This window comes from Eubalaena glacialis, chromosome 18 (assembly GCF_028564815.1).
Source record: "Eubalaena glacialis isolate mEubGla1 chromosome 18, mEubGla1.1.hap2.+ XY, whole genome shotgun sequence".
Taxonomy (NCBI): Eukaryota; Metazoa; Chordata; class Mammalia; order Artiodactyla; family Balaenidae; genus Eubalaena; species Eubalaena glacialis.
This window is the reverse complement of record NC_083733.1, coordinates 69,287,453-69,420,441: the sequence shown is the minus strand read 5'-3', so window position 1 is coordinate 69,420,441 and position 132,989 is coordinate 69,287,453. Positions and strand designations below refer to the sequence as shown.

General features: G+C 44.1%; 5 protein-coding genes, 1 non-coding gene and 2 pseudogenes across 6 annotated transcripts; 3 read left to right on the top strand and 5 right to left on the bottom strand.

Annotated features, from left to right (window-relative positions):
• Positions 1 to 529: 529 nt before the first annotated feature.
• LOC133079077 (zinc finger protein 154-like) lies at positions 530 to 6,061 on the bottom strand. Its single transcript, XM_061174365.1, has 3 exons — positions 5,807 to 6,061; positions 4,135 to 4,261; positions 530 to 2,756 (listed from the first exon to the last, which is right to left on the bottom strand). The coding sequence occupies exons 1-3, from the start codon at positions 5,837 to 5,839 to the stop codon at positions 1,423 to 1,425; spliced, it is 1,494 nt and encodes a 497-aa protein (XP_061030348.1). The 5' UTR covers positions 5,840 to 6,061; the 3' UTR covers positions 530 to 1,422.
• A 26,295-nt stretch (positions 6,062 to 32,356) lies between these two features.
• LOC133079079 (zinc finger protein 551-like) lies at positions 32,357 to 39,709 on the bottom strand. The gene is made up of 4 exons (XM_061174367.1): positions 39,631 to 39,709; positions 36,081 to 36,204; positions 34,006 to 34,685; positions 32,357 to 33,921 (listed from the first exon to the last, which is right to left on the bottom strand). Exons 1-4 carry the CDS (start codon positions 39,661 to 39,663, stop codon positions 32,779 to 32,781), a joined length of 1,980 nt encoding a protein of 659 aa, XP_061030350.1. The 5' UTR covers positions 39,664 to 39,709; the 3' UTR covers positions 32,357 to 32,778.
• Positions 39,663 to 55,468, bottom strand: LOC133077809 (zinc finger protein 154-like; annotated as a pseudogene).
• Positions 55,469 to 73,728: 18,260 nt separating this feature from the next.
• Positions 73,729 to 99,603, bottom strand: ZSCAN4 (zinc finger and SCAN domain containing 4). The gene is made up of 4 exons (XM_061173343.1): positions 99,543 to 99,603; positions 74,885 to 75,387; positions 74,576 to 74,760; positions 73,729 to 74,498 (listed from the first exon to the last, which is right to left on the bottom strand). Exons 2-4 carry the CDS (start codon positions 75,278 to 75,280, stop codon positions 73,745 to 73,747), a joined length of 1,335 nt encoding a protein of 444 aa, XP_061029326.1. The 5' UTR covers positions 75,281 to 75,387; positions 99,543 to 99,603; the 3' UTR covers positions 73,729 to 73,744.
• On the top strand, positions 81,156 to 81,262 carry LOC133079238 (U6 spliceosomal RNA). Its single transcript, XR_009698118.1, has one exon. It is a non-coding gene; the product is annotated as a U6 spliceosomal RNA (small nuclear RNA).
• Positions 91,806 to 101,176, bottom strand: LOC133078330 (zinc finger protein 211-like). The gene is made up of 4 exons (XM_061173342.1): positions 100,960 to 101,176; positions 100,286 to 100,324; positions 99,543 to 99,669; positions 91,806 to 94,227 (listed from the first exon to the last, which is right to left on the bottom strand). Exons 2-4 carry the CDS (start codon positions 100,316 to 100,318, stop codon positions 92,912 to 92,914), a joined length of 1,476 nt encoding a protein of 491 aa, XP_061029325.1. The 5' UTR covers positions 100,319 to 100,324; positions 100,960 to 101,176; the 3' UTR covers positions 91,806 to 92,911.
• A 3,912-nt stretch (positions 101,177 to 105,088) lies between these two features.
• LOC133077808 (vomeronasal type-1 receptor 1-like) lies at positions 105,089 to 127,443 on the top strand (annotated as a pseudogene).
• On the top strand, positions 107,567 to 121,545 carry LOC133077537 (zinc finger protein 211-like). Its single transcript, XM_061172299.1, has 4 exons — positions 107,567 to 107,781; positions 108,417 to 108,455; positions 109,072 to 109,198; positions 119,481 to 121,545. The coding sequence occupies exons 2-4, from the start codon at positions 108,423 to 108,425 to the stop codon at positions 120,875 to 120,877; spliced, it is 1,557 nt and encodes a 518-aa protein (XP_061028282.1). The 5' UTR covers positions 107,567 to 107,781; positions 108,417 to 108,422; the 3' UTR covers positions 120,878 to 121,545.
• Positions 127,444 to 132,989: the final 5,546 nt, after the last annotated feature.

Sequence of the window (132,989 nt, the reverse complement as noted above, 5' to 3'; positions counted from 1 at the left end):
CCATTATGTTGTAGTCTCCTCCACTCTCTATTAATCCAGTGTTTCTGTAACAATTATCACTTCCCTGGCCCCTTTAATCTTAAAATCATTGATGTTACCCTACAGAATTCAGGACATCAGGGCACACAGTTCCGCTGCAGGACCTGGGGAACAGATTTCCCTCAACAGTGCTGAGCATGATGAAATATCGCCTGTAAACAAGAGAATAAGTTCATGTTGCTCTCAGAAGCACTAAAGGTTGTCACAGCAACCAAAAACAGCCCCCTCCTCAGTTTGAACTCCAAACCTACAAAACATCATGGCCTGCCATCTAAAAATTAAGACCACAAAGCCCTGCAGTCTTTCCTTGAAGGTTTTGAGCAGCAATGCAACCTAGGCCAAAACTGGAGAGGCATATTCTGCCATCAAACTGTCCCTGCTGAGGCACACAGTTTGGGATCCTGACCAGAGCAGTTCATCTCTTCAAGCCAGCAAACCCAGTTAACAACAAACCACCCCATACAGTGAACAGAACCCCTAAGATTAATGGTGACTTAAACAATAAGACCTTTATTATTATACAAACAAGAGCAATGGGAGGCAGACTGTTCCCCAGGCTGGTGACTTGGAGGCTGGAAAATTCCATCACTAGAGTCTCATGAGATGAATAATATCCCTGAAAAATGTAGTCCATCTTTTCAAATCACCAGTGGAGTCCTCTAGGCCAAAACTGGGTAAGGTCCACGATTTAACTCATGAGGGAGGAAAAAAAACTGGGAAAGACTAAGTGTTCAAGCTACTCATGAATCATCCCGCAAATGGGAGAGCACTGGGGTTTCCTTCCCTGAACACACTAGGTTGGGTGAATGTTGCACACTACAGGCATCTGCCAGGTGGTTAGAGGTGAAATGACTTCTGCTACAGAACTGGCAGTGACATAAATCTGGCAAGGGCCCTGGACAGGTTAAAAAGTGCAATGCAGCTCCCACATACCTGGAATTTAAGTGGATGTTTGGATGTATGTGGTTCAATACAGGCAAATGGCATCTTCATAAGGGATCTCCTCCTGTGTTGTTGCACTGAACAAAAAAATCGTATATACCTGCACATTGAAGGTAGTTCTCCCATTTGAAATCTGTGGTATCCCATGAGGTAAGTTCTTCAGCAGAAGGCTTTCTCACACTCACTGAATGTATAAGGCCTTTCTCCACTGCGAATTCTCTGGAGTGTATTGAGGCTAGACTTTGGCCAAACGATTTTCCACATCTGCCACACTCATAAGGCTTTCATCCAATGTGACACTATGGTGTTTTAGGAGCCTGGAGATGAATTTCCCACATTCAAATGCATGTAAAGCCTTTCTCCAATGTGAACACTCTAGTGGTCACTGAAGTTGGACCTATGGGTAAAGGATTTCCCACATTCACTGCACTCATCAGGCCTTTAACCAGTGTGAACTCTTCGGTGTTTAATGAGGCTGGAGCTATGGCTAAAAGATTTCCCACATTCGCTGCACTCATAAGGCTTTTCTCCAGTGTGAATTCTCCTGTGTTTAATGAGGCTGGAGTTTTGAGTAAAGGATTTCCCACATTCACTACATTCATAAGGCCTTGATCCAGTGTGAACTCTCTGGTGTTTCAAGAGACTGGAGCTGTAAGTAAAGAATTTCCCACACTCGCTGCACTCATAAGGCCTTTCTCCAGTGTGAACTCTCCGATGTTGCAGAAGTGCAGAGCTCTGGCTAAAAGATTTCCCACATTCGCTGCACTTATAAGGCCTTTCTCCACTATGAACTCTACGGTGTTCAATGAGGCTAGAGTTTTGAGTAAAGGATTTTCCGCACTCACTGCACTCGTAGGGCCTTGATCCAGAGTGAACTCTCTGGTGTTTTATGAGACTGGAGTGGTAGGTAAAGAATTTCCCACACTCACTGCACTCATAAGGCCTTTCTCCAGTGTGAACACTCCGGTGTTGAAGGAGTGCAGAGCTTTCGCTAAAGGATTTCCCACATTCACTACACTCATATGGCCTTTCCCCAGTATGAATTCTCCGATGTTTAATGAGGTTGGATTTGTTGCTAAATAATTTTCCACATTCTTCACACTCATGAGGCCTCGCTCCAGTGTGAACTCTCCGGTGTTGAATGAGGCTAGAGCTTTGCCTAAAGGTTTTCCCACATTCCCCACACTCATAAGGCTTTTCCCCAGTATGAACTCTCCAATGGTCATTGAGGCTGTAGCTTTTGCTAAAAGATTTCCCACATTCGCTGCACATGTAGCATTTTTCTCTAGTGGGGACTCTTTGGTGCTGAAAAAGCATGTGTTTGCAACTAAAGTCTTCAGTACATTCTCCAGAGTTATAATGAGTTTCCCCCCTGTGAAAGGCAGCTCCACACTCAGTTCCCTTGTTTGACTTCTCCCTGGTGTGTGTGGACTCCCCACGGGAAAGGGACTTCCCTGACACAAAAAATTTGCAGTCTTTCATAAATGAGGCTCTGTCCATGTTGCTTCTGAAGCATTTCTCTCCAATGTTCTGCTTTTGGTGCTGAAGTTTTGCACTGAAATACAATTGCTGCTCCCATGCCCCAATATCGTACAGTTTCTGCCTCTGATGCTCAGTCAAGTGCAAAATGTCTCCCAAGTCCGGGCCGCATATCTCACAAAAATGGGCCTTTTGGGTGGACACACCTGCCTTGGGAGTACTGACCTGTGACCTTCTATGTACAGAAATGCTCTGTTCAGGAGGTGCCTCTTCATGCTCTGCTCCATGCCAACAACCTGAAAGCAAGTAATGCTGGTGAAGTGCACATTGACTTTGGTGGGAGGGGACAGCTACTACAAAAGTGTGTGTAACAAACCTAGGAACCTGTCCATGGGATTGTTTGCAGGAGCAAGGAGTTGGTTCCAGTTGAGGATGGTGCTGCTTAGCACTACTGAGCTATAAAGATCACAGAATGGGAGAGGTCTCATGAGGTGAAGGACACAACCTTGTGGTGGACATAAAAAGAAGAGACAGGGTATGCAGTTCCTTCTTCTACAAAGAACTTTGAAAATGAACCTGTCTGCTGGTGACACATGAACACTGTATAAAAGGGTTGTGCCAAGACCCAAGAAAATACGACTATAGCAGGGCAGCTGGTCTTTAAGGACTGTTTAAGAATGTGTGCACACCTCATGAAACAATACATAGGGGGACGTCCCTGGTGGTCCAGTGGTAAAGAATCGCCTTCCAATGCAGGGGACCCAGGTTCAATTCCTGGTCGGGGAACTAAGATCCCACATGCCACGGAGCAACTAAGCTCGCACGCCACAACTACTGAGCTTGTGCGCCTCAATGAGAGAGAGAAAACCCGCACGTCACAACTAGAGAGAAACCCACGTGCCACCGCAACTAGAGAGAAGCCCACGTGCCACAATGAAGACCCGACACAGCCAAAAATAAATAAATAAATAAATTTTTTAAAGTTAAAAAAAAAGAATACATAGGGGCCAATGCAGAAAGCACTGCAGTTGGAGTAGTGAGAAAAACGGGTGAGAGAGGAGTCCAGAGATGTGAGGTTAACCTCAGGTTGGAAGTAAGAGTAGCAGTGACAATAGAGATGACAAATTGGCCAAGTGTCAAGAAAGGGGAAGGAAGACAGAAATGAAGTGTGGCCACTGGCATCAAAATTCTGGTCAAACACAGTAAGTTTCTGGCATGATTTGAATACGGCATTGTCATCATGCCCTCTATGTGCTACTATGCAGGACCAGGCTCCCTCTGAGTCATCTTGCTTGATTCATATACATACTGTGAACCTCTGTGGGCTCTCCAACCCAACCCCACTCCCTCACTGATCAAATGAATGGCACCTTGATGATACAAGAAGCAAGGGATTCGATATCTTATGCTAACCATAATGGAAAAGAATAAAGAATTTTTTTAAAGAATAATAATAAAAAAAGAACTGTAAGTCAACAGGGAAGCTAATGTTGGGCACGCTAAAGGAAGGAGAGGGCAGTGCACAAACCTCAGCCCAACGAACCACAGCACCAACCCAGGGAACTAAGGAAGGAAGCAGTGCCCATGGTCCTGATGTGAGGACAGACTGCTCCTGGGGAAAAAAGGAAGGGCAGAGACTAGTTCAAGGCACAGAGGTGGGTTTGACAGCCTTACCCAAGGAAGTTATAAGTGCCAAGTTCTCCAGCATCACGTTGTGGTACAGGCATCTCTGAGCATCATCAAGGAGATTCCATTCCTCCCAGGAGAAGTACACGGCCACATCCTCAAAGGTCACACTGCCCTGGCAAGATGGAGACAGATGAAACCACAAACAGCCCCTTTCTCAGGGACAATACATGCCCCATGCCCATCCTCCTCCCAAGCTCTCCAACTCAGAGGAGAAACCAGGCCCTGGCACCATTGGTGCCACTGTCTTCAAACGGTCCTATTGATCACTGGAACCAGCCATCAACAAGAAGAGGTGGGTGGGCAAGTAGGTATCTAAGCTGTGGACCTGGCATAGAGGGATCCACACACTCATGCCAGGCTATTCCACTGGTGTGGCCAAGGTCACATAAGTCTCAATACCAGGGCCCTGGGGTCATCAAGCATACTCCCTCTTCAAGTACACATAATCCTTGAGACTGGATCCCACAGCCCATGCCTATGGTGGTCACCACCTCACTGTCCCACACCCCAGACTTCCAGACCTGTGTATTTAGCTGCTCACTTAATGCCTCCACTTAATGCTCTAGGAAACATCTCAGAAGCTCCTGATATCTCTGGGGAATATTACTCCTACTACCAACTTCCTCATCTCAGTTGACAGAGCTTCTATTCCCACACCTGCTAAAAAACAAAACAAAACAAAACAACAACAACAAAAAAAACCCTAGGAATATCCCTGAATCCTGTTTTACTCCCTCATGGTTCACATCAGAAAATATAGTTGTCACTTTTAAAAACACACACCCAGAATCCAATCATACCTCCTAAACCATGACTCTGGTCCACTGACCCTCACCTGGAATATAGCAGTAGCCTCCATGCCGATCTTCCTTACTCCTCCCTCCAACCCACAGTCTATACTTCATGCAACAGCCAGATGTAGCCAGTTAAGACATTGGTAATACTACCTCCCTCCTCTGATCGAAACCTCCCATCACCAACTTCTCAGCAGTCATTCCAGTCCTGATTACTGTCCCCTGATCTTTATTCCCACCTGAAAGAAAAGGGACTTTTCCTTTCCTGGAAACTCCCAGTTCAGTTTTACCTCAAGCATGTGCTACCAGTTTCTAGGATAACCTTTCACACCTGTTTACAATGGTTGCCAGAAACGGAAACACCTTCACATAACCCTAGCCTTAGGGTTTCTCCAGGGCTTCCAGACCCCAAACTGGGGGCACGGCACTTACGAGTCGCAAAAAACCACAATCCAGAGAACATGTGGGTGGAGGTCAGGGCCAGTGAGGGAATGGGGCACACTCCACTTGGCTGTGTTGTTTCCAAAAAGCGCCTCTGCAGCCGTGGGAAACATGGAAAAAGCCAAGTCTTGAGGCATGAGTCTATGGCGGGGTTCGATGGGCTCAGACCTCCCTATACCCCTGCCTGACCCTGAAGACTGGGACTCAGGGTAGCTATTCAACCTCTGTTCCTCAGTGATCGGTTCTCCTTTTACCAGGTGTCCCTCTGCCTGTCACCCTTGCCCACGCCCCACCAGCATCCCGGACACCGCGGCCTGTGCTGCGGGCACGTGAGCAGGCGCCCCGCACTCGGGGCTTTAGTCTGGTGCGGTGAGGGCGGTGAGGGCGGTGAGGGCGGTGAGGGCCGAAGGACGAGCGTTTACCTGACGCAGGTTCCTCAGCGCCGCCGCCGCCATCGGACTCTGTGGGCGGAGCGGGGCCGGGAGAGGAGGGACGCAGGCACGGCGGACCCTCTCCTGGGCCTGGAGCGGGGCCCCCAGGCGGCGTCGCCGAACTTCAGACCCGCCTCTATGCCGCGGGGACAGCCCCTCCTCTCGGACCTTCTCAATTCCGTCACCTCGAGATGGACCCACAATTCCCAAATCTCTCACACTGGTCAAACAAAACCAAGTAGCTAACATGGCCGCTGTGAAAAGGAAGCCAGAAGTTCCGCCCTCACATCATGTGGCCTCCTGTCTCTAAGCGTTCATTGGGTAACGTTCCTGCCGCTCGATACTGAGCATTCTGGGTAATGTAGTCCCAAAAGATCCACACATTGAGGAGACTGGGCTTCTTGCTGGAAAGGACTAGCTCTGCCAGGAGGGGAGTTGGGAAAAGATATATCCAGGTGAGCTTCGCCCCGCCTTTAAAGGGATCTTGATCCTATTTTTGCCAAATGCTCTCTGCAGCTGATCACCCAAGTGTTTGGAGACATATTGTTTCGGACTCGGTGAAGATCGGCATGCTCCCAGAAGCTAAAAATACTATTTCAGGGAATTCCCTGGAGGTCCAGTGGTTAGGACTCTGGCTTTCACTGCTGAGGGCACGGGTTCAATCCCTGGTGGGGGAACTAAAATCCCGCAAGCCGCGGGGCACGGCCCGGGGGTGGGGGTGGGGTGGGGGAGGGTGGGGGTGGGGTGGGGGAGGGTGGGGGTGGGGTGGGGGAGGGTGGGGGTGGGGTGGGGGAGGGTGGGGGAGGGTGGGGGAGGGTGGGGGAGGGTGGGGAAGAGAGATTCAAACAAACAAACAATTTCAGATGCCCCCTAAGGCTACAAATCCAAACAAACATATTTTTATAGAGTCAGGCACAAAATGTGTTTGTTAGCGGAAGCTAATAAACATTATCTTATTTCAATTCAAATGCATGCACTCCAAAGCATAAAGTTAGTTTTCCAGTCTATGTACATTTGGTCAGGGGCAAGAGAGAAAATACTCCAGATTGTGTTCTGTCAAGGAAGATAGAGGAAGGATATTGGGCCACCCTGAATCAGGAGTACAAAAATAGATCTAAGCTTTTTTTTTTTTCTTTCTTTTCTTTTCTTTTTTATTTTATTAGACCCAGTCTTTGGGCATTGTCCTCAAGAGCAAGAATTCTGCTAAGTTGGTTTGGCAAGAATTTCCCATCCTCAATGTCTGATAGCCACTGATATCTGATGAAATTTCCTCATCCCTCACCATCACACAGGTAATATCTGATCACACTGACCTACACCTTCTGCAAGAATTGTTTAGGTCAGTTTAGGAAAAATTTCCCTGCTCTCTTAATAATTTTTTATCCACTGACACCACCCCCCTTCCTCCTTGGCTACAAATCCCAACTTTTTTACAAGCATCTGAATAATTTTTCTTTAACAGATCAGTCTGTGGTTTCCAAAGAAAACATCTCTCCTGCCTTTGGAGTCAATTATTCTAATACATTGAACAACACTTTTAACCATTTAATATCTCTTACTTGATACCCTGACATATATTCAGTTCCTTTTAGGAATCTACCATCAATCTCAAAAAGAGGACAATGAGAAACATGCTACTTTGACTGTACAATGGCTGCAGTGTTCACAGTTGGAGCATGTATACAAAGGGTACTCTTGCCCTGGAGATACTGGGAGTATTTTTTTTTTTAATAAATTTTATTTTATTTATTTATTTTTGGCTGTGTTGGGTCTTCATTTCTTTCTTTTTTTTTTTTTCTTTGCAAAGCCCCTCTTATTGCATTTATTTATTTTTTTTTTTAAACATCTTTATTGGAGTATAATTGCTTTACAATGGTGTGTTAGTTTCTGCTTTATAAAAAAGTGAATCAGTTATACATATACATATGTTCCCATATCTCTTCCCTCTTGCATCTCCCTCCCTCCCACCCTCCCTATCCCACCCCTCTAGGTGGTCACAAAGCACCGAGCTGATCTCCCTGTGCTATGCGGCTGCTTCCCACTAGCTATCTATTTTACATTTGGTAGTGTATATATGTCCATGACACTCTCTCACCCTGTCACATCTCACCCCTCCACCTCCCCATATCCTCAAGTCCATTCTCTAGTAGGGGTCTTCATTTCTGTGCGAGGGCTTTCTCCAGTTGTGGCAAGCGGGGGCCACTCTTCATCGTGGTGCACGGGCCTCTCACTATCGCGGCCTCTCGTTGCGGAGCACAGGCTCCAGACGCGCAGGCTCAGTAGTTGTGGCTCATGGACCTAGTTGCTCCGCGGCATGTGGGATCTTCCCAGACCAGGGCTCGAACCCGTGTCCCCTGCATTGGCAGGCAGATTCTCAACCACTGCGCCACCAGGGAAGCCCCTGGGAGTACCTTAAATTTACGATTTCATTGCTGGGAAATGATTATCATTTCTTTTTTGAGGCAGGGACTGTTTGCCTAAAGAACTGATGTTATCTCAGAAAAATAGTTGTAAAATGCAAACTACAAATAGCTATTCATAATGTCTATGTAGTGATTCAAAGTAGTAGCAGAAATAGTTTTGGTGAAACATCAGTGGATGATGGAAAAAGGTCAGGCCTCAGAGTTTTAGATGTGATGTCTGAGAAGACATAGAATTAAGCTGAGCCTATGACTACATGACTAGAATGGTCACTCTGAAAGGTTTATCCCCAAAATGTGACTCTTCTTCATTCTTTTTTTTAAATAGTACCATTATTCTTTTTTTTTAATTAATCAATTTATTTATTTTTTGGCTGTGTTGGGTCTTCGTTGCTGTGCGTGGGCTTCCTCTAGTTGGGGAGAGCGGGGGCTACTCTTTGTTGCAGTGCGTGGGCTTCTCATTGCAGTGGCTTCTTTGTTGCGGAGCACAGGCTCTAGGAGCACGGGCTTCAGTAGTTGCAGCATGTGGGCTCAGTAGTTGTGGCGCACAGGCTTAGTTGCTCTGCGGCATGTGGGGTCTTCCTGGACCAGGGATCAAACCTGTGTCCCCTGCATTGGCAGGTAGATTCTTAACCACTGCGCCACCAGGGAAGTCCTGACTCTTTTTTATTCTTCAAAATTTTGAGCAATACCAGCATGGAAGGAGAGAGTTAAAAGAGACCTTTAGAGTAACTAGAGTTGTAAAAACATACAGGGAAGCTGAGATGTCATATTTAGTCCCTGGTCTCACTAATGATCAATGAGCAAACAGTTGGTTTTAGGTATTTACTGTAGGTACATGGGAGACATTGGGTCATAACAGAGACAAAGACCCCTGAATTCATAGGACTTACATTGTACTCAAGGAAAAAAGACCAGAAACAGAAAAGACTAATTGTATAATATGTTATAATGTGGCAGACAAATTGGGAGAAGAAGGCAAGGTGAGTATCCTGAGAAGTATAGTATGGAGTATAATATTACACAGCACAGAAAGGGAAACCTTTTTAATAAGAGGGCCTTTGAGAAAACACTTGAAGGACGTAAGAGATGAGCCCTCTGGGTACTTTTGCAATAAATTTTAGGGAGAAGAAGCAGGTGACCAGGTTGTTCAGTGGGTGGAGGCTTCACAGGTCTCCTCAGCAGTGCAGAGTGCAGGACACCAGCCCAGCTAGCCATTCCTCTCCTTTGCTCACTGCAGAGACACTCAGGGCATGTGGGTAATAAGTCTTGGCTCTGCCTCTCAGAACTTGAAAATTTCCACCATGGTGAACTGGGGCCTGAAACCAGGCATGCTCACCTTTCCTAGAACCCTGATTTTCAGAGTTTGATACCAGGACCTTCACCGTCAGTGTCACCAGGGGACTCATTAAAAATGCACATGCTCAATTCTGGACCCAGACCTGAATCAGGCACTCTGTGGGCCAGGCCAAAGAATTTGTGTTTTAACAAGCTTCCAAGTGATAATGATACATGCTCAAGAAATATCCATCATTCTGCTGTGTATTCTGCAGAGACAAATACCTGCATTTCTTGCAATTTACAGGTGTTCTGTCTAAATATGTAGGATTTTTTAGCTGAAGTTGGAAAAAAAAACTAGATGAGTACATATTTGATTCCTAATATAAGAAAAGTATAAAATGTTTCATAGTGTTTATGAAGATGTTCTACACCATATACAATTATAAAATAGAATGTCAAAAGTGTCAGATAATTAAACCTCCTGGAGGAAAAACAAAGCTTCCAGTATAGGATCACTTTAGGATTGCTTCTGCACATGGATTGCTATCTGTGTGTTATCTATATGTTAAAATATAGTCCTATAAAAGCTGCTTTTCTTAGTAAAAATAAAGGCATATTTCATATACAGATATGCACTTTGCTTTTCTCACTTAACTATGTATCTTGGAGGACTTACCTGGTGGTGCAGTGGTTAAGAATCCACCTGCCAATGCAGGGGACACGGGTTCGAGCCCTGGTCCGGGATGATCCCACATGCCGCGGAGCAACTAAGCTCGTGTGCCACAACTACTGAGCCTGCTGCGCTCTAGAGCCCGTGAGACACAACTAATGAGCCCGCGTGCCACAACTGCTGAAGCCCGTGCACCTAGAGCCCATGCTCCACAACGAGAAGCCACCACAATGAGAAGCCCGCTCACTGCAAGGAAGAATAGCCCCCGCTCGCTGCAACTAGAGAAAGCATGAGCGCAGCAACGAAGACCCAATGCAGCCAAAAGTAAATAAATAAATAAATTTATTAAAAAAAAAAAAGAGCAGGGAAAAGAGATGAGATTCCATATGTAAGAGCATTTATGCTATTAAAACAAAACAAAACAAAACTACCTATCTTGGAGCAATCCTTTGGTAAGAACTTGCTGTGAGGCATGATGCCCTTAATGTTCCTGCCCACCTCAGATTACTGATTTAGTCACAAACATGTAAGGGGCCTGGGACAATCTACTGTGTGGGATTTACTATATTTTGTAGCTTTGATAACAGAGTGAAGTGGAATTTGTCCTGTAATTGGAGGAGCTTTTCATGTTGTTTTTGTCTCTTATGACCAGTGGTTCAAAACTGGGTGTGAGATCATCACATTGAGTGGCCTGGAGTTATGGTTCCTAAACTCTGGGCGGATAAGAATAACCTGATGACATTTTGAAAAGAACAATTCAAGCCTCTCATATTGGAGCATGCTAAAGAGGAGACCCCTTCAAAGGCTCCTAGAAAGCTCTGGTTGGTGACTGGTTGCTAGGGGAACCAATTTTGTGATTAGAGTTTGGAACTGTCAGCCCCCTCTCCCCCCACCTCCTGGAAGAGAACCTGGAGTTTCAGTTAAACTCCAATGGTCAGTGATTTAATCAATCATGACTAGATAACAAAGCCTCCATAAAAACCCTAAAGGATGGGGTTCAGAGAACTTCCTGGTTGGTAAGCAAGAAAGCATCAATGGGCTAGGAGGGTGCGCATACCAAGCTTCTCAGGGCAGAAGCTTCTGCTTTGGGACCTTCCTAGACATTGTCTTCTATACTTCATCATCTGGCCTGTTCATTTGTATACTTTGAAATAGACTTTGTAATAAACAGATTAGTAAGTAAAAGTGTTTCCTTGGCGCTCCATGAGCTATTCTAGCAGATTATCAAAACTGAGCTAGGGTGGTCATGGGAACCCCCTGATTTGTAGTCAATTTGGACAGAAGTGTGGGTAACCTAGGGATCCACCTTGGATTGGGCAGTCTTGTAGGACTGAGCCCTTAAGCTGTGGGGTCTGTGCTAAGTCTGAGCACCTAGTTTCAGAAGTGAATTAAATTGTAGGACACCCAGTTGGCGTGTGCAGAGAACTGGTTGGTGTTGAAAACCCCACATATTTGAAGCTCCAACTTCAGTGACCATCAGAGAGTTCACACAGGAGAAAGACCTTACAAGTGTGACCAATGTGGGAACGCCTTTAGCCACAGCTCCAACCTCACTCAACACCAGAGTTCATACAGGATTGGGCCTTATGGGTGTGTTAAATGTGAGGAAGCCATAAGCCAAAGGCCTTACCTTCTTGATTACCACAAAATTCACACAGGAAAAGCAACTTAGACATGCAGAAACGTCCTATGTCCTCCCCTTCAGTATAACAACACTCAAGGAGGTGCCTTTTGAGGGTGCCATCTGCCTGAAGTGAACCTCAAACATCCAAACATCAACATAAATTTCAGATATGTGGAAGGCGAACTTCATGTTTTAACCTTCCAGATTACTGGAGCCCTTGCCAGATTACTGTCCTGTCAGATCTAAGGCAGAAGCCATTCACCTCCACCACCTGGCAGGTGCCCAGATTGTGCATCATGTACCCACCCCAGTGTGTTTGGGGCAGGAAACCTCAGTGTCTTCTCATTCTCTCAGGGACTTCATGAGAAGCTGGAGTACTCTCCTTTCTCTCTGATTAGTTAGGGCAGGGGCTTGACCCAGTTGTGACCAAGAGGACTCCATCTGAGTTCTGCTGGTGACTTGAAAAGATGGACTACCTCTTCTGGGGATTTTGTTGGTCTCACATGACTCTTGTGATGGAATTCCCAGCCTCCAAGTCACTGACCCAGGAACAGCCTGCCTGCATTGTTCTGGTTTTCTGCTATAACAAAGGCCTAAGGTTTCCGTCACCTTTAATCTCGAGGGTTCTGTTCACTTTATGGGGTAGTTTGAGAACAACTGGGTTCTGCCAGAATAAAAGAAACAGATTTTGTGGGATCCTGACCCTTGTGTGCCTCATGGGTGGATGGAATGGTGGCAGTGCTCCTGCAGGTCTGGGCCTGGTTTGCTTGCTTGGTCCTAATTTGGAGGCTGAATGCTATTATTTTTTGTGGTGACAGAGCTTATCCTGAGGAGGGAGCAGTTGTGACAACCTCCAGTACTTCTGGGAACAACATGAAATTGTTCTCTTATTCACAGGAGATATTGCATCCTGCTCAGCACTGGTGAGGGAAGTCTGTTCCCTAGATCCTGCAGCAGAGCCATGTGCCCTAACATCCAGAATTCTGTATGTGTGGTAGTATCCCTGGTTGAAAGATTATAGGGGGAATGATAATAGTTACAAGAACAGCTGATTAGTAGAAATCACAGGAGACTGCAGCAAACTGGCTGGAATGTGCCTCTTTTTAATTAATTAATTAATTTATTTATTTATGGCTGTGTCGGGTCTTCGTTTCTGTGCGAGGGCTTTCTCTAGTTGCGGCAAGTGGGGACCACTCCTCATCGCGGTGCGCGGGCCTCTCACCATCGCAGCCTCTCGTTGTGGAGCACAGGTTCCAGACGCGCAGGCTCAGTAATTGTGGCTCACAGGCCTAGTTGCTCCGCGGCATGTGGGATCTTCCCAGACCAGGGCTCGAACCCGTGTCCCCTGCATTGGCAGGCAGATTCCCAACCACTGTGCCACCAGGGAAGCCCTGGAATGTGCCTCTTTTAAAAGGGTATCCACAGTGTTCCAGGCACCATGGCTGTGAAGGATGAGCAGCTGCAGAAATTCTCAGGACCTTCAGAACTGTGTATCTTGTATAGCTGAGGGCCTTCTCAGAAAATAATCTAATGGTTTTATGGATTCCTATAGCTTCTCTGGGCTGTTCACCTTAAGGGCATTGCTGCACAGACAGGGAAACAGGGAGGGAATGACGGAAGATCTCTTAGTCCGATGATGTGGCCTTTGTGACCCAGCCTGCATTCATACTGACTCAGCTGTAAATGGTCTTCATTGCTCACCAATATTTGCTAGTACTGAGGCCAGGCACCGATCCCAGGGCATTACAAGGGATATGGTGGTGTTAACATAGGTTTGCTAAACTTTATTTTTCTAAAACAGTAAGAATTTTTTTGTTTCTTAACGCTTTTTAGGTACAGTTAATAAACAATAAATTGGGACTTACCTGGTGGTGCAGTAGTTAAGAATCCGCCTGCCAATGCAGGGGAAATGGGTTCGAGCCCTGGTCTGGGAACATCCCACATGCCACGGAGCAGCTAAGCCCGTGCACCACAACTACTGAGCCTGCACTCTAGAGCCCATGAGCCACAACTACTGAGCCCACGTGCCACAACTACTGAAGCCCGCACACCTACAGCCCGTGCTCTGCAACAAGAGAAGCCACCGCAATGAGAAGCCCGTGCACTGCAACAAAGAGTAGCCCCCGCTCACGGCAACTAGAGAAAGCCCATGTGCAGCAACGAAGACTCAAAATAGCCACACACACAAAAAATAATAATAAATTGTCCATATTTAAACTGTACCATTTGATAAGTTTTGACATTCATATAAACCCATGAGACCATCAAACAATCATAATAATTAACCTATGCATTACCCAGTATTTACCTCATGCCCTTTAATAATCTCTTTCTCTCTGCCCTCCCTGGCCTTCCAGGCAAGCACTGATTTACTCTATAATAAAATATTTTGCATTTTCTATAACTTTACATGAATGGAATTATAAAATGTTTAGTCTTTTTTCCCCTGGGTGTCCTCCTCAGGCAGTGTATTTATTTTGAGATTCATCAGTCGTTCTTATGTGGGTAGTTCATTCCTTTTATGTTGTTGAGGAGTATGATGTTCTTTGGATATATCACTATTTGTTTATTCCTTCATCTGTTTTTTGGATATCTGAATTGTTTCCAGTTTTTGGCTGTATCAAACAAAATTGCTATAGACATTTTAGTACAATTCTTCAATACTGATATATTTCATTTCTCTTGTGCTAATACCTCAGAGTGCAACGCCTGAGTTACAGGTTAGATAAATGTGTAACTTTTCAAAAAGCATCAAACTGTGACCTAGCACAATTGTTCAATTGTTCCCTTTTGTATTCCTGCCAGCAGTGAGAGACTTCTAATTCTTCCGTATCTTTGCCAATGGTGTGTATGGCTGGACTTCTAAAATTTTGACCCTTTTTTTTAAAGCTTTTTTTAAAAAGTTAATTAATTAATTTATTTTTGGCTGCATTGGGTCTTCGTAGCTGCACATGGGCTTTCTTTAGTTGCAGTGAGCTGGGGCTACTCTTTGTTGCAGTGCACGGGCTTCTCACTGCAGTGGCTTCTCATTGTGGAGCACGAGCTCGAGGCGCGCGGGCTTCAGCAGTTGTGGCACACGGGCTCAGTAGTTGTGGCTGGCGGGCTCTAGAGTGCAGGCTCAGTAGTTGTGGCGCACGGGCTTAGTTGCTCTGCGGCATGTGGGATCTTCCTGGACCAGGGCTCGAACCCGTGTCCTCTGCATTGGCAGGTGGATTCTTAACCACTGCGCCAAAGTCCAATTTTGACCCTTTTAATAAATGTGTGTAACAGTATTTCACTGTAGTTTTAGTTCCACTTCCCTGATGTTTCATGCTGTTGAGCATTTTTCATTTGTTAATTTGCCACCTGTATGTCTGGTAAGAATGTTCATATCCTTTGCCTGTTTTTAAAAAATGAATTTTGGCTATTTTTCTTTTCATTAACCAATTAGAAGATAGTGAAACAATAAAGACTTATGTTGCAACTTCATTAATTCTTCAGTGATGTGACTTCTTAACTAAGTAATAATTGTATTTACTATTCTGGAATACTGGAAGATATCTCCCCTACCTTATTTATTTATTTATTTATTTATTTATTTATTTATTTATTTATTTATTTATTTATTTATTTATTTATTTATTTATTTATTTTTGTGCATTGCAATGACCACATATAACTTACAGCTAATTTTAAGTTTAATCTGCATTTTTAATATATTCTCCATTACTTTAAGTCTAAATATTCAACAATACAATAAATAAAGGGGAGTTCCCTGGCAGTCCAGTGGTTAGAACTCCGCGCTTTCACTATCGTGGCCCAGGTTCAATCCTTGGTCGGGGAATTGAGATCCTGCAAGCTGCACAGCAAAAAAACAAAAAACAAAAAACCCCAATAAATCAAGCCATACTTTGTAGTGTTGCCAGTTTCTCTGGTGTATATATTCCCATCAGTGGCCAATTTAAAACTGTCAATGTGAACTCACTGACCATGCAGGTGGAAAAAGTTGCCAGTAGCACACCAATATAGCCTATTTCCACCATACTAATTCAGTAGCCACACATAACCTCAAAAATATAGAAAATAATGAAATGTGAAATGATTAGGAAGTGAAAATTTTTCATATATATATTTTTGAACTATAGTTGATTTACAATATTAGTTTCAGGTGAGGGTCAGTGATGTGTTTGGGGTGACATTGATGACCCTGTTCAGGATACCAGGGTGATGGTGCTGCTGTCCATGAGAATACTATTCACAGGAGAGAAGTGAGTTTGCAGGGAAGGCACTGCATGCCCATGGGGAAGGGGCCAGGTTCTTCAGGTTGAAATGTCAGGGTGTGGTTACATGATGGTTCAGTGCTCAGCAGATGATCTCACAGGAGAGGTATCTGGGGGTCTGGCTGGAGTCCCCAGATGTTTCTGTCAGGGAGTGGATACAAGGGAAGTAGGTGAGGGCTTCCCTGGTGGCACAGTGGTTAAGAATCCGCCTGCCAATGCAGGGGACACGGGTTTAAGCCCTGGTCCAGGAAGATCCCACATGCCATGGAGAAACTAAGCCCGTGCACCACAACTACTAAGCCCGTGCACCACAACTACTGAGCCTGCGCTCTAGAGCCCGTGAGCCACAACTACTGAGCCCGCGTGCCACAACTACTGAAGCCCACGTGCCTAGGGCCCATGCTCTGCAACAAGAGAAGCCCCCGCAACGAGAAGCCCGTGCACCGCAACGAAGAGTAGCCCCCGCTTGCCGCAACTAGAGAAAGCCCGCATGCAGCAACGAAGACCCAACGCAACCAAAAATAAATTAAAAATTTTAAAAGTTTAAAAATCTTAAAAAAAAACAAAAAAACAAAGGAAGTAGGTGAGCTGAATCAGAGCAGTGTTGACTAAATCTTCCCTAACTCAGCCACTTGGCAGATGTGTGCCCTTGTGTCAAAGTCATCCTCTCTGAGCTGCAGCTCTCTCCTTTGAGAAGTGGAAATAATAAATTGTTCCTCTGCTGGATAATTTGGGGGCTGGTAAATGAGGTAATCCTCAGGAGAACTCCTCAATGTTAGCTCCCTATGAAAAGAAGGGTGCAGGCAGTTATGGGCTGAATTGTATGTCCCAAAATCCATATGTTGAAGTCTTAACATCCAGTACCTCAGAATGTCATTGTATTTGGAAATAGGATCTTTAAAAGGTAAAATAAAGTCACTAGGGTGGACCCTAATCCAACGTGACTGTTGTCCTTAAAGGAAGAGGAAGTTAGGGACTTCCCTGGTTGTCCAGTGGTTAAGAATCTGCCTTCCAACGCAAGGGATGCGGGTTCAATCCCTGGTCGGGGAACTAAGATTCCACATGCCTCAGGGCAACTACTGAGCCCACATGCCTCAACTAGAGAGAAGTCCGCGCACTGCAACTAGAGAAGCCTGCACGCCGCAACCAAGAGCCCACGTGCCGCAACGAAAGATCCCGTGTGCCACAACTAAGACCCAATACAGCCAAAGAAAGAAAGAAGAGGAAGTTAGGATACACACACAGAGAGGGAAGACCATGTAAAGACACAGGGGGAAGATGGCCATCTACAAGCCAAGCAGAGCAGTATCAGGAGAAACTGATGCTGTTCACCCCTTGATCTCAGACTCCTAGCCTCTATGTTTGTGAGAAAATAAATGTCTGTTGTTTAAGCTTCCCAGTCTGCGGTACTTTGCTATGCCAACCTTAGCAAACTATTACAGGGGCCATCAGCATCCAGGAAGGAGAAGGTCTGAGGGCACCCCAGGGAGGGGGGAGGCTGAGAAGGACACTCACAGGAGCCTGAGGGAACCAGAAGGAGGGGCTTTCTTGGGGTGCAAACAGGCCAGGAGGGAAGGGGGACACAGTGGGTCAGACTCCCTGAGACACTGGGTTGTGGGCTTGGGATTGATTCCTGGATCCCCACCCCTCGCTGGGGGTTGCAACAAGAGACTCTCCCTCTAACCCCCACCCCAGGTTCAGTTTCCCCCAGTACGAAATGGGGAGAGGGAGCAGACCTGCCTCAGGGGCTGTTGGAGGACGCTTAATAGCTCATGGGCCTAGGGAAGGGGCTCCGAGTGAGGAGCTAGTCTTAGAGTCCTGATTGTCCTGAGGGGAGGGGGGCATAGGGGCAGCCGTGCCTTTGGAGAGAGGGGCCTAAGTGCCACTGGGGCTGGGGGTTGGGGTGAGGGGGTGGATGGGGTTTACAGCTGGCTCTCACTGAAGCTCTGATCCCTAGTGGACAGTCCCCAGGCGGTGATGGGGGGATGCATGCATGACCTGGCTGCCCAGGCACCACCAAGAATTTGAACACCTTCAGATGGATTGTATCCAGCTTCTACCCTCCATGCAATTTGACTATGTTTTAGTTATTGTCTGTTTTCAGGCTGGGTTAAACCATTTCTCTGCTGAAAAGCTACAGCCCTTGAAAAAAAAGCTGACTGATTTTGTTTCCAACCTGGGTCATCCCAATGTTTATATCAAGTGACTGTGTCACATGGGAACCATTGTAAAAGAACCCTGTAAAGTGTTACCCCTGACTCAAAAGCTACACTGTCCTTGTTACCGACAATCTTCTGGAAAAGTCAAAAGGGTAATGGCATTCTTCAATTAAAATCAGCAAAACTTTCAGAGATTCGAGCTCCCTTGACCAAAGGTACTCCCACTAGCCCTTACACTCACGTAGTCCATTGACAAATCAGTTATCCCCTATGAATTACTAACTGGAAGGCCCATGTGTCTAGGGATTTCACCTCCAATACTAGACTCTGCCCTGCTATATGCAGACATGGCAAAATATTCCAAGGAACTCATGTATTACACCCAGTCCCAATCACCAACTCCTGAAAATATCTTTTAAACAGCTTCTTTGTGATATTCAGCTAGTAGATTTCCTCTATTGGAAGAGACGTCAGAGAATAACTACTCTTGAACCTCTTTGGAAGGGACCCTTTGGGTTCTGTTGACAAGTGGAGCAGTGAAACTCCAGGGAGTCACTCATTGGGTTCGCATTTCACAACTAAAGAAAAGATTCCGAATTCCACACAATTGGCAGGCTACTCCCATACGGGACCTCAAAAGGAGGATTCTCAGAGAACCTCCAGAAGTAGGTTTCCTACGGAGGCACAATCCTGATTTCTTAAGTATATCCTGCTCTCTCAGGGAAACATTAACCACATTCCAGATGGTGTAATGGGATCTGGAGTCTCTGCCTGAATCAGGAATTTCCCACACACCGTGTTGTCTACCATCATCTACAAGAGTGCATTATAGAAATGTCCATAGCTCTGCAATGTGAAGAGGCAACATGAGGTTTCCAGAAGGCAGCTGGAAGAGCAGACGAAAGACAGAAATACGGTCCGTAATTGCACTATAACGATTAGGTTTCATAACTATATCAAAACTTGAACTTTATCCTTGAGGCATCCACTGAATAATAAAAGAAACAAAGAGATATGGTATGACTGGCATTCAGGATCTTGTCCTGAACTTAGTGAGGAACACTTTCTCATCATTTGCCAGGAATAAATCAACATAAAGATTCCAAGTCTTGGAACACAATCTAGATGGCATATCATTCTCCCATGTTCTCTTTTGTGGAAGTTTAACACAGGGCCAATACACACATTGAAAAAATTATCTGTGACCAGATGTGACCATGGATCAGGGAGACAGCGAGCAAATATACAGTGCAAAGCAAGAGAGAGTCACTAAATGGACAGAGTGGAGAGGAGAGAGAGAGAGAAAGAATCATGTCAGAAATTGCAGATAAGAAAAAAGAAAAGGAAGTGGCACAATTCTGGAAAATAAGAGACTGCTAGAGTTACAGATGTGACTTTTGAATATGGAAAGCTTACAAAAAGCTTACAAAATATTATAGTTTCTTCAAGGTATACGAGAAGCAATTCATCAGAAAGAATGGAGGGGAGGGAGGAGCTATAAAGAGAGAAACTGGGACTTCCCTGGCAGTCCGGTAGTAAAGAACCCGCCTTCCAATTCAGGGACGTGGGTTCAATCCCTGGTCAGGGAACTAAGATCCCACATGCCGCAGGGCAACTAAGCCCGCGCTCCACAACTACTGAGCTCGTGCGCCTCAACCAGAGAGCCCGTGTGCCACAAACTACAAAGCCCACGCGCTCTGGAACCCGCGCGCCACAACTATAGAGCCCATGCGCCCTGGAGCCTGCGCGCCACAACTAGAGAAGAGAAAAACCCACATGCCACAACTAGAGAGAAGCCTGTGAGCAGCAACGAAAGATCCCGCACGCCTCAACGAAGATCCCACATGCCGCAACTAAGACCCAACACAACCAAAAAAAAAAAAAAGACTTCGCCTTCCAACTCAGGGGGTGTGGGTTCGATCCCTGGTCAGGGAGCTGAGATCCCACATGCTTCGTGGCCAAAAAAATGAAACGTAAAACAGAAGCAATATTGTAACAAATTCAATAAAGACTTTAAAAATGGTCCACATCAAAAAAATCTTTTTAAAAAAAGAGAGAAACTGAAATCTAGATTCAAGAAAATCCAGATTCTGAGACAGATGGGACAGTAGGATACGTCTTCAACAATGACAATTAAGGACAGACATAACTGCAGGTCAGGAATTGAATGGAAGTTCATTTTCTAACAAAATTGTAATGAGATGGACTTCCAAAGAGAATCATCAAAATAGAATTCCAATAAACGTTTAGTTTTCTAAGCCGGCAAGCTTAGTCTATGAGCCCTGACATCAAGAGAGTTGACAGGAGCAGTGCATGAATGCAGTGGATTCACAAAGAAAATATTTTCAGAAAGAGTAGTTACAGGAACGGCCAGGCACTGCTGTGCTCCATGCTGGGGTGTTACTCTCTGAATCTCAGTCCGTGTTGGGCTATAAGCCTGGCATTCCCCCTCCCATCAGGACATCTGAGGTTCTATTACTGTACGGAAGAGACGGCAGGGCTATACACTGGGGATCTGAATGCATGTGACTAGAACCCTCCCGCACCTTCCTTCTAGAATCATAAGCTTATATCCTAAAACTCTTAGATTCAGAGGACGTCAGGGATGATAATTAGTTAACAGCTTTCTCCATTTGGATTTCAATCTAGAACTATTTTAATGGTTCTGCCTACTGTGAAGAGTTAAGAAAAAGTACTGAACTCTTCCCCGATACCCCACAATCTAAAGGAGGAGAATGTGGATTGTGCCTAAAACCTTTTCTCAAGTTACTAACTGAAGGAAATTTTCATTACAAACCTATTTTCCACATTGATTCTCAGCCAGAGTCCAAAATGAAAGAAGAGCCACTCACACTCATTATGTGCTTTCCATGTCTCTAAGCATGCACATTTTTCCCATTTGACTATGTAAAATCTGCTCCTAAGAAGTGTGATAATTCATATTTTTGATAGGTTTCATCTTATTTAATTAGTTAAAACATTTTGAGAAGTAGGTATGTAAATATTCTTTTTTGTGCACATGAGAATAGAATAAGGAAGGAAGGAGGGAAGAAAAAGGAAGAGAATAAAAACTTAAAGATGGATGGTATCAGGTTGACACTTCCGGGTGGGACCAAAGTGAGGTGGCGGGGCAGGGGCTGGTACCTCTCGCAGCAATCATGGCGTATGCCATCCTCGCCGTGCCTCTCATCATGATGAGCATGTTCTGGGGCTTGGTCGGCTTCCTGGTGCCCTGGTTCATCCCTAAGGGTCCCAACCAGGGAGTTATCATCACCATGTTGGTAACCTGTTCAGTTTGCTGCTATCTCTTGTCACGAAGAGACCTCCTCTAGATGCAAAATCATCTCCATACCCAGATCACCCTCCTTGACTTGCCCACTTTGGCCATCAGCTGCCTTAAACGTTCACACCACATTTGAATATGTTATTCTACAATGCAGCATTTTTTCTTGTCACCTTTTTTTGCACTTTGATGAATGCTGTGCCTATTTAACCTAAACTGTGTTGCCTCTATAAAATGGTTTTTTAAAATTTTATTTTACCATTACTTTCTTTTTTATTTATTCATTTTTTTGGCTGCATTGGGTCTTCATTGCTGCGCACAGGCTTTCTCTAGTGCAGCAAGCAGGGGCTCCGCTTTGTTAGGATGCACAGGCTTCTCACTGCAGTGGCTTCTCTTGTTGTGGAGCACGGGCTCTAGGCACGCAGGCTTCAGTAGTTTTGGCACATGGGCTTCAGCAGTTGTGGCACACGGGCTTAGTTGCTCCACAGCACGTGGGATCTTCCCAGGCCAGGGATTGAACCCGTGTCCCCTGCACTGGCAGGTGGATTCTTAAACACTGTGCCATCAGGAAAGTCCCTATAAAATGTTAATGTACTCTTATGGGATAGAAAGTGCTGTTCTTCTGAGAAATAACGTTACTCTCTCCTTGGAACCTGTGGATGTGAAGATGGCTTCTGCCTGCTCACAACATGAGAATCAGCGAAGTGTTTAAAAACTGTTACATGACAACAAGACTCCAGTGGGGCAGTAAGTAGGGGAACATGTTCAGAGGGAAAATGTGTCCCACCAGAATTATACCAAAGTATATTTTCAGGATGAATTTCTTATTTCTGCCTTCTTTTGGAATAAATTATTTTTCTACTCTCTATGGAAAAAAAAAAAAAAAAGATGGATGGTGTCAAGGAGAATCTCTAGCAGCCTGTAGAAGGAACTGGGTTTGTACAGGGTGGGATGGGGTGGATACAGCACACTCTGCATCTAACAGGAAACAGCCCCTCACTTTATGTATAAAGTTTTTTAGGGTCTCACTTCCAAAACCAGTAACAGAGTAATCTTCCCCTATCTTATCTATTCCTTAAGTTTCTGATTAACTCACATCTTGGTACAAAAGGAAAAGATACCCATCTCTGTCTGACACCACAAGGGTGAGCCCATGGTGACAAGTCGAGTTTGTCTTGTGATTTGGATGAGGAACTCAAGCCTTGAGCTATAGTTTTATTATTCCCTAACCCCCTTTCCCACCAGGCCACTCATTTTCAAGTCATCTGCAAATGTATAACAGTGGCTGGATGGGGTACTGAGAATAACTTTTAAACAATTTTTGCCCCAATTAACTATCATTAAAGCAAGTACAATTCATGTGACAATATCCAAAGAAGCAACTGGGAGAACGTGGGAGAGCGACTTTTCCAAGAGTCCTTAAGTGCCCAGAGTTATCACAGGGAGGGAAGCAGAAGGCATGGAAGCCTGACAATTAGGAGAGTGGAAGCCATTTACTTGGCTCTGTTCGGATTTGGGATAACTCACGGGGGTTTCTCCAACACCTAATTCCCTGGGAGATGTCATAACTCAGAGGAACATCATTAGTAAGTGGCATGAAAAAGGGGGATCCATAGATATTATGTGTCTACCTTCATTAAGCAATATTTTCTAAAAGCTTCATAGTTAAAAGAATCATACATACGTAGAGAGTGCAGATTTACACAAACCTAAACTAGAACATAATAAGAAACCATATTAGAGGGCTTCCCTGGTGGCTCAGTGGTTAAGAATCCGCCTGCCAATGCAGGGGACACAGGTTCGAGCCCTGGTCTGGGAAGATCCCACATGCTGCAGAGCAACTAAGCCTGTGCGCCACAACTACTCAGCCTGCGCTCTAGAGCCCGCGAGCCACAACTATTGAAGTCCGCACGCCTAGAGCCCGTGATCCACAACAAGAGAAGCCACCGCAATGAGAAGCCCGCTCACCGCAACGAAGAGTAGCCCCCGGTTGCCGCAACTAGAGAAAGCCCACGCACAGCAACGAAGACCCAACACAGCCAAAAATAAATAAATAAAATGAATACAGGGCTTCCCTGGTGGCACAGAGGTTGAGAATCTGCCTGCTAATGCAGGGGACACGGGTTCGAGCCCTGGTCTGGGAAGATCCCAAATGCCGCGGAGCAACTGAGCCCGTGAGCCACAACTACTGAGCCTGCGCGTCTGGAGCCTGTGCTCCGCAACAAGAGAGGCCATGATAGTGAGAGGCCCGCGCACCGCGATGAAGAGTGGCCCCCACTTGCCGAACTAGAGAAAGCCCTCGCACAGAAAACGAAGACCCAACACAGCCAAAAATAAATTAATTAATTTAAAAAAAAATTTAAAAAATGAATACATTAGAAAACAAGGCAAAAAACTTATGATAAACATTGAATAAAATATAAGCTTTAAAAAAAAAAGAAACCATATTAGAGAAAACTAGTTATGATGAATGAGGTGCAAATACGAATCCCCAGTAGAAAGAAAGAAAGAACTAAATGTACGAACAATTCAGACATTTTAATGAGACCTGGAGGATGACTGACATAGAATATCACCTGCCTTGTGAAGAGTACATTTTCCTGAGTCACCACATCAATGGCGCTACTCACAGAAGCCTGAATCAAGCAGTGATGGGGATGAAGAAGGCTCCAAGACAGAGGAATAGACAGACACAAACAAGTATCGATGATCAGGTGACTGCTGTGTCCCTGAGGTGGGTTCAGGGCTGAAGAACACCTGAAGAAATATGCACTAAAATTCTGCCATTTCCTTCCATCCCCACTCAGCACTTGACATCAGGCTAAGCACAGCCCTGCCTAGGGACTTTTCTTCCAAAATACTTTGTATTACATGGGAGAGCAGAGTACTGGGAGACAGTACTGAGAGTACAAGAGATGACAAACTGAGCAATGACTGTAACCAAAACCAAACTTTAGAAATCTGGTCTCAGTTTAGAGGGACGACCAGGACCCAGGACCAGCTTTTCTTCTTCAAAAATTTTCTCAAAAGAAGACGAAGAGGAAAGGAAGGAAGGAGGGAAGAAAGGAAGGAAGGAAGAGGAAGGAGGGAGGAGGAGAGGAGAAAAAAGAGAAAAAAAAATCCAAAACAGTAATTTGAAAAGATATACACACTCCAGTATTCATTGCAACATTTACAAGAGCCAAGACATGGCAGCAACCTAATGTCCATCAACAGATGAATGGATAAAGATGTGATACATATATACAATGGAATATTACTCAGCTATAAAAAGAGTGAAATTCTGCCATTTGCAGCAATGTGAATGGACCTAGAGAGTACTATGCTTAGTGAAAAAAGACAAATACTCTATGTATCACTAATATGTGGAATCTAAAAAATAAAACAAAGGAGTGTATATAACAAAACAGAAACAGACTCACGGATATAGAAAAGACTAGTGGATACCAGTGGGGAAAGGGAAGGGGGAGGAGCAAGATAGGGGTAGGGGATTAAGAGTAACAAACTATATGCTCAAAATAAATAAGCTACAAGGATATATAGGATAACACAGAGAATATAGTCAATATTTTGTAACAACTTTAAATGGAATAACCTATAAAAATACTGAATCACTATGCTGTACACCTGAAACTAATATTGTAAATCAAGTATACTTCAATTAAAAATAAATAAATAAAAATAAACTATACTAATAATTGGGTCTCATAAACCATATTAATACAATAAAATCCATGAGATATGACTGTAGATGAAGAGGGAAGAGAATTTAGGCAGAAATAAGACAGGGCAAAATTGAAGGGGCATTTCTGGAAAGACCAGTAGGGACATGGCATTACTCTTCAATTGTGAGAATAAACTCTCTCTTTGGGAGGCTTTTCTACGAAGCAGTGAGGGAGGGTTTTGCCAAGGTTTAGTAAAACACTATAGATTTTGGCACAATTTAAACTGAGTCAGCAGCTTAGAAAACAGAGGTTCAGGACTATGAAATTTTACTGTCCACAATCTGCCCAGATCACTGATATCTTACAGCCCCATAAAACTCCCTCATGGCAGGCAGAGAGGAACTGCAGAACTGGTGTTTCTCCTAGTGAGGAAAATGGATCTAAAATGGGGCTAGGAGCTGAGACAGGAGTTTACTGGACGTATTGACCAAGAGAACCAAGCAGAGAAGATCAGGAGAACCCAATTCAGATGGAAAAATGGGGTAGAGTGGGGGAGTTCATGGATTTGAGAATCAGGTGATATCTAAGAGGTCACGTCTTAGGTGTTGAAGAAAACTAGCACATCAGAGACTGGGACAGGAGGGGACTTCCCTGGTGACGCAGTGGATAAGACTCCGAGTTCCCAATGCTGGGGGCCCCAGGTTTGATCCCTGGTCAGAGAACTAGATCCCACATGCATGCCACAACTAAGGAGCCCTCCTGCTACAACTAAGACCCAGCACAACCAAATAAATAAATAAATAATTTTTAAAAATGGAGACTGAGACAGGAGAACAGAGTCACTGAACATATTACATAATTGGAAGAACATTTAAGAGTGACAATGAACTCCAGCGTGTGCCCTCTGTGGATCTGTAGATGATGTTTCTCCCTCTAAAGCCATGTTTGTCCCCTTCTAGGTAGTCGTTTAACTCATACAAGTCTTTTACCATCTCACACATCCCCTCTGGCCCCTTCTTCCAGCAGTTTCGTTCGCCTGCATTGTGGAATCCATCCCCAGGTGTCATGTGCTCCCCAGACTCTCCTTTAAAAAAGAAGAGTCCTTCTCAGACCTCAAGTTCCTCCCCACAAAGGCCTTCTGGCAACTCGCTTCCCACCCATGAGTGTTTAGTATGGATGGTACCACCACCACCGGGACACCCCTGACACTGCCACTGATGTCATCTCAAATGCATCCCTGGCCCTCACTGCCACACTCATGATTCATTTCCAAGGTCCTGTCAGTTTTCCTTCTAAACACCACCTTAGGGTCCCCCCGCCACTCAGTACACCCAGACAGAGCTGTCACCTGGTAACCTCCGTCACTATTTTGGAAGTTGGAAGAGACACTGAAGGACTGAGAATCTCCACTGTGGCCCTCATATGCTGGGGTCCCTGTGGTTCTTCCTCACTCCCCCTAACAGGTGACCTTGGTAATGACCGCACCTCCCACCCTTCTAGGTGAAATGCAAATCAATGACTGACTGTGACGCTAATCCCCAAGAACATGCCCTTGTCGTCCTCCTAGGGAACACACTTGATCAACCATTTCTGAAAACGGCTGAATGTTCCCTCCTGTAAAACTCATGAAAATCTGCTCTCCTGCTCAGATCAAACCACTGCTCACATTTTAATCTCTGGGTTGTGCAGGGATGTACATCAGGCTCCCGATCTGGATTCCCATCAGCCCATCATCAAACTTGCAGTGATGGGGTGTATGTAGGGGACAGGTGTGTTCTCCTCAGGCCAGGCTGTGCTGGCCTCATCTCACTTGGTCCATGGGAACTGTGCAATTGTGCGTGGCCCACATATGACCATTGGGCATCCCTATCACATGTCTGTCCAATTTCCATGGAGACTGAGGTGGTAATAGTGCCTCCATGCACCTCACAGGTGCCTGGTGTGCTTTACATATGCCAGTGTGTGTGGTCCATGTTTGCCATACATCTTTTCTATTGTGGATGTGGTATGTGCAAGTCTGCCTCCAGGCTGGGCTGAGGGGCATCAGCATTCCATACCTGTTACACTTGTGTCCCTAGAGTGTTTGTGGGGCACCCTCAAGTTGTGCCCCACACACCTAACCCACTGTGTTCCACAGATGTGTGTTGCAGATCTCTGGGCTGTGATGCAGTGTCACCACCTACTGCATACCTGGCACATATGGGCTGCATGAAGTGTGGAAGCAAAAGACACACTGTATTTCCAGGTCTGTCACCATCACAAAATTGTCCATCTGTAAAACACCTCAGGCACCCACCTCATCAATATCTAGTGTACTAAAGGGGAAATATGGGGGAAGGGTGAACATACTAAACAGAACCAGAAAGTTGAGATATAATTGACATACATTATATTACTTTCAGGTGTACAACAGAATGATTAGATATTTGTATGACAGGGATTTTGTGAATTTAGTGAAATCCCACATTTTGTTGACTGGGATTCCAGTAGCATTTGGGATTACTCTGGTGAATGTATTCATTGGTGAAGTTGAGTTAGCAGAAATTCCAAAAGGCTATATCCCTGAACGCCTGGAATATTTTAAGCAGCCTGTATCAAGATGGATTGCCCATACTTCCTTTGATGATCCTGAAAAGAATTGTGAAAAAACAACTGTTACCCTTCAAACTGAAGCCAAAAAAGGCTGAATTACAGTTAAAAGAGCTGAAAGTATCAAGACTGTGCCAAATGATGTTATGAGTTCTTACATTTTAGAAATGCATTCTGAAGAGGTTATACATTGATATATCTGGGATTATTAAGTAATATAACCCACTAATGTACATGGAGATAAAGAATACCATGAAGTGATGTATACCATGATCAAGATTGGGAGAGGGTTCATGGGATTTCATAACAGTCTTTTCCATTTATGGATATATTTGAAAATAGCCATTACAAATGGTAGACTATGTGCTTATAATTTGATATATTGAGAAACATAAATTGAAATGGGCAGGAGAAAACTTGGTTTCAGGGATGCAAGCATGTATGGAAATATCAAAATGTACATTTTAAATATGTACAGTTTAATTATATATATCACGTGCGTGTGTGTGTCTGTGTGTGTATACATTTTGGCCACACCACGCAGCTTGTGGGATCTTAGTTCCCTGACCAGGGATTGAACCTGGGCCCACGGCAGTGAAAGCACCGAGTCCTAACGATTGGACCGCCAGGGAATTCCCGAAGTTAACTGTATTTAAATCAAACTGCTTTTAAAAAGCAAATATTTAAAACTTGCCACTTCCTAATCATTTTGACTCTTTTGTTATTGTCTGTTTTTGAGGTTATTTGTGGCTACTGTATCAGTATGTTGGAAACAGAATTAATAGTGTGCTACTGAGGCTTCCCTGGTGGTGCAGTGGTTAAGAATCCACCTGCCAACGCAGGGGACACGGGTTCAAGCCCTGGTCCGGGAAGATCCCACATGCCGCAGAGCAACTAAGCCCATGAGACACAACTACTGAGCCTGCACTCTAGAGCCCGCGAGCCACAACTACTGAGCTCCCGTGCCACAACTACTGAAGCCCACGTGCCTAGAGCCCATGCTCCGCAACAAGAGAAGCCACCTCAATGAGAAGCCCGCACACCGCAACGAAGAGTAGTCCCCGCTCACTGCAACTACAGAAAGCCCACGCACAGCAATGAAGACCCAACGCGGCCAAAAATAATAAAATAAAAAAATTTAAAAATTAAAAAAAAAGTGTGCTACTGCAATATCTTACCAACTTCATGTTCAGTGACACCATTTTGGCAGTTTGAAATTGACCATGACAAGGAAAAAAAAAAAAAAGAAAAGAAATTGACCATAACAGGAGTATTTACACCAGGGAAATCAGCACAAAGACTACAAACCTAGGCATGATTTAATGTATTATTGAATACTGAGTCTTAAGAATGTAGTGGAGAACATGTTAATAGTGAAGGTTAAACAAAAAAATATATAGTGCATGTGGGCTTTCAGTTGTGCATAGGGCAAAAAACTGAGGAAAAATAATTTCCTTCCAGTATTCAAAAATGATTGTTCCATAAGGCAGAGAGGTCACATCATTGAAGAATGAGTGAAATTCCAACATAAGTCTTTGTTGTTACACTGTCTTATTTGTTAAAATAATAAATAAATTACATAAAAAGAAAGTAGTCAAAAGTTATAAAGTCTTTTTACCAAAGAAGATAGAGGGCAAACAAATGCATGAAAAAACGCTCAAAATCATGAATTCTTAGGAAAATGGAATTAAAACCAAAGAGAGTTAAAACTACACACTTATTTCAAGGGCTAAAATTTTAAAACATTGACTGTATCAAGTGTTGGCTACCTTGTAGAGGAACTGCAATTCTCATACACTGTTGATGGGAAGACAAAAGGGAACAACCACTTTAGATCACTGTTTGGCATATCTTAAAATGTTAAAACATCTACCTACACTGCAACAGTCTGAGTTATTAACACATGGGAAATAAGACATATATCCATATAAAGAACTGAATGCAATTATTTAAAGCAGCTTTATTTATAATACCCCAAACCTGGAAATAATCCAATGTCCATAAAAAGATGAATGGATAAACAAAGACGTTATCCATAGAAGACTACTCAGCAATAAAAAGAATGAACTACTAATATAAGCATCATTGTTGAATTTAAAAATAATTGTGCAGCATGAAGTAAATCAGTTTTTAAAAAAGAGTATACATCTTATGATGCCTATTTAAAATTATAGAAAATACAAACTAACCTATTGTAAAGGAAAGTGAATCAATGAATCAATGATTGTCTGTAGGGCTGAGGAGAGTAGGAAATGAGATTCCAAAAGGGCATGAGGTAAATATGTGATACATAAATTTACTTTCATGATTGTGATGATGGTTTCACAGCTTTACATGTATGTCAAAGCTTATCAAATTGTACCCATTAGGTAAGTGCACTTTGTTGCACATCAACTATACAAACCCATGTTGTTCAAGGGTTACCTTAACCTTTGCTAAATCTTAGGAAAGCCTTAAAAAGTGGTTCCAAACAAAAGCGTAGATGTCCCACTTCTCTTGGAAAATTAGGTTGGCAACCCTGTATGGTCTCTACCATCTCTCTCCTTATGCCCTGGGAAGTGCAGCCTTGCCTCGGTGGCAGCCAATATTGGTGAGCAATGAAGGCTGCTGCCACTTGAATCAACAGAACTGCTCGCTGGGTCACAAAAGACACATCCTTGGACTACAGGACTGCCCTTCTCTCTATCCTTGTTTTCCCACCAGTAGAGCAATGCCCTTGAGGGAACAGCCCAGAAAGGCTATAGGAATCCACAAACCTCAGCTACAGGAAATACAGTTATGGAGATCCTGAGAATTTCTGTACACACTGATCACACAGGACATAGTCACTGAAGCATTTGTGGATGAACTTTTAGAAGAGGTACATTCCATCTAATTTACTGCAGTCTCCTCAACTCCCTATTAATCCAGTGTTTCTGCACCAACAAAACCAACCCCCCCGAAAACCAAGTCCCCTTGGTAAATTTATTATTAACATCTCTACACAAAACTGTATTCCTTTTCTTGTCCTGACCCTGTTCCCCTTAGGATTGAGGAGTATCAAATAAAAGCAGGACCCTACAGGCCCTCCTGGGTACAAAAGCCCCTCCATGTGTCCCTTGTTTGTTAGTAGAAAGAGGTTTTAGTCTCCAAGGTCTTCCCTGAGTTCCAAAGAGCAGACTCAAGCAGTTCCTCATCAGGGAAGTGAGGGAATACAGAAACAAAGGAAAAGCAGTCAAGGAAGGAAAGTAATAACAGCTTAAACAACAGTTCAGCAATAAATCAGAGTCCTTGTTCCTCCTCAAATGATACATATAACAACAATCTGACACATATCTTTGTGCTGTTCGGCAGAAACCAAGACCCCCACCCAGGTGGAAGACGGTGACTACATGCTGTCCACAAGCACATAGACCCCAGACTGGTTGGAACTAGCAGGTTGATGATTAAGATAACTAAAACATCACCCTGTTACCTCAATACTAAGAAATCAGAAGAAAGTCCATGAGCTGCAACACTCAAACCAAATGTTGCCTTTAAAAACCCTTCCTTGGACGTGGATGGATCTAGAGACTGTCATACAGAGTGAAGTCAGAAAGAGAAAAACAAATATCGTATATTAACGCATGTATGTGGAACCTAGAAAAATGGTACAGATGAACCGGGTTGCAGGGCAGAAGTTGAGACACAGATGTAGAGAACAAACGTATGGACACCAAGGGGGGAAAACTGCGGTGGCGTGGGGAGGATGGTGTGCTGAATTGGGCGATTGGGATTGACATGTATTCAGTGATGTGTATAAAATTGATGACTGATTAAAGAAATAATAAAATAAAATACAGAAAACATATTAAAAGCAGCAAGGGAAAAACAAAAAATAAAAAAATAAACACACATACACACACACACACAAAACCCTTCCTTGAAAACCATTGGGGAGTTCAGGTCTTTTGAACATTAGCTACCCATTCTTCTTGCTTGATGCCCTACAGTAAATGCTGTACTTCAGTTCATCACAACCTGGCGTCAGTAGATTGGCTGTGCTGCACATGGGCAAGTGGACCTGAGTTTGGTTCAGTAACACAAATTATGGTTCTACCTGGCCCTTGTAGTCTAACAATAAATGACACTGAAAATGTCATTGAAAATTTGTACATCGTGGCACATGGCTCCTTTATAGGACCTGGGGACGAGGTCCCCTCAATGGTGCTGGGAATTATGTGAACAAGGCAATAAAATTCATGTTGGTCACAGAAGCACTGGGGGTTCTCACAACAAAGGCCTCCTCTTCAGGGTGACTTCCGACCTCTCTGAAAATCCTGGCACCAGTCCACCAATTAGGACCACAGAGACCTGCAGTCTTTCTTTTAAGGCCTTGGGAAGCAATGCAAATTAATCTGTTCACCTCTACATGCTAACAGATCACAATTCTGCTTCCAAACCCCCATGGAAGAGAGAAAAGAACCGCCAAAAATTAAAGGTGCAAGAGGAGGCCTTTACAAAAGATCACAAACCAGAGCAATGTGCAGCAAGCAGTTTCCAGGTTAGTAAATTAGAACCTGGAAAAATTCATCACAAGTATGATGTGAGAACAATAATGTCCCTGAAAAAGGTAGTCCTTCTTAGCAAGCTGAGGATAGGTCCTTTGGACCCAACCTGGGTCAGGTCCATTCCCTAAAATCAGAGAGAAAGGAATGAGGATCCTGCTAAGGGCTTGGGCTATTCATAATTTCCTCAAGCAGATGGGAGAACACAGAGTTCAGCTTTCCTGAGCCTGCTGGAGTGGTGCCTGATGTACAGGGGTGAAATGGCTTCAGTCACAGAAAGTGGCAGTGACATAAATCTAACAGCAGCTCTGGGCAGGTTACAAAGTATAATGTATCTCCTTAAAGCCTTAGGTGTAACTGAAACTTATGAGCAATCTTGCATGGTGTATGTTTGAATAAAAGAGGTTTAAACTCAGGTAAATGGCTCTCACACAGTCTCCTCCAGTGTTGCTATACTGAGTGAGGAAATAAAACATTCCCTGCACATTTAAGGCTTTTCTCCAGCATGAACTCTCCAGTGTCTGAGAAGGTTAGATTTGCGGCTAAAGGATTTCACACATTTACTACATTCATAAGGTCTTTCTCCCGTGTGAACTCTCTGGTGTTGAATGAGGTCAGATTTGTGGGTAAAGAGTTTCCCACATTCACTGCACTCATAAGGCCTCTCACCAGTGTGCCCTCTCTGGTGTTGAATGAGGCTAGAACTTTGGCTAAAGGATTTTCCACACTCATTACACTCATATGGTTTTTCCCCAGTGTGAACTCGCTGATGTTGAATGAGGCTAGCACTTTGGCTAAAGGATTTCCCACATTCCCCACATTCATAAGGCTTTTCTCCAGAATGAATTCTCCGGTGTTGAATAAGCCCAGAGCGTTGTCTAAAGGATTTCCCACATTCACTGCACTCATAAGGTCTTGTGCCAGTATGAATTCTCTGGTGTTGAATGAGGTCAGATTTGCGGGTAAAAGATTTTCCACATTCAGTGCACTCGTAAGGTCTTTCTCCAGTGTGAACTCTCTGATGTTGAATGAGGATAAATTTGCGACTAAAGGATTTTCCACAAACACTGCACTCATATGGTCTTTCTCCAGTATGAACACTCCGGTGTCGAATGAGGTTAGAGAACTGTCTAAAGGACTTCCCACATTCACTGCACACATAAGGCCTTTCTCCACTGTGAATTCTCTGGTGTTGAACAAGTTCAGATTTGCAGCTAAAAGATTTCCCACATTCGCTACACTCATAAGGCATTTCTCCAGTGTGAACTCTACCATGTCGAATGAGATTAAAAATTTGTCTAAAGGCTTTCCCACATTCACTGCACTCATAAGGCCTTTCTCCAGTGTGAACTCTCTGGTGTCGGAAAAGGCTAGAACTTTGTCTAAAGGTCTTCCCACATTCGCTGCACTCATAAGGTCTTTCTTTAGTGTGAACTCTCTGGTGTTCAATGAGGTTGGATTTGTAGCTAAAGAATTTTCCACACTCACCACACTCAAAATGCATTCCTCCAGTGTGTTGTCTCTGGTGGTGAATGAGTTTGGATTTGTGACCGAAGACTTTTCCACATTCACTGCATTCATAAGTCCTTTCTCCAGTGTGAATTTTCTGGTGTTTTGTAAGACTAAAGTTGTGGGTAAATAATTTTTCACGTTCTCTGCATCCATAAGGCTTTGTACCACTGTGAATTCTCTGGTGTTTAACAAGGCCAGAGATATGGCTAAAGAATTTCCCACATTCACCACACTCATATGGCCTTTGTCCAGTGTGAATTTGCTGGTGCTGAACAAGTCTGTAGTTGCAGTTGAAGGCTTTCCTACATTTGTTACACTCATAAATCCCTTCTTTAGAGCGGACACTTTGATCTTGAACAAGTGTGTGGCTGTGGCTGGCAACTTTTTCACATTCACCCCACTTGTAATGACTTTTTTCACTGTGAAAGGCCTGTCCACTCTTGCTGCCACTCTGTAGTTCCTCACTGTTGGGTGTGGCCTGGTGCTGGAGAAGGCCCAAAGTGGCTGGGAAGTCTTCCCCAACCTCCCTACAGGTGAAAGGCTTCCCTGGCACAAAGAAGTTGCAGCTCCTCACAAGCGAGGCCCTGTCCACATCTCTTTTCCAGGGCTTCTCTCCACTGTCATGCCTCTGTTGCTGGTGAAGGTTTGCACTGAAACAGAAGCATCTCACATATGTGCCACCCAAGTCTGGTTTCTGCAAAGGGTATACTGTTTGGTGCTCAGCTTGCTGCAAAATATCTTTTAAGATGGGGACACACATCTCATAGGGGTGGGTCTTCTGGGAGGATGGACCTGCCTTAGAAGCCCTAACCTGTGACTCTCCTTCTACAGATATACTCTGCTCAGAAGGGGCCTCCTCATCTTCTGTTCCATGGCAACAACCTGAAAGCAGAGAAACGCTGAGGAAATGCATGTTTACTTTGGTGGGAAAGTGAAGCCCCATTACAAAGGTGTGTCAGACACAACAAAGAATGAGCCATGGGTTTGTTCTAAAAACAAGGAAGCTGGGGGCAAGCTGAGGAAGTGGCTGCTTGGCAGCAGTGGGCAGGCCTCTGAAGATCACAAATAGGGGAGACCTCACCAGACAAAGGACACAAGGATGGGTTGCACCACACAGAGCAGAGGCAAGGTTTCCAACTCATTCCTCTGCCAACAACCTTCAGCTGTGGGGCAGGCTGGTTGTGTCCTGCCCCAGTAAAATCCAAATGGAATCGAGTAGCTGGCGTTCAAGGAATATTTAAGGATATGTGCACACCTCATGATACATGTGCAGGTCAATGGGGGAGAACACTGCAGAGGGAGCAGTACAGAGGAACAGGTGACCCATGGAAGCCACAAAGGTGAAGGCAGCCAGGAGCCGGAAGTCACAGATGAAATAACAAGTCAGCAAAGTGTCAACTATGGGGAAAAGGTAGAAATGAGGTGCGGTCAGTGGCACTACTGGTCACCGGGCAGGCTCCTGGTTTGATATGAAAACAGCCATGATGTCATGTCCTCCCCCAGCTGTCACTCACCAGGCCCAGGCAGGCTCTCCTCTGAGACCATCTTACCATGTCTACTCTGTGAAACAACCAGGGTTCTCTCTGCACCCTCCATTGTACAACTACTCAGAACCTGAATAACGCAAGTCTTATGAAAGACAGCATAGGTGAGTGGCCAGCACTGGCCTAGAGCAACTTGCCCTATGACAGTATTCAGTAAAGAAAACATTACATATAATTGAATCACTTTGCTGTACACCAGAAACTAATACAACATTGTAAATCAACTATAGTTCAATTTTTTTTAAAACTCTCTAATAAAATGAGATATTCCTGGGAAAAAAAAAAAGAAAACATTACAAAAAACAACTAAAGGAGAGCCTTACAAAAACAGCCCATGGATCATGTAAGTAATGACCATGATCTGGCACAGGCAGTCACAAAGAACTGTTAGCTAGAAGAAGTGGGAAGAACTGGAGGCCATGGATCTGGACATAGTCACTCCACCAGGGAGAGGGCAAGCAACGTGGGATTCATTAGGCCAACTACAAGACTCCTGACTCCCAGACCCATCTCTGCACTTTTAGAGGCAACAGGTGTTAGGGATGCTTGGGGGGTCCATTACTCAGGGCATGACACACAGCTCAGTGCTGGCATCCACAGCACATCTGACAAGAAAGTAGAGGAAATTAGCAGAGCCCATGATCCAGCTGTGGAAAAGACAATGCTAACTCCAGGGAAAAAAGGAAAAACAGGACATCATCTCAGAACACTGGAAAGAGTGTGAAGGTCTTACCCAGGGATGCTACAAGTGCAAAGTTTTCCAGCATCACATTGTAGTACAGGAGTCTCTGAGCCTCATCAAGGAGCCCCCACTCCTCCTGGGAGAAGTCAATGGCCACATCCTCAAATTTCATACCCTGTCATAATGGAGACAGTTCATTCCACCATCAGCTTCTCTCCTAGGATTCCAAGTTCATCATGCCACGTTCCCCACTCCCCCCACCCCCCGCCCCAATCTATCCTCTGCTTACTCTATTCCCCACCTCAGAGGAGATACCAGGCCTTGGTGCCATTAGAATCACTCTCTCCTTATATTCCCACTGATACAGTGTCTTCCCACATCAATAGGCAGATGAGCAGATAGGTGACATCTGACCACTGGGTCTTGCATGTAGGCCACATTGCCTCTTGTCAATAAGGTGGGTGTCACACACATAGGTTAGGGAGAGATGCTGGCCACAGGGAGGGTGTGGTTGATCTGACACTGGTCTTTCCTTCACCCTTATGACCCCAACAACAGCGTTCTAGGGCCATTAGTTCACACTACCTCTTCACATGCACATAATTCTTTGAACCACACTTCGCTCCCACAGCTGCATTCCCGCAGGGACAACTTCAAAGGTCACACAGCCTTGCCATGATGGGGATAGTTCATTTCATGACCAGCTTTCCCCCTAGGATCCTAATTTCACCACCTCCCCAATCTATCACTTGCTTACCCCTCTCCCTTCCCCACCTCAGTGAAGATTTCCAAGCTCAGGTGGCACTGATACCCATTGTCTCATCATGGTCCTACTGATCACTGTGTCAGCCCTAAATAACAGGCAGGTGGGCAGACAGATGTCATCTAAGCTCTGGACCTAGCACATAAAGCCACAACACCCCACTCTTCTCAGGCAATTCCCCTGGGGTTCCCCAGATCATTTCTCCCAGACACCAGCAATCCTGGGCTCACCCTTGACTCCTATGCCAATACCAGGGCCCTGGAACCGTGAGTTCACGCTCCCTCTCCATGTGCACATCACTCTTTCCACCACAGCTCTCTCACAACTTCACTCCCACAGCCACAGCCCCCCTCCTGCCCTACACCAAAATCATCTCCTCAGCCTCTCTATTCATTACTCAGTATATGTGATCCACAGAATGCTTGGCAAATTCAAACGCGATCAAGTACGACCCTAGACGGTGACGGTCCCCACTGACAAAGGCAGCCTTGAATCCTGCTATGAAGGCCTCCTTCCTTGACTGTCCCTTGCTTCAACCTCACCCACTGAGAATCACATCAGATCTCAGATACCCATGGCCCTACTCCACTTGTGCTGCACTTGATGAACCCTCACCAGTCATAGCTTTCCTTTCTCCACCTAACCCTCATTCAAGGCCCAGCGCCTGGCCCTTTACATCATCTGTGAGTTTCCCAGATGACCACTTGTGTCCCCAAGCTAATCTGCCAGCCTGACTAGAACACCCCAGGTCCCACCAAGGGTTACAACAAAACCCTAGTGAGTTGGTAGAGCAGTGAATAAACACCAGCTTGTCTGAATTACTCCCGATGATGCCTCTGAATCCATCTCATGTCCACTGATCCTTCAGAAGCCTTGGTCGCATGCCAAACCATTTACCCTTACAACCCTCTCTGTGACTAACTCCTTCACCCATGTTGTGACATCCACCTCCCACAACCAGGGCTCCAAGCAGGAAACCCAGTCCGCAGGCCCATTCTCTTCTTCCTAGGCTATTATTACCATTATCTTCCTGACGAGGACTCCCCATACTAAAACGATCTACAGCTCCTCCCTGGTCCACACTGTCTACTACCTTTTGGATAAGTCTCCATTCCAAACTCCTCCTCAGAGTTCCAGATGCCCACAAACTGCACTCTGAAACACCTCATATCCTTAAGAGGTCAAGAATAGAACTTCTGATATCCCCAGTGAAAATTACTCTTACTATGGACTTCCCCGTATCAGTTGGTAGAGCTTCCATCCTTCCACATGTAAAATCCATACTTTCACTTCATCCCTGACTCCTTCTCTCAACCTCAAAATTGGAAAATCCAGCTTGCCATACCTAAAACACCAATCCAGAATCCAGCCACATCTCCCAACTCCATGGCCACCACCCTGGTCCAGCTACCAGTACACTCACCCAGACTATAGGAGTATCCTTCTCCCTGGTCTTCCTATCACCTCCCTGATGCCAATACTGTTCTCCATGCTGCAGCCACAGGGAGCCTGTTGAGACCTGGGTCAGATCACCTGTCTCCACTGCTCCAAATTTCTCATTGCTCCTATCACCTCCAGAAGAGACACCCAATTTCTCACAAAGCTGTTCCAGGGAACTCCCTGGTGGCGCAGTGGTTAAGAATCCGCCTGCTAATGCAGGGGACACGGGTTCAATCCCTGGTCTGGGAAGATCCCACATGCCATGGAGCAACTAAGCCTGTGCGCCACAACTACTGAGGCCACAGAGCGCCGCTCACCTAGAGCCCATGCTCCACAACGAGAAGCCACCGCAATGAGAAGCCCACGCACCACAAGGAAGAGTAGCCCCCACTCACTGCAACTAGACAAAGCCCAGGTGCAGCAATGAAGACCCAACGCAGCCAAAAAAAAAGCTGTTCCAGACCTGCCTCCTGCTCCACTGCTCTCAGTTCCCATGAGAAAGAAAAGATACCTGCAGGTCCCTGAACCCTCCCTCGCCTCCCCTCCAGGCCTTTGCACATTCTGGTACCTATGCCTGATCTGGTACTTTCCTCATCTCATTCCACTCGTTGCCAAAAATAGGAACCATTCTTCATAACCCTAGGCCTGGTGTTTGTTCAAGGCCCCCAGGCCCAAGGCCTGGAAGAGTGGCAGAACAGTACCAGGACGCTATTACCCCAGAGACCACAAGGGTGGGGTGAGGACTAACGAGACCCTGAGATAAACTCCACAAACCAGTATTACTAAGCGATTCCGTAGTTACAGGAATCTGTGGAAGAGAGGTCGTTTGAGAGTTTGACCACCACGGCCAGCATCCTTGGGCTCAGACGGCTAAGTACCCTTGGCCAACCCAGGAGCCAGGTGAGCTCGAGATGTCTGAATTACCTCCGGGCCTCAGTCCTGAGAGCAGACTCTTGCCAGCTGTGTAATCTTTTACAGGATTCGACCTTTCCCGTATCTATTATCTCTCTTCTCGTCTGTTCTTCCTCTGAGCAGCCTTTGGAAAACTTTTAGAATCCTATCTCAGTGTCCCTCTTTTGCTCACACCCTTCAGAATGAAAGTAAATCTCCTCAGGCACAACTTCGCCTCACATTCTTTGTGTCCTGCAGACATAAGACGGACTCCAGGTTTCCCGAATCCTCCCGCCTCAGTCCGACCTCCCAGCCTTTGCACTTGCGGGTCCCTCTGCCTGTCACCCCCTCCCACGCGCCATCACACTGTCAGAAAAAGACCTACCCACGACCGCCTCACCGTCCCGGACACCGCGCCCCGAGCTGCAGGAACGTAAGCAGGCGCCCCGGGGCTTTAGTGTCTGGGGGGGGGTGAGGGCGGTGAGAGCCCGGAAGACGAGCGTTTACCTGAGGCGGGTCCCTCAGCGCCGCCGCCGCCATCAGAGTCTGTGGGCGAAGCGGAGTCTGTGAGGCGTGGAGGTCCCGATCTCAGCCTGTTTCGGGTCACCCCGAGGTGCGCCGCCGCCAAGCCTTGGACCCGCCTCTGTGGAGGCCTCTGGCGCCTTCTCTTTTAGGACCCCTGGCTCCGAGCCTCTGAGTGGGCGACCCGACCTGAGAAAAGCCAAAATGACCGCCACAAGAAAGACGCCGGAAGTCCCGCCCCGAAGCGAAGCCCACGCACGGAAATACCTCTGCCCTGGGCTTTCATTGGCTCAACTCCGCCACCATTGGGCGCATTGCCCTCTGGGTAGTGTAGTTTCCACAGCTGCGCAGGAGGAGATTCCCGGCGTCCACCTCTGCGAAGAAACGTTCTGCGCAGCACGGAGAAATATAGCCATTATTTTGTAATAACTTTAAATGAAGTACACGCTATAAAAATATTGAATCACGGGACCCCTGGCAGTCCAGTGGTTAAGACTCCGCGCTTCCACTGCAGGGGGCACGGGTAAGATCCCACATGTCGCTTGGCAGGGCCAAAAAAAAAAAAAATTAAATCACTATGTTGTATACGTGAAACCAATATAATATTGTAAATCAGCCATACTTAAATTAAAATAAAGAAAAAAAAGGTTCTGGGGCACTGAGAGTGGCGCTGGGAAATGACTAACCTTGGGGGGAAAGGAATGTAATTACCCCTTTTTAAAGGGGCGGTTCGCGGGTTTCCGGGGAGTGTTGTCTGCCACGGATCATTTGTTTAGAGACATTATTCCGGTCTCTATAAGCTCAAAATGGCCCCCTGTGGCTAAAAAGATTATTCCAATTATTTCCAAAGGCTACAAATGCGAGCGGACATATTCTCATTGACTCAAAATGCATCCGCTCTTAGCTGGAATGTAATAAACGTTTTCTTACTATTCAAATACATACAGTTAGAAGTGTTGGTTGTTTTTTAACTCTGTATGTTTAGTTAGGGCCATGACTTGGAAGATGAGTAACGATGTTTAGGCTTCCCTGAAATAGGAGGACAAGAAGTTGTCTCTGCCTCTGTTTCCCAGAGAACATCTCTCATGCCTGTATCCTCACTGATTGTGTCTAAACCATAAAGGAGAACTGTCTAGCCACTTAATATTTCTTACTCAATGACCAAAGATATATTCAGTCCCTTTAGGAATCTGACATCTATCTCAAATGGAGAGCAACTTATGAAATTGTTTTGGTATAGTGTAGTGCCTGCTCAATGAGTGATAGTGTTCTCAGGCAGAGGGCATGTGCAAAAGGGGCATCTGAACCCCATCATCTCATCTCCTTGCTGGGAGGGGGTTATCATTTCTCCAGTGATTGTTGGGACTGTTGTGCATGAGGAATAGATGATATCGAAAAAAAAAAAGTTGTGAAATGCGAATTATAAGGAACTATTTATAATGATTATGTAGTTAGTCAAAGAGTGGCAGAGAGAACTCTGGGGAAGCATCTGAGGAGGGTGAAAAAAGTTAAGACCTCAATAATTTTTACTAGGAGATACTAAAGTCTGAGAAGAGATGTTAAGCTGAGCTCAATTTTTTTCCCCTGATTTAAACATTTATTTTTATTTTTGACGTATAGTTGATTTATAATATTATGTCAGTTTCAGGTGTACAACATAGTGATTCAAAATTTTTATAGATTATACTTCATTTAAAGTTATTACAGGGGCTTCCCTGGTGGCGCAGTGGTTGAGAACCTGCCTGCCAATGCAGGGGACACGGGTTCGAGCCCTGGTCTGGGAAGATCCCACATGCCGCGGAGCAACTGGGCCTGTGAGCCACAAATACTGAGCCTGCGCGTCTGGAGCCTGTGCTCTGCCACAAGAGAGGCCATGACAGTGAGAGGCCCGCGCACCGCGATGAAGAGTGGCCCCCGCTCGCCACAACTAGAGAAAGCCCACGCACAGAGGAGAAGACCCAACACAGCCAAAAACAAATAAATAAATTTTAAAAAAAAGTTATTACAAAATAATGGCTGTAATTCCCTGTGATGTACAATATATCCTTGTTGTTTATTTTCTACATAGCAGTTTGTACCTCTAAGTCCCCTACCCCTATCTTGCCCCTCCCCTCTTCCCTCTCCCCACTGGTAACCACTACTTTGTTCTCTGTATCTGTGAGTCTGTTTCTGTTTTGTTATATTCACTAGTTTGCTGTATTTTTTGGATTCCACATGTAAGTGATATCAAACAGTATTTGTCTCTCTCTTTTTCACTGAGCATAATACCCTCCAGGTCCATCCATGTTGCTGTAAATGGCAGAATATCATTTTTTATGGCTGAGTGGTATTCCACTGTGTGTGTGCATGCGTGCGTGTGTGTGTACCACATCTTTTTTATCCATTCATCTGTTGATGGGCACTTAGGTGGCTTCCATATCTTGGCTATTGTAAATAATGCTGCTATGAACATTGGGTGCATGTACCTTTTCAAATTATTATTCTTGTTTTCTTTGGATATATACCCAGGAATGGAATTGCTGGATCACATGGTAGTTCTATTTTCAGTTTTTTGAGAAACCTCCATTCTGTTTTCCACAGTAGACATTAACTGCTCTGGGACATCCAAGGAATGGGGAAATGATCACGAAAATAATTCCAACAATAACAGCAGCAGCAGCTGAGTCTCCATGAACCTCACTGTACACCTGCCCCAGGCTGAAGGCTTCACGTGCCATGATAAAGGGACTGTCCCCAGTTCTGCAGCTAGACTTCCAGGTTTGAATCCAGCCTCTTGAATCTGATACTTGTCTGTGGTGCGACCTTGGGGGACCCACTTCATCTTTGTGATCCTGGATTTCCCCAGCGATACAGTAATAGCTCCCAATGCCCAGAGTGCTGTGAGAATAAAAAGAAATGCTCCAAATGCAAATCCTGGAATCCTGGTACCAGTACGGGCTGTGTTCTGTTGCTTTGACTGACCCTCACAAAGGCTATGGTGAACACCTTCATCACCTCCCTGTCACAGTCAGTGAAGTAAATATTGGGGAGCTCTAGAGTGGCCCACAGATTCCCTGGGATTCCACACTGAGACCTCGGTAACCTGAAGCCACGTCCTCCAGTGGATCAGAGGGTTCTAGGAAGCCCCATTTGTTTCTCACAAGCACCTGGGGACAGAAGGGCCCAGAGGTATGTGGCTTGGGGATATCACCTGCAGGTGTGGCTGGTGGTGTAGCCACTGCACACAGAACGGGCACCTCAGCTCCTCCAAAGGCCTGGGAGCAGGGCTGCTCTTTATCCCCATTTTACACAGGAGACAACCCAGAGTGAATTGTTTTGCCTGTGGTCCCAGTGATGGCTGGCGATGAGGTTTAAACCCACATTGTATGGCCCACGTTTGGGGAGTCTGATCACTGACCTATTCTTTGGCTTCCAGAAGGGCTTCGGAATGTCTATTCTAATACCACCTGGCCCACTTTTTTTTTTTTTTGGCTGCATTGGGTCTTTGTTGCTGCGCACAGGCTTTCTCTAGTTGCAGGGGGCAGGGGCTACTCTTCGTTGCGGGCGCAGGCTTCTCATTGCAGTGGCTTCTGTTGTTGCAGAGCACAGGCTCTAGAGCACAGGCTCAGCAGTTGTGGCATACGGGCTTAGTTGCTCCGGGGCACGTGGGATCTTCCCGGACCAGGGCTTGAACCTATGTCCCCTGCATTGGCAGGCGGATTCTTAACTACTGTGCCACCAGGGAAGTCCCACACCTGGTCCACCTTAAAGTCCTGCTCCAACCCACCAATCCCCAAGATAGACCAGGAAAATGGGTGAAAACTACAAAGCAGGGCTTTATTATATTATTAAACGTCTAACTTAGGAAAGTGATGAAGTGTGTTAATAATGCAGATGAATCTATAATGCAAATTAATTAACTGTATGATAAATATGAACATTACATTGTGTATAGCATACAAATTTGCAAAAATTAATAATTTTATTTATTTATTTATTTATTTATTTGGCTGCATCAGGTCTTAGTTGTGGCATGTGGAATTTTAGTTGCGGCATGCAGGATCTTTCATTGCAGTGCGTGGGCTTCTCTCTAGTTGTGGTGCGCAGGCTCTAGAGCACGTGGGCTTAATTGCCCCACTGAATGTGGGATCTTAGTTCCCCAACCAGGGATCGAACCCATGTCCCCTGCATTGGAAGGCGGATTCTTAACCACTGGACCACCAGGGAAGTCCCCAAATTTGCAGAAATTAGGAAATATTTTTCCGGAATTGAAAACAATTATTCCATAAAGCAAAAGAATCACTTATGTTATTCAAGGAGTAAAATGGGTAAAATTCCAATATATCTTCGTTATTTTACTGTCCTATTGGTTAAAAGGAAATAGCCCTAACTCATAAAGGAAAATAGCCCAAATGATATGAGCACACATTTTACCAAAGACATACAGATAGCATATACACATCCGAAAGAATGCTCATCATGAATCCTTAAGGAAATCCAATTAAAGCAACACTGAGATAGCATGACAAGCTTATTAAGAGGGCTAAAATTGGGGAATTCCCTGGTGGCGCAGTGGATGAGACTCTGCACTCCCAATGCAGGGGGCCCGGGTTCGATCCCTAGTCAGGGAACTAGATCCCACATGCATGCCGCAACTAAGAGTTCACATGCCACAACTAAGGAGCCTGCCTGGCACAACCAAATACATAAATATTTTTTTAAAAAAGGAGGGCTAGGGCTTCCCTGGTGGTGCAGTGGTTGAGAGTCTGTCTGCTAATGCAGGGGACACGGGTTCGAGCCCTGGTCTGGGAAGATCCCACATGCTGCGGAGCAACTAGGCCCGTGAGCCACAACTACTGAGCCTGCGCGTCTGGAGCCTGTGCTCCGCAACAAGAGAGGCCGCGATAGTGAGAGGCCCGCGCACCGCGATGAAGAGTGGCCCCCACTTGCCGCAACTAGAGGAAGCCCTCACGCAGAAATGAAGACCCAACAGAGCCAAATAAATAATAAATAATAATTAAAGGTGCTAATTAAAAAAAAAAAGGAGAGCTAAAATTAAAATAATTAAACAAATCAGGATTCACTAGGATGTGAGGAAATGGAACCCTCATACACTGCTAGTAGGAATGCAAAAAGGTAGTCATTTTAGATCAAAATTTGTTAGTTTCTTCAAAAGTTAAACATTCACCTACCCTATGACTCAGACACTGCACTCAAAGTTATTGACAAAAGATAAAATATATTCATTTTAAGAAATGTACACAAATGTTTGTATCACGTTTATTTTTAAATTGTCAAAAATCTGGAAATAACCCAAATGTCCATAAACAGATGAACGAATAAACAAATACTGATTTATCCAAAGATAAGAATACTCAGCAAAATTAAAAGGTGAAGTATTCACATAATATCATTGATGAATCTCAAAGTAGTTATACAACATAAAGTAAACCTGGAAAAAAAGGGGTAAATATTTAATGATTCCCACCATATAAATTCTACAAAATGCAAAGGTATCAATTTTAAGTGAAAGTAAATCGATGATTATTTGGAGGGAGGGAAGGGCAGGGAGAGATTATAAAAGGACGTGAGGTAAATATACAGCAATGGATATGGCCATTATTATAACTATGATGGTAGTTTCACAGGTTCATACCTACATCAAAACTTATCAAATAGTATACTTTAAATTATGTATATAAGAAAATGTATAAAGTTTAATTCAATGTAAATTATACCTTTAAATAAAGCTATAAAAAATGGCTTTACATTTCACAAATCTGTGCATCCCTTTTAAGAAAATAAATTTGGGAATGCTATATTGACCACCATGTCTCTCCTCATGCCCTCTGAGAATCAGTCTTGCCTCAGTGGAAGCCAACATTGGTGAGCAATGAAGGATGTTTCCAACCACATCAACAGGAATACAGACTGGGCCACAAAGCCACATCCCAGGACTACAGATCTCCATTTTCACTACCTTTGTGTTCCCGCCTCTGCAGTAACGGCCTTAAGGAGAATATCAGTGAGAGACTACAGGAATCCACAAACCTTTACATGGGAGACCAGTGGTCAGCTTCCCTGAGCACACTGGGATGGTGACTGATGCAAACTGTGTGGACCTGCCAGGTGGTAAAGGTAAAACGTCTTTGGCCATAGAAATTGGCAGTGACATAAATTTGGCAAGAGCCCTGAGCAGATCAGAGAGTATATAACAAGCCACACATGCTTTCATATAACTCAAACTTACAGGGGATCTCCTAACTGTGAACATTTGTACAAAACTGAACTCAGATAGATGGCTCCTTTAGTGCCATTATAATCAACAGGACAATCGCACATTTCCTAAAAAGCTAAGGCCTTTACACAGTGTGAACTCTTTGATGTTAAAAGAAAGTAGATTTTTTGCTGAAGGATTTCCCACATTCATTACTCTTACAAGGTGTTTCACCAGTGTGAACTTTCTGATGACAGCGAAGTCCAGAGCTGAAGGTGATAGATTTCCCACATTCATTGCACTTATAAGGCATTTCTCCAGTGTGAACTCTCTGATGACCACGGAGGCCAGACCTAGCAGTAAAGATTTCCCACATTCATTACACCCATAAGGCCGTTCTCCATCATGAACCTTCTGATGATAATGGAGGCCAGTGCTATAGGTAAAAGACTTTCCACATTCACTGCACTCATAAGGCCTTTCTCCAGTATGAACTCTCTTATGATCATGGAGGCCAGACCTAGCAGTAAAAGATTTCCGACATGCACTGCACTCATAAGGCCTATCTCCTTCGTGAACTCTCTGATGATAACGGAGGTCTTTGCTATAGGTAAAAGACTTCCTGCATTCATTGCACTCATAAGGCGTTTCTCCAGTGTGAACTCTCTGATGATAACAGAGGCCAGACCTATCAGTAAAAGACTTCCCACATTCAGTGCACTCATAAGGCCTTTTTCCAGAGTGAACACTCTGTTGTTGAGTAAGGATGGAGCTATAGCTAAAAGATTGTGCACATTCACTGCACATGTATCATTTTTCTCCAATGTGACTTTTTTGGGGATAAACGAGCAAAGATTTGTAGCTAAAGGATTTCCCACATTTGCTGCACTTGTACTGCCTTGCCCCAGTATGAACTCTTTCATGTTGACTGAGGGTCGAGCTCCGCTTAAAAGATTTGCCACATTCACCACACATGTAAAGCCCTTCTATAGTGTGGACTTTCTGATGCACAACATACAAGGATTTGAACCTGAATGCTTTCCCAGGGTGCTGGCACACAAAAACACTGTCTTCCAGTGTGGACACCCTGGTCCTGATCAAGTGTGTTTTGGGGGTTGAAGGCTTTCTTGCATTCTCCCCAGGTATAATGATTTTTTCTTCTTTGATAAGTCACCCCACACTCAGAGATTTTGTTTGGCTTCTCCCGGGAGTGAGTGGCCTGTTGCTGGAGGTGTCCTGACAAGACTAGAAAGTCCTTCCCAAGCTCCCTGCAGGTAAAAGGCTTCCATGACTCCTGGAAATTGCAGCTCTTCACAAGTGAAGCCTTGTCTACACTGCCTAAAAAGGGTTTTTCTCCCATGTGCTGCTTCTGGTGTTGTTTGCTTGCCCTGAAATAAAAACATTTTGCACATGCCCCACACCTCAAAAGTTTCTGGCCGTGTTGTGTTCCCTGCTGCTCAGCCAACTGGAAAATGTCTCTCAAGACTGGACCACAGGGCTTCCCTGGTGGCACAGTGGTTAAGAATCCACCTGCTAATGCAGGGGACATGGGTTCGTGCCCTGGTCTGGGAGGATCCCACATGCCACAGAGCAACTAGGCCTGTGTGCCACAACTACTGAGCCTGCACTCTAGAGCCCACGAGCCACAACTACTGAAGCCCGTACGCCTAGAGCCCGTGCTCCACAACAAGAGAGGCCACCACGGTGAGAAGCCTGCACACCGCAGCTAGAGAAAGCCCGCGCACAGCAACGAAGACACAACGCAGCCAAAAATAATTAAATAAATAAATAAATATTTTTTAAAATATTAAAAAAAAAAGACTGGACCACACATCTCGCAGGGGTGGGTCTTCTGGGAAGATGGAGCTGGACTGGGAGTTCTGGCCTGTGAGATTCCTATAGAAATGCTTTGTTCAAAGGGTACCTCTGCATCCTGTGCTCCGCAGCAACAACCTGAACCCAAAGAAATACTGGTGAAGTATATGTTGACACTATAGGAATGGGGCAAGCCCATCACAAATGTGCATCCATCACATCTAGGCATGGGTCCAGGGATACTTTTGAAGACAAGCAGGTTGAACTCAGGAAATGGCTGCTGTGCACTGCTGGGCTCCTAAAGTCACCGAACAGTGGAAACCCCACCAAGGGAAGGACACAAAGATAGTGTATAACACAAGGAACAGAGGTAGGGTTTACAACTTACTCCTGTCATTGGCTTCCCACAGAACCATTCCTGTTGGTTGACATGAGGTTGTGTAGAAGAATGTGAATGTACCCATCCCATGAAAATCAACTGCAACAGAGTAGATACTGTTGAAAGTCAATATAAGGATATATGCACACCTCCAAGCACAGCATGCGTGGCCTGATGTTGGAGAGCACTACAGGGAGACCTGTCAAAGAAATGGTTGAGATGTGGGGTTTAGAGAGATGGAGATTACCGCTGGAAGGAAACCAGAGTGGAAATGATAACTACTAGAACTGACAAGTTGGCAAAGTATCAACAATGTGGAAGAACAAATGGCAATGGGATGTGGACACAGGCAATGGAAACAAAACACTGGTTGAATGGGACAGGTCTCTGGTATGGTCTTACACACAGCCCTGGTCTCACACCCTCGCCAACTGCCATTTACCAAGGCCAGGCTCCCTCTGAGCCCACTCTTCCATGACTGGAGTCATGTCTATCCTGTGATGCACAAAGGATTCTCCCCCCAACTCCTAGTTGAGCAAGTACGTGGGACACATGATGCAAGTCCTAAGAGAAAAACAGCGCAAAAGAATGGCCAGCACTGTCCCAGAGCAACTCAGCACAAAAAAAGACTAGAGAAAAGAGATCTATGTGAGTGATGCCAGCGAGATGACAGAATAAGAGATACTAGCATTCATTCCCCTTCCAAAAACAATTAGACAGCTATCAATGAATAAAAATAGCCCTGGGGTGGGTGCAGGGTACAGCATAATTGTCCAATTAAGACAAACAGCAACACAGTGGAGCAAAAGAAGGAGAATAACTGCACAGAAAGGATTGCTGGGAAAACTGGCTTAGCAGAGATGCCTGGATGGTTAGGATCAAAGTACGTAAGTGAGAGCTACTTGTGTCAGCCACTGGGCTTGTGCCATCATGGTCCCTAGTGGCCTGCTCTGTGGAGGACCCTGGCAGGCTTTGTCACTGACAACAAAGAACCTGTCCGATAGTGGCAGACTCCCCAATTTTCACATTAGAGGATCCTGTAGAGTTCATCAGCATGGATTCCAAAGGAAATCCCCTTAGCCATAATATCCTCAATGGGAGAAAAAGAGATCAGTGGATTCCCAGCAGTCTTTGGCACCAAAGACTCCAAAAGCCATTGCCACCACTGCATACTACTGCTGCCATGGTCACTGAGGACCCCTACAATCTTCACCATTCTAATCTCAGCTGACAGATCTGCACAGAGACTATACTCCCGGGGTCTTCACTGGAGTCAAAACCACAATACCGCACCCAGCCAGCACCCTTGCATTCACATAAAGGTGAAGCTATTTCTCTAACCAAAATTCACCCCAAAAGGTTGAAAGAAATGACTGATTCACCACACGTACACACATTGACACAAAGATAAAAGAAACATGAAAAACAAGGAAACATAATACCATCAAAGGGACATAATAATTTTCCAGTAGCCAACCTCAAAGAAATGGAGATCTACGAACCACCAAAGGATTCAAAATAAATGTTTTAAGGAAGCTCAGTGAGGGGGCTTCCCTGGTGGCGCACTGGTTGAGAATCCGCCTGCCAATGCACGGGACACGGGTTCGAGCCCTGGCCCAGGAAGATCCTACATGCCGCGGAGCAACGAAGCCCGCGAGCCACAACTACTGAAGCCTACACACCTAGAGCTTGTGCTCCGCAACAAAAGCCACTGCAATGAGAAGCCCGTGCACTGCAACGAAGAGTAGCCCCCACTCGCCGCAACTAGAGAAAGCCTGTGCGCAGCAACGAAGACCAATGCAGCCAAAAATAAATAAAATAACTTTTAAAAAAAGGAAGCTCAGTGACCTACAAGAGAACACAGATAGATAACTCAACATGATAAGGAAAATGATACGGGAACAAAACAAGAAGTTCAGAGAGACAGGAATCATAAAAAAGAAACAGAAATTCTGAAGTTGAAGAATACAACAAATGAAAAGAAAAATGCAACAGAGTATCAACAACACACTTGGTCAAGCAGTGGAAAGAATATGTGAACTCAAACACAGGTCATTTATCATCCAGCCAGAGGGGGCAAGAAAGTGAAGTCAGCATAGGTAAACTATGGAATACCGTCAAGCAAAACAATATTTGCATTATTGGAGTCCCAGGAGAAGAAGAGAGAGAAAGAACAAGTGTCAGAAAGTTTAAAGAAATAATGTCTGACTTCCCAAGTCTGGGAAGAGATGTGGACACCCAATTCATGATGCTCATAGGTCCCTGTACAGATTCATTCCAAAGAGGATATTACCAAGACACATTATAAACAAAACTGTCAGTAAACAAGCAAACAAAGTCAAACAGAATTTTGAAAGCACGAAGAGAAAAGAAACTCCTTCACACAGGGAACCCTCATAAGGCTATCAGTAGATTTTTCAGCAGAAGTCTTGCAGCCTAGGAGAGAGTGGGATGATATACAGTTGGTCCTCTGAATCTGTGAATTCTAAACCTGCAGATATGGAGGGTTCACTCTGTTCACTGTACTATGCCATTTTATATAAGGGACTTGAGCATCCACAGATTTTGGTATCCACACGGGCTCCTGGAACAAATCTCCTGTAGATACTGTATTCAAAACACTGAAGAAAAAAACTGCCAAACAAGAATACTTTACCTAGCAAAGCTGTCCTGCACAATTAAGGAAAGACTTTAGACAAACAAAAGCTGAGGGAGTTCAATGACACTCAGCCTGACTTCTAAGAAATGCCAAAGGGAGAAGAGACTACTTAGTCCTGGGCCTTGCACATTTGTCTTTCTCTCCATCTGAACTGAAGGCCTCTGTCGCAACCATGCTCCACCAGATCACTGGTCAGGCCAAGAAGCATCCTAGCTTGATCCCCTCTTTGTATTTATTAGAGTGGGAGGTACTGGAGTAGCACTGTATGTCTTGCACCTGGAATTGTTCAATCCAGATGTCAGCTGGGACAGAAAGAATAACCCAGGGAGTTCTTTGGCACTCCAGTGGTTAGGACTTGGCATTTTCACTGATGTGGCCGGGGTTCAATCCCTCGTCTAGGAACTAAGATCCCGCAAGCCGCCCAGCGTGGCCAAAGAGAAAAAAAAGAAAGAATAACCTAGAACCCTGGAACAAACTGGGTCCCAATGATCAATACAAGTTCTACTCAGTGAATGCCAGACTTCTAAATGAAATGTTTCACTATAATGCTTCTTAGAATGAAGGTCTTCCAGAAGCCATCTGTACAATTTTCCACTTAACCAGGAAATATTTCCCCTCTAAATGCATGAAATCACGTTGGTGTTTTGTGTTGGGGTTTACACTGATTAATAAATATCTGAAACTTAAAAAAAAAAGAAAGCCAAAGGGAGTTCTTCAAGCAGAAATGAAAGGATAATAAATAGAAACATGAAAACATAGGAAAATATAAAACTCACTGGTGAAACTGAGTATGTAGTAAAATTCAGATTACTATAATACTGTATTGGTGGTGTTTAAATCACTCAAGTATAAAAGTTAAAAACAAAAGGATTAGAATAATTATGGCCACAATAACTTGTTAATGGATACACAATATAAGAACATGTAAACTGTGACATCAAAAACATAAAATGTGGTGGTGGCAGGGAGAGTAAATTCTGAATGGTTTCAGGAAAACCGGATATCCACAGGTAAAAAAAAAATGAAACTGGACCCCTGTCTTATACCACTTATAAAAACTAACTTGAAATAGATTAAAGACTTAAATGTAAGACCTAAAAACGTAAAATTCCTTAAAGACAACCTAAGGAAAAAGTTCTCTGAAATTAGTCCTAGCGATGATTTTTCTGGATATCACCAAAGCACAGGCAATGAAAGCAAAAATAAACAACTAGGACTAGACCAAATGAAAATACTTCTGCACAGCAACGCAACAATCAACAACAAAAAAAGGCAATCTACAGAATGGGAGGAAATATTTGCAAGCCATGTATCTGATAAGATGTTACCATCCAAAATATACAAGGTATTCAAAAGACTTAATAACAAAAAAATAGAGTTAAAAAATGGGCAACAGACATGGAGAGAATACATACAAACAGCCCACAGTTGTATGAAAAATGCTCTTCACTAATAAAGTAGACTTCATTAGGCTCACTACAAGATTATATACCTCAAATCCTTACCTATTAGAGATCAGTACAGCAGATACTAAGCTAAAAAAGAAAGGAGAGAGCAAGGTAAACAACCCAGCCCTGGCTATGACAGCAACTACTCAGAAAGCTAGGCAAGGAAGCAGTTCCCATGGTCCATATGTGAGAAGAAGACAACATCCTCTGAAGAAAAGGAAGGGAGGAAAGATAGAGCCTAGTCCAGGTCACTGGGAAGAGTAAGGGAAAAAAAAAAAAAAGAGTAAGGGACTTACTCTTCAGCGAGGATACAAGTGCAGAGTTCTCCAGCATCACTTCGAGGTACAGGCATCCCTGAGCCTCATCAAGGGGGCCCCATTCCTCCCAGGAGAAGTACACGGCAATGTCCTCAAAGGTCACACCACCCTGTCATGATTAGTACAAATGAAAGTACGAATATTCTCTGAGAACCCACAGTCCAACTCCTCACACATCTCCACGGTCATCCTCTTTCAAAGCTCCCCACCTCAAAGGAGATACCAGGCCCTGGTGCCACTTATGCCCACGCTCTCCTCAGGGTTCCATTAATTACTGTGCTCAGCAACAAAAGATGGGGGGGCAGGGGGGCCGCAGCACATAAATGCCATCTCAGCTCTGGGCCTGCCAAGCAATTCCCTTGGGGCCTCCCAGATTGTGCCTCCAAGACACAAATTTGGGCTCATGCTTCACCCTTAAGGCCCCAACTCCAGGGCCTGTGGACCATCAGCTCATAATTCTCTCCTTGTGCACATCATTGTGTAGACACATCTCTCACATCTTCAGACCCCACAGTTGCACTTCCCCAGCTCTGCCACCTTCCTGCCCCACACCACAGACATCTCCCTGGACTCACCCATGTACTTGGCAAACGGCATCCAGAAGAGTGCTTGAAAATTACTAACATGATTTAGTACAACCCCAATCCTCTGATGGATCCACAGCCAGGTGAATTCTCAATGCTGCTTTGATGATTGATGTTGCCTGTGATCTTTGTTTCAATATTAACCACCCAGAGCCACATGTGAATTTCAGATATCCATGACCCTCTTCCACTTCCATGCTGCACTTGCTGTCCATTCAGCCACCACAACCTTCTGCTCTCCACCCAAACTTCATTAAAAGCCCAGTCCCACATGCCCAGCACACTGACTCTCCCAAGTGACCATATTCCCCCCAGACCTTACTCACTAGCAAGAATGAAACATCCTACAACCCATCAAAGCTCACCACCAAATCCTGGTGAATTCATACACTAGTGAATTAGCAGGAGCCCTGCCTCAGTGTCATCTTGTCTCAATTACTCCTATGCCTCCTGGACATAGGAGCAGCTATCTCCAGTCCATTCATCCCATGGAAGGCTTGGCTACTTGCTAGATCAACCCACACCATTTCCACTATCACCCCTCTCCCTAATCTCTTTTTGTGAGGTCCAGCAACCCCAATAGTGTCAAGGAAGAAAACTACTCCTTAGTATGCACCCTAGTCCTTCTGACTTTCCAATAGCGTTGTCACTAAAATCTGCATTCCCTTCCTAAACAACATCCACAGCTCTACCCTGGTCTACATAATAGCCATCACTTTTGAAAGTCTCCCTCCTGAAACCCTTCTCCAGATTTCCAGACCTGTGTGTCCAACTGCCCACTCCACTAACTGTTCTCTGAAACTTTTCAGAGTCTTAACAGGACCAAAACAAAACTTCTGATGTTCCCAAGGAAAATTCACCTACCACCAACTTTCCCATGCCAGTTTTTTGGAGCTTCCATCCTTTCAGCTGATAGGATGAAAAACTCTAGGGTCATCTCTGGCTCCTCCTTTTTCTCCCTCACCTACATCATCCAAAGTCTACTCAGCTCTTTCATTAAAAATGGACCTGGAATCCAACATTTTCTCCCACCTCCATGGTCATAACACTGGTCCATCAACACTCATCTGGATTATAGCAGTAACCTCCTCCTGAATTCCCTGCCACCTGCCTTAACCCCATAATCTCTTCTCCACTGTGTAGCCAGGTGGAGCCTTTTAAACCTAAATAAGACCAACTCCTTTCTCTTATACAAATCTCCCATTATCTCCGTAATAGATGCCCAGATTCTCAGGCAGCCACATTACAGGCCTGATTCTTGATTCCCTGCTCTTTGTTCTTAACAGAAAGAATGGAGACCTACTGTACCCTGTTCCCAACTCAGTCACACTGAGCATTTGCTCAGGCTGCTATATGTTCCTGAGATAACTCCCACACCATATGTTTACACTGGTTGCCAGAAATAGGAACACCACTATGTTACCGATTGGCCTGCATTGGGTACTCCCAGGCAAGAGACAGGAAATCAGCACGGGAAGTGCCTCAAGACACCACAATTCCAGACACTATACCGCTGATGTCAGGACTAGTGAGGGCCCGGGACATGCTCTCTTTCCTTGTGTAGATTCCCTAAGTTCCTTTTTAACCTCCAGAATCTGTGGGAAGAGGAAGGAACCATGGCTGGGTTCCATGTGCACAGGACTCCCCCGTATCCCCACCCAGCCCTGGAACCAGGTGACTTCGGATTAATTTACTAACCTCTGTGTTTCAGTCTTCAGAGCTGCCTATTACCAGATCTCTGACCCTGGACAAGGACTCAACTTATCTGTGCCTCACTGTTCTCATCACGCACATTCCCGACTGTTCCCTCTCTGAGCAGCTTTTTAGTAAACTTTTAAAACCCTAATATAGGGGCTTCCCTGGCAGTCCCGTGGTTAAGATTCTGTGCTTCCACTGCAGGGGACTTGGTTTCTATCCCTGGTTGGGGAACTAAGATCCCACATGCCGAGTGGTGCGGCCAATAAATAAATAAATAAATAAAACCCTAATACAGACTGTGTTCCTCTTCCATTCACAACTCTCCATGGCTCCCAGGTCCCTCTGTTTGCCAGTCCAGGCGTGACTCCCCCTCACACTCATTGTCCCCTAAAAACAAAGGCTGGACCCCAAGTTTCCAGAAGCCTCCCGGCTCAGTCCTACCTCCAAGCCTTTACACATGCCGGTACCTCCGCCTGTAACCCTCTCCCACGCGCCATCACACTGTCTGTGAGAAACAGGGACCCCCCATCTTCCTGGACACGGCGGCCTGGGCTGCGGGCACGTGGGCAGGCGCCCCGCACTCGGGTCTTCCGTGTCTGGTGGGGTGAGGGCGATGAGGGCCCGCAGGACGAGCGTTTACCTGAGGCGGGTCCCTCAGCGCCGCCGCCGCCATCGGACTCTGTGGGCGGAGCGGGGCCGGGAGCAGCAGTCCCTACCGCTACTCAGAGCTCTACTGCCTCTGACACGGTCAACAAGTCCGAGGGAAACAAAAGCCGCCTCAACCAGGAAGTCGCCGGAAGTCCAGCCCTGACACGCTTCCTAAGACCGGAAATGCCCCTGTCCTGGTCTTTCATTGGAGCAACACCGCTCTTCTTCTGGTGCAGTGTGTTCTGGGCAATGTAGTTCCCATAACTCCACAGGCCCGCGGGAAGGGGCGCTCTTCATCCGCCCCCGCGGAGAAAAAGCCTTGGGCACCTCGAGGGACGCTGGGGAAAGGCGTCCAGGCTTCAAGAGCGAAGGGAGGGGCTTCTTTTCCTCTTAAAGGGGCCGAAGGCGGACTGCAGGGGAGTGTTGTCTGCAGTTCATCAGCACTGTAAAGTATTTAGAGATGTAGGTGGGGAAACTTTCCTCTACCCAGTTTTTACCTTTTCAGCTCAAGCTCTGTAACAAAAGGCAATAACAAGAGAAAAACAAACGGGAGTTTATTGACATGTTTATACATACATGAGAGAGACAGGGTTGAGTAACTCAAAGAATTGGGTTAGACACAGGGAGATGTGAAGGCTGACATCTGCAGGCAGAAAGAACCGCGACCTTACAAAGGGCCGCAAGTTTGGAGAAGGAGCAGTTACTCTCCGGCTCCACTGTTACCGCTAATATAAGTAATGCTTGTAAAATTCTTACCTAATAAATAACTTAGGACATTAAAAAAAGAAAAAGAAGTGGCTTAGAATTCAATCTTATATAATACCTTCGACAAAGAACAATACATTTGAGGTGTAACAAAGAAAGGAAAAAGTACTTGAGTCTCTAGGGATGCCAAATAATGTGGGAAAGTAATGTTGGCTAAGAGCTAGTGTTAAAAAAAAAGAGACAACAGGCCCAAAATGGAGTCACTTGTGCTAAACGCATGTCAGCATAGCAAGACTTAATATCTGAACCTAACTGCAGTTTTAGCTTCTCCTAAGAATGTAATCTTAACCAGTCAGTCTGGAATTGCCTGTCCAGCACTAGTGAGGTAATATGCCGGCTAGACGCTTTTTATCCCCCAAAGGAGAGTGCCCTTCGTGAAATAATCTGTTGACCTTAAAAATAAAATAGTTAGGGGCTTCCCTCGTGGTGCAGTGGTTAAGAATCTGCGTGCCAGTGCAGGGGACACGGGTTCGAGCCTTGCTCTGGGAAGATCCCACATGCCACGGAGCAACTAAGCCCGTGCACCACAAATACTGAGCCTGCTCTCTAGAGCCCGCGAGCCACAACTACTGAGCCCACGTGCCACAGCTACTGAAGCCAGGGCGCCTAGAGCCCGTGCTCTGCAACAAGAGAAGCCACCACAATGAGAAGCCCGTGCACCACAGTGAAGAGTAGCCCCTGGGGCTTCCCTGGTGGCGCAGTGGTTGAGAATCTGCCTGCTAATGCAGGGGACACGGGTTCGAGCCCTTGTCTGGGAAGATCCCACGTGCCGCGGAGCAACTAGGCCCGTGAGCCACAATTACTGAGTCTGCGCGTCTGGAGCCTGTGCTCCGCAACAAGAGAGGCCGCGATAGTGAGAGGCCCGTGCACCACAATGAAGAGTGGCCCCCGCTTGCCGCAACTAGAGAAAGCCCTCGCACAGAAACGAAGACCCAACACAGCCAAAAATAAATAAATAAATAAATTTTTTTTTTTAAAAAGAGAGCATCATTAAAAAAAAAAAAAAAGTAGCCCCTGCTCACCGCAACTAGAGAAAGCCAGCGCACAGCAACAAAGACCCAACGCAGCCAAAAATAAATTAATTAATTTAAAAAAATAATAATAAAATAAAACAGTTATTTTACCAGCAGAAATGGGTTTATTCAGAAATAGCAGAGAATTATAAATCAGAACAAGCAAGCAATGGCAAAAACCATAGGCAAGTCCAACAAAGGAGAGAGATGTTATTTTACAGAGAAAAGGGAGGAAGTCAGGAGGCATTATTTTGAAAGAAAGTCTGTTGGAGAAAAGTGAGAGTTTAGGGTAATGAGGGTTTCTCATTGGTGGAGTTGCTGGGGTACTAGGTTTCTTGTAGGAGATGCGATGTACATCTTTTCCTGTTGGGGCCTGTAACTGATGATTCTTTCCTGTTGATGATTCTTCTGTTGGGGTTTATAATTGACAATTCTTCCTGTAGTTGATGTCCAGTGGTATTTCCTGAGAGCTCCCCTTCTGGCCTCTTGACCACATATTAGTGAGGTTTCCCTTTATCAATGTTCACAAATTCGTTCTTTATGACCGCCTTGTCTCACCCCCCTCTCTGCCTTTAAAAACCTTTCATTTTCTGTAGCCCTTTGGAACTCCTTTCTAATCGCTAGATGGGATGGTCCCCGATACATGAATCACTTAATAGAGCCAATTAGATCTTCAAATTTAATCAGCTGAATTTTGTTTTTTGCCACTAGTTAGCAAAGTTTGTTATGCAAATTCCTCTTGTGCTGTCTCCAGGCTAATAAGGGTCTAAAGTTTTCTCTGGTGATTAATTTTTGTCCTTTGTAAATTTACGTCCTGCTTTTAGACAAATAAGGGGAGAACTCAGTGCCTTTCTTGCATTAACTGCTTCTTAATTTCCTTTAGTTCAAAATAAATATGTCAAAAAGGCATATTTTTGGGTGAAATGAAAAGGAGGTCATGTTTCAGGGATGGAGTCAGATTCTCACAAAGAAACTAAATAAATGATCAATAGGAATGGGCAAAAGACCTAAATAGACATTTCTCCAAAGGAAAAAAAAAATTGGGCTGGCCAAAAAATTAGTTCGGTATTTTCCGTAAGATGGCTCTAATAGTGCTTAGTTGTCTTTAACTTCATTTGAAACAATTTTGTTAGATTGTATCATGAGAGCTGTCGTATCAGAGTGCATTTAAAAAAAAAATCAAAATTGGTGAATTTTTTTGCAGCCATTTTAATATTGAAGATGGAAGAAAAAAAGCAACATTTTTGGCATATTATGCTTTATTATTTCAAGAAAGGTAAAAACGCAAATGAAGCACAAAAAGGAAAGATGTGTGCAGTGTATGGAGAAAGTGCTGTGACTGACCAAATGTGTCAAAAGTGATTTGCAAAGTTTCGTGCTGGAGATTTCTCGCTGGATGATGTTCCATGATCAGGTAGACCACTCAAACGTGATAGCGATCAAACTGAGATATTGAGAACAATCAACATTATACCATGCAGGAGATAGCTGACATACTCGAAATATCCAAATCAAGTGTTGAAAGTCATTTGCACCAGCTTGGTTATGTTAATCGCTTTGATGTTTGGGTTCCACATAAGTTAAATGAAAAAAACCTTCTTGACCATATTTCCTCACGTGATTCTCTACTGAAATGTAATGAAAACATTCTGTTTTAAAAACAAATTGTGATGGGCAATGAAAAGCGGATACTGTATAATAATGTGGAATGGAAGAGATCATGGGGCAAGCAAAATGAACCACCACCAACCACACCAAAGGCCGGTCTTCGTCCAAAGAAGGTGACGTGTATATGGTGGGATTGGAAGGGAGTCCTCTATTATGAGCACCTTCCAGAAAACCAAATGATTACTTCCAACAAGTACTGCTCCCAATTAGACCAACTGAAAGCAGCACTCGACAAAAGCGTACGGAATTAGTCAACAGAAAACACATAATCTTCCATCAGGATAACACAAGACCACATGTTTCTTTGATGACCAGGCAGAAACTGTTATAGCCTGGCTGGGAAGTTCTGATTCATCTGCCATATTCACCAGACATTGAACCTTTGGATTTCCATTTATTTCAGTCTTTACAAAATTCTCTTAATGGAAAAAAATTCAGTTCCCTGGAAGACTGTAAAAAGCACCTGGAACAGTTCTTTGCTCAAAAAGATAAGAAGTTTTGGGAAGGTGGAATTATGAAGTTGCCTGAAAAATGGCAGAAGGTAGTGGAACAAAAGGGTGAATACACTGTTCAATAAAGTTCCTGAAATAAAGTTCTTGAAAATGAAAAACGTCCTTTCTTTTTATTTAAAAACCAAAGGAATTCTTGGCCAACGCAATACACATGGCCAATAGACAAATGAAAAGATGCTCAACAACCTTAGTTATGAGAGAAATACGAATCAAAACTACAATGAGGTACCACCTCACACCAGTCAGAATGACCATCATTAAAATGTCTACAAATAATAAATGCTGGAGAGGGTGTAGAGAAAAGGGAACCCTCCTACACTGTTGGTGGGAATGTAAGTTGGTGCAGCCACAATGGAAAACAGTATGGCGGTTCCTGAAAAAAACTAAAAATAGAACTACTATATGATCCTGCAATCCCACTCCTGGGGCATATATCCAGACAAAACTATAGTTCAAAAAGATACATGCACCCCTATGTTCACAGCAGCATTATTCACAATAGTCAAGACATGGAAACAACCTAATGTCCATCGACAGATGACTGGATAAAGAAGATGTGGTACGTATATACAATGGAATACTACTCAGCCATAAAAAAAGAATGAAATAATGCCATTTGCAGCAACATGGATGGACCTAGAGATTATCATACTAAGTAAATCAGAAAGAGAAAGGCAAATACCATATGCTGTCACTTATATGTGGAATCTAAAATATGACACAACTGAACCTATCTAGGAAAGAGAAAAAGACTACCAGACATAGAGAACAGACTTGTTGCTGCCAAGGGAGAGGGGGGATGGGGGAAGGAAGGAGTGTGAGTTCGGGATTATCAGATGCAAACAATTATATATAGAGTGGATAAATAACAAGGTCCTACTGTATAGCACAGGGAACTATATCCAATATCCTGTAATAAACCATAATGGAAAAGAATATGAAAAAGAAGGTATATATATGTATAACTGAATCACTGTCCTGAACAGCAGAAATTAACACAACACTGTAAATCAACTATACTTCAATTTAAAATAAATAAATAAATGGACTTTCCTGGTGGTGCAGTGGTTAAGACTCCGTGCTCTCAATGCAGAAGGCAAGGGGTTCGATCCCTGGTCAGGGAACTAAGATCCCGCATCAATCAATCAATCAATCAAGAAAATGTAAAATGGTCCTAAGGATTCTGAAGTAAAGCAAAAATAAAACAGAGGAGACTAGAGAGTTTGGGGCAATTCCCCCTCCCCTGCCCCCACACCTCGCGACTTGTGGGATCTTAGTTCCCCAATTAGGGATTGAACCTGGGCCCTTGGCAGTGAGAGTACGGAGTCCTAACCACTGGACCACCAGGGAATTCCCTGGGGTAACTTTAGAAGGGGCAGCCTGGGAAGGCCTCTCAGAGGAGGGAATACAAGAATGAGTCTAGAGTGAAGTGAGGAAGGAAGCCATGTGGATGACAAATGAATAAAATATTCAAGTCCTGACAGTGATACGGCTACAATGAGAGAAACACAGGGCTTCCTGGGCATTTACATCCAAAGGGACATTTCTACATACTATCATCACTGAACAATTTAATTGATTCACTTTCCAAATATAATTGTCTTAAACAGGAAAATAGATTATTAGAATCCAGTTCCTCTTGCTGTTAAACACATGGCAACTACAAAGATAAATCGAGTGATATTCTCAGTTCCCGGCCTGTCCTGCAACCTTCTCTGATCTAGCAGAGGAGTGGTCATTCTCAAAATTCTTCTCTTGCCCATCTTTGCCCACAAGCTCAACTCTTCCTCTGCCCAGGCCCTTAGCTGTGTAGAGGTTAGGTGTCCCACACACCAGCAGACAGCAGCCTCCAAACAAGTCAGGGCCTGACAACCAACTAGTCTATGGGCCAGCCATGCCCACCAGACTGCCCAAAATATTCTATTTCTTTTTTCTTTAAAAAAAAATCTATTTATTTATTTATTTATTTGGCTGCATAGGGTCTTAGTTGTGGCATGCAGGATCTTCGTTGCAGCGTGTGGGATCTTTAGTTGCATCGTGCAAACTCTTAGTTGCATCATGCATGCGGGATCTAGTTCCCTGACCAGGGATCCTGGGCTCCCTACACTGGGAGCTCGGAGTCTTAACCACTGAACCACCAAGGAAGTCCCTCTATTTCTTTCTTAGACTGACTATCAGTTTTTCATCGACATTATCTAATTGCTTTTTACATGCCAGTAGAATGCCTGTTACATGCCTGTAGCAAAAAATATAATGCAAGGGACTTCCCTGGTGGCACAATGGTTAAGAACCTGCCTGCCAATGCAGGGGACACGGGTTTGAGCCCTGGTCCATGAAGATCCCACACGCAGCAGAGCAACTAAGCCCTTGTGCCACAACTGCTGAGCCTACACTCTAGAGCCTGCGAGCCACAACTACTGAAGCCCATGCGTCACAACTGCTGAAGGCCCTGCGCCTAGAGCCTGTGCATCACAACGAGAAGCCACAATGAGAAGCCTGTGCACTGCAACGACGAGTAACCCCCGCTCGCGGCAGCTAGAGAAAGCCCACGTGCAGCAACAAAGACCCGACGCAACCAAAAATAAATTAATTAATTAATTTAAAACATATATATATACATACAATGCAAGAGGCTTCAAATTTTAAAAAGAGTTTATTTGGAGTCTTAGGACTTGCAGTTCAGGAGACACAGATACAGGTAACCCCTGAAGAGTGTTCAGGGAAGAAAAAGAGTCAAGGGCTTATAAAGCAAAAAGCCCTGAGGTTGTTAAAGTTACCTGGTTGAGCATTGTAATTGACTCTCACTCAGAAAATATTTGTCCTTAAGGAATCACGAGTTATTTTAGGGTAAGGGTCAGATAAATAGCTTGAGTTTCTGACAGGTGTTCTCTATGACTTCATCAGGTCAAAAGGTCAGAGTCCATCCAGGTGAGACATGCATAACTCACACTCCCTAAACATGCTACCCCCAAGTGCAGCACTTTGACATATTAAATATCTTAATAAGAAACAGACATATATGTATAATCGAGACAGGAAGACAAGAGTGTGGCCGTCTTGGAAAAGGACTGGGGGATGGCCTTGAGCAAACAGGCCCAACACCTGAAGACTTCGGGATTTTGGGGGTTTTTTTGGGGGGGCTTCACCACGCCGCCTTCGGAACCCGGGGCCCCCGAAGTGGAAGTGCGGAGTCTTAACCACTGGACTGCCAGGGAATTCCCCAAGGCTCTGGTCTTTGAGTCAATAACCAGAGAGCCATAGGACTAAAAGATTAGCTCTATCTCTGTTCCACTGATGTATATACATAGTTTTCAAAGGACAAAAGCGGGGCTGTAAATCCGCCATGTAAGATATAAAGGCCTGACACACATTCCTAAGTTGTTTTTGCAGGAAGCAGACCCGCCCCCGCCCCCCACTCAGGCACTCAGGATACTGGCCCTGGGTAGTTAAGGTGCAGATTAAGGGAATGATTTCAATGGGCCCCGACTCTTGCATATTCCCATATATAGAAAAGCGCTAAATTCCTTAACTTGAGATATCTGCTTTTCTTTATTTTTTTATTTTTTTAATTTATTTTTGGCTGTGTTGGGTCTTCATTGCTGCACGAGGACTTTCTCTAGTTGCGCCGAGCGGGGGCTGCTCTATCGTTGCGGACGCACGGGTTTCTCATTGTGGTGGCTTCTCTTGTTGTGGAGTACGGGTTCTAGGTGCACAGGCTTCAGTAGTTGTGGCACGCGGGCTCTAGAGCGCAGGCTCAGTAGTTGGGGCGCACGGGCTTAGTTGCTCCGCGGCAAGTGGGATCTTCCCGGACCAGGGCTCGAACCCGAGTCCCCTGCATTGGCAGGTGGATTCTTAACCACTGCGCCACCAGGGAAGTCCTGCTTTTCTTTAATTAACAGTAATCTTTTGATGTTCTGACTACATGGTCTTTGTTGCAAAAACTCCTCTAGATCCTGGCTCCTCCCTGACCTCTTCAACTATCTGAGAGGCTGCCTCCCGGGCTTGAAGTCCTCAGAAAACCCGCCAAATAAAACAGAATTCTCAACTTTTAGGTTGTGCATTTTTTTTCAGTCAACATGCGTGTGAAGAGCCCTCTGCTTTTCATTTAGTTCTCTTTAAGACCAGTTTCTTGGTCGGACGACTGTGTGCTGGGCTCAAGGTGGAGGCGGACGCAGCCTTTGGACATAATGAAATTGTGTCTGAGAGAAACACCTCCCATGGGAGAGGCCCTTGGAGCTGACAGATGATGGCGCCCCCTTGAGGACTGTGCAGGCAGACGGTGAGTGCTCTGGGATTCAGAGGAATGAGGGAAAACGGTCATGATTAGAATTCAAACAACGCAAAAAGCAGCAGCAGCAGCAGCAGCTGAGCCTCCCTGGTCCTTGCCGTCTGCCACCAGCCCTGGTGGGGCGTGAAGCACTTCACATGCCCTGATAAAATGTTTAAACTCAGCTCTGGGGTCAGTCTTGGGAGTTTGTATTCAGCCTCTAGACCCCAAAACTTTCCTGCTGTGTGACCTTGGGAAAGCGTTGGGCTGCATCCAGCAGTCCTGCAAGCCCTGTACTTGCCCAGCCTCAAGACTGAGGAATGCCTGAGGTCAGCGGCAGAGACATCGATGGTCTAATAGGTGGGGGGATCTCACCCACCTGAAGCAAAAAGTTCTTGGAGCCACACCCCACTGTGTGCAGCAGATGGCGGGCAGGACAGGGCAGCTGTCTTCGCTACCAGGTGTCGACTAAAAAAATACATACAACCTAAAAGTTGAGAGTTATGTTTTATTCAGTGGAAATTTTTCGAACTTGAAGCCCGGGTGGCAGCATCTCAAGTAACCTTGAGAGAACTGCTCCGAGGAGGTGAGGGGGGAGCCAGGATATACAGGAGTTTTGCAACAAAGGGCAGGTGGTAGGAACAAAAGATTACTGTTAATAAAAGAAAACTAGGGACTTCCCTGGTGGCACAGTGGTTAAGAATCCGCCTGCTAATGCAGGGGACACGGGTTCGAGCCCTGGTCCGGGAAGATCCCACATGCTGCGGAGCAACTAAGCCCGTGCGCCACAACTACTGAGCCCACATGCCGCAACTACTGAAGCCCTCTCGCCTAGATCCCGTGCTCTGCAACAAGAGAAGCCACCGCAATGAGAAGCCCACGCATTGCAAGGAAGAGTAGCCCCCGCTCGCTGCAACTAGAGAAAGCCGGCGCGCAGCAACGAAGACCCAACGCAGCCATAAATAAATAAATATACTTTAAAATAAAAATTAAAAAAAGAAAAGAAAATTAGAAATCTCAAGTTAAGGAATTTAGCGCTTTTCTGTGTATGGGAAGATGCAAGAGTCTGGGCTCACTGCAATCATTCCTTTGATATGCACCTTAGCTACCCAAGGCCAGTGTCCTGTGTTTTCTCACCCTGAGTTCCCTCAGGGCTCACCGTGGGGAGTGGCTGCAGTCTGATGGCTGCTAGATGGCAGGTATTCTCTGTTTCCTTCCTGAGTTCCCTCGGGGCTCACCAGCTCACCATAGGCTGTGGCTGCAATCACTGATGACTGTGACATCCTTTGTTTACTGACATGGCAGGAAATATTCCATTTCTCACAGGGAAGAGGGAGGTTGCCTGTTACAGGAAGAACTGACATTAGGTTGGTTCACCTGTTGCCAGGAAAACTGACAGAGGAGCACTCCCCTCACAGTCCCTTTAATAAACTGTCACAGTGGAGATAGTCCTAATCTAAAGATTAGAACAAGGACTTCCCTGTGGTCCAGTGGTTAAGACTCCGCGCTTTCACTATCGTGGTCCTGGTCGGGGAACTAAGATCCTGCGAGCTGAGGTGATGGGGTGTGGGGTGGGGGGAGTATGTAGGCATTTACTGATTAGGCTTTATGATTAAGAGGGAGGTCAGTCAGGTGAGTGGAGTGTAGGTGAGGCAGGGACTGATCGGGCAGGGGATGTACAGAGAGCAAGAGAGCAGCCATCCGGCTGGGCCTGATCATATAGGAAAACACTTCACTTCTCTGACCCTGCATTTCCCCCAGAAATCTGCTTCTCCAGGTAGGTTGCTGTGAGAAATGTTCATAATGAAACCGAGCAGGACCCTGCAGGGCCCTCTGAGGTACAAAACCCCTCTTTATGTTTGTTGGATTCCCTGGTGGTCCAGTGGTTAAGACTCCATGCTTCCACTGCAGGGGGCACGGGTTCGATCCCTGGTCGGGGCAACTAGAATCCTACATGCCTTGTGGCTAAAAAAAAAAAAAAAAAAGCTTCAGCCTCCTAGAACTTTTCTGAGTTCCAAAGGGCATATCCACACAGTCACTAATTAGGGAAGGGAGGGAATGCAGAAACAAAGGAGGAGCGGTCAAGAAAACAATAGCGCAGGGATAAAGCAGGGTCCTGGTTCCACCTCAAGGGATATACATAACAATATATTTTTGAGTTCTTCTGCAGGATTTGAGGCCCCCACCCATGTGGAGAATGGTAGCTTCTGGCTGAACACAAGCACATGGACCCCAGACTGGCTGGAACCAGAAGGCTGATGACTGAGATTCCTGAAAGACCACCCTGTTACCTTATCACCAACCAATCAGAGGAGGGTTGCACACCCTGCAGCCCACCCCCGGATTTTGCCTATAAAAACTCTTCCCAGAAAACCATTGCGGAATTTGGGCTTTTTAAGTAAGTGTTTCTGCAAACTTTATTGATCCTTCTGATCTTGGGTGGCCTCGGCCTGCAGCGGCTTGAAGCAGGATTTCCCTTCCCTGGCCAGAGAATGAATTCAGTTAGGCTGCAGCAGCGAGAGCGCTGAATCTTAGCCACTAGACCAGTGGCCAGCGACAAGGCCCTCAGCAGGAAGCCCCTTTTCTTGTCATTTTAGCAAAGTTATACTGTAACAAACTTTTAAACCAGGCACCCGCATGCTCTACTAATCTCCGGCCCAAGCACACCTTTCAAGTCTTTTAATCACAGAATACCTTGCCTAACTTGTCATTTCTTTCTGTAGATCAAAGAAGCAGAAATGAAAAATAAGTAATTAACAGATGACCAGATCTCTTCCCTAGCTTCCCCTTCAATGATCTTACAAACAAACTGTGTGAACAAGATAACATCTAGGGGAAGATCACAAGAAGTCCACGAGCCTGCATGCAGTGGAGGATGGCAAGGACTCTGATCTGCCATCTTGAAACCGTGCACCTCAGATTGGGACTTGAACCCACGTGCCGGGACTTGAACCTGGCCAAGACCCTGATTGGGACTTGCACCCACGCGTCTGGGACTCAAACCTGGCCAAAACGCAGATTGGGACTTGAACCTGGCCAAAACCCACAGTCTTCCAACTGAGATCGCACACCTGGCTTCAGGACTTAATGAAGCTCAGGTTCTTGATGGCTAATCGCAGAAAGAATTCAGTGATAGACAAAGTGATAGGTAAGAAGTGGATTTATTTAGAGAGAAACACACTTCACAGACAGAGCGTGGGCCATCTCAGAAGGTGCGAAAGGCACGAGGGTGTGGGGTTGTCAGTTTTTATAGTGGTGGGTAATTTCTCATAGGATAATGAGTGGGAGGAGTATTCCATCTATTTTGGGAAGGGGCAGGAATTTCCAGGAATTGGGCCACCACCCAATTTTTGATCCTTATTGTCTCCTTAGAACTGTCATGACACCTATGGGTGTGTCATTTAGCTCACTGATGTGTTACAATGAGCATATAATGAAGCTCATGGTCTAGGGGAAGTCAACTTGTCCACCATCTTGGACCCATTTGGTTCTAATCCATTTATGTCATGTCCTCGGGCTATGTCATCCTTTCAAACGTTGTGCCCTGCCCCCTTCCCTCCTGTTGCAATCTCAATGATTAACTGAGATGACGTCCTTCCTTTCCTTTAAAACTTTCATGGCCAAGCAGAATCTCTAGAGGTGGTTTTTGGGGGACGCTGAGTCCACCATCTCCCCAGATTGTCAGCATTCTGATTAAAGGCATCTTTCTTTTCTATGGCCATTTGTGAGTATGTAATTGATTTTGTAAGCTGCGAGCAGCAAGACCTCCATTGGATAACAGCAGGTGGAGGTTCCACGTCCCCAAGCCCAGCCAGGCCTCCGTATAGGTGCAGCCCAGAGAAGGCACAGAGACTCTGGGAGGAGGCACAGTGTCCCTCACTCCTGATGTCCCCCAAGTTGAGGAGGTCTGGCAGCGATTAGAGCAGAGTGATGGAAAGCGCTCTTGGAGTGGGGGGCCTGAGGAGCATTTCCCAGGACAGACCTGAGCTGTAGATGCCCAGGGTGCTCCCCCTAGTCATTCCCTGTCCCCCCAGGACACCGCCGGCAAGCTAGCACTAGGGCGACCATGCCCCACAGTAACTGCGTTGTCGGGGCAGGGTGGGGGTGTGGGTGTGGCCAGTGCATCCTCTCCTTACCTGCTCTCAGAGCCCTGGGATCAGGCCCCCCCATCCTCTCCATTTTGCACAGGAAGAAACCGAGGCCCAGAGAGGGGGTTTCTCTTGCCTGTGCTAAGTAAATGCCCAAGACAAAGTCAGATGACCAGTGTCCTCAGGACAACAAAGTAGACTGAGAAGATCTTAGAGTCTGGGGTGACTTCCCAGGGGGCAATCAGAGGACTGTCAGGAAAGGACACAAGTCAGTCTGGGATGAAGTGAGGGAGCCACGTGGATTACAAATGAATAAAAAGAAAATTCTGGGAGTTCCCTGGCACTCCAGTGGTTAGGACTTGGTGCTTTTACTGCCTTGGGCCTGGGTTCAATCCCTGGTCTGGGAACTAATATCCTGCACGCCATGCGGTGCAGCCAAAAAAACCCCAAAACAAACAAAAAAATCTTACAGTGATCAGGGCTGTGGTGAGGGTAAACAGGGTCACAGCTAGAGAGTAGCCCTAAGCCTTATTTGGGTTTCCATAGGAAGGGATACAATGCTCCTACACATAATCACTATGAAATATTTTAATGAATTCATTTTTCAGTTATAAATAAATATCTTAAAGAGGAAACTGGATTCACAACTGTAAGGGGTAAGCCAGCTCCACTTGGAATAAACAGAGGGCAACCCACCTGCAGAGAAAAATCCACTGACCTTCTTGGTTCCATTCTGCACAGGAACCCTCTGTTTATGAAACTGTGGGCCTCAGATTGGGACCTGAACCCACGTTCTTTTAACTGAGATCACACACCTGGTCTCAGGACTTAATGAAGCTCACGTTCTTGATGTCTTGTCACAGAAAGAATTCAGTGAGAGACAAAGTGATGGGTAAGAAGTGGATTTATTGGGGGGGCTTCCTAGGTGGCACAGTGGTTAAGAATCCGCCTGCCAATGCAGGGAACACGGGTTCGAGCCCTGGTCCAGGAGGATCCCGCATGCTGCAGAACAACTAAGCCTGTGAGCCACAACTACTGAGCCCACATGCCACAACTACTGAAGCCCGTGCACCTAGAGCCCGTGCTCCACAACAAGAGAAGCCACTGCAATGAGAGGCCCGTGCACCGCAATGAAGAGTGGCTCTTACTCGCCGCAACTGGAGGAAGCCTGTGTGTAGCAACGAAGACCAAACACAGCCAAAAATAAATAAATTAATAAATTCATTTAAAATATTTATATATTTTAAAAAAAGAAGTGGATTTATTTAGAGAGAAACACATTCTACAGACAGAGTGTGGACCATCTCAGAAGGCAAGAGCGGCACCAGGGTATGGGGTTGTCAGTTTTTATAGGAGTGGGTAATTTCATAGGCTAATGAGTGGGAGGAGTATTCCAGCTATTTTGGGGAAGGGGTAGGGATTTCTAGGAATTGGGCCACCACCCACTTTTTGGCCTTTTATGGTTGGTCTGGGATCTGTCATGGTGACTGTGGGTGTGTCACTTAGTGTGCTGATGTGTTACAATGAGTATATACTGAGGCTCAAGGTCTGGTGGAAGTCAACTCATCCGCCATCTTGGATTTATTTGGTTCTAATCAGTTTGGGTCATGGCCTTGAGCTATGTCATTCTTTTAAAGGTTTTGCCCTGCCCCCTTCTCTCCCATTTCATTTAGAAGCAGAAACTCCCCAAACGTGTTAGTCTGGACTTGTAGCTGACTCTCCACCTCAGTCGAATGCACAGGAGGTTACCAGTGGGAATCCACCTTTGTATTGTTGAACTCTGCATATAATCACTGGGCTTGGAGCTGGGTGGAGGCCAGGCACTCATTCTATTTATGATTTCGGTACCTGTGTGATGTGTGTGATGCCAAGTAGAGTCAGACAGGCAGCTGGTGTGTCAGGGAGACGTGTCAACTGTGCATTTAACCTGCAAAATCCAAGCATATTGGCTAAGCAGAGGGTGTGAGAGAAAGAGCTGCTTTTTTTTTTTTTTTAACTTATTTATCTTACTTGCTGATTCCAATAAACTCTACCCCGGGGGTCCAGGTATTAAAGTCAGAGCAGTCACAAAACCAAGCATTTCAGAAGATATGGACATTCAAGATCTTTTGTATTGCTAATGGTGCTACAATGGGTAAAAACCACTTTGAAAAAGTTTGCCGCTGGGTATTGGAAAAATACTTGTGTTTCTCCCTTACTCTCACTCTACTGCCATACTCAACACTATTTTTTTCCATTGAAGTGTAGTTGATTTACCATATTATATTAGTTTCAGGTATGATTCAATACAATAGTAATTCAATATTTTTATAGATTATACTCCATTTAAAGTTATTAGAAAATAATGGCTATATTTCCCTGTGCTGTACAATAGATCCTTGTTGCTTATTTCTTTTATACATAGTAGTTTGTATCTATTAGTCTCCTTCCCATATTGTGTCCCTCTCCCCTTCCTTCTCCCCACGGGTAACCACTAGTTTGTTCTCTATATCTGTGAGTCTGTTTCTATTTTATCATATACATTCACTTATTTCTTTTTTTTAGATTCCACATATAAGTGATAACATAGAGTATGTATCTTTGTCTGATTTATTTCACTAAGCATAATACTCTACTTCCATCCATATTGTTGCGAATGTCAGAATTTCCGTCTTTTTTATGACTAATATTCCATTGTATATATATACCACATCGTTTTTATCCATTCATCTGTTGATGGCACGTAGGTTGCTTCCATAACTTGGCTATTGTAAATAGTGCTGCTATTAACATTGGGGTGCGTGTGTCTTTTTGAAGTAACCACACTCAACACTTCTGACATCAGAAGTGTGGCTGTTTTCTCACACCAACCAATTGTCTGTGGCACCAACTGGGTGTTCTACAATTCAGTGAATTCTGACACTAATTCGGGTTAGTGAAAATCCCTCAGGTTAAGGGCTCAGTCCCATATGATTGCCCCCCACTTCAGAGGCCAATTGCAGATAGTGGGTACCCATGTTACCCACAACTTCTGTCTGATTTGGCTGCAAATCAGAGGTTCCCCTAACTGCCCTCCTCGAATTGGATTATTCACTAGAACGGTTCACAGAATTTAGGGAAATACTCACTTACTTAAACAGTTTATTATATTTTAAAGGGTATGATAAAGGGTACAGATGAACAGCCAGACAGAGTTACAGAGGGAGAGATCAGGAAGGGTCCCGAGCACAGGAGCTTCTGTCTCTGTAGAGTAGGGGCATGCCAGCCTCCTGGCACATGGATGTGTTCTGCAACCTGGAAGATCTCCAAGTCCTGAACTTAAGAATGCATGATCCATTATTAACTCAATCTCCAGTTCTTCTCCACTTCCAGGGATGCAGGGGTGCGGTGGGGCTGAAAGTTCCAAGCTTCTAATCATAGTTTGGTCTTTCTGGTGATCAGTCCCCATCCTGAAGCCATCCAGGAGCCCACCAAGCATCACCTCATTTAAAGCCAAAGACACTCCTTTCATCCAGGAAACTTAAAAGGATTTAGGTGCTTTGTGTCAGAAGCCAGGGTCCAAGATCAAATTTTAGAACAAAAGATGCTCCCAGAGGAATTCCCTGGAGGTCCAGTGGTTAAGGGTCCACTCTTTCACTGCTGTGGGTGTGGGTTCGAGCCTTGGTCAGGAAACTACCATCCGACAAGCTCCGTGTCGCAGCCAAAAACAAAAACAAACAAAAAGCTCCTAGTGCTCTTATCTCTTAGGAAAATACAAGGGTTTTGGGGATGCTGTGCTGGGGAACCGGGCAGAGTCCAATATATATATTTATTTGCTGTTATTTCACAACCCATCTCCCAGAGGTCTTTCCAAGGAAAAGCCTTCTTTCATACCAAGATTTGCAAGAATATTCACCATAGTAAAATACCTGGAGACAGCCCAGGAAAGAGGATGGATGAATGGGCTTCTCCACATAGTGGAGCATTATCCCAGCCCGATAGCAAGGGAATCAGAGAAGTGTCACAATTTACCCCGCAGAATGCCCCTGTTCCAGGATTCCGGCCAGTTCTACAGGGCACCTTCTAGTTTCTCAATGAGACTGAACCCTAATTTCCTATTGGAAGCCAGATCACAAATGTGTTTGCAATAACTAGCATGTGAGCTTTTGCCTCGACTGTACACAGAATCCGTTTTCTCCAAACTGCTCTTTCAAACTGGTTTTGCAAATAAGCCTTCCCTACCCCCACACGCTCCATCTACTGGAAGAAATGCATGGAAAACATTGGACTTTTCTGGTATTTGTTAATAAAATTGCATTCTGCAACTTTCAGTCCCCAGTCTTCTTTAGGTCCAGTTTAGCTATTAAATTGCCAGTAAATTAAATGATTATATATTATTTAAATACAAAGGGTCCCTTTCTTCAGTTAAGGCCTCTTTCCAAGTTTCCATCTCCGCTCCCCACCTTTTTAGGTGCCTGTGGCTGCACTAGAGATAAAGGGTGTGGACAGAGGACAGGGCAGCAGTCAGGGAAAGTCTCGTTGGACCACTGAGCTTGGAACTCACTGTCTTATTGTAACCGAAGTGGGGTCCGGCTGCTCGCCACTCAAAAGCCAATAAAGAGACCAGGTTGGTGGAAAGGAAACTGCTTTATTTTGGATGCCGGCAACCGGGAGATGGGGAGGGTGGATGCCTGTCCTAAGGCTGACTCCACCCCCACCCCCACCCCCCGCGACAATCAGTGGGCAAGAGCTTTTATAGATGGAGGGAGGGGACCACATGCAGAAACAGCACAGTCAGCTCTAACAGTCATCTTGAAATTGGTTATCTGTGCTCTGAGCAGCGTCATCTTGATTGTTTTAAGCACAGTTAGTCTTCAGGTTCAGGGTCCGTTCTTTCCCTATTTCTCTGAGGCCAATTCTCAGAATTGTGGCAGCTTATGTCATGGCTACAGCCTGGTCATCATGCTGTTAACTTCTTCCACCTGGTGGGGGTTTCAGTATCTACAAGACAGCTCAGGATATGGCTCAGACTATTATCTATAGTCCTTAAGGAGGAACTAAAGATCCTTGATTTTTGCTTAATGACTAAACAATTATTGTTTGGTCTCCTTTGACTGTTTTACTTTGTCTCTGCATTTTCTCACTTCTCTGATTAAACTTATTCTTTTGCTGAAGTTTTTCCACAGACAAAAGCAGGCTGAGGACATGGGGGGGGGGCAAGGACCATAGGGTACTGCTCCGTTTCATTCTCACGTGGGGCACATGCCAAAATTTTAAAGAATAAACACCAAAATAACACATCCATTCATTTATTCAACAGATATTTATTGGTTATTTGAAATGTGCCAGACGCTTTTCTACGCACCTGAGATACTTTAGTGAACAAAACTGAGAAATTCCCTGCTCTTCATAAACTTACTTTTTTTGAGGGAGGGGGTGAAACAATAAATGGAAAATACAATCAGGAAATTACATTCTTTTTTTTTAATTGTCTTTTTAAATTTATTTTCTTTCCTTTTTTAATTTTTAATCTTATTTAATTATTATTATTTTGGGCCGTGCTGCCAGGCATGTGGGATCTTAGTTCACCGACCAGGGATGGAACCTGTGCCCCCTGCAGTGGAAGCGAGGAGTCTTAACCACTGGACCGCCAGGGAAGTTGCCACTTTTTTTTTTTTTTAAATTATTATTATTTTGTTAACAAAATTTTTTTTAATTTTTATTTATTTGTTTATTTATTTATGGCTTGTGTTGGGTCTTCGTTTCTGTGCGAGGGCTTTCTCTAGTTGCGGCAAGCGGAGGCCACTCTTCATCGCGGTGCGCGGGCCTCTCACTATCGCGGCCTCTCTTGTTGAGGAGCACAGGCTCCAGACGCGCAGGCTCAGTAATTGTGGCTCACGGGCCTAGTTGCTCCGCGGCATGTGGGATCTTCCCAGACCAGGGCTCGAACCCGTGTCCCCTGCATTGGCAGGCAGATTCTCAACCACTGCGCCACCAGGGAAGCCCTTTAATTATTTTTATAAAGTATATTCTATAGAGCAGTACTATGGAAATAAACATACGCACATACATAATTTCTATACATCACATTGGGGCCATAGCCAAGGAAGCATTTAGTGTGGAGGGAACACTTTTGAGGGCAATTTTCTGGTGAAACCTAAGGTGGCGGTGGTAGGTGGAGGACTGGCGGAAGCGTCTCTGGCAAAGGGAACATACATAGGGCTTCTCTCCCGTGTGGATTCTCTCGTGAGCCCGAAGGTTGGTTTTGTGGCTGAAGGCCATTTCACACATGCTGCACATGAAAGGCTTCTCTCCTGCATGAATCCTCTGATGCACATGTAGGTCTGATGCCTGGAAGAAGCCTTTGCCACACTCGGCACAAATATATGTCCTCTCATTATTGTGTCTTTTCTGGTGAACTTTTAACCGAGAGGAATACCTAAAGATCTTGGGACACGTCTCACATTTGTATACTTTTGGGGCTCCGTGGAATCTTTCTTGGTGTTCCCCACGTGCAGAGTTCCCCTCAGTGCTCTGGTGGGTAGAAACAGGCTCAAGGGTGACCTGGTCTGGCTTGAAGAGAAACTCTGGTTCCACCTCCACAAGGACATCTTGATAGGAGGGTCCTTTCAGGGACCCTTCCTGGGACCTGGAGGGGCCTGGACCTGCTTTTCTGGAGCTGAGTGGATTCTCCAAACAAACACCTCCTTCTTCAGGCCTCGGACTGTTCTCTTCTTGGATAATGAGTAGGAAAGGTAGTTGATTGTTTGGACTAGTAATACGGTCATTTACTTGACATGTTTTCAAAGAAATGTTGCCACCATTTTCTTTACCTTCACTTTCTGTAGTGGGGGAAAAAGTGACTCAGTGAAGTTATACCCAAGAAAGAGTCCACACAGATCATCCCTCTGGTACCTGGGCTTTCCCCACTCACTTTGTCTTGTTTCCAGGGAAGTATCTTGAGGAGTCCAGAAAGGTGTCCCCATGTTCTCTCTTGCTGGAGTTCCTGTCGACAACTGTTTTGTGAAGTGAACAATGACTTCTCTTAAGGGCATATTCTCACAAAAGAGGGCTTCCTGTCCCTGCATGTGGACGTGGACCTGTGAACAAAGCCTGATTACTATCTATAATAACTTCTTTCTCTACTTCCAGGCAACTCCAACAGACTACTTATTCCTTACACCCCCATGCCCCTCACCCTGGGGGTCAGAACCCTCTACTTACTAAGCCAGGTGGCTTCATGCCATCATCGGTCAGATCTTCCATGAATTTCTCCAGGTTTCTGCCGCTTGCATTCCATTTCTCTTGTAAAGTGGACCTGTCACCGCAGCGGCCATTGATCATAAACTGTTCCAGGACCAAACGAGAAATTATTTCATCCTTGCTGTGTTTTTCTGGCTGCAGCCATGAGTGAAATAATTTATAGAGTCTTTGCAGCTCCTGCCTTGCACATGAGTTATTGCTGTTTTGAAATAAGCTGAGCTGAGTGCTCCGGAACTCAGAGATCCCCTCTCCCTCCTGGATGGCAGATCCTTGGCTGGGTTTAAGCTCTAGATTATCTGACCCTGGATCCTTCCTGGATGGTTCATCTTGAAAGGAGATTCTAAGGTCTAAAGCCATTCTTAACAAGAATTCTCAGAAAGCCACAACTTCAGGGATTCAATCTCTGCTGACTTGTTTCTTGGGGGATCTCTTTCAACAACTGGTGGATGTTTAAGAACTGCAAGCTAGAAATAGAAGAGATATGTAATAAATTACAACACTGGTATAATTGAAAAGAAACAAACAAAATTCAGGTTCAGTTGAGTTCATGGATGAATTCTACTAGACATCTGGTGAATAAACAAATGGAGAAAAGCGCAACCTCATCAGTCATCCCAGAAATGCAAAATAAAACTACAACAACGTGCTACAAAATACCTACCAGAATCACTAAAATAAAATAGAGTTAGCATTGACATGGATTGGAGCACCTGGCACTCTCAGTCACTGCTGGTGAGTACTCACGTTGGAAATGCTTTGACTAATATGTGCTAAATCTGTATTTATGCATTCCCTGTGACTCATCAATTTTACTCCTCGGCATGTACTCAACGGAAGAATATACTCATGTGCAACAAAGGCATATACAATAATGTTTCTATCGACATAATTCATAATATTCCCATGCTGTAAATAATCTAAATGTCCAACATTCAATGGGACAGATTACAATTAATTGATGTAGAGGCATATTTGATAGCAATGAGAAGAAATTCTTCATGCAACAACATGGAAATAATCCAGGCACTAAACAATACATTTTGTTTCTTCTCGTTTATGTTCATTGAAAAACATATAAATACTATCAATATTATTTAGGATGTTGGTTAAAATTTTGGAAACAATAGTAGATCCTGGGATAGGTACATATGGAGGGCTCCATAGGACGACCCCATCCCAGTTTGCCTGGGACTAAAGAGAGAGTTCTCTTGTTCTGATGCTGTACTTCCAATTTTAGCTGGCGATAGTCTACCTCTTGATCTTGGAGGCAGTTACACACGAGTGTTTCTCTGTAAAAATCCACCAATCTATATACTTTCACTTTTCCTTTTTTCTGTATGTGCATTACATTTCAATTTTAAAAGTTCAATTTTAAACAGTAAATAGCGTCTTAAGTTGTAATTGGACATGATTTAACTGAACGAAGGCGATCTAGTACAAAGATGTTCTTTCAGTCATTATAAGAAAACAAAATATTACAAACAATTGACAAGAAAGTGAATGAAATAGGACAGGCTGGAATCCATATACATGATTTCATCTTGTGCTAGAAACTCCTACATCAGACACAAACACCTGCAAAACCACCTCAGCTACACCCCGTGTCAGCCCAATGACACATTCCTCAGGAAATTTTCATTTTACTTTCACCTCTTTCTTTTTTCCAATTACCCTTCCTTATGAAAAACATTTGTCTTTGCTTCACTGATCTTATCAAAGTTATAATTTTATATTGATCTGTTTCTTTCTTTTTAAAAATAAATGTATTTGGGACTTCCCTGGTGGCGCAGTGGTTAAGAATCCACCTGCCAGTGCAGGGGACATGGGTTCGATCCCTGGTCCAGGAAGATCCCACATGCCACGGAGCAACTAAGCCCATGCACCACAACTACTGAGCCTGCACTCTTGAGCCCGTGAGCCACAACTACTGAGCCCATGTGCCACAACTACTGAAGCCCGCGTGCCTAGAGCCCATGCTCTGCAACAAGAGAAGCCACCGCAATGAGAAGCCCGCGCACCGCAACGAAGAGCAGCCCCTACTCGCCACAACTAAGGAAAGCCCACGCGCAGCAACAAAGACCCAACGCAGCCCAAAATAAATAAATATAAATTAAAAATAAATAAATAAATAAATGTATTTATTTATTTTGGGCTGCGTTGGGTCTTTGTTGCTGCGCATGGGCCTTCTCTACTTGCGGCGAGCGGGGGCTACTCTTCGTTGCGGTGTGCGGGTTTCTCATTGCGGTGTCTTCTCTTGTTGCGGAGCACGGGCTCTGGGCAAGCAGGCTTCAGTAGTTGTGGCTCGTGGGCTCTAGAGCACAGGCTCAGTAGTTGTGGTGCACAGGCTTAGTCGCTCCACAGCATGTGGAATCTTCCCGGACCAGGGCTCTAACCCATGTTCCCTGCAGTGGCAGGAGGATTCTTAACCACTGCACCACCAGGGAAGTCCGTATTGAGCTGTTTGTATTGCCTATCCTTTTCTACTGGAGCGTAGGATTCAGAGGAGAAACTGAGTTTGTATTATTCAATATTGATTTGTGACTGCAAATCAATGATCTGGGCAACCACATGCATACCCCTTGGGATGTCAAACAGATAAAAGATTTAATCCTTTTTCTATATCATTGCCCTATTTTTGTGTGTGTGTGTTTTTTTATATATAGTCAACATTTCAAAGACTTGTATTATTATTATTATTATTTTTGTCCGCACCACGCAGCTTGCAGGATCCTAGTTCCCCCAACCAGGGATCGAACCCACACCCTTGGAAGTGAAAGCACGGAGTCTGGACCACCAGGGAATTCCCAGATTTTTTTTCTTTTTTTTTTGGCTGCGCCATGCAGCATGTGGGATCTTAGTTCCCCGACCAGGGATGGAACCCGCGCCCCCTGCATTGGAAGCTGGAGTCTTAACCACTGGACTGCCAGGAAAGTCCCTGTATTTGTTGTTGTTTTCTTTTAAAGCAAACATCGTGCCACAAAATCAGAAAATGTGGGTGTTTGTTGGGATATGTGGGCTCCCAAATACCTAATTAATTTCTGTTAACTGATGTCATGTTTTGTGCCAACCTCACCTGCTGATCTGATAAAACTAGCCACCCTGATCTCATCAATGAATGAGGCAAAGATGATTCTAGGCAAAACCCTATAGGAGAAAGTTGAACACATCCTTGCCTTCCCCTAATCCACTTATCACACCTATTTAGTCAACCTTTTTAAAATGCTAATCTGCTCAGGTCATGCTCCACTGCTCCACTTAATTCCCTCCATGGCTCCCTCTTGCTCTCAGGGAAAAGCACTAAGTCCTTCGTGGTTCCACCAGGCTTTGTCTGGGCCTGTCCTCACCCTTCCCACCCCACCTTAGGTGCTGTGGCTGGTTATCTACATCCAGGTATACTGGTCTCTATTGTTTTTCTTTTTTCTGTATAATCCATACCTCCTCCTTCATCTGGGACTCCCCACGAGTTCTCTCTCTCTTTTTTTTTTTTTGGCCACACCACATGGCATGTGGGAGTTTAGCTCCCCAACAAGGGATCGAATCTGCGCCCCCTGCATTGGAAGTGTGGAGTCTTAACCACTGGACAGCCAGGGAAGTCCCATGGGTTCTCTTTCTGGACTACCCCAGGCACACACAGACCACATGGTCACATTTGCAGACATGCACTCAATTTCACACAAACAAGGCCACGGAGCACTATTATGGCTAGGACCTTGGAATACGAAATTGCCATATTTAGAATTTTCATCACAAGAAAAAGGGATGTAATGATGCATGCTGATGGATGTTAACTAGACTTACTGTGATCATTTCTCAATACATGCAAATATTGTATCATATGCAGTACATCTGAAATTAATACAATGTTATATGTCAATTATATCTCAATAAAAAACAAAACACAACAAAACCCCCCCAGACTGCCAATGTTCTCAACCTGGAGCCTGGCATTTACAAGCTGTGTGACCCCAGACACGTTACCCATCAGGCCTCCATCCTTGTCATGGGGGCTCTGATCTCTAATGACACCCAGCTCAGAATTGCCATGGGAGCTAAAAGAATTGATATATATGAAGCCTGTGGAGCATTCACTGGTAACTGACACACACTCTTTCATTTTCAGCCCCACCATCATCTCAATCGGCCATGCACCTCCATTGCCACAAGATGCAATAAAAATGAATTACTAGAACATAAAATTAACAAAAAGCAATGCCAAACTAACAGACTTTCCTAGGAGAAGTCTACTTCAGTCAGGCCAGATTTTGCACAGCCAGAGCAGCTGTCACAATCAACCATCCCCCATGCCTGAGAGACATCCATATCTTTGTACCTAGGAATTTTCTCCCCACAGCTATGCATAAATATACACGCATGCACACTCACACACACACACGAAATGGGAAACTCACCTCCTCCAGAAGACTGAACTTCAGACTGGGTAATCTTGAGCTGAAGGCTGAGGACCCGCTGTGTGACTCACTTTCTGAACTGGGTTCATCTGATGTGCCTTCCCAAGGCTCCTCCCTTTTATAGGATCAGGGACAATAATGCATTTAAAGACATGATTGGATAAAGTGTGACTGTTGATGGAATCTCTGTTGGAATCTTCATCAGCTGCAGCCCCAGCTTTCCAGTATGGTATTATATAACAGCCCAGGGCCTGGGGCAATAGGCCACAATCAAACACACATATTTCTGCAGTGAAATATAACAACATTCGCACTTAAGTGGGGATATAATGTTTAATCTCACATCAAGTTTTGTCCTATGTGAGTCTTATACAAAGTTAACACTTTCCAATTTTCCAAGACTTGTGGACAAGTGAAGCAGAAAACAAGGCTAAGAGTCTCTCCTTCTGGGAATTTCCTGGCGGTCCAGTGGTTAGGACTCTGCACTTTCACTGCTGAGGACCCAGGGAACTAAGATCCCTCAAGCCGTGTGGCACAATGTGGGGGTGGGGGTGAGGGGGATTCTCTCCTCCTGTGCATCGGGGCTGGTGAGTCAGAGGGTGCCCCAGGACCCCAAAGGAGAGGTTCCTAATCCAACAAAGAAATCGTAGGGGCTGAAACCAAGATCATTTAGTGGGAAGGGAAAGAGCAGTGCTTATTTTATGTAAAGAAAGCACATGATGTTTGATGGATTTGTGGGGACTGAGGAAGAGGAAGGGGTTAAAATGGGGAGAGGCTCCTGGTTTGAAAATGTGGTGGGAGGGGTGGGGTCTTACACTCACTAGAGGGAAAGCAGGAGGAAGAGATTTTAGGGAAACTCAACACTTCTGTTTCCTGACTTCGTGTGGAGTGAGTGACCACCTGGAAGATAAGAGAAGAGATAGGGAAGCAGATGGAATGTTTTTTGGAGAGAAGGGACTTTTGCAGCAGTCCTAACATTATCTGCTTTCAAGTTATATCCAGAATCAAACCACGTTTTAACCTGCACTGCCCAGGCCCCATCATCCTTCCCTTGGATTAATGAGGTCAGCTCCTAACTGGCTTCCCCTCCTCCCAGTAATCTTCCTTCCTTTCTTTTCTTTTTTTCTGGCTGAGCCACAAAGCTTGCAGGATCTTAGTTCCTGACCAGGGATTGAAGCCAGAGCCACGGCAGTGAAAACACGGAGTCCTAACCACTGGACTGCCAGGGAATTCCCACACAAGTCTTTCTATTCCCAAAGCAGCCATCATAGTGACCCTGTTATAACCGAGTCTGGACACGTGCCTCCTCTGTGGAAGCTCCCCAGTGGCTTCAAGTTACTCAGAGCAGGGTTCAGACTGCCTCTGGTAAAAAAAACTTTGCCGCTCCCCGTGGCCTCACAGTTTCACAAAATTCAGTAAAACCAAATTATCAGGGACTTCCTTAGTGGTGCAGTGGTTAAGAATTCGCCTGCCAATGCAGGGGACACGGGTTCGAGCCCTGGTCCAGGAAGATCCCACATGCCGTGGAGCAACTAAGCCTGTGTGCCACAACTACCGAGCCTGCGCTCTAGAGCCCATGAGCCACAACTACCGAGCTCACGCACCACAACTACTGAAGCCCGCATGCCTAGAGTCCATGCTTTGCAACAAGAGAAGCCACTGCCATGAGAAGACTGCACACTGCAACGAAGAGCAGCCCCCGATCGATGCAACTAAAGAAAGCCCGCGTGCAGTAACGAAGACCCAACGCAGCCAAAAATAAATAAATAAATAAATAAATAAATAAATTTATAAAAAAAGAAAAGCAAAAGAAAAACGGTTTCATACTCGCTTCGGCAGCACATGTAATAAAATCGGAACGATACAGAGAAGATTAGCATGGCCCCTGCACAAGGATGACACACAAATTAGGGAAGTGTTCCATATTTTGTGCCCTTCCCCACCGTCCTGAAACACTTTGCCAATTCACACACACACACACACACACACACACACACACACAGAGAAAAGCGGTTTCAGTTACCACCTACATGGCCTCAGTTCAGTAATTACCAGCTGTTCCAGCTTCAGACTGTGGTGCTGGAACAGACCGTAATATCTGGCAAGAGGGTCTGAGGAGAGGCCAGGCAGATCAGCTGTCCCTGGGCTGTCAGGCCATCCCCTCTCATCCCGCAGACTTTTGGGATGACAGCTCAGGAGACGCCTCCATCCTGGCTAAGTTAAGATGAAAATAGATGAGCCTGGTCGCCTAGTGTGGTGAAAACTGGGCTCCCTTCCCTGGCCCATCTCCTCATTTCATACTCTTGCATCTGCCAGGGCATCTGGCCTGACCTTGGCCATTCCTTCATACACACACAGAGAAACTCATACATCCAGGGAAAAGTAACTAGATACGGAAGAAGAATCACAACCTCACAAAAATCATAGTAAGCAACATATGTTATATAGTTTAAAGAATTGGAAGTACAAAGAAATTAAAATAAGAGGATAAAATAATCCAGGACATGAGGAAAGAAAAAAGCCACAGGAGCAAGAAGATATGCTTCAAAAAAATTGGGAAAATGTTGGTTATGGAAAACATTGATAAAGAAAGGACTGAGTAGAATACATAGGAGGATGGGGATATTTAAAGAATGAATCAGTGAGTCCGATGATCAGATTGAAGATGACATCTAAATGGCCAAGGGTAGGAGAATGAAACAGAAAGCATAAAAGAACAAAAGTTGTGATCCACCTGTGGGAAGGGATTTTCTCTGCTTTATGCCTCTGAAACAGTGGCTAACACCTATTGCTATTAAATACTAGTTGTGGGATACATAAAGAAAATGGAACTAGAAACACCAAGATCTGGATCCAAGTAGTCTCCAAAAGAGGGGGAAAATATGTGATGCCCGGGCAGGAGACATGGGGCGGTGGGGGGGAGGGTGGGGCTCAGCAGTCTAAGTCAGGTGCAGACATGAGACCCCTTTTTTTCCCCCTAAATTATCCTTTTTTACTTTTTTAAAAACATCTTGGGCTTCCCTGGTGGCGCAGTGGTTGAGAATCTGCCTGCAAATGCAGGGCACACGGGTTCGAGTCCTGGTCTGGGAAGATCCCACATGCCGCGGAGCAACTAGGCCCGTGAGCCACAATTACTGAGCCTGTGCGTCTGGAGCCTGTGCTCCGCAACAAGAAAGGCCGCGATAGTGAAAGACCCGCGCACCGCGATGAAGAGTGGCCCCCACTTGCCGCAACTAGAGAAAGCCCTCGCACAGAAACGAAGACCCAACACAGCCAAAAATAAAAAATAAATAAATAAATAAATTAAAAAAAAAATCTTTATTGGAGTATAATTGCTTTACAATGTTGTGTTAGTTTCTGCTATATAACAAAGTGAATCAGCTATATGTATACAAATATCCCCATATCCCCTCCGTCTTGCGTCTCCCTCCCACCCTCCCTATCCCACCCCTCTAGGTCGTCACAAAGCACCGAGCTGATCTCCCTGTGCTATGCAGCTGCTTCCCACTAGCTGTCTATTTTACATTTGGTAGTGTATATACGTCAGTACTACTCTCTCACTTCGTCCCAGCTTACCCTTCCCCCTCCCCGTGTCCTCAAGTCCATTCTCTACGTCTGCGTCTTTATTCCCAGACACGAGATCCTTGAGTTGCTGGACTCTGAAGGGCATGGTTGGAAGTGGCCAAAGTTTAGGGATGAGGCAGGACAACCCATGTGGGTGAGTCAGGGGATGAGAAGACAGAGGCACAGGTGACCGCTGTCGGGGGCACCATGAGGATGTTACCTGAGGGCATATGTATAGAGGCTGGCAGGAGTGGTAAAGAGGCCAGAATGCAAGAAGGCAAGGGTCCTGGGAATTCCCTGGAGGTCCAGTGGTTAGGACTCCGCGCTCACTGCTGAGGGCGTGAGTTCAATCCCTGGTCGGGGAACTAAAATCACACACACACACACACACACACACACGCACACAAAAATTCAAAAAAAAAAAAAAGGCAAGATTCCTAATCAGGAAATGGCGCAGCTCATTTAACTTGAGGGGGTGCAGCAGGGTCTCTCCCATCTCTCAGTGGCCCTTAATCTTGAGCCATTTAGTATAGCTCAGAGACGGTTACTGACTTGGGTTCTTGGATTTTTGCCTTTTTTTTTTGGCTGCGTTGGGTATTCATTGCTGCGTGTGGACTTTCTCTAGTTGCGGTGTGAGGGCTTATTGTGGTGGCTTCTCTTGCTGTGGAGCATGGGCTTTAGGCGCGTAGGCTTCAGTAGTTGTGGCACGTGGGCTCAGTAGTTGTGGCTCGCGGGCTCTAGAGCACAGGCTCAGTAGTTGTGACGGGCTTAGTTGCTCCACCGCATGTGGAATCTTCCCGGACCAGGGTTGGAACCAATGTCCCCTGCATTGGCAGGCGGATTCTTAGCCACTGCGCCATCAGGGAAATCCCTCTTGGATTTCTTTAATCAATAGAAATTGGTTAAGAGGCCAGGGACTTCCCTGATGGTCCAGTGGTTAAGACTCTGAGCTCCCAATGCAGGGGGCCCGGGTTCGATCCCTTGTCGGGGAACTAGATCCCACATGCATGCTGCAACTAAGAGTTCACATGCTGCAATAAGACCCGGGGCAACCAAATAAATAAATAAATATTTTTAAAAATAATCTTAAAAATAAAAAGAAATTGATAAGAGGACAGATGAGAAATTTAGGCAAGGCTTAATTGGGACTTGTGCTGCAGCAGGAGGGATCAAAAACAAGTAATAGATGCACTTGCTCTCTCCTCACGAAGAGGCGAGCTGGTCTCTTAAATGGGGGGAGAGCAGGAGCGGATTAGTGGGTCTGCCTGTCCCCTTGGTGGTGTTCTGTGCAGGCATCATGCGTAGTACACTGTTTTTGCCCCTGGCAGGCAGTCACTTCAAAGGTGGCAGTTAGGTTTTGGCCTTTTCATATCTTATTGTTTATAATTTGCCCCAACTTCTCATGCATATATTTATTTTTAGTCCCTTAGAGTTTCTTTGTATTCTGTTGTTCAAGAAGACGTTTGTCCAGGTGCAAGCACTGCAGTGAAGGGTCTCAGGTCCCAGGTCCCAGCCTGTCTCAAGGTGAGGAGCCAATCTTTCATTATGTCACCTGGGGTGGCCTATCAGAACTGGGCAGCTGAGGGCCAGATCCCAGGCTTTCTTTTGTTTTCCTGTTGGATGTTAACGTCCAATCTCAGTAGAAAGGCTTTTGGTCTCTCTAAGGCTGTTGTTGATATAGATGATGCACACATCCATACTTACTATAACGCTTTGAAATTGATGGGTTTTTTCCCACCTGTATCAGTAGTTTATTCCTTAATATTGATGGGGAGTATTCCATTTATAAATATCACAATTTCTTAACCATTCATCTGTGGATGGATGTTTGTTTTTGTTATCTAGTTGTTGGCTTTGAAGAATAAAGTTCCTGGAAACGTGCCAATACGTACAAGTATTTCTGTGGACACAGGTTTCCATTTCTCTTGTAGTTATACTTAGGAATAAGTGGATGATTAACTTCATTAACTGCCAGTGTTTCCAAATTTATTTGTACTATTTTGCATTCCTACCAGCAATGTATGAGAGTTCCACTTTTCTTCACATCTTCAACACCTAGATATTGTCAGTCTTTTAATGTTACCATTAAAATGAGTGTGCAGTGGGACCTCACTGTGGTTTTCATTCATATTTCTTTAAATAATAATACTGAATATTTTCATGTGCTTACTTATGATTCATATATCATATTTAGTGAAATATGTGTTCAGATGTTTTGCCTATTTTTTAGTAGTGTTGTTTACCTTATTACATGTTCTGTATACCTGCCTTTTGTCAGATATAGGTTTTGTAAATATTTTTTCTTAGGCCGTAGATCGATTTTTTTTTTCATTTCCTTATCAGTACCTTTTGAACTGTAAGAAATTTTAATTTTTTTTAAAGAATATGCATTTTTAAAAAATTTTTATTTTAAAAAATTTATTATTTATTTATTTATTTATTTTTGCCAGTGTTGGGTCTTCGTTTCTGTGCGAGGGCTTTCTCTAGTTGTGGCAAGCAGGGGCCACTCTTCATCTCGGTGCGTGGGCCTCTCACTATCGCGGCCTCTCTTGTTGCGGAGCACAAGCTCCAGACGCCCAGGCTCAGTAGTTGTGGCTCACGGGCCTAGTTGCTCCGCGGCATGTGGGATCTTCCCAGACTAGGGCTCGAACCCGTGTCCCCTGCATTAGCAGGCAGATTCTCAACCACTGCGCCACCAGGGAAGCCCCCAGAAATTTTAATTTTATTAAAGTCTAGTTTATCATATTTTTCTTTTATGGTTTTTTTTTTCCTATGTAAGAAACCTTGGCCTAAAGCAAGAACAAAGAGCATTCTTCCTGTTATATTTAAGATGGTATATATTTCTATCTCTTATATTAAGGTTTATGGTCCATTTTGAGTTCAATTGTGAATATTTTGAGGGAAGGGTTGAGGTTCTTTACTTTTATGCATGAGGATATCACAGTTTTTCAAAATAATTTGTTGAAAATATTATCCTTTCATTTTAAAATTAATTTGGCAATTTTGTTGAAAATAAATTAATGATATGCATGTGGCTCTATTTCTGGACTCTTCCATTGCTCCATTGTCTATCCTTTCACCAATACCACACAGTCTCATTACTATAGCTTCATAGTAAGTTTTGAAATCAGGTCTTTAAAGTCCAAATTTGTTTTATTTTAGAAAATAGAAAATGCTTTGACTATTATAGGCCTTTTGCATTTCCATATATATTTTGTTATTTTTTTAAAGAGAACATATTATTGTCTTCATAATAAAACAAAAGATGAAGCTTGGAACTGGATTGCTTGGCCTTGTATCTTCTTTTCTCAATTCACATGTGAAGCAAGGCAGTGTGGGCTAGTAGCTAAGTGCTTGGACTCTACAGACAGACTGTTTTTCTAATTCGTCTGAGCTGTGCCATTTACCAACTGGCTGACCTTGGTCATGTCCATTCTCCTCAGTACTCAGGATTCACATCTGTAAATGTGGGAAAATGGGACATTGAACTGTACAGCTACTCAGTGCAATGAAGACTCCATCCAGGTGCGAAAGTGAAGAAAAATTCCCTGCAAACGGGCTTCCCTGGTGGCGCAGTGGTTGAGAATCTGCCTGGCAATGCAGGGGACATGGGTTCGAGCCCTGGTCTGGGAAGATCCCACATGCCGCAGAGCAACTGGGCCCGTGAGCCACAATTACTGAGCCTGCGCGTCTGGAGCTTGTGCTCCGCAACAAGAGAGGCCGCGATAGTGAGAGGCCCGCGCACCGCGATGAAGAGTGGCCCCCGCTTGCCGCAACTAGAGAAAGCCATCACACAGAAACGAAGACCCAACACAGCCATAAATAAATAAATTAATTAATTTAAAAAAAATTCCCTGCAAAGAGAAAAGCATGTATCAACACCCCAAGGTTAGTGAGAGCTTGGCTTGTTGGTAGAGAGTGAAAGACTGCAGGGCTGGAGCGGGAGACTGGTAGGTAGTGAGATGAGCGGGGCAGGGGCTGCTGCATGTATTTTGGAGTCTATGATGAGAAATTTGGATTGTATTCTTACTGCTCTGGGAAGTTGTGGGGATTTAGCAAGACAAGACACATGATCTGTTGTTTTGTTTTTTTCAATGTCTTATTCCGAAATAACTGTATATTCACAGGAAGTTGCAGATATAGTACAGAGTATCTTTCACTTAGTTTCCTCTGTGGTAGCAACTTATGTAACCTTAATATCAAAACAAGGAATTTGACATTGGTTAAATCCTCCTATCTTTTTCACAGTTCACCGTTTTTACGTGTGTGCATGTGTGTAGTTCTATGCAGTTTTATCACGTGTAGAATCATGTAGGCACAACCACAATCAAGATACAGAATTTTTTTTGGCAGGAGGCCAAAAGGTTATATGTGGTCCCCAAATGCAGATACTACAAGTCATATAAAGAGAGGGAAGTCTGATATGGAGGAGGATATGCCTGCAGAAGTGAGAAGTATTTAGGGAAATAAAACCAATAGACCTTGGGGGCTAAAATCTTGAAAACAGCATTTGACATGAGCAACCAAGAATTAATATATTGCCAACAGGAATTTTGGTCAGGACCTTATAGTGACCATCCTGAATGGCTGGAGTTAGTATTTATTATTTTTTTAATTAAAAAACCACTGGACCGCCAGGGAAGTCTCTAGAGTTGGTATTTTAAAGGGAAGGCCAGGGAAAGTTGCTCTTTAACTATATAAGCAATAGAGTAGCCCTTAGGCACACTGGATGAAGCTAAGAAATCCACTGGGGTGGCATGAAGCTGAAACATGTGGGGCAGTAGCCCATCTGCTCTCTGTAAGCACAACGATGAATGTATGCCTTGCACAAGTGTCTAGCAAATCCCCTCACGAGGGGATGTCATCAATGTAGCGCCATACTTGGGTGCGTGGGTACAGCTGGATTCAATTAAGTTCTTGTCAGTTGAGGTTGTATGTGATGGCTGAACCGTTGCGGTATCCCATGGGCAACTAAGTAAAGGTGTATAGTACTGAGTTCCTATGTAGGTGAAGGAGAGGCTGTTAAAATAGGCACTGGCTAGAATACATGTAAGAGCGAAGTATTGGCCTGTGAAGATTGAATGGCACATTCACTTGAATTATGTGAGGTATGGGGGCCTCAATGGTTGGGATCAATGTAGCCGTACTCCACCATGAGATGCCATTCCTCCTAGGACACTTAACTTCTATGATGGTGTCTCAGATCTAAACAAAATTGGTTACTTCTCACTTTAAGCTAATGAACCTGATCTGTATGTCAAAGATATTTTTTTGATATGTCTTCAACATGATTTCTGGTCATTTTATTTTCTCATTTAATGTGTTATTTTTGTCTACTAATTCCTTTTTTTATTTCGTGTTTAAATTTACTTGGAAAAGTTCGTGTAAATACACATGAGGATAAATTTAACACACACACTTTCCTCTCCACCTGTATATGTATGAAATGAATCAATTATGGTTGAGGATCCTTTCAGTAACATTTGGATTTGCTTACATACAGTAGCATCTGTTCTCACTCTCTCGATATGACCTCCTGGCTGTTTGATTCATTCCCATAGTGCTCTTTTAGCCCCTGCCAGATGCCTGTATACAGCTGTACGTTTGTAGCTCACGAGATATGCCCTTCAAGATCCTGCCCCAGAACTGTGGACAATAGGCAACTATTTTCTTCCCAAAACATTAGTGCTAATTATATTTGTTATTACAGTATGCACCAAATATGGACAATTGATATGTGACAAACACAAAAAGATAGAGAGAAAGAGTCTTCAATAAATCCTAGTTTATATGCACTGGATAACTTTAGAAATTAGGGCCTAAAATCTGCTCCTCTGTTAAATATGGGCGATAATATTGAGAATGTCTAGAGCTAATAACACTTTAAATTATAACTGTGCTCCCTCTGATTGTTCTAAAATGTACTGAAATTCCCCAATCACTTTACAGAATCCCAATTATTATGAATTATGTTGGATTACTTATGGCTTTTCTGTCAACAAGAACAAAGACACAAAATACTAGAGGATTCATACTGAAAACAGTATGGTTTTGACTCCAAAATAAAATGCTGGAAAACTGCATCTCAACTTTTAATTTAATACGCTTTTTTTTTTGGGCCATACTGAGTAGCATGCGGGATCTTAGTTCCCAGACCAGGGATCAAACCCACACCCCCTGAAGCGGAAGTGCGGAGCCCTAACCACTGGACCGCCAGGGAATTCCCTAATATGCATTCCTTCTGATCCTTTGTGAGAAAAACATTTTCAAAGTTTGGGTTTTTTTTTTCCTCAAGAACTGCCTGTACTTGAAATATCTTGCCTGCTCTACTTTTGTTTCTTGCATAATTGAAGTAGTGAACTGAATAATTTAACTGAATAAGTGCCATTATTATATCAATAGATTGTCTTTTGTTTCCAATGAAAATTTTGGTTTCAGGGTGTAAGCATGTATCAAAACATCAAAATGTACACCTTAAATACATGTAGTTTATATGTTCAGTCAATTATACCTTCATGAAACAAATATTCAAAACCTGTCACTTCCAAATAATTTTATTATGTTTTATTATCATCTGTGTCCTACAGGTTATTGTAGCTACTGGAACAGTATGGCGGAGTTAGAATGATGGACCTCTGGCAACTTTTCCCAACTCCATGTTCAGTGACATCATGTTGGCAGTTTGAAATTGACCATGGTGGGAGTATTCATATCAGGGAAATTGGAAAACACTACAAACCAGGACTTAACTGTATTATTGAAAGCCTAGACTTAAGAATATAGGAACAATACAGATTAAAATTGTAAGTATATGGTGTATGCGGTAATTACATTGTACAGAATGCACAAAAATTGAGGAACAAAAATGAGTTGATTACTTGTTAATGAAAAGGGAAATAGTCACAACATAAAAAAGTAAAATAAGCATAAGATATAAACAGATATTTTACCAAGAAGATAAACAGATGGCAAATAAACACATGAAAAAAATGCTCAACACCATGAATCCTTAGGGAGATGTAACTAAAACTACTGCTTCCTTACTAAAAGTGTAAATTCAAAAGACTGACAATACCAAGTATTGGCAAGAATGTGGAAGCATTTTACATAAACCTGGTGGGTATACAAAAGCAAACCATAATTTTAGGTCATCATTTGGCAGTTTTGTAAGTTAAACATTCACCTATTCTATGACTCAGGCATTATACTTTGAGTTACTAACACAAGACAAGTGAAAATACATACATACACATAGAATTACACACAAATGTTCTAGCACCTTTACTCACAATAGCCAAAACTGGAAGTAACCCAAATTCTCTTAACCAGACAAATGAATAAACAAATGGTATAAGTATAGAAAAGATACTACTCAGCAATAAAAGGAATGAACTACTATGGATCATTGAAGAATCTGAAAATAATTATGAACCATGAACGAAACCAGAAAAAAAAAAGTAAACATTTTATGAATAAAATCATATAAAATTCTAGAAAATACAAAATAATCTATTATAAATAAAGGTAAATCAATGATGGCCTGGAGGCCTGGGGAGGAGAAGGGCCTGAGGTAAACTGGGGGTGAGAGACATGTTCATTATTGTGATTATGATGAGGTTTCATGGGTTTATATGTAAAATTTAAATTGTATACTTCAAATAGATACAGTATACTGCATGTTGACTATACCTGAATAAAAATTAACAAAATGGTTCAAAAGAAAAATATAGATATCCCACTCTTTTCAGAAAATCAGGCCTGGCAATCCCATATTGCCTCTCTTTTCTGATGACCTTGGAGGAGCAGCCTTGCCTTAGTGGTAGCAAATACTGATGAGTAATAGATTCCTTCCCACCTGAGTTAACAGGAATGTTGGCTGGTCACAAAGCCACACTGTGGACTAAGGCAGCGGTCCCCAATCTTTTTGGCACCAGGGACTGGTTTTGTGGAAGACAATTTTTCCACGGACAGGGGAAGGGGGTTGGGGGGTGGGGTGGTGTGTGTGATGGTTCAGGCAGTAACGTGAGCAATGGGGAGTGGCAGATGAAGCTTCACTCTCTCGCCCGCTGCTCAGCTCCTGCTGTGCAGCCCGCTTCCTAACAGGCCGAGGAGCGGGCCGGTCCGAGGCCAGTGGGTTGGGGACCCTGGACTAAGGGATCTCCTTTCTCTCTATGCTTGTTTCTCTGTGTAGCAATGGCCTTTAGGTGAACATCCCAGAGAGGCTATAGGAATCCAGAAAACCAATAGCTTATTTTTTTCACAATGACCTCAGCTCCAAAAGATACACTTGCCTGGAGATTCTGAGAATTTCTGGGCATCTGTGCCCACTGATACTGCACAGTCACAGTCAATGGAGCATTTGTTGATGCAATTTTAGAAGGGGCATATTCCATCTACTTCACTGCACTCTCCTCCGCTCCAGGGTTCCTTTACCAAGATGGTTCCCCCTGTCCCTAGTCTTACAGCGGCATTATCTAGTGAACTCTGGGGATCAGGGCATGTGGTTTTTTGCAGAATAACTGCTGAGCATTATGTGATATTTACTGTGAATAAGAAAAACAATTTGTGTTGTTATCAGAAACACTGGAGGCTGTCATAACTTCCTGGCTCCTCAGGGTGTTTTCTGAGCCCACAAAAAACCCTGATACCCAGTCCACAAATCAGGACCCTGAAACCCTGCAGTCTCCTGCAGTCTTTCCTAGCAGATCCTGGGCAACAATGTACATTAGGCCAAAACCAGAAAGAGAGCTATATTCTTAATCATACTGACATGTGAGGCACACAAAGCATGGGACCTCCATGAGAGCTGTGCAGTCCTTAATGCTGGTACAGCCCAGTTGTTTTCAGATCACCTCACACAGTGAATAGAACCCCAAGACCAAAGGTGGCTTAAACACTAATATCTTTATTATTACAAAATGCAGAGCAATAGGAGGCATGCCGTTCCCAGCTTCGTGACTCGGAGGCTGGGAAAATCCAAGAGAAGTGTTACCAGAAACTAACGTGTCCCTGAAAATGCAGTGCTTCCCGACAAGTCAGCAATGGAACTCAGAGAGGGTCCACTAGGCCCAGACTAGGTCGGGTCCACGCCCTACTTTGGAAATGAGAAGGGAATGAGGACCCCATAAGAGCTAAGACTACTCATCACTTCCCCCGCAAATGGGGATGGGACAGAGGTCAGCTTCCCTGAGTATGTTGGGAGGTAACTTTTGCACACTGTGGACTTCCCAGGTGATAGAGGTGAAATGAATTCTGCCATAGATGGCACTGACATAAAGCTGGCAAGGGTCCTGGGCAGGTAAGAAATTATAACACAGTTCCTTAAAGATTCTCACATACCTGGAACTTTAGGGAAATCTCCCCACTGCAGACTTTCAGATATATGGGCTTTAATTCAGGCAGATGGCTCCCTCACAACTTCTCTCCTCCAGTGTAATTATACTAGAAGTAAACTGTACATCCCAGCATATCTACGGCTCTTCACTAGTCTGAAGGCTCTGGTATTTTTTAAAATTAATTTATTTATTTTTGGCTGTGTTGGGTCTTCGTTTCTGTGCGAGGGCTTTCTCCAGCTGTGGCGAGCGGGGGCCACTCTTCATCGCGGTGCGCGGGCCTCTCACTATCGCGGCCTCTCCCGTTGCGGAGCACAGGCTCCAGACGCGCAGGTTCAGTAATTGTGGCTCACGGGCTTAGCTGCTCCGCGGCATGTGGGATCTTCCCAGACCAGAGCTCGAACCCGTGTCCCCTACATTGGCAGGCAGATTCTTAACCACTGCGCCACCAGGGAAGCCCCAAGGCTCTGGTATTGAATGAGATCAGATTAGCAGCTAACAGATTACCTGCATTCACTGCACTTGTAAGACATCTTCCACTGTGAACTCTAATGTTGAATGAGGCTAGAACTTTGGCTAAAGGATTTTCCACAGTCCCCACACTCACAAGGCCTTTCTCCAGTGTGAATTCTCAGGTGTTCAACGAGGTTAGATTTGCAGCTAAAAGATTTCCTACATTCTCTTCACTGATGAGGTCGTTCTCCAGTGTGAACTCTCTGGTGGTAAACGAGACTAAACTTTCGGCTAAAAGATTTCCCACATTCATGGCATTCATAAGGCCTTTCTCCAGTATGAATTCTCTGATGTTGAATGAGGATGGATCTTTGACTAAAGGATTTTCCACACTCTCCACAATCATAAGGCCTTTCTCCAGTGTGAACTCTCAGGTGGTTAATGAGGTTAGATTTGCAGCTAAAGGATTTTCCACATTCCTGACACTCATAAGGCTTTTCTCCAGTGTGAACTCTCAGGTGGATAATGAGGTTAGATTTGCAGCTAAATGATTTTCCACACTCCTGACACTCATAAGGCCTTTCTCCTGTGTGGACTTTCCGATGTGAACTGAGGCTGGAGCTTTGCTTAAAGGATTTCCCACATTTACTGCACTCATAAGGTCTTTCTCCAGTATGAAGTCTCCTGTGGTGAATGAGAGTGGAGCTTCGGCTAAAGGATTTTCCACATTCATCACACTGATGAAGCCGTTCTCCAGGGTGACCTCTCTGATGCTGAATGAGGTTGGATCTTTGACCAGAAGATTTTCCACATTCCCTGTATCCATAAAGTTTTTCTCCAGTGTGAGCTTTCCTATGGCTATTGAGGCTGTAGCTTTGGGTAAAGGATTTCCCACATTCATGGCATTTATAAGGCCTTTCTCCAGTGTGGACTTTCTGGTGCTGAATGAGGTTCCATCTTCGGGTACACGCTTTTCCACATTTGCTGCAATTATAAAGCCCTTCTCTAGTGTGGACTCCTTGGTCCTCAACAAGTGTGTCTGTGCAGCTAAAGGCTTTCCTGCCTTCTCCCCAGTTGTGGTGCATTTTTCCACTGTGAAAGACAGCCTCGCACTCATTATTGTTGTTTGGGTTCTCTTCAGTGTGAGTGACTGGTTGATGGAAAAATCTCGTGCTGGCTAAGAAGTCTTTCCCTATCTCCCTACAGGAAAAGGATTTCCCTGACACATGGGTTGTGTGGCTCTTTATAAACAAGGCTCTGTCTACAGAACTTCTGTTGGGTATCTCTCCAATGTGTTGCCCCTGATACTGTTGAAGGTTGGCAGAGAAATAGAATCGATTCCCACACGTGTATGGTTTCTGCCCTAGATGTGTTCCCTGGTGCTCAGGCAAGTGCAAAGTATCTCCCAAGATTGGGCCACACATCTCAAAGGGCTGGGCCTTCTGGGGAGATGAACCTGCCTTGAGAATCCTGATCTGTGACACTCCATCTACAGAAATGCTCTGTTGAGAAGGTGCTTCCTTATCTTCTACTCCATGCCAACAGCCTGAAAGTAAAGAAGTGATGATGAAGTACATGTTAACCTTATTGAGAGGGGGCAAAATCATCACAAATGTCACTCGACACATCAAAGAATCAGTCCATGAAACTGTTTTCAGGAAAAGGAAGTTGGGGTCAGCTTGAGGAAGCAACTGCTGTGCACTACTGGGTCCCTAAGGTCACAGGATGGTGCAGACCTCACTAGGCACAGGACGTGAGGAAAGGGTGTGGCCCGGGGGAAAGGCATGTTCTACAGCTTATTCTTCTGTCAACAGCTTTTTTTTTTTGGCCATGCCATGAGGCATGCAGGATGTTAGTTCCCCAAGCAGGGATCGAACCCGTGACCACTGCAGTGGAAGCGTGAAGTCTTAGCCACTGCACTGCCAGGGAAGTCCTCTCAATGGCTTTTAGCAGAATTATATCTGCTGATGACGTGATGCTGTGCAGAAGTCTTGTTCAGGCCCAGAAAAATCTGACTGAAAAAGAGGTAACAGGTGTTTAAGGATTATTAGACATGTGCACTCTTTAGGACACTACAAAGTGGGAAAGCACTGAGGAGGGAACAGTGTGAGGAATCAGTGAGGTAAACAGTCCAGAGAGGTGGAGAATAGTCTCAGCTGGAGTCAGAATAAAAATGACTAGTATTAAACATGACAAGTCAGCAAAGTGTTAAGAATGGAGAAGGAAAGATGGAGGTGAGGTGTGGCCACTGGTGATGGCATCACCAAAACACAATTAAAACAGGACAGGTTCTTGATATGATTGATATGAACCAAGCCCTGAAGTCATGTCCTCCCCCAACTGCCATTTATCTGGGTCAGGCCCCATCTGGGCCCATCTTGTGGAAAATGGGATCATATCCATCCTGGGAAGCACAGAGGACTCTTCCTCTAGCCCCAACTGAGCTACTGCATGAGAGATGGATGATACAAATCCTAAGGGAAGGATAGGAGAAGTCAGTAGCCAATACTGTCCCAGACAACCCAGACACAACAGATCACAGGAAAGATATTTCAAATATTACAAAAAGTACCCATGGGCACAGCTAAAGGGAAGGTGGCAGAGTAGTAAAACCAGGTATTTTTCCCACCTGGACAACAACTACAATGGTAGAATCAATCTGATTTAACTACTTTGCAATGCAAAATTGCTTTAATTTAGGTCAACTGCAGCTGTTACTATTACCCTGATATAAAAAAACAGGCAAAGACACTACAAGAAACCTACGGGGCAATATATTTGATGATTATTGGTACAAAATTAATCAACAAAATACTAGCAAACTGTATTCAGCAGCATAGTAAAAAGATTATACACCATAAACACCTGGGATTTATTTCTAGAATGCCAGGATGGTTCAACATACAAAATTAATCAGTGTAATATGTCACTTTAACAGTAAGAAAAAAATTATATCACCTCAATCAATGTACAAAAACCATCTGACAAAATTTATCACCCTTTTATGATGAAAATACTCAACAAAATATGAATAGAAGGAAACTAGCTTAACATAATGGAAGCAAAAAATTTAAAACCCACAGCAAATATTAAACTCAATGGTAAAAGACTGAAAACTATTCCTCCAATATCACTACCAAAAAAAGAATGCCAGCTTTCACCACTACTATTCAACAGAGTATTAGAAATTCTAGACAGAGCAATTAGGCAAGAAAGACAAATAGGCATCCAAAAGAGAAAGGAAGAAGTAAAACTCACCACAGCTCATGAAATCTTAAAGATTCCACCATAAAACTCTTAGAATAATTGAAGTTTGCAAAGGAAGAAGATATAAATAGAAAATGAAAAAAATCAGTTATATTTCAACACACTAACAATGAACAATCTGAACAGGGAACTAAGAAAACAATTCCACATATAAAAGTACCTGTCAAGGGACTTCCCTGGTGGTGCAGTGGTTAAGAATTCACCTCCCAATGCAGGGGACGTGGGTTCAATCCCTGGTCAGGGAACTAGATCCCACGTGCCTGCTGCAACTAAGAGTTCGCACGTCACACCTAAGGAGCCAACCAGCCACAACTAAGCTAAGATTTGGCACAACCAAAAAAAAAAAAAAAAAAAAAAAAAGTACGTGTCCAAAGAATAAAATACTTAGAAATAAACTTAACCAAGGAAGTAAGATTTGTACACTAAAAACTACAAAACACAGCTAAAAAAAATTACAGACAATAAATGGAAAGATTTCTATACTCATGGGCTGGAAGACAACACTGTGAAGATGTCAATACTATCCAAGCCATCTACATATTCAATGCAATTCCTATCAAAATTCCAATGATGTTTTCTGCAGTAATAGAAAAATTCATCCTAAAATTCATATGGAATTTCAAGAGACACCAAATTGCCAAAACAATATTGAAAAAGAAGAACAAAGGTGGAGGAGTCACAATTCTAAATTTCAAATATTACTGAAAAGCTACAGTAATCAAAACAGTGTGGGGCTTCCCTGGTGGCGCAGTGGTTGAGAATCTGCCTGCCAATGCAGGGGACACGGGTTCGAGCCCTGGTCTGGGAAGATCCCACATGCCGCGGAGCAACTGGGCCCGTGAGCCACAACTACTGAGCCTGCGTGTCTGGAGCCTGTGCTCCGCAACAAGAGAGGCTGCGATAGTGAGAGGCCCCCGCTTGCTGCAACTAGAGAAAGCCCTCGCACAGAAATGAAGACCCAACACAGCCAAAAATAAATAAATAAATAAATAAATTTAAAAAAGAAAAGATGACTACTATCTTTAAAGAAAAAAACAGTGTGATACTGGAATCAAGGCAGACATATAGACCAATGGGATAGAATAAAGAGCTCAGAAATAAACTCTTGCATATGCAGTCAAATGATTTGCAACAAGGAGGCCAAGAACATTCAGTGGGGAAGGACAGACTTTTTAACACATGATGCTGGGAAAACTGAATATCCACATGCATAAGAAGGAGGTTGGGGGCTTCCCTGGTGGCGCAGTGGTTGAGAATCTGCCTGCCAATGCAGGGGACACGGGTTCGAGCCCTGGTTTGGGAAGATCCCACATGCCGCGGAGCAACTAGGCTGGTGAGCCACAACTACTGAGCCTGCGCGTCTAGAGCCTGTGCTCCACAACAAGAGAGGCCGCGATAGTGAGAGGCCCGCGCACCGCGATGAAGAGTGGCCCCCGCTTGCCGCAACTAGAGAAAAGCCCTCGCACAGAAACAAAGACCCAACACAGCCAAAAATAAATAAATAAATAAACTAATTAAATGTCACACCCTCACAAATCTTTCCTGAACTCTAAAAAAAAAAAAAAGAAAGAAAAAGAAACCAACCTAGACCATGCAGTAATATCTCTCCTATCAGGAAACCTTAAAAAAAAAAAAGAAGGAGGTTGGATGGATACCGGGTACATAAATTAACTAAAAATGCGTCAAAGATCTTAAGAGCTACAACTATAAAACTCTTAAGAAAACATAGTGAAAAAGCTTCATGACACTGCATTTGGCAATGATTCCTTGGATACGACAAACACACAAGGAACGAAAGAAATACAAACTGGATTTCATCAAAATGAAAACCTTTAGTACATCAAAGGATGCTATGAACATAATAAATGGCAACTCATAGAATGGGAGAAAATATCTGCAAATCACCTATCTGATGAAGGGTTAACATTCAGAATATATAGAGAATTCCTAAAACTCAACAACAAAAACACCAAGCAACTTGATTCAAAAATTGGCAAAAAAATTGAACAGACATTTCTCCAAAGATATACAAATGGGCAATAAGTGCATGAAAAGATGCTCAACATCACTAGGCTGTCAAGGAAATGCAAATCAAAACACAATGAGATACCACTTCACATTAGTTAGGATGGTTATTACTCAAAAAAAAACAGAAAAGAAGTGTAGGCAAGCATGGGAGAAATTGGAACCTTTGTGAAGCTGCTATGGAAAACAGTATGGTGATTCTTCAAAAAATTTAAAAAAGAACTATCATAAGATGCAGCAATTCTGATTCTGGGTATATACTCAAAAAGAACTGAAGCAGGGACACTAAAAGATATCTGCACACCCATGTTCATAACACCATAATTCACAAGAGCCAAAGGCAAAAGCACCTAACTGTCTACTGATAGAATAATGGGTAAACAAAACGTGGTATATACAATGTTATTCAGTCATAAAAAGGAAGCAAATTCTGACACATACTACAACATAGATGAACCTTTAAGATATTATGCTAAGTAAAGTAAGCCAGACATCAAAGGATAACTCCTGTCTGATTCCACCCACATGGAATACTCATAATAGGCAAATCCATATTTACAGAAAGTAGAATGGTGGTTGTCAGTAGATGGGGGAAGTTACTGATTAAGGGGAACAGAGTTTCAGTCTGAAGATGAAAAAGTTCTGTGGATGCAGGACTGTGATGGTTGCACAATGAGAGTGTACTAAATGCCACTTAGAAATGTAAATATTTTGTTTTGTATATTTTGCCACAACTAAAATAAAGTAAAGAGACTTCCCTGGTGGTCCAGTGGTAAAGAATCCGCCTTACAATGCAGGGGACATGGGTTGGATCCCTGGTTGGGGAACTAAGATACCACATGCTGCGAGGCAACTGAGCTCGTGCACCTCAACTACAGAGCCCACACGCTCTGGAGTCCACACGCCACAACTACAGAGCCCACGCGCTCTGGAGCCCGTTTGCCACAACTAGAGAGAGAAAACCTGCACGCCACAACTAGAGAGACGCCCACGTGCCACAACGAAGAGCCCATGCACTGCAATGAAGATCCCGCATGCCACAACAAAGACCAGATGTAGCCAAAAGAAAATACACCATAAATAAATAAACAAATAAATAATATATTTTTAAAAAGAGAAAGAAACATAAACCTTTAAAACATAAAGTAAAAAGAACCTAAGCAAAGGACCTCTCAACATTTGTGTAAGCAGTGACTATATAAGTGACCACAATTCCTGACACAGTCAGACAAAAATAAATGTAAGCTATAGGAAGGGAGACATACCAGGGTGCCATGGTGCTAGACAGTCACCCAGAGAGGGAAAGGGCAAGACAGGTGGGATCCATTACACTGACCTAAAGAACAGCGATACCAAATCCTTCCCTGTAAGGCCTTTGGCGCAGTAGGCGCTGGAGTGATAAGGATGAGAAGTAGGCATGCACTCAGCTCACCCCTTGAACCACAGCACATACCCAGGCAACTGGGGAAGGAAGCAGCGCCCATGGTTTAGATGGAGACATACCTGACCCTGGAGAAAAGAGAAAGGCCAAGCCTTGCCCAGGGCATAGGGGCAGGTGTAAGAGCTTACCCAATGAAGATGTAAGTGCAAAATTCTCCAGCATCACATCGTGGTACAGGCATCTCTGAGCCTCATCAAGGAGAGCCCATTCCTCCCAGGAGAAATACAGGGCCACATCCTCAAAGGTCACACTTCCCTGCCAGGATAGAGACAGATGAAATCATCAACAGCCTCACTCCGGAAGACCCACAATCTATCTCCTCACACATCTACCCCATGTCCATCCTCCTCCTAAGATCTCAGAGGAGATTCCAGACTCTGGTGCCATTGGTGTCTGCTGTCTTCTCATACTCCCATTAACCACTGTGTTCACTCTGCTGTCCACTCTGCAGCCAGATGGAGCCTGTTAAGACCTAGATGCGAACACCTCCCTCATCTGATCCAGACCTCCCACTGCCTGCAGAACAGATGCCTAACCTCACAGGCAGTCATTCCAAGTCTGACTCTTACTCCCCACACCCAGTTTGTTCTCACCAGAAAGGAAGGAGACCTGCAATTCCCTGAACCAGCTTAGCCTCACCTCCAAGCACTTCCCGTTTTTGTGATAAGCTTCCACATCTCTTTCCATTGGTGGCCTGAAATGGGAACCCCTCCATCAAACCCCTGGACTCAACTCAGGACCCTGAGCTAGGATTCTCTAAGCTCCCCACACCCAAGGGCTGGGAAAATGGCAGGTGACAAGTCTCATGACACCACAAATTTGGAGAAAATAGGGGTTGGGACCAGTGAGGGAGGACGAAACCGCCACTTACCTGACTAGGTTCCAAAAGCACTTCTGCAGCCATGGAAACCTGTGGGAAGAGGCAGGTCTTAGAGGGATGTGAGCATGGCATCCTTCCAGGGGCTCAGGCCTTCCCTGCACCCCTGGGGGTCACCAGAGTCAGGTAATCGCGGGCCGACCATCTAACCTCTGTATTGACTCTCAGCAGTTTTGTGTCCTTGGAGGAAAAAACCCTTAACACCCTCTGCCTCAATGTCCTCAGCAGCCCTACAATTTGTGCTTCCACTGAACAGACTCTGGGGATCTTTTCAAACTTAACTTAGATCATGTCTCTTTTCCGCAAAAATTTCCATGGCTCCAAGAGCCCCAAGAAGGAAGGTACAGCTTCTCAGCCTGTCACTACAGGTGCGACTCTACCCACACTTTGTTCCCTGCAGAAGCAACACGGACCCCAGGTTTCCCCAATCCTCCCGGCTCAATCCGACCTCCCAGCCTTTGCACCTGCCGGTCCCTCCGCCTGTGACCCTCTGCCACGCGCCATCACACCGTCTGTCAGAAACAGGACCCCACCCACGGCCGCCTCACCGTCCTGGACACCGGGGCCTGGGCTGCGGGCACGAGAGCAGGCGCCCCGCACTCGGGGCTTTAGTGTCTGGTGGGGTGAGGGCGGTGAGGGCGGTGAGGGCCCGGAGGACGAGCGTTTACCTGAGGCGGGTCCCTCGGCGCCGCCTGAGCCACAAGCCGGGGCAGAGAGGGGACAGCCGAGCGTCCCGAACGGACCGGGCACCAACGTCTCCAGACCGGCCCCGCAAGCGGCGATGTGCCCGACTATAGCACCGCCTCTAGTCACTGGGGACAAAGCCTCTTCCCGCGCCTTCTCTGTCTGTCACCTCAATGCCGACTCTGCGCTCTCTGCCTCCTGACCCCGAGGACCGCCAAAATGACCGCCACAAAATACCGGAAGTCCCGCCTTCGCCCAGTGCGCCCTCACGGAAATGCCGAAAGTCTGGATGTTCATTGGGTGTTCGTCGCTGCCGCTCAGCTCATAGCTTTCTGGGTAATGGAGTTCCCGCCGCCACACAGGCCCGCAGGAGCGCCGCCTTAGCTGGAATCTCCCAGGGAAAGGGTCAAGCAATGCCCCTGGGCTGCTCAGAACTGAAGGCCTTGTTCTTCTAGGTCGGATCGGAGAGAAGCTTCGCTTCCTCTTAAAGGGGCGAAGGCCAATTTCTGGGGGGTCCGAAGTGCATTTAGAAATCCTTCAATGCTATTGATCTCTGAAGTGTTTAGATATTCGGATTCCATGCGAACATTGTCTGGTAGATGCAAGTGATTATACATTATCTTATTGTCCTGTAAATGCACGCAGACTGAGGCATTAAAGTCATTTTTGTGAGCTTTAGTACGTTTTGTCCGGGAATTTAAAGAAAAAAAATCACCGAGGCCACAGTAGACAAGATAGAGGAGGCATATTGGACGGCTCTGACGAAGCCGGATGTGGTGGGATCCGGGCCTCTCCTTCCTGGTAGTCAATGATTAATGATTATGCCCAACTCAGTGAGAAACACCGTCTTATCCATAAAACATTAAATCATTTTATCTGAAAAACATAAATCTGTTTTACACATGCACATTCCTTTTTGTACTACACAGTTGACAGTTTCTCTTGTATGAAATATAACATTGGCTATTGTTTATTAAGGAGTACTACTCTCTGTACATTTATAAAATAGAAAGTTGTTGATAAACAAAATTCAACTGACTACATGTTAAAGATCTAAACGGGGGCTTCCCTGTTGGCGCAGTGGTTAAGAATCCGCCTGCCAATGCAGGGGACACGGGTTCGAGCCCTGGTACGGGAGGATTCCACATGTCGCAGAGCAACCAAGTCCCTGCGCCACAACTACTGAGCCTGTGCTCTAGAGCCCATGAGCCACAACTACTGAAGCCCGCACACCTAGAGCCCGTGCTCCGCAACAAGAGAAGCCACCGCAATGTGAAACCCGCATACCGCAACAAAGAGTAGCCTCCACTCGCGGCAACTAGAGAAGACCGGCGTGCGGCAACCAGGACCCAACGCAGCCAAAAATAAATAAACTAATTAATTTTTTAAAAAGGAAGAAAATATTTTTTTAAAAAATTAAAAGTAAATAATCATGAATGTATCTCTAAAACATGGAATTCATTCATGAGCAGAACATGTATGTGCTTTTCACACCTACAAAAATAACAGTGACATCAAATACATGGTCACAGTTTACACATAACAAATTTCCTCCCCGCAGAAAATTTCCTTTTTAGATCATTTGAATCAGGATCCAGTCATTTTGTCTTTTAGACCACTTGTAATTAATATTTCTCCCTCCTTCAAAACCTTTTTTTTTCGTGGAGAAGAAAATGGATCATTTGTACAAGATCATTTCCATCATTCTACTATCTAATTGCAGCTTTTTGATATTGTCTAACACATTCTTCCAAATGGCCAATAAATGCATAATTTGCTCCAAAGGGTGGTCTAATGCAGGTTCAGCTTTTTGTCAAGGATACTTCCCAGGCGGTACAATGTCCTTCTCATTGCCTACAATGGAGGGCCATTATGACAGGCTGTATGTAGCCCTTTCTGTGACATGAGGATTGATCAGCACGACCATGTGCCCCAGTATCAATTTCCCACAGCCTGTTATCGGTTGGTTGCAGCTGTCACTGATGATCATTCTGTAGATACACTACTATACTAGAGGAAGCAGAATGTTAATATTCTATTATCATTTTTGTATTTTTACTTAGAATCCTTCTACAAAAAACTTTTCTGCATCCTCTATTTGATTACCCTGAAATAGTCTGTACTGGAAAGACAGTAGAAATCATTCATATTTCCCTTTATTTTTCTGTTTCCAGAATAACTAGTCAATTCCTTAACTTTCTGAAAGGTTTCTGACTCTGGCTTTGTAGCATTACGAGCATGTGGTTACTTAAAGTACTTGATGCGTTTAAAACTTGTCCAGGTAATTTTCTTTGAGATTTAATTTGTATCATGACTGTGGAGGGGGATGCTTTTCAAGTTGAATCCTGTGGCATCCTCATTCTCACGTGACCCCAGTTGTGTGGTAGACTGTCTTTGTGTCCTGGATTGAATAGATGTTCCATCCAGAACATTTCCTGCACTAGATCTGGAATTGGCAATTTTTTTAAAGATGCTATTTTCTTTCATGAGAAAGTGCATTTGGAGAACACAGCCTGAGTAATTTGGATGGTAATTACTCAGGACAGGGCTATCATCTGTAGATCCCTTTAATGAGAGGAGATAGAATATACATATATGATTTAAACAAATACAGATCAAGTTTAAGTTCATTCTTCCAAACAAGTTTAAAATGATATAATTTTTACTTAAATTGTTTCCTTTCATTTTTTCTAACTTTTGATCAAACTGTGACGAATCTCTTGTATAATGTACTTATTAATTTTAAATATAAATATTTTCTTGAAATATAAACATGAGTAAATTTTTTAAATCTCCGTAGGGATTTTGCATAGGTATGTTTCAGTACAAATGTATAGTCAAAACTGTTTTTAAAAATGTACTTGGGGAATTCCCTGGAGGTCCTGTGGTCAGGACTCTGTGCTTCCACTGCCGGGGGCCCAGGTTGGATCCCTGGTCAGGGAACTAAGATCCTGAAAGCTGTGCAGTGCGGCCAAAAATAAAAAAGTACTTTAAGTATTACTATTTTGTATGGATAGACTACAACTTTTTTACACAATGAGATTTATATATTTGTTTTACTTTTGTCAGTAAATTTGATTGATTGTTTTAATTTCATTTTGATATAATATAGTTTAATAAATAAGTGAAATATTTATATTTACCCCAAAGTCAAAATTATAATTGAGATAAATTAATTCAGATATATCTAGTTTCTATTCCTGTCCCTCCACATTGTTTAATCTCTGCCCCTCTATATCATTACTTATTGAAGGTTATAGTTCATTCTTTAATTGTTTTTAATGTAATTGTATAGATAGGTAGAGAGAAAATGTGTATTTATCTACATTATTTGTATTCTTATTCCTTCACAATCATAAGAATAATTGTAGAATACTAAACATCTCCTAACCCACTTGCCTTTTCTCACTTAAGAATATATCCTGAAGGTAATTTCATACGTGGAGGACAATGATCTTCATTCAGTTCATGGCTGTAGGAAAATATGTTGTGTGAATGGTGCATCCTTTATTCAAATACCCCCTCATATGAACACTTGGATGAATTCCATCATAAGACCTTAATTAATAACCACTGCACCCATAAGTATGTACTGCTATAATCCAGTTAAAGTAAGAAAATGTGTTACCAAAAGAGAGGAAATCATGTGCTATGTTCAGCAGTAGATACAGCTGAGCAGAAGAAGGTGACACATTTATATTCATTTATCTTTCTAACATTTATTCATTTATTTCTATCTCAAATTAAAATCAATATCTCCTAGATATGAAAGTGAATGGTTGGACTTCCTTGGTGGCGCAGTAGTTAAGAATCCACCTGCCAATGCAGGGGACACAGGTTCGAGCCCTGGTCCGGGAAGATCCCACATGCCGTGGAGCAACTAAGCCCATGTGCCACACTACTGAGCCCGCGTGCCACAACTACTGAAGCCCGCGCACCTAGAGCCCATGCTCTGCAACAAGAGAAGCCACCGCAATGAGAAGCCCGCACACCACAGCAAAGAGTAGCCCCCGCTCACTACAACTAGAGAAAGCCTGCCGAAGACCTAACGCAGCCAAACATAAATTAAAAAAAAAAAAAGAAGAAGAAAGTTAAGGGAATGCCAACCTGGAAATGGAAATCATCTTCCTCACTCAGACTGGAGATGGGATCCTGGGAAACTCCTCCCTCCTTTGTCATTTAAACTTCACTTTGTTGACTGGATAGGAGTTGAGATCCACAGATCAGATTGTCAACCACTGGCCTTAGCCAACAACTTGTCTCTCTTCTCCAGAGGGATCCCACAGACAATGGCAGCTTTTGGATTGAAATATTTCCTGGATGATGCTGGATGTAAACTTGTCTTCTATTTACACAAAGTGGCCAGAGGGGTTTCTCTCAGCACTACCAGTCTTCTGAGTGGTTTCTAGGCCATTAAGTTTTGCCCCAGAACCTCTTTGTGGGTGGACTTCAGAATTCGATCCACAAAGTGTCTTGGCTTCTGTAGTTTTCTGTTCTGGATCCTACAAATCTTGGTAAATGTCTGCATTCCTATTAGAGTAATTTGTCCAAGAAGTAGCAAAAATATAAGTGTAAAAACAAATTATGGATACCGTTCCTCACTCATGCCTGATAAATTTATCAGCTTATTACGTGCAGTTATATTATCTTACATGGATGTTATATGTTTGGGCTTCATGATCTGGACTAGTGGGTACATGGTCCTTTTCCTTCACAGGCACAAGCAACAAGTCCAACACATTCACAGCAACAGACTTTCCCCCAGACCTTCCCATGAGGCTAGAGCCACACGCACCACCCTGATTATAGTGAGCTCCTTTGTCTACTTTTATTGTCTCTCTTCCATTTTGAGTCTTTGCATTACTCTTATTGTGAATCCAAAGCAGTGGCTAATGGACACCTCTGTGCTAATAGCATCATTTTCCCTGCTTTCCTTTGTGTTCATCAGCAGTGACACCCATGTCTCTAAGTTCTTCCGTGATTTCTGAACCAGGAAAAAAAGTTTCCTAATCTAGCTCAAACAGCTATAAGTCTTCTGATTTCTCCAGTTGGATCAATATTAATTTGTATTTTTAATTTTTTAAATTACGTGATTGTCGGTCCAAATTATTCTGCTAGAATTGGCGATATAATAGTAAATAAGAATAACTCTTGTTAAGTGAGCAAACAACATATCTATACACAAATTATGAATTCCCTTTTACTAAACAAACAAACAAAAATAGGAATATATATATATATGAATACACAGGCAAACACAGAGCGATGCATTCATGTGCAGACAGAATTCAAAAAAGTTACCATGGCATAAACATTGCTTTTCTCCACAAGATAGAATTATCAGACTTTTCACTTTGCTAAACCAGAAACAACAGCCTCTAAGTGGAGTCACTCGTGCTAACACCAAGACTTAATACCTAACATAGCTGCAGTTACAACCTTCCCCAGAAATGTAATCAGAAGCAGTAAGTGTGGAATTGTCTGGTCGGTACCAATGGGACCATCTGTCACATGGGCCTTCTCCACTTCTCAAAGGAAGATGAGGTAACCCACCTCAGAAGAACTTTTTTCCAATTCTACAATTATAGAATTGTAATTGTACAATTATTCTTATGATTGTGAAGGAATAAGAATACAAATAATGTAGATAAATACACATTTTCTCTCTACCTATCTATACAATTACATTAAAAACAATTAAAGAATGAACTATAACCTTCAATAAGTAATGATATAGAGGGGCAGAGATTAAACAATGTGGAGGGACAGGAATAGAAACTAGATATATCTGAATTAATTTACCTCAATTATAATTTTGACTTTGGGGTATATATAAAATGACTTTAATGCCTCAGTCTGCGTGCATTTACAGGATAATAAGATACTGTATAATCACTTGCATCTACCAGACAATGTTCGCATCTACCAGACAATGTTCGCATGGAATCCGAACATCTAAACACTTCAGAGATCAACAGCATTGAAGGATTTCTTTTTTTTTTTAAACATCTTTATTGGAGTATAATTGCTTCACAATGGTGTGTTAGTTTCTGCTTTATAACAAAGTGAATCAGTTATACATATACATATGTTTCCATATCTCTTCCCTCTTGCATCTCCCTCCCTCCCACCCTCCCTATCCCACCCCTCTAGGTGGTCACAAAGCACCGAGCTGATCTCCCTGTGCTATGCAGCTGCTTCCCACTAGCTAGCTATTTTACATTTGGTAGTGTATATATGTCTAATAGCATTGAAGGATTTCTAAATGCACTTCAGACCCCCCAGAAACTGGCCTTCGCCCCTTTAAGAGGAAGCGAAGCTTCTCTCCGATCCGACCTAGAAGAACAAGGCCTTCAGTTCTGAGCAGCCCCGGGGCATTGCTTGACCCTTTCCCTGGGAGATTCCAGCTAAGGCGCAGCTCCTGCGGGCCTGTGTGGCGGCGGGAACTCCATTACCCAGAAAGCTATGAGCTGAGCGGCAGCGACGAACACCCAATGAACATCCAGACTTTCGGCATTTCCGTGAGGGCGCACTGGGCGAAGGCGGGACTTCCGGTATTTTGTGGCGGTCATTTTGGCGGTCCTGGGGTCAGGAGGCAGAGAGCGCAGAGTCGGCATTGAGGTGACAGACAGAGAAGGCGCGGGAAGAGGCTTTGTCCCCAGTGACTAGAGGCGGTGCTATAGTCGGGCACATCGCCGCTTGCGGGGCCGGTCTGGAGACGTTGGTGCCCGGTCCGTTCGGGACGCTCGGCTGTCCCCTCTCTGCCCCGGCTTGTGGCTCAGGCGGCGCCGAGGGACCCGCCTCAGGTAAACGCTCGTCCTCCGGGCCCTCACCGCCCTCACCGCCCTCACCCCACCAGACACTAAAGCCCCGAGTGCGGGGCGCCTGCTCTCGTGCCCGCAGCCCAGGCCCCGGTGTCCAGGACGGTGAGGCGGCCGTGGGTGGGGTCCTGTTTCTGACAGACGGTGTGATGGCGCGTGGCAGAGGGTCACAGGCGGAGGGACCGGCAGGTGCAAAGGCTGGGAGGTCGGATTGAGCCGGGAGGATTGGGGAAACCTGGGGTCCGTGTTGCTTCTGCAGGGAACAAAGTGTGGGTAGAGTCGCACCTGTAGTGACAGGCTGAGAAGCTGTACCTTCCTTCTTGGGGCTCTTGGAGCCATGGAAATTTTTGCGGAAAAGAGACATGATCTAAGTTAAGTTTGAAAAGATCCCCAGAGTCTGTTCAGTGGAAGCACAAATTGTAGGGCTGCTGAGGACATTGAGGCAGAGGGTGTTAAGGGTTTTTTCCTCCAAGGACACAAAACTGCTGAGAGTCAATACAGAGGTTAGATGGTCGGCCCGCGATTACCTGACTCTGGTGACCCCCAGGGGTGCAGGGAAGGCCTGAGCCCCTGGAAGGATGCCATGCTCACATCCCTCTAAGACCTGCCTCTTCCCACAGGTTTCCATGGCTGCAGAAGTGCTTTTGGAACCTAGTCAGGTAAGTGGCGGTTTCGTCCTCCCTCACTGGTCCCAACCCCTATTTTCTCCAAATTTGTGGTGTCATGAGACTTGTCACCTGCCATTTTCCCAGCCCTTGGGTGTGGGGAGCTTAGAGAATCCTAGCTCAGGGTCCTGAGTTGAGTCCAGGGGTTTGATGGAGGGGTTCCCATTTCAGGCCACCAATGGAAAGAGATGTGGAAGCTTATCACAAAAACGGGAAGTGCTTGGAGGTGAGGCTAAGCTGGTTCAGGGAATTGCAGGTCTCCTTCCTTTCTGGTGAGAACAAACTGGGTGTGGGGAGTAAGAGTCAGACTTGGAATGACTGCCTGTGAGGTTAGGCATCTGTTCTGCAGGCAGTGGGAGGTCTGGATCAGATGAGGGAGGTGTTCGCATCTAGGTCTTAACAGGCTCCATCTGGCTGCAGAGTGGACAGCAGAGTGAACACAGTGGTTAATGGGAGTATGAGAAGACAGCAGACACCAATGGCACCAGAGTCTGGAATCTCCTCTGAGATCTTAGGAGGAGGATGGACATGGGGTAGATGTGTGAGGAGATAGATTGTGGGTCTTCCGGAGTGAGGCTGTTGATGATTTCATCTGTCTCTATCCTGGCAGGGAAGTGTGACCTTTGAGGATGTGGCCCTGTATTTCTCCTGGGAGGAATGGGCTCTCCTTGATGAGGCTCAGAGATGCCTGTACCACGATGTGATGCTGGAGAATTTTGCACTTACATCTTCATTGGGTAAGCTCTTACACCTGCCCCTATGCCCTGGGCAAGGCTTGGCCTTTCTCTTTTCTCCAGGGTCAGGTATGTCTCCATCTAAACCATGGGCGCTGCTTCCTTCCCCAGTTGCCTGGGTATGTGCTGTGGTTCAAGGGGTGAGCTGAGTGCATGCCTACTTCTCATCCTTATCACTCCAGCGCCTACTGCGCCAAAGGCCTTACAGGGAAGGATTTGGTATCGCTGTTCTTTAGGTCAGTGTAATGGATCCCACCTGTCATGCCCTCTCTCTCGCTGGGTGACTGTCTGGTTCCGTGGCACCCTAGTATTGCTCCCTTCCTGTACCTCACATTTATTTGTTCCTGACTGTGCCTGGAAGTGTAGTCACTTATATAGTCACTAGTTACACAAATGTTCTTGAAAGTTCCTTTGCTAAGATTCTTTTTACTTTATTTTAGTTGTGGCAATTTTGCAAAACAAAATATTTACCACTTCTAAGTGTCATTTAGTAATTCTCATTGTGCAACCATCACAATCATGCATCCACAGAAGTTTTTCATCTTGTAAACTTCAACTCTGTACCCATTAAATAGTAACTTCCCTCATCCACTCACAACCACCATTCTACTTTCTGTATCTGAATTTGACTATTCTGAGTGTCTCATATTGGTGGAATCATCAGCAGTTGTTTTTTTTTGGTCTGGCTTTTTTGACTTAGCATAATATCTTAAAGGTTCATCTGTGTTGTAGTATGTGTCAGAATTTCCTTTCTTTTTAAGGCTGATTAATATTCTATTTTATGAAAGTACCACATTTTGTTTACTATTATTCCATCGGTGGACACTTGAGTGCTTCTACCTTTTGGCTCTTGTGTATAATGCTGTTATGAACATGGGTGTACAGATATTTAGTGTCCCTGCTTCAATTCTTTTGGGTATATACGGAAAATTGGAATTGCTTCATCTTATGATAAATCTATTTTTAATAGAATTGAAATTACAGCTGCACAAAGGTTCCAATTTCTCCCATCCTTGCTGACACTTCTGTTTTTTGTGGGTGATAACCATCCTAATTGGTGTGAAGTGGTAGCATAGTGGGGTGTTTTGTTTGTTTTGTTTTTGTTTTTTTAAAGCAGATATGTTCATTTATTTATTTATTTATTTTTGGCTGCGTTTTGTCTTCATTGCTGGGCGCGGGCTTTCTCTAGTTGTGGCGAGTGGGGACTACTCTTCGTTATGGTATGCAGGCTTCTCATTGCGGTGGCTTCTCTTGTTGCAGAGCATGGGCTCTAGGTGCACGGGCTTCAGTAGTTGTGGCATGTGGGCTCAGTAGTTGTGGCTCGCGGGCTCTAGAGCCCAAGCTCAATAGTTGTGGAGTACAGGCTTAGTTGCTTTGCAGCATGTGGGATCTTGCCGGATCAGGGATTGCATCCGTGTCCCCTGCATTGGCAGGCAGATTCTTAACCACTGCACCACCAGGGAAGTCCCGGTATCATAGTGTTTTGATTTGCATTTCCCTAACAGCTGGTGATGTTGAGCATCTTTTTGTGTGTTTATTACCCTTTTGTATATCTTCGTTGGAGTACTGTCTGTTGAAGTCTTTTCCCAATTTTTGAATCAAGTTGCTTGATGTTTTTGTTTTTGAATTTTAGGAATTCTCTATATATTCTGGATATTAATTTTTTATCAAATATTTGACTTGCAAATATTATCTCCCATTGTGTAAGTTGCCTTTTTACTATGTTCTTAGCATCGTTTGATGTACCAAAGTTTTTCATTTTGATGAAGTCCAGTTTGTTTTCCTTTTGTTCCTTGTGCCTTTGATTTCGTTTCCAAGGAATCATTGCCAAATGCAATGTCATGAAGCTTTTCCTCTGTTTTCTTTGAAGAGTTTTATATTTGTATCTCTTAAGTTTAGATTTTTGATCCATTTTGAGTTAATTTATGTACCTGGTGTCCATCTAATTTCATTCTTATGCATGTGGTATTCAGTTTTCCCAGCATCATGTATTGAAAAACCTGTCCTTCCCTGTCGAATGGTCTTGGCCTCCTTTTTGAAAACCATTTAACCATATATGTGAGAGTTTATTTCTGAGCTCTTTATTCTGTGCCATTGGTCTGTATGTCTGCCTTGATTCCAGTATCACACGGTTTTGATTACTGTAGCTTCACACTGATACTTGAAATTTAGAATTGTGACTCCTCCAACTTTGTTCTTCTTTTTCAAGATTGTTTTGGCTATTTGTTGTCACTTGAGATTGCATATGAATTTTAGGATGAATTTTTCTATTACTGCAGAAAACGTCATTGGAATTTTGATAGGGATTGCATTGAGTCTGTAGATGGCTTGGGGGTCATATCGACATCTTCAGAATATTAAGTTTTCCAATTTATGAGCATAGAAGTCTTTCCATTTACTGTCTAATTTTTTTTTTTTAGCAGTGTTTTATACTTTTTAGTGTACAAGTCTTACTTCCTTAGTTAAGTTTATTTCTAGGCATTTTATTCTTTTGACAGATACTTTTATAAGTGGAGTTTTTTCTTAGTTTCCTGTTCAGATTGTTCATTGTTAGTGTGTAGAAGTACAACTGTGGAAAACTGCTGCCATGTCCTGCCTGCTGTCTGCCGCACATGATGGGGTGTCGATCCAGGACCTTGCTTCATACGTGTGGAGGGAAGCCCTTCCCCTGAAGTTAGTTATGACTTACAGCAATTGGGTAAACTACACCTGTGCGTAGAATTGAAACATTTTTCTTTTCTCTCTGCCTGGTGCCTCCAGAAACTGGGGACTCTTGGGTTCCGAGCAGCCTTATCAGGGGAATGGAAAAGGCTGGCTCCTGGCATGTGCAGGAATCTCAATATTTTGGGGACTTCTAGAAGAGAAAAATCCACCAAGGCATAATCTGGTGGTAGGCCTTTGGCATGGCTTTCCTGGCCTTGAGAGGCCTTTTGGGAATTCAGTCTGACACTCCTTCTGAGGAATTCCACCACAACCAGTTTGGAGGAGCCTAGGTGGTCAATTGACCACACTTGTTTTGCAAACAAATTAGTTTCGATTTGGCCGTGTTTGGTGGAGATGAGGGTAATTTCAAGGAGAAAAAAGGCTATGTTTTAGTGGATATTAAATTCTAGTTCTGTTAATTGAGGTTTGTATTTATGAAAGTTATTGTGTTAGCCGTACTTTTGCCCTGATGTTCTGGATGGAAAGAAAATTATCTAGTGAAATTGTCACAGAGTGTGTGACAGTGTGACAGTGTGTTACATGAAGTGTGACACTGCTTGCTTTAAGTCTGCTACTAAAAGCACATGTACAATGCTTGTGTGACAATTGGGTATAAGAAATATATAGTCTAGGGCTTCCCTGGTGGCACAGTGGTTAAGAATCTGCCTGCCAGTGCAGGGGACACGGGTTCGAGCCCTGGACCAGGAAGATCCCACATACTACGGAACAACTAAACCCATGCACCACAACTACTGAGCCTGCGCTCTAGAGCCCGCGAGCCACAACTACTGAAGCCCATGTGCCTAGAGCCCGTGCTCTGCAACAAGAGAAGCCACCACAATGAGAAGCCCACGCACAACAGTGAAGAGTAGCCCCCGCTCACTGCAACTAGAGAAAGCCCATGTGCAGCAACGAAGACCCAATGCAGCCAAAAATAAATAAATAAATAAATAAATTTATTAAAAAACAAGAAGGAAAGAAATATATGGCCTATAAAGTGTTTGCCCATTAACATTCCTCTGAGCCTGTTCATGAGATCTGATTGGTTTTCCCCCACCTTGTATGACTAGGCAAATATAAAGGAGGCCTAGCACCGAGGGACGTGCTCTGAACCTGGGGTAGGAGCCAGCACCCCAGCGAAGAGGGACGGATATTTTAGTCATCAATGCTTTTTACTGAGAAATTTGCAATCAGAAGGGGAAATGATGGAAAAATCTCCATGTGTTGAGGTATAGGGAAGTCATTCTGGCTTAACTTAAATTTTACTGACCAGAGCAGCCTATTTGTGGTCTTTCAGACATGCGTTGTACATCTGCTTTGGCCATTGAGGAAGGGAATGGATTTGAAAGTCAAAATGGAGTAACTTGTTCAGACATCCAAGGTGAAACTAAGGGGCCATTGTATACATGATTTTAGTCACGTTCTTGTGTTATTGAAAGTTGAGTTTTTGAACTGTTACACAGACTAGGAGAAAAACCACAGGCAGGTGTGTTATCTCAGAATGTGGTTACTGCTTGTGTTTTGCTTAATTGTCATAATCTCCTCTGTGCTGTGCCTGTTAGATGTCTTAAATTTCATCTCTAGCCTGAGGGAGGAAATCTATTCGACGACTGAGCAGCAACACTGGCCTCACTGCGAAGTGAGTCTAATTGCTGGGTCTCCAGCGAGATGCCATTGTCAACCTTCTCTGGACTTCCATGAAAAATTGACCTGGCTACTATGACTATGTGGGGACTACTGACAATGGGGGAGAAAGACTCTCACCATATTCCTGTCCCGCATGCCAGTACATCAGAAGGAGCCCTGTTGAACTAAAATCTTGCATGCTTCATGGCACAGCCAAAAATTAAAAAAAAAAAAGAAGAAGAAGAAGGACCCCTGTTGGTAAATGTTACTATACAACTGACTGCCCATGAGCCTCCCTTGGCTATGCTGTGTGGAATGGAATAGGCTGGCTTCTGGACACACAAGTCCAACTAGTGGGATTAACTGTTTTTTGTTTGGAAGGACCTAATAGGTCCACCCTTAATGGCACTCAACCTAGCATGGGAAGACAGATCTGTAGTGTGACTACTGACCCTTGGCTAGGCCACCAGAATGTTTCTTTAAAATCCGGACCTCCCTATGGGGGTAGCTCTGGGTTTGTGAAAACCCGGTGTGGCCTTACCTTCCTGATAACTGGACAGGGCACTCCTACTATTGACTCTCTTTCCATCGACCTGGTAAGCTCTTGGCTCCAAAATTTGCCCACATCCTGGCAAATGACTCTTCTGAGCATAGTAGGTATCTTGATACTCTGAGGCTGCTGCTGTCTGTATTGTACTTGTGGTATCTGGTTGCAGTGCCCCCTACATACTTGACCCCAGGGATATCGCGTAAGAGGGTAGACCAAGATTGTAAGGGTCATGCAGTGTGTGTAGGGGTAGAGTGTATGGTCAGGCCACTCAAGATGGCTGTTCTCTTGCTCTCTGTACATCCCCTGCCCGACCAGTGCCTGCTTCATCTATACCCTATGCACATGACTGACCTTCCTACTTACTTGCCCCAGGCCCCAGCTAGTGATCATTCTTATCAAAGGGGTGGTGAGGGGTTTGCCCCTCTACTGGTTTCCCTGGTAACTAATGAGCCCACCTGATGCCAGTTCCCCTATAGCTGGTAATCTTCCGTTCCCCCTGGGAGCGAAGACTGCTGTCATGTCCTGCCCATTGTCCGCCGTACAGGGTGGGGTGTCACTTCAGGACCTTGCTTCAGATTTGTAAGCTCCCCCATCCATTAAACCGTTGATGTCTCTGTTGCTGGGAGGAAAAAAAAAAAAACACAACTGCTTAATTCTTTTTTTTCCCACACTGCCTGGCTTGGAGGATCTTGGTTCCGGACCAGGGAGTGAACCCAGGCCTTGGCAGTGAAAGCGCTGAGTCCTAACCACTGGACCGCCAGGGAATTCCCACAACTGTTTAATTTGTATCCTCTTCCTTTGCTGAATTCATTTATTCTAACAGTTTTGTGGTGGAATCTTTAAAATTTCATGAGCTATGGATGCCTTTTGTCTTTCCTGCCTAATGCTCTGTCTAGAATTTCCAGTACTATGTTGAATAGTAGTGGCAGAAGCTGGTGTCCTTTTCTTGTTTCTGATATTGTAGGAATACTTTTTAGTCTTTCACTGTTGAGTATAATATTTGTCATGGATTTTAAATCCTTTGCTTTTATTATGTTAAACTAGTTTCCTTCTATTGATAGTTTGTTGAGTATTTTCATCATGAAAGGGTATTAAATTTTGTCATGTGGTTTTTGTGCATTGATTGAGGTGGTATGATTTTTTCCTCATTCTGTTAATGTGATATATTACACTGAATTTTGTATCTTTTTAAAATATTTAGTTGCAGCACGCAGGATCTTCCTTGCAGCATATGTGATCTTTCATTGTGGTGCGTGCTTCGTTGCGGCATGCAGGCTCAGTAGTTGTGGCTCGAGGGCTTTAGTTGCCCCGCGGCATGTAGGATCTTAGTTCCCTGACCAGGGATCAAACCCACGTCCCCTGCATTGGAAGGTGGATTCTTAACCACTGGAACACCAGGGAAATCCCTGAATTTTTTATGTTGATCCATCCTGGCAAGTTGTGTCTTGTAGAAAGCAAATAGTTGGATTATGTTCTTTTATCCATTCTGCGAATTTCTCTTTTGCTCAGAAATTTTATTCCATTGACATTTAGAATAATTACTAATGAGGGGGGAATTACTTCTGTCATTTTGCTATTTGTTTTCTACACGTCTTTTGGTCTCTTTTGTCCCTCGTTTCCTCATTCTGTTTTTGTGTTCCACTGATTTTTTGGTAGTAAAATGTTTAAATTTTTTGTCGTTTCCTTTGTGTACTTTCTATAGCTATTTTTTTCTTTTTGGTTACCATGGAAATTACATTTACCATGCTAAAATTATAACACATTATTTGAATTTATATCCTTTTAGCTTCAACGATATTTTAACAAGGGTGAAAGGGGGTGGAGGGATAAATTGGGAAATTGGGATTGATGTATACACACTACAATATATACAATAGATAACTAATAATAACTCACTGTATAGCACAGGGAACTCTGCTCAGTACTATATATACTTATATGGGAAAAAAATCTAAAAAAGAATGGATTTATGTATATGTATAACTGATTCACTTTGCTGTACAGCAGAAACTAATACAACATTGTAAATCAAGTATACGCCAATAAAAATTAATTTTAAAAAAACCAATATTTTAACAAAATGCTCTGCTTCTATATAGCTTGGTCCCCTCCCCTTTCAGTTATTGATGTTGCAAAATTATATCTTTATATGTTGTGTATTCAGAAACTTAGACCAGTAATTGTTTTTTTATGCATTAATCTCTTAAATATTATAGAAAACAAAAAGTGGAGTTATAAACTCAAGTTATTATAAAAGTGCTTTTATAATTGTCTATATATTTACCTTTATCTGAGACCTTTGTTCTTTGTTTACTAACTAGTGTTCTTTCATTTCAACCAGGAGTCCCTTTGACATTTAATATTATTTGTTAATATTAAAATTTTATATATATTATAATATTATAAAGAATATTTCATTTTTTGCAGGACACATCTAATAACTCCCTCAGCTTTGGTTTATCTGTGATGTTTTAATTTTTCCCTCAGTTTTGAAGGACAGTTTTTCTTGATATAGAATTCTTGGTTGACAGATTTTTTTTCCCCTTCAATACTTGGAATATATCAACCCACTGCCTTATGACCTGTGTGGTTTCTGATGAGAAATATCTTCATAATCTTGTTGGGGATCGCTTATATGTGATGTGTGCTTCTGATTTGCTGCTTTCAAGACTCTCTCTTTTTGCCTCTGGCTTTTGACAGTTTGATTCTAATGTGCTGCATGATGGGTCTCTGAATTTATCCTGCTTGGAGTTTGTTGAGCGTCTTAGATGTTTATTTATTTATTTATTTTTTAAAAAGATTTATTTGTTTTATTGATTGACTGATTGCTATGTTGGGTCTTCGTTTCTGCGCTAGGGCTTTCTCTAGTTGCGGCAAGCGGGGGCCACTCTTCATCGCGGTGTGCGGGCCTCTCACTATCGCGACCTCTCTTGTTGCGGAGCACAGGCTCCAGACGCGCAGGCTCAGTAGTTGTGGCTCACGGGCCTAGTTGCTCCGCGGCATGTGGGATCTTCCCAGACCAGGGCTCGAACCCGTGTCCCCTGCTTTAGCAGGCAGATTCTCAACCACTGCGCCACCAGGGAAGCCCCAGATGTTTATATTTTTATTTCATCAGGTTGGGATGTTTTCAGCTGTAATTTTTTCAAATAAGGTCTCTGCCTTTTTGTCTCTCTGTTTTACTTCTGGATGTGTACATTGTGCTTGTTGGTCTACCTGATGGTATCCCACAGGCCCTTATGCTCTTTTTGCTTCTGTTCAGTACTTTTTCTTTCTGTCTTCAGATGCAGTGTCTTCAAATTCACCGATTGTTTCTTCTGACTGCTCAGATCTGCTTTTGAATCCCTCTAGTGATTTTTTTTCAATCAGTTATATTGCACTTTTCAGCTCCGATATTTCTTTTTGGTTTGTTTATGTTTCTTATGTCTTTATTGGTATTTCTGTTTTGCTCATGCAACATTTTCTTAACTTTGCCCACATATTTTTTTAAATTTTTTTTTTTTTTGGCCACATGGCACGTGGGATCTTAGTTCCCCAACCAGGGATCGAACCCATGCCCCCTGTAGTGGAAGCATGGGGTCTTAACCACTGGACCGCCAGGGAAGTCCCTGCCCATATTTTCTTTTAGCTCTTTCTGCATCTTTTAAAATAGTTGTTTAGTTGTTTTCAAGTTTTTCTTTAATAAGTATACCATTTGGTCTTTCTGAAGGATGGTTTCTATTGATTTGTGGGTTTTTTTTTTTCCTTAGAAAGGGCCATGCTTTCCTGTTGGTTTGTATGTCCTGTGATTTTTTTTGTTGTTATTGAAAAATGGGTGTTTGTGTCTTACATTGTGGTAACTTGAGATTCAGTTCTCCCTCTTCCTAGGGTTTGCTGGGATCTGTTTGTTTGTCTTTCTGTTTGTTTATTGGCTGTAGGGTGTCTCTATCCTGGAGATCAGTCTGAGGTATAAATTTAAGGTCTGCTCAGGTTTTCTTCTTACCCAGATATGCATGGTGACTTTGTAAATTCCCCTGTATATATGATTGATTTTGAGTGCCTTAGTCCTTGAATTTCTGCCTATCAAAACGGGACTAAGAGAAAAATGGTGTGAGGGGGGTGGACGGAATAGACGCCTGCCCTTTAAATCCCCTGTGAAATTGCTTCAGCTAGTGAGGGGAGGGCCTTTGCAACATTGGTAGTGTGGTTTACAACAATGGCTGCCCAACTCCGTAGCACTACCATCATTAGAAGCAGCAAAAAGAACACAGATTTCTGATATTTGGAGGACAGACGCCTTATTGCCCACCCTGGCTCCTAGAAGCTTCTCCAGGCACACGTACATGGTGCCTGCCCCAGGGCTCAGAGTTAGGGGAGTTGGAGGATGAATATCATTACCATGCTAAGAGCTAAAAGTGATCAAAATTAAAGCAGTTTAGCATTGCAGAGGGGTTACATCAGATTGATTCTACCAGTATAGTTGTCCAGAAGGGAAGACACATTGCTGGTTCTTACTTTTCTGCTCTCTTACCTCTGTCTGTCCTTAGGAACTTTTTTGTAGTATTTAAACAGCTTTCTGGTAGTCTATTGTGTGCTGAGTTGTCTGGGACAGTATTGGCTACTGACTTGTCCTGTCATTCCCTTAGGAATTGGGTCTTCTTGGTCTCATGCAGATCCTCAGGTGGGGCTACAGAAAATGTCCTCTGCTTCACAGGATGGTCATGACTCCATTCTCAACAAGATGGGCTCAGAGCAGGCCTGACACAGATGAATGGCAGTTGAGAGAGGACATCACTTCAGGGCTTTGCCGAAATCATACCAAGAACCTGTCCTGTTTAATTGTGTTTTGGTGCCATTGCTAGTGGCCACACCTCACTTCTACTTTCCCTTCTCCATTCTTAACACTTTGCTGACTTGTCATTTCTACTAGTCATTTTTATTCTGACTCCAGCTGAGAGCTACTCCCCACCTCTCTGGACTGCTTACCTCACTTATTCCTCACACTGTTCCCTCCTCAGTGCATTCCCACTTTGTAGTGTCCTAAAGTGTGCACGTGTCTTATTATCCTTAAACACCCATTACCTTTGTTCCAGTCAGATTTTTCTGGGACTGGACTGGACTTCTGCACAGCATCCCATGTCGTCAGCATATATAATCCTGCTAAAAGGCATTGACAGAAGAATGAGCTGTAGAACATGCCTTTCCCCCTGGGCCACACCCTTTATTCATGTCCTGTGCTTGGGGAGGCCCGCACCATCCTGTGACCTTAGGGACCCAGTGGTGCACAGCAGCTGCTTCCTCAAGCTGACCCCAACTTTCTTTTCCTGAAAACAGTTTCATGGCCTGATTCTTTGATGCATCTATTTACATTCGTGATTGTTTTGCCCCCTCTCAACATGGTTAACATGTACTTCACCATCACTTTTTCAGGCTGTTGGCATGAAGTGGAAGATAAGGAAGCATCTCCTGAACAGAGCATTTCTGTAGAAGGAGTGTCACAGATCAGGACTCTTAAAGCAATTTCATCTCCCCAGAAGGCCCAGCCCTTTGAGATATGGGGCCCAATCTTGAGAGATATTTTGCACTTGCCTGAGCACCAGGGAATGCATCTTGGGCAGAAACCATACACATGTGGGAATCGGTTTTATTTCACTGCCAACCTTCAGCAGTACCAGGGGCAGCATATTGGAAAGATACCCATCAGAAGTTCTGCGGACCAAGACTTGTATATAAAGAGTTGCACAACCCACTTGTCAGGGAAATCCATTATGTGTGTGGAGATTGCAAAGGACTTCTTAGCCAGCATGGGATTTTTCCATCAACAGGTCATTCACACTGAGGAGAAGCCAAACAACAGTAATGAGTGTGAGGCTGTCTTTCACAGTGGAAAAAAGCATCAGAACTGGGGAGAAGGCAAAAAAAAAGCCCTCAACTGCACAGACACACTTGTTGAGGCCCAAGGAGTCCTCACTAGAGAAGGGCTTTACGAGTGCAGCAAATGTGGAAAAGCCTGTACCCGAAGATGTAACCTCATTCAGCACCAGAAAGTCCACGCTGGAGAAAGGCCTTATGAATGCCATGAATGTGGAAAATTCTTTACCTACCTTTCCAGCTTCATTATACATCAGAGAGTTCACACTGGAGAAAGGCCTTATGAGTGCAGTGAATGTGGGAAATCCTTTAGCCAGAGCTATAGCCTCAATAGCCATAGGAAAGTTCACACAGGAGAAAAACCTTATGAGTGCAGGGAATGTGGGAAGTCTTTTAGTCAAAGATCTAACCTCATTCAACATCAGAGAATTCACACCGGAGAAAGGCCTTATGAGTGCAGCGAATGTGGGAAATCCTTTAGCCAAAACTTTAGCCTCATTTACCACCAGAGAGTTCACACTGGAGAACGGCCTCATCAGTGCGGTGAGTGTGGGAAATCCTTTAGCCGAAGCTCTAGCCTCATTCACCACAGGAGACTTCATACTGGAGAAAGGCCTTACGAGTGCAGTAAATGTGGGAAATCCTTTAAGCAAAGCTCCAGCTTTAGTTCACATCGGAAAGTCCACACAGGAGAAAGGCCCTATGAGTGTGGGGACTGTGGAAAATCATTTAGCCATAGTTCCAACCTCAAGAACCACTGGAGAGTTCACACTGGAGAAAGGCCTATTGAGTGCAGTGAATGTGGGAAATCATTTAGCTGCAAATCTAACCTCGTTAAACACCTGAGAGTCCACACAGGAGAAAGGCCGTATGAGTGTGGGGACTGTGGAAAATCCTTTAGCCAAAGTTCCAGCCTCATTCAGCACCAGAGAGTTCACACTGGAAAAAGGTCCTGAGTGCAGTGAATGTTGGAAAAAATTTTCAGCTGCAAATATAACCTCATTCAACACGAGAGGCTTCACACTAGTGAAGGGCCATAGGTAGCTGGGATGTGCAGTTTCCTTCTAGTATAATTACACTGGAGGAGAGAAGTTGTGAGGGAGCCATTTACGTGAATTAAAGCCCATACATCCAAAAATCTGCAGCGGGGAGACTGCCCTAAAATCCCAGTTATGTAGGAATCTTTAAGGAGCTCTGTTATACTTTATTTCCTGCCAGGCTCTTTCTAGCTTTATGTCACTGCCAGTGTGGCAGAATTCATTTCACCTGTGTTACCCGGCAGGTTCACACAATGTGCAAAAGTTACCTCCCAACATGTTCAGGGAAGCTGACTTCTGCCCCATCCCTGTTTGCGGGGGAAGTAATGAGTAGTCTTAGCTCTTGTGGGATCTTCATTCCCTTCCCATTTCCAAAGTAGGGCCTGGACCCGACCCAGTTTGGGCCCAGTGGACCCAGTCTGAGTTCTATTGGTGACTTGCCAGGAAGGACTGCATTTTCAGGGACATGTTAGTTTATGGTGACACTTCTCTTGGATTTTCCCAGCCTCTGAGTCACCAAGCTGGGAACTGCATGCCTCCTATTGCTCTGCATTTTGCAATAATAAAGGCATTAATGTTTAAGCCACCTTTGGTCTTGGGGTTCTATTCACTGTGTGAGGTGATCTGAAAACAACTGGGCTCTACCAGCATTAAGGACTGCACAGCTCCCATGGGGGGTCCCATGCTTTGTGTGTCTCACATTTCAGTATGATTAAAAATATAGCTGTTTCTGGTTTTGGCCTAAGGTAAATACATTGTTGCCCAGGGTCTCCTAGGAAAGACTGCAGGGTTTTAGGGTCCTAATTTGTGGACCGGGTATCAGGATTTTTTGTGGGCTCAGAAAACACCCTGAGGAGCCAGGAAGTTATGACAGCCTCCAGTGCTTCTGATAACAACACAAATTGTTTTTCTTATTCACAGTAAATATCACATAATGCTCAGCAGTTATCCTGCAAAAGAACCACATGCACTGATCCCCAGAGTTCACTAGATAATGCCACTGTAGGACTAGGGCCAGGGGGAACCATCTTGGTAAAGGAACCCTGGAGTGGAGGAGAGTGCAGTGAAGTAGATGGAGTATGCCCCTTCTAAAATTGCATCAACAAATGCTCCATTGACTGTGACTGTGCAGTGTCAGTGGGCACAGATGCCCAGAAATTCTCAGAATCTCCAGGCAAGTGTATCTTTTGGAGCTGAGGTCATTGTGAAAGAAAATAAGCTATTGGTTTTCTGGATTCCTATAGCCTCTCTGGGATGTTCACCTAAAGGCCATTGCTACAGAGGCAGAGAAACAAACAGAGAGAGAAAGGAAATCCCTTAGTCCAGCGTTCCCTAACCCACGGGCCTTGGACCGGCACCGATCCGCGGCCTGTTAGGAAGGGGACCGCACAGCAGGAGCTGAGTGGCGGGCGAGTGAGTGAAGCTTCATCTGCTGCTCCCCATTGCTCATGTTACTGCCTGAACCATCACACACCCCACCCCACCCCCCAACCCCCCTCCTCTGTTGAAAAATTGTCTTCCACGAAACCGGTCCCTGGTGCCAAAAAGGTTGGGGACCGCTGCCTTACTCCACAGTGTGGCTCTGTGACCAGCCAACATTCCTGTTAATTCAGGTGGGAAGGAATCTATTACTCATTAGTATTTGCTACCACTAAGGCAAGGCTGCTCCTCCAAGGTCATCAGAAAAGAGAGGCAATATAGGATTGCCAGGCCTGATTTTTGTTTGTTTGTTAGTTTTTGTTTTTTGGCTGTGCCATGCGGCTTGTGGGATCTTAGTTCCCTGACCAGGGATTGAACCCAGGCCACGGCAGTGAACCACTGGACCTGCCAGGGGAATTCCCCAGATCTGATTTTCTGAAAAAAGTGAGAGATCTAGATTTTTTTTTGAACCATTTTGTAAATTTTTATTCAGGTATAGTTGACATGTGATATACTGTATCTATTTGAAGTGTATAAATTTTTACATATAAAACCACAAAGCCTCATCATAATCACGATAATGAACATGTCTATCATCTCCAGTTTACCTCATGCCATTTTATAATGTCCTTCCTCTCCCCCACCCACAGATCACCATTCATTTACTTTTATTTATAGTAGATTGTATTTTCTAGAATTTTATATGATTTTATTCATGAAATGTTTACTTTTTTTTTTCTGGTTTCATTCATGATTCATAAATACTTTGAGATTCTTCAGTGATCCGTATATAAGCAGTTCATTTTTTTATTGCTGAGTAATATGTTTCCTATACTTATACTATTTGTTTATCCATTTGTCTGGTTATGGTCACTTGGGTTATTTCCAGTTTTGGCTATTGTAAATAAAGGTGCTAGAACATTTGTGTGTAATTCTATATGTATGTATGTATTTTCACTTGCCTTGTGCTAGTAACTCAGAGTATAATGCCTGAGTCATAGAATAGGTGAATGTTTAACTTATGAAGCTGCCAGACTGTGACCTGAAATTGTTGTTTGCTTTTACATACCCACCAGGAGCATGTAAAATGCTTCCACATTCTTGCCAATACTTGTATGGTCAGTCTTTTGAATTTCCTTAAATTTTGAATTTAAGCAACCAGTAGTTTTAATTGCGTCTCCCTAAGGATTCGTGATGTTGAGCATTTTTTTCATGGTTTATTTTCCATTTGTATATCTTCTTGGTAAAATGTCCGTTCATATCTTTTGACTATTTTTCTTTTCATTAACAAATAAATAGCTTATTTTTATCCTCAATTTTTTTGCGTGCTACATACAATGTAATTACCACAAAAACCATGTATATACTTTAAATTTAATCTGCATTATTCACATATTCTTAAATCTAGACTTTGAATAATATAATGAAGTCCTGGTTTGTAGTATTTTCCAGTTTGCCTGATACAAATACTGCCACCATGGACAATTTTAAACTACCAGCAAGGTGTCACTGAACATGGAGCTGGGAAGAGTTCATAGAGATACATCATTCTAATTCCAGTAGCTACAAATAACCTGTAGAACACAGATGATAATAAAACATAGTAAAATTATTAGGAAGTGACAAGTTTTGAATATTTGTTTCATGAAGGTATAATTGACTGAACATATAGACTGCACATATTTAGCGTGTACATTTTGATGTTTTAACACATGTTTACACCCCGAAACCAAAATTTTCATTGGAAACAAATGACAGTCTATAATAATGGCACTTATTCAGTTAAATACTTCAGTTCAAGAAACAGAGCAGGCAAGATGTTTGAATACAGGCAATTTTTGAGAAAAAAAAACAACCTAACTTTGAGGATATTTTCCTCACAAAGGATCAGAAAGAATGCATATTAAATTAAAAATTGCAGTTTTCCAGCAGTTTATTCTGGAGTCAAAACCATAGTCTTTTCAGTATGAATCCTCTGGAAGTTTGTGTCTTTGTTCTTGTTGACAGAAAATTCACAAGTAAGCCAACATAATTTATAATGATTAAGGTTCCATAAGTGAGTGGGAACTTCAGTAAATTTGAAGACACAGGGAGCATACTTATAGTTTAAAGTGTTATTATGCTTTAGCATTCTCAGTATTATCATCCATATTTTAGAGGAGCAAATTTTAGCCCCTAATTTCTGAAATTATCCAGTGCATCTAAACTAGGATTTATTGAAGTCTGTTTTTCTCTGTCACATTTCAGTTGTCCATATTTCATACAATCTATAATAACAAGTCCAATTAGTACTAATGTTTTGGGAAGAAAATAGCTGCCTATCATTCACAGATCCAGGACTGGACGTTTTTTTGTTTTTTGTTTTTTTTTGCCTGCGTCGTGCAGCACGCAGGATCTTTGTTTCCCAACCGGGGATTGAACCCGTGCCCCCTGCATTGGGAGCGTGGAGTCTTAACCACTGGACCGCCAGGGAAGTCCAGAGTTGGACCTTGAATAGCACATCTCTGGAGCTACAATCGCGCAGATGTTTGCAGGCATCTGGCAGAGGCTAAAAGAGCACTATGGGCATGAGTCAAACAGCCAGAAGGTCAGATCAATGGAGTGAGAAAAGATGTTACTATATGTAAGTGAATCCGAATGTCTCCAGAAGGATCTACAGCCATAAACGTGTTTCCTTTCAGACTCACAGGTGGGGAGGGAAGTGTTTGTGTTATATTTACCCTCATATGTATTTACATGAACTTTTCCAAGTAAATTAAAACACGAAATAACAAAAGGAAGTAGTAGGCAAAATAACACAATTTAATCAATTAAATGAGAAAAGGTCAGAAATCATTTTGAAGACATATCAAAAAATATCTTTAACATACAAATCAGGTTCATTAACTTGAAGTGAGAAGTAACCAATTTTGTTTACATATGAGACACCACCATAGATACTAAGTGTCCTATGAAGAATGGCATCTCATGGTGGATTACTGATACCCTGGTCCCATCTATTGAGGCCCCTATACCTCACATAATTCAAATGAACGTGCCATTCAATCTTCACAGGCCAGTACTTTGCTCTTACATGTATTCTAGCCAGTGCCTATTTCAACAGCCTCTCCTTCACCTACATAGGAACTCAATACTATACACCTCTATACTTAGTTGCCCATGAGGTACCTCAATGGTTCAGCCATCACATACAGCCTCAACTGACAAGAAGTTAATTGGATCCAGCTGTCCTCAGGCACCCAAGTATGGCGCTACATTGATGACATCCCCTCGTGAGGGGATTTGCTAGACACTCATGCGGGACACATTCATCATTGCACTTGCAGAGAGCAGACGGGCCACTGCTTGATACAGATTTCAGCGTCATGCCACCCCAGTGGATTTCTTTTTTTTTTTTTTAATATATTTATTTATTTTTGGCTGTGTTGGGTCTTCGTTGCTATGCGCGGGCTTTCTCTCGTTGGGGCGAGCGGGGGCTACTCTTCGTTGCGGTGCTGCGCAGGCTTCTCATTACAGTGGCTTCTCGTTGCAGAGCACAGGCTCTAGGCGCCCAGGCTTCAGTAGTTGTGGCACGTGGGCTCACTAGTTGTGGCTCATGGGCTCTAGGCACGCAGGCTTCAGTAGTTGTGGCACACGGGCTCAGTAGTTGTGGCTCATGGGCTCTAGGCATGCAGGCTTCAGTAGTTGTGGCACACGGGCTTAGTTGCTCCGCGGCATGTGAGATCTTCCCGCACCAGGGCTCGAACCCGTGTCCCCTGCATTGGCAGGCGGATTCTTAACCACTGTGCCCCCAGGGAAGCCACCCCAGAGGATTTCTTAGCTTCATCCAGTGTGCCTAAGGGCTACTCTACTGCTGATGTAGGTAAAAGCAACTTCTGATTTTGTCAGCTTCCATCAGTGTAAGACGGGCCAAACCTATTGGATCTTTCTGGCTTCTAGAGGCAACATATTCTCCATTGACTACTAAGGCTTATTTACGCAGTCACCCAAAAATCAGCCCACTTTGGGGCCTTTACAACAGAAGATCCTAGAGTCAGTTCAGATGACTGGCCATACAACGGGCGCTTCTTTTGGTGCCTCCTGGAGACTCCAAGGTGGAAGCTCTGGCACCCACCTCCTATGCTTTGTAGAGTCTCTGGGCCCAGGATGGCAGTAAGTTGCCCAGGTGCTTCTTGTGCAAACTGCTGCCTGTTTCAACTTCACATGACATGCCGTGAGAGCAACAACTGCGGGCTGCTTACTGAACTCTCTTGGAAAGGAAGGCTTTCACAGGACCTGAACCTGTGATACTCTGCACCCAGTTACCCATTATTTCCTGGGTCATGAAAGCAACACCCCATAAACTCAGAGTGACCATCAAGGCCTTGATACATGATGGAGCCATTCCTGGAGCTCTGGTGTATCCCACTTGCAGGAAGAGGTAGCCTTCCCTGTCCTCAGGCTCTTGCCAGATGCCACAGTGCTGAAGGAAAGCACCCTTCTCCTGGACCCTTGGCTACCTGGGCATTCACTTGGGGTCAACTAAGTAAACAATGGGAGATCACATACTTTATTTACAGTAATGTCACCAGTACATGTGATGGAGCTCTCTGGAGGGCTGCATTCAAAAAGTTTTGGATACTGTTCCTCAGTCATGTCAGACAGTTATCTTGGCTGATTATAGGCATTCATATTTTCTTCCCTGGATGTTATTGTTTGGGCTTCATGATCTGGACTAGTGGGTACATGATCTTTGTCCTTCACAGGCACAAGCAGCGAGTCCAACACATTCACAGCAACAGAATTTCCCCACACCTTCCCATGAGGCCAGAGCCACATGCGCCATCCTGATCCTGGTGAGCTTCATCGTCTGTTTTTACTGTCTCTCTTCCATTTTGAATCTTTGTGTTGCTGTAATTGTAAATCCAGGCCAGTGGCTGATGGACATCTCTGTGCTACTAGCTTCATGTTTCCCAGCTTTCAGCCCGTTTGTGCTCATCAGCAGTGACACCTGTGTCTCTAAGTTCTTTGATTTCTGCACCAAAAAAGAAAAAAATGTTTTTTCTACTCTTGTTAAAGATCTATAAGGTTTCTCTTATTTCAGCATTTGGATCAATTGTTCATTTTCTTTTCTTTTTATTATTTATTTATTATTTTTAAAAAATAAATTTAATTAATTAATTAATTATTTAAACACTCGAACGACCTTTAATGTGCTTACAATGAATCACTTTACAAAACGCACGAACACTTTCTAAAACGTAACTTTGGACACAGTACACAAATTAAAATAACGATATCAAAAACCATGGTTGCATGGTCTGATCCTCTAAAATGGACTTTAGGAATCTCTGAGCAATTTACTAGGATTCTAAATGTTCATCCAATGAGCCTAGCTACATTTCTACAGATTTGAATGTTGCACTGAGAACAGCTGCTCAAAGATGAGTTCCCTCTGTCAATCTCCACAGTTTTTCAAGGTCAAGTTACCTGTGAGCCCATTTGCATCCTCACTCCTTAAAAGTGTGCTATGAAATAAACCAGCAGGATGTATTGGGCGGAAACTGATTCCCAGGACACGTATGGATAAGCAAGTCAAACATTAAACATTCTATTTGAAAGAGGAAAAAAGCAAAGAAAGATGCTCCAATACACATCGTTCAAGGAATAGGAGTTTCTACTAAAATACAAAAGTTGCGCAGCAGCAGTTATGACTTTTAATGGTGTTTTGTTACATGGGAAGACATATCCTGCCAGATATCTTGCAGGGAAAACTTTCAAGAGAGGTTATGCCTAATCTATCCCATATACTTAAAAATGGCCAAATCTGAAACTCACCAAGTCGTTTTAGGGATGAGGAAATAGGGCCACAGAAGTTAGGTGCCATCGTTTATGGCCATCAGGAGTCAGCATTTTATTCACTAAGCCCCTTGCTGAAGCACTATATCCTTTACTGCAGGACTTCTTGCTAAAAACCCACACCATCAAATGTCCCCCTGTTCTAACCACAAAGTGGTCTGCAAAGTTAGCCACCTACTCCTTTGTTTTCCTTGAGGCCAGATTATCACCGCCCAGGACTTTTGTATAAGGACCTTCCCCACACTTGAAGTGGTGTATTAAGTCAACCGCAGGCCAAGTTCTTTAACGTTTTCTCTGTTGTGATTACTTCTCTGCCCTGGACCAGCACCTGCTCTGCACCTCTCTGGCTGGGCAGCCCTGGATGTGCTAACTCTCCTAACAGAGGGGCGTCCACAGGGTAACCTGAGCCAACGCTGGCTGTGAAGGTGACGTGACTTCAGAAAGGTTTGAAAAGCAGTGTAGGAACTGCAAACCTATGTGAATGGTTCAGGTTAAAATATTCGAGTTCAGAGTAGTATCAGCAGACAAGAGAGGAAGAGAGTGTGTGTAATGGTCTAATTCACCCGCGTGAGTCAATCATACTTAGTAAGGAGGTGGGACTAGAAGTGAAGAACAGAGAGTAACATTGAGGTGAGAGAGACAACAATGGAAAAGCAATGGTCAACTCCAAGTTCAGAGGAACGGAAGTGCCTCAATTTGTGCGCCTGCAAAATATACACAGTGATCTGCCAACTGTCATGTTAATATGCCATGTTGCCTCTGGGATCCTTAGGAGGAAGTATTGAAGGGCCCAACATTTCAGTATTTTTCAGTGGTAATTTCAAGCTCTGTAGCTCCAGCTCTTAGACAGTAGCACTCTGATTCTATTATGTCTTGTCCTTCTTTTGAACTTTTTCCACTTTTCCCTGCTTTTGGTGATTCTTTCTCCTTGTTTTTATTCGACATGGCTGGTGCGGACCACCGCCGCCGCTCCAGCCGCCTGCCCCCCTCAACAGCAGCTCCCCCGCCCCGGCCGCCGCTGCCGCCACCCGGGGCCTGAGTCGTTCGCTCACTCACGGTTTCCCTTTCCCAGGCTCCCAGAGGTGGCGGGCGGCGGCCTTATTTATGTATTTTGGCTGCGCTGGGTCTTCGTTGCTGCGCGGGCTTTCTCTAGTTGCGGTGAGCGGGAGCTACTCTTCGTTGCGGTGCATGGGCTTCTCATTGCGGTGGCTTCTCTTGTTGCAGAACATGGGCTTTAGGCACATGGGCTTCAGTAACTGTGGCACGTGGGCTCAGTAGTTGTGGCACACTGGCTTAGTTGCTCCGCGGCATGTGGGATCCTCCTGGACCAGGGCTCGAACCCGTGTTCCCTGCATTGGCAGGCGGATTCTTAGCCACTTTGCCACCAGGGAAGCCGTCCTCTGTCTTTTCTTGTGGCCACACCTGAGTGACCATCTCATAAATCGTACAAAACTCTTTTCATAGAAATTCCCTTTATTAAATGTCTGGTGGTTTGTACCATCCAGAAAATATCATCTTTTATCAATTCTCCACGGAAAATTCGCCTGTTCAGTTTTTATTTATTTTTAATTTTGAAATTTTTTATTTTTTAAATAATATTATACTATTTTCAGGTGTACAGCATAGTGATTCAGTATTTTTACAGATTATACTCCATTAAAAGCTATTACACAGGGCTTCCCTGGTGGCGCAGTGGTTGGGAATCTGCCTGCTAATGCAGGGGACACGGGTTCGCGCCCTGGTCTGGGAGGATCCCACATGCCGCAGAGCAACTAGGCCCGTGAGCCACAACTACTGAGCCTGCGCGTCTGGAGCCTGTGCTCCGCAACCAGAGAGGCCACGATAGTGAGAGGCCCGCGCACCGCGATGAAGAGTGGCCCCCGCTTGCCGCAATTAGAGAGAGCCCTAGCACGGAAACGAAGACCCAACATAGCAATCAATCAATCAATCAATCAATAAATAAATCTTTAAAAAAAAAAGCTATATATAAAAGCTATTACACAATAATGGCTAAAATTCCTTGTCCTATACAATATAACCCTGTTGCTTATCTATTTTATACATAGTAGTTTGTATCTCTTAATCCCATATGCCTAATTTGCCCCACCACCTTTCCCTCTCTACTTTGGTAACCACTGGTTTGTTTTCTATATCTGTGAGTTTGTTTCTATTTTGTGTCATTCATTTGTATTGTTTTTAAATTGCACGTATATGATATCATACAGTATTTGTCTTTCTCTGTCTGACTTATTTCACCAGGCACAGTATTCTCTAGGTCTATCCAAGTTGCTGCAAATGGCAGAATTTTATTCTTTTTATGGCTGAGTAATATTCCATTTCACACACACACACACCACATCTTCTTTATCCATTCGTCTGTTGATGGGCATTTGGGTTGCTTCCATATCATGGCTATTGTAAATAGTGCTGTGGTGAACTTTGGGGTGCACGTATCTTTTCAGATTAGTGTTTCCATATTTTCCTGGAGATATACCTAGGAGTGGAATTGCTGCATCATATGGTAGTGCTAATTATAGTTTTCTGAGAAACGTCCAAATTGTTTAACATTGGCTACACCAATTTACATTTCCACCAACAGTGTAGGAGGGTCCCCTATTTTTCCACATCCTCTCCAACATATTTTTAGACTCTTTGCTAACAGCCATTCTGACAGGTGTGAGGTGATATATCATAGTTGTTTTGATTGCATTTCTCTAATAATTAGCAATGTTGAACATCTTTTCATTTGCCTGTTAGCCATCTGTATGTCTTCTTTGGGATAGTGTCTACTCAGGTCTTCTGCACATTTTTGATGAGATTATTTGTTTTTTGATATTGAGTAGCATAAGCTGTTTATATATTTTGGATATTAACACCTTGTCGGTCATCATTTGCAAATATTTAATCCCATTCCATAGATTGTCTTTTTGGTTTGTCAATGGTTCCCTTTGCTGTGGGGAAGCTTTTAAATTTAATTAGGTCCCATTTGTTTATTTTTGCTTTTATTTATTTATTTATTTATTTATTTATTTATTGGCCACACCGTGTGGCTTGTGGGATTAGAGTTCCCGGACCAGGAATTGAACCTGGGCCCTCGGCAGTGAGAGCGCGGAACCCTAACCACTGGACCACCAGGGAATTCCCTGCTTTTATTTCCTTTGCCTTAGGAGACAGCTCTAAAAAAATATTTCTCTGAGTTATGTCACAGAGTGCTCCGTGGAGCATTTGCTTGACTTGGGCAGGGTGCCCTGGGCCGGGGCACATGGTGAGGCAGTCACAGTCAGACCTCTCTCTGCCCTGCCTTGGGGACAGGACCCTTGGTCTCTCACAGCTGATAAGTATGTCCCCTCTTTAGCACTCCTGCTCTGTTTTGGCATTGCTCCACCGGGAGAAGGCAGGGCCTGTGCGGTTCCTCTACATGTATGGTGGGTAGGTGATCTGTGGCCAAGCAGCTAGCCTCAGAAATCTGGGCTGCTTCTGATGTCCCGGTGAAGTAAGTGCCAACAATGGCGGATGCAGCCCCACCCGGGCTCTGCCCTGGGATCCAAGGGCCTCTGCATCTCAAGGTCAAGTCTTTTCTCTAGTCTTGGCTGCCCTAAACCTGGTGCAATGCTCTGACATGGAGGTAGCAGGCCCAGACATTATCAGGTAGGTAAATGGATCTTTCACAGGAAAGCCATCAATGTTGTTTCCCAGTAGAAGGATAATCCTGGCCATTGAGCATGGAGTGCAATGTATGAGCAGGAGGGGGGACAGAGGGTGAACTAGGTGTTCTTTGAGTCCCCAAGCTGGGTTGGAAGGGAACGAGGATTACAGTGACCAGACTCCCTTTGTTCTGAAACAGGCAACCTGACATTGAATCCCAAATACCTGTCCATTGCTGGGAGATCACAATGAGAAGACACACCCTCTCTGTGCCTCAGATTCCTCCCTCGAAATGGTCCATTTGCTGCTCGGTGACTACACTTGCGTCTTCCCACCTGTTACCACCCCAAACTCCTCCAACCCCAGTGCCGTCCTCATTCGCTGCATTCATAAAGCCTTTTTCCACTGTGAACTCTCTGATGTTGAACCAAGTGGCACCTTTGGATAAAAGATTTATCACATTCCTTGTACTCATAAGGTTTTTCTCCAGTGTGGATTTTCCTATGGGTATTGAGGTTTTGTCCTATGCTAAAAGATTTCCCACATTCACTGCACTCATAAGGCCTTCCTCCAGTGTGAATTCTTCAATGTATAAGGAAAGTGGCTTTATGAGTAAAAAATTTTCCACATTGGCTGCATTCATAAGGCTTTTCTCTGGTGCGGATTTTCCTATGGACAGTGAGGTACTGGCTTCAGCTAAAGGATTTCCCGCATTCACTGCATTCACAAAACCCTTCACTAGTGAGGACTCTCTCATCCTGAACAAGTATTTCTGTGTGGCTGGAGGCTTTCTTTCTTTCTCCTCAGCTGTGATGACCTGTGATATCAACATGAAATGTAAACTTAAGGTCTTCTCAATCTTCAATAGGTAGACCTTAATAGACTCCAGAGTTCCAAGAGTTACATTAGTTAGATTCTTTAAGTACAGGTATTGTTTAGGTGAGGAGATGGAATCCGTCTGTTGTACATCCTTCCCTCTGCCTCCATTGGAACTTCTTTTTGTAGTATTTAAATATTGTCCCTTTTTGTGTGCTGAATTCCTCCTCTGGGCTGGTGTTGGCCACTCACATGTCCTACTGTTCTGTTACGACTTGTATCATTTGCCTCCCATGTAGTTGTTGAACTGGGG

Excerpts from the sequence above, each read along its gene's own strand:
- LOC133077537 (XM_061172299.1), top strand. The coding sequence starts at position 108,423 with ATGGCTGCAGAAGTGCTTTTGGAACCTAGTCAG. Across the intron at positions 108,456-109,071 it reads TGCTTTTGGAACCTAGTCAG|GGAAGTGTGACCTTTGAGGA; the intron begins GTAAGTGGCGGT and ends CTATCCTGGCAG. Across the intron at positions 109,199-119,480 it reads TGCACTTACATCTTCATTGG|GCTGTTGGCATGAAGTGGAA; the intron begins GTAAGCTCTTAC and ends TCACTTTTTCAG.
- LOC133078330 (XM_061173342.1), bottom strand. The coding sequence starts at position 100,318 with ATGGCTGCAGAAGTGCTTTTGGAACCTAGTCAG. Across the intron at positions 99,670-100,285 it reads TGCTTTTGGAACCTAGTCAG|GGAAGTGTGACCTTTGAGGA; the intron begins GTAAGTGGCGGT and ends CTATCCTGGCAG. Across the intron at positions 94,228-99,542 it reads TGCACTTACATCTTCATTGG|GCTGTTGGCATGGAGTAGAA; the intron begins GTAAGCTCTTAC and ends CTTTACTTTCAG.
- LOC133079079 (XM_061174367.1), bottom strand. The coding sequence starts at position 39,663 with ATGGCGGCGGCGGCGCTGAGGGACCCGCCTCAG. Across the intron at positions 34,686-36,080 it reads TGCACTTGTAGCATCCCTGG|GTTGTTGCCATGGAACAGAA; the intron begins GTAAGACCTTCA and ends CTCTGCTTTCAG. Across the intron at positions 33,922-34,005 it reads GTGGGAAATTCTTTAGCCAT|AACTTTAGTCTTACAAAACA; the intron begins ATCTCTGGCCTT and ends TTATTTACCCAC.
- ZSCAN4 (XM_061173343.1), bottom strand. The coding sequence starts at position 75,280 with ATGGCTTTAGACCTTAGAATCTCCTTTCAAGATGAACCATCCAGGAAG. Across the intron at positions 74,761-74,884 it reads GCATGAAGCCACCTGGCTTA|GTCCACGTCCACATGCAGGG; the intron begins GTAAGTAGAGGG and ends CTTTGTTCACAG. Across the intron at positions 74,499-74,575 it reads AGTGAGTGGGGAAAGCCCAG|TGAAGGTAAAGAAAATGGTG; the intron begins GTACCAGAGGGA and ends CACTACAGAAAG.
- LOC133079077 (XM_061174365.1), bottom strand. The coding sequence starts at position 5,839 with ATGGCGGCGGCGGCGCTGAGGAACCTGCGTCAG. Across the intron at positions 4,262-5,806 it reads CGCTGAGGAACCTGCGTCAG|GGCAGTGTGACCTTTGAGGA; the intron begins GTAAACGCTCGT and ends CCATCTTGCCAG. Across the intron at positions 2,757-4,134 it reads GGCACTTATAACTTCCTTGG|GTTGTTGGCATGGAGCAGAG; the intron begins GTAAGGCTGTCA and ends ACTTGCTTTCAG.